This window comes from Micrasema longulum, unplaced genomic scaffold (assembly GCF_059751315.1).
Source record: "Micrasema longulum isolate JH-2025_06_02 unplaced genomic scaffold, ASM5975131v1 h1tg001282l, whole genome shotgun sequence".
NCBI classification, from domain to species: Eukaryota; Metazoa; Arthropoda; class Insecta; order Trichoptera; family Brachycentridae; genus Micrasema; species Micrasema longulum.
The window spans coordinates 129,269-258,813 of NW_028278469.1; the positions used below are offsets into that span (position 1 = coordinate 129,269).

Below are 129,545 nucleotides of genomic sequence, written 5' to 3' on the forward strand. Positions count from 1 at the left end.
GTATCAGTACGGCGGAACAGGGGAAAGGGGCACAAACATTTCTCTCAAGCCACCTGAACATACTCCGGTCTATGGGCTATTGGGAGACAGCGACGATAGGCAGGACGTTGTGTTAGGGATGGCAGTGTAGGAACAATAGTCAACGGTGGCGTCCTAAGCCCTAGTTAGCAAAGGGGGTTACTGACTTGGCATCAGGACAGGTGGCGACTAGCTGTAAAAAACAAACCAACGACAAATCTTTTAGTCCGACGTGTAGATTGAGGACCAGCAGGGCAGACCCCCAAGTAAATGCGACATACAACCACGAACCAGGAGAAAGATGAAGTTATAGTTATTTAGGTGATAGATTTGTTACATTTTTTGTTAGTCTCGTCATAAAACATTTAAACTTTCATTCGATGACAGCTGTGTCACACTATTTTTATTTGAACGTTTTTTCTAAAATATTGTTTTATTATTATTCGTGTTCTTACTAATAATGGTAGCTTTGCATTTTTCTCTTCTTGAGTAAAGGAAAGATTTTTTTTTTCAATTGGGGCTATTCGCACATTTGCATTTTACTGAATCCCTTAAATTTATATATAAATATTTAAAGAAAGGATAGTTTTTATAAATTGTCAGTTTTTTTTTAATGATCTTTTTTTGATTGAGGCTTATAAAGAGGAAATAAAGTTTGGTTTTTGTTTTGATCAACGTAATTTGTGTATTTTTGTTGAGCCATGTTAACGTTATTTGTAGTCATTTTATGAACATCTTAAACCAGCTGTGATATCCCCCCTCCTCGTAATTCGTGAGAGTGAGAATGCGCTGTTGCCAAACGTCATTTTACATTACCGAAAATGCTGTCTCAAATGCCATAAGTAGTTGTTGATTTCGTCGAAATTTCATAATATTAAACGTTAATAAGATAAACTGTCGTATAATTGAATAGAGAAGCGTTAGATTCTTGTGTAGTGACTGAATTTACGCCGGGCAGACGATTGAACATAAAAAAATACTTTATTGGAACATTGAAAATGTGTGGAATGTGTCTGTGGAGTAGTTGATTCGAGATGCATTGGTTAAATTTTAATTTGTTTTTCTGACAGATGAGTCTGTGAATTCTTTAACGTGTAATAAATCCTTGTTAAAATGAATGGTTCAGTGATGCCCACCGCAAATTTCACAATGGGTTCTTTAGGAGTGTCTGCCGAAAGGGCAAAAGAGTTTCAAATGGAACTATTGATGGAAAAACTGAGGACCAAAACATCACAACATAAATCGCTCGCCGAAACTTCGAAAGCTGTCCGTATGGCGATGCTGGTAAGTAAAAATAACAATCGAACCAACTTTTAATAAACTCAAGTGACTTTTATTGTACGTTTTACTTATGTCATTTTATAATTAAGAGTTAAATATCCAGAAATATTTTCTTGTTTTGTATATTTATATAGTTTTATATTTACACCTAATGATGGGATACCTGAAACTAGTGTTATTATATCAAACTAGTGTGTGTTAAAAAATTATGAAGTGTTTTATTTTGTTTATATTTAAAAAAACCTATAGCTCATATTTTACATTTTCACTATAGCTTATTCCAAGTCTTATTATATGTATATTGATATGTAACTCATCTATGTCCAGGGGCATTAAGAATACATTTTTGTGTGTGAAATAGAACCAGAACCCTCGACAGATGTTTTCGACTTTTTTCGCCTGTCATCCTTGAGGTCCTGGGTTCGATTCCTGGCAGGGTGGATAATTTTTTCCTGAACTGGCACCTGAGGGTGGGGCTGATCACCTTACCCTCCTTTAACAGACTACTGAAATGTGCTGCATTTGGTTTACATGTATTTTTAAATTGTATTGCTGTAAAATACTCGATCGAATGCGGAAATAAAATTGTGGTATAAATGAGTTCGAACCTCGGACCTCTGATCCTTGAGTCCGAAACACTACCACGGGACCATGATCCAGTTTCATACCTATTTAAGTTAAGTTCGTTGCATATTAATTTATGTAAGTACTTATAGCTTGTCAAAAATAGTTGAGTGCGCTAGTGTTCTTATGGATTTCAAAACAGCAGTACAAAAATAGAACTTCGTGACCTTATTTCAACCAATCACAAAACAAGTCACTTAATTTGGTGCTGCCAGCGTTGAAATCAGTTTTACTTAATTTCAAATTTGACTATTTTCTACCTAATTTAGTTCACAATGCAAGTTTTTAAAGCCTACAAGTTTGTTTACTTAAGTTCTGTGTGTGTAACAAGTTTTTGGTTTAACAGGATAAAAGATGGGCTCTGGACAGTGCAGATCGGGCCATACTGCAGAAATGTTTAGACAGTCTGCAACATTCTATAAAAGTTTGTTCGTTACAAAGTTTAGTGGAAAGATTAGAGTGTCTTTCAAGACAGCTTGGGTAAGCTATTTTCCTTTGTTTTACCGACATATTACTGTTGCATAGACAATACCATAGTTCAACATTATTTTGAGTTAGTTCAAATGTTCTGTATACAGATACTGGATTTCCCCCCTAGGGAGTTAGTTATCAAGATCATTAGATTAGATTTACATATTCCCTTATCAAAAATGTTCAACAGAGATGGTGAACAAAAAGGCTTACCTATTTTGTTTGATCTTTTTCTCTGTACAATTAAGCTTCATTTTGTCTCCCTATTTTTAAGCAATTGATAACTATTTAGATCTGGCTTAGTTTCATTTTGAATCATTTTCAGGCTTAAGTTTATGGTAGGGGCATCTGGGGTTGACCTGTTTATTTCTTCTGACGTGTTCTATCTGGAAATTCTGCTCGAAGCAAGCGGCACTGTAAAAGATGTCAAAATTCACCACGAAGGAAAGGTAATTATTTTTTTATACAGAATAATGTTCCCTCACTGTGTCCCGTGCCGAGGGAAACATTTTACAAAATGTGAAACATGCCTTAAATTAGTTGTTGAACAATATTAACATAATAATAATTTTTAAAAACGTAATTAACTAATTAACCTAATTATCATTAACATAATAAACAATATAAACTAAAATAATCATAAAAAACATAACCAATTTATATAAACCAAATTTCATAAACATTACACACATTTTACATATTTGGCTTGATCCACTCATCGATCCGTGCGCAACCCACCTCCACTGTCCATTTCTTAATAGCAATTTTATATTGTGAGTACTTACTAATTGTCCTTATGGAAAATAGAAGTAGATTGTACACTTTAACCGAGTAGTAGGCCAATCCTCTTTGACCGAAGGTTGTATTAATTTTTTTTTAGCAGCATCGGGGTGGAGTATTTAGTAACTCTTGTATTTGTGGAAAGAGTTATGGAAGGTAGAGAATATTTTTTGTGTCCATATAGTAACATGTTTATGTTATATGAACATGTTTAATGCATATTCAAAGCTTATGCTAAAGAAGAAATTGTACCTTTATTAATAATAGACCCTATGGCAATGTTTTTAAGAACTGAACATATGAAAAAAAATTAAACGAATAAACCACTGTTGTACAGGATGCGGCAGCATAATTTGCTGATTTAAAGGGTTAATAAAACGGAAGTTATTATAGTAATCATTTCAATTATTCCTTCTCGTGTCGATCAACTCTTTCCAGCGTAGCGATGGATATGCTGGTTATTGTTTGGCGAATATTTTCCTTCAATTGAGGAAGGGTCATTGGACGGTTGGTGTACACGATGGATTTGAGATACCCCGCAAGTGGCTAAATCGGTGAATGCGGTGGCTACTAAAGATTGCTCCTCGGATAGATATGGCGCCTAGGGAAGTGTTCCCACAAAACTATTGCAGTTTGCGGCATGTATGCCAAGGCTCCATCCTGCTTAAACCACCCATTCCTAGCTTCAATTTTGTCAAGAATTGGTAGAAAAAATCTTCGATCATGACCAAGGATAGCTGTAACTTGCGTACAGAGCGCCGAGGAGATTATTCAAAAAGACTGCTTCAAGTTTTGGACTGATCTCGTGGGCTGACTATCTTCTCTTATTCACACTTCCATTTTCCTTGACTGTCCTTACCTACATAACAATCAATTTCTGGGCGGGATCACAACCTCAAATTAAATTTAATTTTTAGATACGTGTTCTTACCTTTGCTACACAATGTATAATTAAATAACTTATCTGTATTCTATTTTTTTATGTATGTAAATTTGTGTTTTGTATATTGATGTGTTATAATATTTTTTAATAAATGTAGTGATTTTAGTATGGAAGAGAATTGGAATTTTCTAACAAGTCGGGACATGATAGTAAAAAATTACGCTATAATGAAGTTGTGTATTGTGGTGTATTAAATAAAAAAATATAACTATGGATTTTTTTTTTTAATTCTTAGATGGAGCAGCAATCATGCTCCGAACTGGTGTCCTGCATCAGTCGAGGAGACTTTGCGGACTTCACGGCGCAGCTGGAGGGTTTGACTGCCGTGTACCAGCTGAACGCCGAGAAGAAGGTGAAGAGCCGCGCTTTCGGGGCCCTCAGCGCTCTCGAGGCTGACCTGGCTGCGTTGGGACAGATGCACGCTAACAAGGACCCCTGGGCCGCAGTACTCAAGAGCCCCATCGGGCTAGTCCAAAACAGAAGAGGAGGTAAAGTTCAATCGATAGATATCGCGAAAAGGATGTAGGACTCCAGTACCTCACAGTACACATATCATTAAAGGGATATGATAAAAACTACATTTGAAACATTGAGGTTATATATTTTATAATTAAAATACAAACCCTTTTGTTTTAACCGCTTATTGCTTATTTAACCTAGCCGGATCGAAGAGGGAGAGTCGAATCCCCCATAAATCTATTTTAATTCGATAACTCAAGTATTTAATTTTTGTAATCTTGAAAATAACATAATGAACCATTTTCCTTTTCTTGTATTAAAATCATTTAATATTTACTTTAATAAACCATAAATAATACAAAGATCGATTTCACGCCATCTACATTAGCATTCGGCGAGCTAATAATAAAATACACAAATTAGTAAAAAATGTGTACGCGATAACATGAATAAATTATTGCACTATCATAAACAAATCCAACTTTTTGGTTGTTCAACTAAAGCTGGCATGTTCGCATAACTCACACAAATTCATTTAAATCTACAAGATGTTGATTTAAAAAAAATAATTGTTTTAAATCTTAACCAAATGTGCTATTTTTATTATTTATCAATAATATTTTTTTCTCCAATATAATTTTCTGTACATTTTAATTACACTGTATTAATTATTATTATAATGAACACAAAATATTTTATAAAAAACATGCTTGTTTAAAAATAAATAAATATATGTCACTATTATATTTTTAAAACGGGGGTTATATTCAGATTCAGGAAGTTAATACATAAGAATCAACAAGAATTGTGTCAAAGCTTGAAAAAAAATTAATATTGCAGACCAGTTTTAGTGTTACCTCTTTTTGCCAGAAAGAAATTAATAATTTTGTTTTTGTAAATTGAATGTATCGACATAATATATGAGTTGTATTTATTGCCAATCTTGTGAATTCTATTATTGTATTGCCGATTTGCAGACAATATAATTTTATCAAGTCTGGTAAATGTGTTCTAGGCCACGCGATGAGGCTCACCTACTTCGTGTCACCTTACGACGCTGCCCGTTGCCCCAATGGGATACTTACAATGGAAGATATAATCGCAGGCACAGGACTTTCTGCCCAAGTTCTACTGGAGTCCGCAGCAGCACACAAGCTACAGCTGTCTCCCCTCCTGTCTCGCAACCAAAACACAAAGTATGATTCTTTCATTTTTATCAAATTATGTATCTACTTTTTTTACATATTAAGTTTTAATAAAACGCAGTAATAACGCATAGTATCGCGTAAGATTGACTATCATAACTTAAAACAAAATACATACAAACACACGTGAATCGGATTGTGGTCCCGTGGCTAGTGTTCAGAGGTTCGAACCCTACTCTACCCCAACTTGATTCCCATTTCCTAATAGTAATTTATTTACAACTCGTTGAAAATGGCCCCAAAAATCAAAATATTTGGGTAATAAGAATGCAAATATTTCCGTATTTAAAAAAAATATATATATGCATATCCGGGCAGACAAAGGATACTGTTCTGTGTGTGAATTGGAATTAGAATCGAACTTTTGACTCGATACTTGCTCTCGGATAAAAATCCTGGATAAGCAAGTTAAGTGAGGGATAATTCACCCCGATGTATAGTTGTTGGCATATTTCCCTGCCACTCTTTAAGTCCAAGGTTTGTTTCCCCGCTGGCACCTGAAACGCAAGACTGATCATCTTACCTTCTGTAACAGAAAAAAATGTCAAAACGCTGTACCAATACGTTGCCCTATGCACCAGGCTACAACCGAAATATCTCACCCGATTCTTAAATATCATAAGCATAAACTTAAATCATGTTTTTCTTTGAAGCATATTTAGAAGTTGATTCTTCGTTGAAGTAAACAAATAAATATAAACCTAATATATTAATATTTACAGCATTAACTTTGTGGTCAAACATTTTACTAAATGTTATTAAATATTTCATTATTTAATTTATTTTTAAAACGGTTGAGAACCCCTGAGCTCTTATCGGGAGACAGTTAGTATTATACCTAGGGCATTAAATATACGTTGCAACAATACTTTATTTTTTTACCTAAGTATGTTAAGTATTAAAATCACAAAGTTATTATACAGAACGATGTATTAAACGACTGTGTAATGTGCATAGATATATTTTTATTATATTATTTCATAATTTTGTAATAGAACACTGTTGTGTAAAATGTATGTTTGTTTATGTTTATAAAATGCATTTGTGCCGTGTACACTAATTAAATAAATAGATATATAAAATAAATCAATATTCAACCTATTAAGCTCATCCCCTCCCTCCATCCTCTCTACCTTTTTTCAACTATTTCTCAAACAACATAGAATATTTTCATAATTTAATCAGTGCATGTGCTTATTAAAATGCATGTCGTGCTGGTTTTATATTTTTGTGCAACAACTATTATGGTCAAGGTGTATAGTGGGTTTTCCATGTTGATTTATTTGGTGTCCTGACGAATAGACGGGTACGTCTCGAAATCGGTAGACATAGAAAAGTCGGTAAGTGGTTGTATACAAATATTTAATAAACCTAATACATTATAAGCAAGATAAAAAAATATATGTATGGAGTGCCCTATGTACCACTAGGTGCAGAGCCGCACTTGTCCAGGATTCTGGTTCTACATGTTATACTCACAGAACTGTATTCTTTATCTGCCCGGACCACCTTTTAATGTAAAAATTGAATAATGGTGTGTATTTTTTCAGTGCGCCTATTTACGCTCCCCTCACGGCCGCCAACAGCGCATCCCTGCCGGCGCGCTTCGTCCTCAAGCTGTCTCAGCCCATGGCCGTCTGCGGCGCGCTGCTGGGCATGATGGGCAGCGGGGCGGGGGCGGAAGGGGAGCCCCCGCAGGTCGCGCCCCCCTTACCGCAGGATATGCAGCCCCTGCTGGCCCTCATAGCCAGGCACTCGGCCGCCGGGGATATCAACCCCAGCAAGGGACTGTTTGTGGTAAGCTGGTTGTTTTTCGTAGTAGAAGCATCAGTCGAGATATAAGCTCACCGACTAAAAATGACAAGTTTACGTTCGACAAAAAATAAAATTATTCGTTCAGTTCACTCCATACAAATTTGCATGAAAATTGCGATTAAGGAAAAATTAACATCCTTGTAAGACTTTTAATTGTTCTTACAGCTAAGGCGTTTTTTATTGTTTTCTTTCTTTGCATTTTACAATACGTATACATATGTTACAAATACAAAAAAAATACTATAACATAAACACAAAAAAAAATACCCCACAAGCATGGCCTGTGCAGGTATACATTTTATTTTAAATTTAAATAAAGGCTATAGATATCAAAAGATAAAAAGTAAGTGCTAACATTAGAACACAATCGAACACAATTATGTGTTCACGTGTTACATATAGAAATGGTTGTTTGTTTGTCATCATCATCATTCCCTTTCTGCACCTAATGGTGCATAAGGCACTGCATTGGTTCACCAATCGCAGAGTATATTGATCATTTGTGTCCTTTTTTTTACCTTTCTGAAAAGGTCTACTGTAAAAATGCCTTTTTAAATAAATATTTAATGTCAACCATGTCGGGAATCGAACCCGAGACCATTACACTAAGAGACGTACAGAGTTTGTTTATAGTAAACTTTACTTCTTTTTCCTTTCCTACTTCATATACCCCGTTTGCCTATTTTGCGCCCTTAGTATTAATGATGTTTTTTTATATTTTTTATTCCTCAGTCTCTCCCTGACCAGAGCCAGTGCTACTTCCTGACCGAGTCCCGCGGGCTGGAAGGCTGCCTCGTGAGCAGTATCCCCTTCACCCACCCCGGTCAGGTCCCTGCCCTGATGGCCCGCCTCCGCCAACAGGCCCTCTTCAACGCCCTCATCTCCAGCTGCGTGAGACCTAACAGTAAACAAGGCACGTATATTCCATTTCTCGCGCACTCCTTATGTAAAAACCTTAGACTAAAACTACTCACATGCAAAGATAAAATCTGGCGAGTGGCATTTAAATATCATTTTTAGCATTTCGTGACTTATCTGAATACACACCCCAAACAGGGAACGAGGTTATACAGTGGTTTAAAAAAAAATATATAACAGAATTTGGTGAGGTATTCAAAACAAAATACTTTTATTAGATTAAATTCTACTTTTATTATTATTATTTCAATTTTTTTTAATATACATACATTATCAAATTAACTTAAATATTTACAAAGTTTCCTTATATACTAACAATAATTGCTGTTTAATAATATGGGTTTATAATGGAGCCAATAGTTTATGGGTAGCAAATATTTAGGATTTCGATATGAACCAAGATGAGTAAAGTAATGAAAAATCAATTAGGGTATACTGAATGCGTTTTACAAGGTACATTATGCGTATATTGCGAAAGCCTTCGAACTACATTGGTGTTTTATTGAATCATGTATTAAATGAAGTTTTTATTTATATTACAAGAATTTTCCTTAAATACCCCCCCATAAACTATTACCACCATTAAACACCTACATATATCGTTAAACAGCATTTATTGTTAGTATATAAGGAAACTTTGTAAATATTTAAGTTAGTTTGATAATGCCCTAACAAGACGAAACGTGTCACATTATATACTCTTGTATATTAAAAAAAATTGAAATAATAATAATAAAAGTAGAATTTAATCTAATAAAAGTATTTTATTTTGGATACCGTACCAAATTTTAATATGGAATCCTACCAATTAACAGCATTCACAATAAATAAAATTTATATATTTGTCAATAAAATATCAACTTATTATTGGCCTCTTGTAAGAATATTTATCTGGATGAATTATAGGCCATTTTACCCGCTGCTAAGATCATCAGTTTTAGAGAATATTTTTTTTATTATTTCTTTTAAATCTCCAAGTACAATGAATAACTACTTTAGAAGACTCATTGCTAAAAGCGGTATCTTCCATCCTACCAATAAATAGACAGACTGGTCAAAAAAAGAATTGGTAAAAAAATTGTATTAAAAAAATACCATTATGAAAAATCATAAAACCTCATATTTACAATCCTCAATTTTACGTTTTCCGCTTTTTACACAGAAATGTTCAGGACCATCATACATTCTCATACAAATATTCCACCCAATTAACGTTTTTTACATTTTTCATCACCCAGTTTTACTTTTAAAAAAATTCGGAATTCCTTTGATGTGTCAAAAAAGCCAAAATTATGTCGTAATAATGGTGCCGCGGTCCGCGCGCCACCGCGTTTGCCATACGAATGAAGAATAAAAACAGGTCAACAACTAATAAAGGATAAATTATTAACCTAAATTCAAAACAGGTGCAATGTAATTGACCTTTTTGTTTAAGTGTCTTCCTTTATGGTTAGTTTTAGTTTTCATTTGAACAAAAAGGTCATATTGACTAGCACAAATCATGATACGCAGTTGACAAAGGTTTAGGAACAATAAAGTTTTAGTATTAATAAGTTGCGATGTTTAAAACATAACAATAAAAGTATTTAAAGTTATAAAAATATGGTTTAAAAAGTTGTCATAAAAGTGTGAAACAATTTTCAGCGATCTATGATAGTTGTTTTTAGTGATGCCATAGAAAAAAAAGTGATACCGTATAAATAAAATTTCCCAACATTTATGGGAAAAAATATTGTCTGTTATTTTATGCAAATTCTAAATTTTATTTTCGTTATTTTTTATTTACACATAAAATAATTTTAACATGCTGTTTTTAAATCAAATAAAAAAATAAATTACACAATATTTGAAAAAATATAAAAATGTTTATAGTGAAAACATTGAAAATAGTAAAAAAAAAATCAACAATCCCCAATTTTTATATCTTTTCTGGAAGTATATGTACACTACAGTGTAGCAAAATAATTTTATTTTTATGTAATTCCTATTTTTTCCATACATTTTTCATTACCTCACTTGATCGTTTTCTTCAGTTTTACACTTTTTATACTTGCTCCCTTGAAAAACGCAAAAAAGGGGTTTTACTATAATGAAAAATAACAGCTGTTCTTTAATGGGGAAGATAAAGCTTGCATGTATAAACTAAATAAAAGTACATTTATCAACAATATTTTGAGTTCGTCCAAATGTTTGTAGACAAATAGATTAAAATATAGGCGGAATGGTGAATGTTACACAGTGCGTAAAGTGGCCACTTAAACCAGCCAATGACAGGTCATAAGCCCTGTAGATGCCTAGACTTCTATATTACCTTCTCTAAAATGTTCTTCATCTATGTTGTAATATTTTAAAGTATGTTATAAATATTAAATAATGAGGAATGTGGGATCAGGAAATGGGTTGACGGAGACAGAAAGAGGAACCAGGAAGAAAGAATAATTAATTTTAAAAAAAAGAAATCTAAGTATAATACAGTAAAGTTTCGGATGCTTCTTGAATGCGGCAGCGAAGGTGCATTTTTCACATGAAATGGTAGCTCATTCCAAAGTCTGGCTGGCATCTTGAACAGAAGAGGGACTGCTAAAGAATGACGAGCTATGTCAATAAATTTTCTTCAATTGTATTTATATATTTTTTATTTTCAATTTTTTTTTCCTTATTGCATCATTGTTTCACTGGAATGGCAAAATGCTCGTATCCTTTTTATTTTATATTTGTCATTTCAGACGTGGAGTCCACGGTGATGGTGGAGGTGTCGGCACTGTCCTGGCAGCACATTAGCGTGCTGCTGGAGCGGCCGGGCGGCGGGGAGCCCGGGCTGGCGGCGCTGGAGCTGCGCCTGCCCGAGTGCGGCTCGGCTCCGCGTGTAGCGCTGCACGGCGCGCCGCCCGCGCCCGCGCTGGAGGAGCGGCTGTCTCGCGTGCTGGCGCGCACGCTCAGCGTGCCGCAGGTGGTGCGCGCACTCGCCGCCCGCTGGGAGCGTCCGGGTTTTAGTCACGCCGCGGCCGCGCCCGACCCCGGGGGGGCGCCGCCGCCACCGCCGCACCCACCTCCCCACCACCAAGGTACCACCTCACAATCTAACAGTTTACCCATTTTTTTTTTTTTTTTTATATATGGACCGTGTCAGGTTCAATGCTAAGGTACTCGGAAAAAAACGTTTTTGTTATTCTTGGAAATGGGATGTTCGATCACTGATTTTGGTTTATTACCTTTATGATTCCAATCACCATTGTTGCAAAGTCCAAGAACAATGGCGCGTTATTACTACTTTTAACGACAGTGTGGATATCTGTTAAAGATATTCCATCTTTCCTGCATTCTGCTTCAAGATTATGGCGTTGTAAACTGAAAAATGGGCACTGAAATAACAGATGTTCGATTCTCTGTAAAGAAATATCATCGCATGGACAATAGTCGTCATTCCTCAATTTTTATAACTTTTCTGGAAGTATATGTACACTACAGTGTAGCAAAATGATTCCTCTCCAGCTGTCTCCTTCAACCTTGCGTCACACGAGCTTTCGATAGTTTCTATACCCCACGTTGGGATATTGTCGTCAAATGTGACAAAATTGTTGAAATTCGTCTGTATCGAGTCTTAGCCAATCATCTTCAGAAACCTTAACTTGTTCTAATTGTCACTATATCTTTCTTTCTCTTTCGAACGTTCTGCGCATTAGAACATACACTAAATATTAAAATATGTCAAATACGCATCGTAATTCAAACGATGATTGCGGTAAAATGGTGGATAGAGAAACGATCGATGCGATCAATTTTTGTATGTTTTATATGAAATTATTTCGGAGTTGGAAGAAATAAACGACACATCCGGGAACACGATTATTCGAGGAACGATAGATAGAGGTTTCACTGTACCACCACGAGTATTGTAGAGATATAGAAGTTCCAACAATCTTTTACTTAACGTACCTGTCCAAGAGCACAAAACAATATTTAAAAAATCTAATCGATATTAAAGTCCTTGTTTTCTTGTTTACTTTTTTAGGTAACAACTTTCTAACAGATAACCAAAGCCTGTTTGGGAATCAGGACGGAAACCTGGTGAACATGATGGGGAATGGCAATGGTATGGGAATACAGAACTCCCAAACTTCCTCTCACTCCATGATGTCGCAACACCAGGTTGTGGAGGAGAAAAAGACTTCCAAGAAGAGGAAAGCCGATGAGGACACTTGGTCAGCAACCAAGAAACCCAAATCTTCGATGCGGTGCGAAGTACTCTTGGAAAGTTCCTCTAGCTCCTCTGAAGCCGGAGACGAATCCGATGATGAAATTCCCGCTCAATCCAATTCATCCAACGACGAAGATGATGAACAAGCTGCTTCTCCTTCCTCTCAAGTCGGCTTCGGCTCAGATTTAGAACTGTCCGGTCTCGATCCTGCCGAACTGATGATGGGATCCTCCAATGATAACAAAACAAGCGGTTCAGAATTCGATCATTCGGGAGAAGGAGAAATGAATGATCTTCAGGATGTTGATGAAATCATCAGGTAAGAATAATCTCTTTATCAGTTCATTTAACCATGCATCGATGTGTCAAAATGAAGATATTAATTATAAAATCTTGATTATCAGATCTGCCAGCACCCCTTCGAAGAGTGAATCAAAAAAGCACAAGCAAAAAAATCGAGATCATCGAAGCGGAAGCAATAAACTCAGCGCTACGTCCATACTCATGGAGTTGGCAGAAGGTGCGGGACTCGCTGGATCTGTGAGCATAACTCCTGTCTCCGGAGCTCTGCCCCCATCTTCCCCGAGCTTCTCTTCCGTCCTCTCCGGAATGTGTCTAGAGCGCCGTCCGGGGATCGAGATTATCCCTATCTCTCCCACCTCCCAGCCTGCTCTTCCCAGCTCCATCACTATCACCCCCATCACGTCGTCTCAAGCCAAGTCTATGGATGAACGCCATCGGAGCGAACGCAAATCTGGCTCTTCCAGCAAGACTTCTAGAAGCGGCAGTGGCGATCGGAGCAAAGACAAGAAAAAAAAGCGACGACGGGAAGACCCCATGGGACCTCCAGAAAAACTTCCAATCAAGCAAGATCCCCTCACCAAACCAGTCTCAGTAAGCATTAAACCTGCCGATGGATCTCACTCCCCTCTTTCAATCAGATCTTCATCCCCAAATACATTGATCAGAAAATTTAGCCCAAGTCCTACTCACGGACGATCAGTTTCCATCACGAAAACTGGAAGCACTGGCAGTCCAGGCAGTGTGAAAAGTATGGGCAAGCCTTCCGGATCATCGAGTCATCACAATAGTCCCAGGCACTCCCCTGTACCGTGCAGTCCCAAGCACACTTTGGCGGGGTACTCGAGCCCAAAAAACCACGGCACGTCCTCGCCGAAACATAGCTCCGGTTCCGGTAGTTCGGGCAAACCGAGCATGTCCACACTCAAATCTGCAGCTAGTGGGTCGCCATCGGGGAAGTCCGGTGGTAGCGGATATGAAATTTCCAAGTTATCAAAATCTTCGGGAAAAGAGAGTTCGTCGAGTTCCTCCAGTTCTCGTGATAAAGAAAGGAAGTCTTCAGGAGGTTTATCGTACTCTAGTTCAGGGAGTAGTAGTCCAAAGCTGAAATCGTCTAGTGTTAAACTAAAGCAGCTAGATTTATCCGTCGCCATCGGTGATGGGCAAACTTTGTCTACATCCGGTGACAATCTTATTTCCCCTGGCCTAGATCTCAGTAAATCTGCCACCAGCAATCAGCTTAGGAATCGAAAGGGTTCTTTAAGTGCGGTCATCGATAAACTTAAATCCGCCCAGCATTGTGGATCAGAAATGGAAATGACCCTTTCCAAGTCCTCCTCTTCTACAAGTAGCAATAAAGAGCGTACCAACACTAGCTCCAGTAAGCTACCAGATTCAAAAAACTCTAGTAGTAGCGGTGGGTCCAAACTGAGTGACAGTAAGACACAGGAATACATGATCAAACCAAGTTCTGATGGAATGAAAATTACAATAAACAAAACCAGAACCAAAGAATCCAGTTCTAGTTCGGGTGGATCCAAATCTTCCAGTTTTAGTGGAAGCACTACTTCTGGAAATGTGTCCACATCTTCTGTCAAACAATCTTCTACCAATGTGCAATCTAATACCGGAACAGGATCTCCTAAAACCCACACCGGACTAAAGCCCGGCGTAATCTCAGGTCCGGCTTCGAAAAAACCTCAAGTTTTGCAATCTTCTAAAACTGGGACAACATCCAGCTCTGGAAGTGCTTCGGGATCTGGAAGTCCCGGAGTCAGTGGAGCTAAAACTAGTTCCAGCTCTTCCAGTATATCCGGTAGTAGTTCCAAAGTGCCATTTACTAAATCCAGTTCCAGCTTATCTAGTTCAGCTCCCGCAAAGTCATCTTCTAAAACTTCAACCGGTTCGCCAAAAATGTCCAACTCCGCCACTGATCTGTCCAAAGTAGGCAGAGATAGAGAGCGAGAAAAGTCTCGTAATATGAAAAGTAGTTCATCTTCTGGAAACAGCAGCGATAAATCTATATTCTCCAGCAGTAAAAGCAGCGAAAGGAGATCCAGTCCGGCTCCCTCGAGGGACGAATCGGACGGAGCTTTTAAAATAATATCGCAGCACAGTAAAGAACAAAACTTCACAGTAGAGGGCCTTATCAAGTCATTGGATACAAGTAAATATCAAATACCTAAACTATCAGCTAGAGCATCTTCTGACGATCCAAGCAAATCTAAAAACTCTTCCTCAAATGATAAATCCACCACACTAAATGCGACGCAAACAGACACGAGCAATCGAAATGAAGGAACAACTAAATTACTAGATTTCATGGGAAGACAACAAGACAAGTACACGTTCCAACACAATGCCAATGCTAAACTACCCGATCAAAATCAAAAATCTCAATCCTCGTTGCAGTCCTCCAGTAAACCGGCAATGAACTTGTCGTCCAGTAGTCCCAAACTGCAGTCAAACCCAATTCCTTTGTTGACCAAAGTTTCAGATTCTATTGACCAACCGACAAATTTTTCTTTAAGCGGGCTGTCGAAATCGCAATCCGATAGCTCGAAAGAATCAAAATCGGACGCCAAAAATTTAGAAGGATCGAGTAGGTCTAACTCGGGATCCAACCTTAAAGACGAGACAGCTGCTCCAAAACTAGATTTTGCCAAAACATACCCTGCCATTACGGTGTGTAGTGCGGAAACAATCAACCAGTCGGTTGCCAAGCAGCTAGAGAGTAAAAACTTCGCCGTATCACAGATGAAAGGGAGTGAGGATTTGAGAAAGTCAACGAGTATGGAGCTCGGAATGAAACCGCCTTCGTTGGCTGGAAAACTCGCTTCGGGTTCGGAGAGTGAAATGCTGCTGGATTTTTCTTCCGGCAAATCAGGGGTGGACAAGGGCAAGCTGCAATCTGTGGCAGAGCGCGCGGTGGGGAGCGTCCGGCGCCACACTCCACCCCTGCTGCCGTCGCACTCTCCCTCCTTGTCCGTGCACATTGTCAAGTCCCCCGCCCAGTCCCCGCTCCTGCCCTCCCCCCACTCCAACTCCCCCTGCATCACGGACGACGAGCTGATGGACGAGGCCGTCGTCGGTCCCGGCAAATGAGATTTAGTTTTCTCGAGGCTAGCTCGGCACCTTGTGAATGAATACTCCGCTATCCGAGTCTTGTATAAACAAATTATTACTACGAACAAAATAATCTTACCTTGTAATTAATTTCGGTGAATGTTGTAGATTTAAGTGAACTTCTGTTATGAAATCGCTGGGCTAGGAATTCGGGACATCGGAACTGATATGTATTAGGACTACGTGAATTATTATATTTTAGAATATGTAATATGTACCTTACAGTGTATTCATATACCCTAATCTTCAAAACTTTCAATCATACCTGTCTATATTATTATTGATGCTATTCTCGTAATATTTTTCAGTGACATTGTTATACAGTTGATTTTTAATCATTTCTCAGTTTAAAATGTTAAATTCAATGGTATGCCAAGTATACCCTTGCCTGGAATCCCTTTATGAAATTGTACACAATGACTGAATGTACGTATTAAATTAAGTCTCTTTAAAAACTGTTTTAAATTTGCTGAAATAAAATCCCACTTACGGTACCTACCGTACCTACGAGGGTTGTCTTTTAAGTTTTGCATAATTGAGCTCGAATAAAACAGTCGATAGCTTTTAAGGCTTTATTGTGTTTCGAAGTATTCTCCAGGAAGATTACTACATTTTTGTGTGCGCTCGAACAAACTTTGAAAGCAGTTATTCCACTCGTTTGTTGGTACAGTCGAAATTGCGTTTTCAAAGGTGTCGACTGCCTCTTCTGGCAGCGGAAACCTTTGACCGTGCAGTCTGTCCTTGATTTTCGGAAATGTAAAAAAATCATCAGGACGTAGGTCGGGACTCTACAGAGGATGGACTAGCAATTTGATGTTTTGTTGCTCTAAAAATTCAACTGTCTTGCAAACTTGCATTATCTTGGTTGAGGATGATTCGTCGTTCGGGGTTGGTTTTTTGAAGCTCAGCTCGGCGATTTAAATAAATAGTTGTATACCAATCCTGCCGATTGGTGGCCGAGTTCTTTGATCTTGCAGAGGAATTTTTGCTACATGACTGCTTTTGAGACAAATGTCGCGACCATGTTTTTGGACACTCTTCGAGAACGGGTGACCTTTGTCAGCGTTTCTTCACCTTGGAAGACCCAAACAGAGGATTGGCATTTATTTTCGGGTTCATATGAGTAAATCCATTGTTTATCACCACTGACGAAGCTATACACATTTTTAGAGTTTCCTGCGTTGAAGCGTTCTAGAGTTTTTTGACACCAATTGACTCTAGCGTCTTTCTGTTCTTCGGTCAACAGATGCGTTGTTCAATGGGAAACTAATTTTTTTCGACACAAGTCTTCATGCAATTTTTTTTCAGTTGAGGTCTTTGAAATGCCCAATGATGGCTCAATCTCGCAATATGTCACATGTCGATCTTCCTTGATGAGTTTGTTCGTCGACGTTTTCCTGGGTGACTGCTGTTTTTTGTGCACCTTTCACGTTTGAATTTCCCATACCGAAGCAAAATTGTCAATTTATGTGGAGCTTCATTGCCGAAAACAGAAACCAACTCGGCTAAGCATTCTTGTTGAGATAATTGTCTTTGAAAGTTTGCTAAAATTGCCGCGCGAAACTTGTGAACTTTGACAATTCGCTGTATTATTATTATGGATAACTTACATAGCGCCATTTTCGTAATATAATACCTCAAGGGCGCTTTACAAAGTGATTATATAAAGACTGTATGTAAAGCTGTAGCTACAACACTATATGTATCGCACTGAAACTTTGGATTTAGGTTAACTAAAGATGGCGGTTTCTTTTTAACAGTTTTTAACTAATTAGTGGCGCCCTCTATGTCCCTGTGTGCAAAACTAAAAAGATAACCCTGGTACATTTAAGTAAATATTATATAAATTAAAATTATAAATGTGCCTAATGAATTATGTAATTATATTTATGCAGTACATAATGTTTCATATCCTTAGCTGAACAACTACATTTTAGTAGTCAAAAATCTACTTTTTATTTATGAAAAATTTCCATGTTCTTTTATTGTATTTGAAATGGTGCTTGAAATTTAAGTATGTAAATTTGGAAAATATGGTGGCTAATTGAGTGTAGATAAATAGGAGAGTTTGTAAAATTAATGGAAGAGAATAAGAAAATGTTTCATTCTGAAGACTGAAATAGTTTAAGTTGATTAAATCCACTTTTCTGTTTCAAATCACATCACTGCTTATTAATTACTTTTAAATGACTGCCACGTAAATTACTTCACACAAAATCATTTTTTCCTATTTCCATCAATGATGTGTAAATATTATATTTGCGTAGATGTTTATGTTGATGCAAGGTACGGTGGTAATTCATAATATTCAAAATAATGTTTTACGTACTGCAAAATTTACATTATGTAGGTAGCCAGCCTTATGTAGGTATATAGCTGTCTCTGTAATTTAAAATCCCCCTTTGATTTTTTTTCCCTGAATATCGTCGCCGTTCAGGCCAATGTCACTAACCCGGAAAACACCATTTTGAGAAATCGCATTTTGAAAGTTTGGAGACCAAGGAAAAAACTGATTTTTGTATTTTGGAGGTTTTATGTATACAATATAATTCATTCATGTCTTTTTTTATAAATTCCATTGGTAACTTTTTTCAAATACATTTTCATTCATTTAGAAGGTTTTTAATGTGGCAAGGTGGCTAAAATTTGGTTTAGTGGATTTTAGTTGTTTATTATCTAAAAAATGCAACCAAAACGAGTTAGTGGCAGGAAGGAAATATTACAAATAATTATTAAATTTCGTGCTTAAAAATATGTTTGATGTAAAGAAATATTTTTTAACATGTTTTTTATTTTATGTTTTATTATACAAATTCCTAAACTGTCTGTAAATTCTATCTGCCTTTAGTGATTTAGGCTTGTTGAGATTTTATTGAAAGTCGCATCACTTTTTTTCACCAGCGACAAATAATTTCAATTTACACAACCTTTTTCTAACTAAGTAACCTTGATACTGGCCTCTTATAAAACATAATTTTACACTTTGAATGGTATATTCAACTCAAAACTGAACTGAATGGTGACGATATCTCTGCAATATATCTATCTGTATACACATTCCTAAATACATTTTGTATTTCATGTGAATTATGTATTCATGCAAACACAATTAATTATTTTATTTATTATTGTAAGATTTTATTTGCTTATCGCTTAGTACAAATGAAGAAATTCTTAATATAATTTCTCAATACATAGTAATATAATCTACGTATTTATATTTGCAAAGTTGATGCATGTAAATACATATTATTTTACTTTTTTATTTAGTTTTAGTTAATAAAAATGTATTACAAAAAAATTCATTGATGATTTATCGTGCCTTATGAAAAATGCACAAGTCAGAAAAGAAAACACTTATTTATGGTACTTATGAATTTTGTTTTTTCTATGGTTAAAGATTATTAAAACCGGGGTGTTATAATATAGTTTGTTGAACAGCAGTAAAAAAAAAACACACATGTTTCGTATTTTATATTGATTTTTACGTTAAATACATGAATATATTTAATTTCGTATAGTTTTCACTATACCTTACTCTGGTCACAAATGTACATAGTATTTTATCTGGAACTTTTGGTGGATTGATAATATATATTAATAATTCTATGTATTTACACCTTGAAAGGAAATGTGTATGGGATCTTATTGTCCATAATAATTATGTACGGAATAATCTATTTCTAAACACTATCTCAGTAGTGTATTGCCATAAAATATACCCAAAAATCAACTAGATAAAGTTTTTTTTTCAATACTGTATAAATTGTGTATTTATTTCAAGTATGTATGTATTTTTAAACATAATATCTTTGGTTTGCTGTCTAAAATGACATGGAAATTTTGGTGAAACATTTAAAACATTATTGTTTTTTTGTTATTTTATATAACAATTATATGACATTTCATAATTGCTCCGGCAACATCTGTTAAGTAATATTGTGAAAATTGTTAAGGAGATTAATAAAAAAATCTACCTTTATGATTATGGTTTTGTTTTCATCACCAATAAAAAAAAATATGCAAGTATTTTATTATGATACGGAAAAAAACACAAAAAATTCAAACTGAAGGTTAAGAAATATATGTTAAACAACTTTTTGATTAAATATATGTACATTGTTATTATTAGAGCACACATACGAATATGTTTGTGTGCCCTACTTCAAGATTTAAAAAATAATAACAAATTGTGTAATCTTAACGAGAAATTAAAAACACTTGTAAAAAAGAAAAATTGCATAACAGATATTGCCAGCACAATGATATGTCAAACCTAATAAACCTCATTCTTTTTGCAGATTTAACTGCAAAAAGAATGAGGTTTCTTATTTTTCTATTACGTCCATTAACGGTCCATGATTCATCATCATTTATGTAAATTTGAACCATATAATATCAATTTCTTGCAATTTCAAACCAAATAAGTGTAAGTTGTATGTAAAAATAATTTATTTTCTCTTACGTTTCGCTGCTCATTCACTGCATAAATTTAAAAAAAATTAAAACTTCGTATTTTTCATACAAAAATTGTATCACATCAAACTATTAAAAAGTAAATTTTAAACCTGTACACTACTGCAGTAACACGCCATACTAATATTTTATTTAAACTTACATCAAATGTCTTCTCTCTTGTTTTTAAAATTTTTTAAAAGTTATCTGCACCCAAGGGAGAAACAAAAAGAATATTTTCTTCAATTAATATTTACGTATTATATAGTTTTAGTATACGATGATTATGATGTAATTAACTTACCTCTATATTCGTGTATTTTCCAAATAATTATCGAACGTGTGTAAATAATTATTTATTTTGTACAGTTGCAAATAGTATATGGGAAGAAATTTTTCTTCAATTTGAGTAAAATGAGATTCTTATTTTCTTTTTCGTTGTCATAAGCTTCTGAAGTGAATGAAAAATAATTATGTTACGGTCTACATCACCTAATATACATTGAGGGATCTTTTTTTCCATATCACTGATATATTGAAGTCTGTTTTTCTAAGTCATCATAATGAAGTATTCTATAGTGGATGCTGGTTCAGATGTGTTTTATGTTGCAAATTAGCTAAACAATGGGCATTTACAACTTTATTTAACAAACTATTTCACTATATATTCTGATTTTCGGTATGAATTCAAACATCCAACATTGAAACCATCAACAATTAAAAAGTACATATTGGTTTGTTTTGCTTGTGTTATAGATATTTTAAAAACCTCATTACAACCTGTAATTATAATATACATACCTATGTTTTTTTAAATCCTATGTACATATTTGGTTTGTGAGCTTAACCAATTACTTTATATCTCTACTTAAAACATATGTAGCTATTATAATCATGTACACTTTTATACTTGATGTATTTATATTATTTATGTGTTGAAAGATTACCTTTTAATAAAAAGTTGATAAATATTTTTTTTACAACTTGCCTTTTTATTTTGAACATTCTGTTCTATTGTTTTCTAAAGTAAAGAGGCATGGCAGAGAATGGTATCAAGATGTTGAATGTAGATCAATGTTCACAAAACATCTTCCTGGACCTTCATATTGAAATTTTCCATAGTAATATTATAAGTGCGAAAGTGTGTTTGTGTTTTTGTAAGGCACAACGGAGCAACCGATCGGTGTGATTTTTTGCATAGAGATAGCCAGAGAGTTGATAAGTATCACATGATACATTTCATCCCGAAAAAACATCTCACTCCCTTGGGAAAATTCTTAGTGAAAAAATGAATTAATATTAAAACCAAATTTGTGGTCAAACGTGAAATAATTGTATTTAACCACTCACCGACTTCTATTTTCTATATCTACTGGTTTCGAGACATACCCAATATTATTTCCATTTGTAAATACTCACTACAAATTTTAAAATATCTTTTTTTACTTAAATTTTAATTTTTAAACAACTTTCTTTTTTTTTACCTTGTCTTTTTTATACTTTCATAATTAACCTTATATATAATTGCTTTAAATTATGGAAACTTCACTGGTCCATTAGAGTTAAGACTAATTGTGTAAAATATTAAACTTTGTAAATGTACTGTATGTTTCCTAAATAAAAGAAAATAAAAAAAATACCCGTCTCGTCGTCAGGACACCAACTAAACCAACATGCAAAACTCACTATATACCTTCACCATAGTTACACAAAATTATTAAACGACATGCATTTTAATAAGCACATGCACTGATTAGGACAAACATGCAAACTTTTCAGTTTGTTAGACTATTTATGAATAAGTCATAAACAGTCGACAATGATATAGTAACATTTTTTAAAATATACTTTAAAGGCAGACCAGCAAAGTTTCCAAATAAAAATCATACATATTATTAAATTGTGTTGCAACAAAAGGGTGTGTTTATGTGTATTTGTATAAGAGTAAGTGTAGATGTGTGTTTATGTGTATTAGTGTAGGAGTGAGTGTTCAGGTGTGTGTAAGTGTGAGCATCATTAAATAGTAAGTGGGATCGTATCGCAGCCAGAACGAATGAGTCTTAATTTATTTTTAAATAGATTAAGGGGCATGTAAAATATATCATTAGATGAAAAAAAAGCATTATAGTTAGAGCAAGAACGGTAGAGGAAAGAGTGTTGTGCATAGTTAGTGCTACAGACTGGCAGATGGAACAAGTACTTATTTCTTGTCGCGCGAAAGGGATAATAATAAACAGACATATTAAGACAGAGATGGAAAACGTTTTTGGAAAGGTATATAGAAGTCTAGGCATTTACAAGGCTTGATATGTGTCATTGGGTATCTAATGTATAACATTCAACATTTTGCTTATCTTCGAGCATTCATATTTCTTTATTTTTCATCTGTCGATTTTTTTGAAATACCTAAGTAAAAGAAATATAACCTGTATTAATGTAGGTAAGATTCGAAAAAAATCGAAACCTGTCAAAGATAAGCATACGCAACCACTGCGGTATAATTTAATAGAGATGATGCTTCATAGAGCGATAGTTTGAAATTATGTTCTGAAAAATGAGCGTTGTCGCGTCAACATTGCCGTGCAAAACGCGTACCTACCTAGTAAAGTAAAAAATACTGCCTATGCCAGTTATGAGTAGGTATAAATAAGTATTTATAACGTTACTATAGGCCAAGTACCTACATGTGATGACAAAGTAGGTACATTGTTTTTCTTAAAATTTATTTCTTTATATAATCACTTTGTAAAGCGCCCTTGAGGTATTATATTACGAAAATGGGGCTATATAAGTTATCCATAATAATGTTTCAAATGAATTTATTAAACCCATTGGGCGTACGAAATTAGAATTTCGCAATCTGAGATAACATTCCAAATACAAGTACCTACGCAACCCTGACCTACAAAAATATTTCAATATGATTAGGTATTTATTATTTTCATAGAAGTGTATGCGCGCCACTAATACCTATACATTTTTCACGTATTCATATATAATTAGTTTTTCTTAATTTTATCTTCAGTGCTTCTTCATCTTGAAGCGTTTCCTAGTCATTATACATTCTACGAGATAAAATATTGCGATTCTGACATGCGCGGGACGCAAATTTGGACAGAATAAATTTAATGCACCACGTTGCGACGCGTGACGGCGCATTTATATTTGTTATGGGCGCGCTGCTGCGCTTTTAGTTCGCTATCTCGTGTTGTTGTTATTGGTAATAGCAGTATTTCGATATTTATAAGCAGATTTAAAAATAGCTAAAAGTACGTTTGAATATTTTGAACGCACTTTTCGTAGTTCATTTTTAAAAAATCACTAAAATACCAAACACAAACATCAGCTGAGCGATTGATGTGAAATTTGCCGCAAGTGAACAAGGATTGCGAGTTTCGCGAGAACTGAGAGTGTCAGAAGTCAGAATTATTTTGAATGTGAAATAAATAAATATTTAAACGTCATGTGAGTTTTGTAACTGAATGACAGATTTGTAAATATCTGATTCTAAGATTCAACCGGTTGGATTCTTGTTGGAAAAAGCTGACATAATGGCGTCGACTATGCAGCTTGAGTTTACTCAAGCGATGACAGATTTCAAAACAATGTTTCCCGATATGGATGATGACGTTATCGAAGCCGTTCTTCGGGCGAACCAGGGGGCTGTGGATGCGACCATCGATCAACTGCTGACAATGAGCACAGACAATCAAAACGAAAGATTACGTCAAGAGATTGAACAAGATGAAACGGGCCAGCCTATAGTAAGGCGTCCAGTAGCTAAAACACCAAATTCTAGAGTCACCCTGAGCCCTCTAGTCGAACACGCTGTCAGGTATTTAATGATTTTGCTCAGCAAAGAAAGTTCATTTCATCAGCAAATTTCTTGGTTATCGTTTCCAGTCCACTTCCGCACTCCATACCTATCTACCCATATAATTCTACTGTTGTCTGTCTGTAGCTTCTCTCTAGTAAGTATATTGCATTGATTCGTTTACCCTGGGCGATGGGATCACACTCATAACGGTATGATCACAACAGTCAACAAGAGGATGAAAGGAGAGTTTCTGGCACCTCCAAATATATTTTGACAGCTACGGGGTTCTACTTTTGAATGTCAGTACAACTCTCCGACGACGACTCGTAATGTCACGGGCAGAGTAAAAATTACAAAAGTTTTTAAAATATCGTAGCGATGATAATATGATACATAAAAATATTAAAAAAACCTTTGAACTTCCTCAATGTATAGGTTTAACACAAACCAATAATTTCCACACCTAATTTTGTGAATACACAAAAATTTTTGGTTTCTTCCTTATAACTAATATCTACACTTGTGGTTCTATAACTATAACTCATTGTAGTATAAAATAGAACCCAGGACCTCATGATTGGTAGCCAAATATGCTAACCACTATTCCACTAACATTATACATATATTTTTTTAGGAAATATTTGCATCCTTATGATTTACCCAAATATTTCCATTTTGGGATCCATTTTCAACGAGTTGTAAATAACTCATTATAAAAATGGAAATATCACTACAAGTGGGTTTCGAATCTCAGACCGCTGATTTGTGAGTACGCAACACTAGCCACGGGACTACAACCCAGTTCAAAATTTGATTTGATAATACCACAAAGTGTTTCAAATATTAAATATCTATTTCTACGGATTAAATATTGACTTTCATATTTTATTATGAAATTATATCTTTGTCCATTAATCATTATCCCATAATGAGAAAGTTCGCTACTACGGAAAATTGGATATAAAATATGTGTGATTACACGTGATATAAATTAAAGCATTTGATTGTAATGAGATGAAACTTTTAACTACGTCACAAGTTCTTAAGAATCAACCATCAATGTTTAATAAGTGTTTATTTATGTTTACAGAAACAAACAGTCGACAATGATATAATAACATAAAAAGAGACGGTTTATAGACAGACCAGCCGAAGTTTCTAAATAAAAATCATAAATATTAAATTGTGGTACAAAAAAAGGGTGTGTTTATGTGTATTTGTATGACAGTAAGTGTAGAGGTGTGTTTGTATATGTGTGGGAGTAAGTGTTCAGGTGTGTGTAAGTGTGAGCATCATTAAATAGCAAGTGGGATCGTATCGCAGCCAGAAAAAATTAGTCTTAATTTATTTTTATTTTTTTAAATAAATTAAGGGGCGTGTTAAATATATCAATTGATGAGAAAAAGCATTATAGTTAGAGCAAGAACGATAGAGGAAAGAGTGTCGTGCATAGTTATTGCTACAGACTGGCAGATGGAATAAATCAGCAAAACTCTCCGACTAGAACTTGTGATGTTTCAATTACAAAAATTTAAAAATCAAAGTGCTGATAATACAATACCTAAAATATATTTTTTTAAATTGGCATTGTTTGATAGTTTTATTTGCTAATACCAAATTTAAAAAAACATTGAACTTCGTCATTAGAATGTAAACATCACTATCATTATGTAGACATATACTCTGTGTAAATATTTGATCTGTGTCAATAATGTAGTGGAAAATACCTTGTTCTACTTTACATCATCATTCTATCTGTGCCTGATGATGCTCAGGGCACTGCATTGATTTGCCAAATGCAGCGTATCTTGATCATAAAGGCAATCTTACTCTTCTGATGCCAGTCCAAAGAGAATGATGCACCCGAACCCGGGACCTCAAACTTGGTAGGTAAAAGCGCCCATCACTCCACTATGAGGCGGACTTGTCTCCACTCGATTTCCTTTTTAAATTTAATTCTTGGATTTTCTTGGAGAAGTCATCTTGTCAAAAACACTGTCCGGAATTCTGGTTCTATTCCACACGCGGAACTGTATTCTTAGCTGTCCGTCCCATAGTTTAACTAGATTTGTGCTTTGTAGTGAACAAGCAGAAGCCGCCTCTCAACCTCTGCGAACAAAACACTCGTGGGCGCCTCCATTACTGGGCCCCCTACCCCCGGGCTTCCTGCGCCTCCCTCCCGACTGCGACGGAGACCTAGAGGATGAGAGGATTGCGCTGTTCCTTCAGAACGAGGAGTTCATGGCGGAGCTGCGCTGGAATCAGGACTTCCTGTGCGAGCTGGACAAGGAACAGAGCGCCACCAGCGCACGGAAGGGACCTGATGAAGAAGCTGACTTTCGAGACAGGTTGAGGAACATGGGGAAATGTAAGTTCAGCTGACTAGCCCTCGTATCGATATGCTAACTAATGCTCTTAAGGATATATGTTGCCTGAACAATACACAAAATTATGTTTGTTGATAACATGATTCAAATAGACATGACATTGGTAATTTCAAAAAAGATACATATAGGCCAGCCCCTGTGCATCCTCCCAAGTCAGGTTCGCATCCCGTACTTCTGATATGAACTGCCAACGAACAGTCAGCATTGGAGGTCCAGGACGCTGAGAACCTGATGCCTTGTGGCAAGCGTGGTTAAGGCTCTCATCAGCCATCCGCAGCACATGGCCAAGCCAACCGTATTGCCTCCACTTGATGACAGGTGTCACCGAGGTTTGCTGCGTTCATTCTCTTATTATTTCATTCCTTACAATGTCAAACCCCCGCACACCCAAGAGGTGCCACGATTCGCATCCGTAGAGAAGAAGAGTTGTTATGCAGTCATTATATAGGCGGTATCTGATTTTTACTGAGTAAATATCCGATCTCCAGATAGCCTTCATTCTGTTGAATGCGGCGCCTGCTATTCCTAGCCACACTCCCAGTTCTTTTTGAAAGCTGCCATTTTCCGTAACATACACTCCCAGGTATTTGAAACTCTAGGCCCTTTCAATGACTTAGTTTGACAGCCAGGGGATTTTGGGCATCGAGGCACGAAGTACATGGGTTTTTGCAATACTAAGTTTTAAACCCATGCATGCGGAGTACCTATTTAGTCTATCTACAGTGACCTGAATGAAGAGACCGACCCGACTGAATCGTCAATTTTCACCGCATCTTCGGCATACTCTAGGTCGCAGAGTTTTTGGGAGGAAGAGATGGATATTCCTCAATCTAGTGGAATCGATTTCCTCGGGAAGAATTCCATGAGAGTTATAAAAAGGAAAGGTGCAAGAACGCTACCTTGACGAACTCCGGTGGTGACATCGAACCAATCTGTGACAACATCGTTGATGCTGATTCAGCATTCGCTACTTGATATTCTATTCGTTATTCTAATATATCAATCACATAAAATGTGTAGCACTAGCAAAAGCTGCTTGCCTTTAAATTCAATATTAATTTTAATTTCCAATTTATTTATTTATTCGATACGTTTATTTACATTACAAAATGTATAGGTATTTCAAGGCATACATAACAATAACAACAGAATTTGAATGTAAAATTGGTAAAATAAAAATACTAACATAATTGGAGTAAAAGGAAGCTATCCTCTGCGAACTTTCTTTCCAAAGAGATACGGTTGAGTAAAGACATATCTCTACCTACTGGTATTAGTACAATTGGCCGGCTGGCTTGCAGAATGCAAGCAGGAAGATAAAACAGCTTAAGCCGCCGATGTCTAAGGTAGTCATTAGGAAAATACAGGAAAAAAAACCTCCATTACACCTAAGTTGATCGTAATACCATGTATCAAGCGTAAAAAATACATAAGCAAATAAGCATTTCTTCTTTTCTCCAGACTACTGTAACCAAACAATCCCAGTATGAAGTCTGACGGGTACAACCACGGATAGTATCCGTACCTTGCCTTTGAAATTTATTTTGAACCATCTCCAGCATAACTTTAACTTGTGTCCGCCCAGATCAGAGATCCACACTCAAGTCTGCTTCGCACTAATGAGTTATAAAGAAACCTAAGAACACGAGTATTTAGGAACACCTTATGCTGATTCTAGTCTTTTTTTTCAATCTGGCTCGATACAGGTTTACCCAGTGAGGCAGATAATTACAAAACCAATACCTTATTTAAAATACTAGTTTTAATACTTGATCAATTGTAATATCAAAGATGGCATGTACATTTTGATATTCAAATCATTTGTCAGATATTTTTTCTCTTGCTATTATTCGTTTGTGGTCTCTGGAAATAATTATCTTTCTTAAATTAAAACAATAATCTTATCTGCCAACAAAAAGAGCGATTATTTATTTTGAAATTGGATAAATACACAAAAAACATGTGATTTCTAGAAAATGTCGAGACATTTTATACAGAATATACAAAATTTTAATAATATAAAAGCATGGACATCAAAAATACCAGACAAATTAAAAGTTTTTTTTTTAAACAAATTTTACGCTAAATAGCTCAGGTCTTGATTTGAATTTGCAAGTTGTGTTGCAAATAAATAAAAAAATTGTCAAACAAAATTATTCCAACACTGATTTTAAAAAGTCAACAATATAAATATAAAAAAATCAAATTGCATTTTGACAAACTCTTTTTCTGTCATGTTATTTAGTTTTATTGGGATTTTTTATCATTTTAGTATCACGCAAGAAGTTTTCGCAGCTAACCAGGGTATTCACGTGGCAGGGGAATAAGAGGGGAAACACAACTGGAGCAGGGGGAGGATTGTTACAGGAAGAACACAGTGATGATGAGGACAGACCGAACACACACAACAAGTAACCGAAACACAAACCTTAATAACATTTCACATATCTCTTACATCGTAACCAGCTCGCTTCTTTGCTGATCAGGACTTGTAGAGTATGAGTATAGAAATCAAATCCTTAATTCTATGTTCGGAGGACTTATGAGTGTAAACTTGAACTTCATACTCAAAGGAAATGTTCCACATAGTACCGTGTAAAAAAAGGTTGAAAGAATAATGGTGTACCTTAAAGAAACCACGAGTGTCACATTGATTGAAATGTTCAGAAAACAAGATTTTGTGACTGCGATTTCCAAAACATGATAACTTTTGAACCAAGTGAGATTATTTTAATCTATAAAGAACTTTCAATGTAAACCAATGATTATTTTGATAATAAAGTACATATTTAAATAGCGTATCTGGGACTACTGATGTTTTTTTTAAATAAAACAAAGTAGACTTCAGATTTTCATTTCAACTTAAAAAAGCATTTTTATGACAAAAGTGGACTTCGGTGTTTAAAATAGCTTGTTGCGGTGATTTCTGCATTTTTAATCTCAAAATGGAAAAAGTGGACTCCCGCGCTATATCCTCTAAGGTACAGAATGGTGGATAGGTTTCCTTGTATAAAAATCATTTTGGCATTCGAAAAAATGAAATTGTTTACCATTAAAAAATACAAAATGACATTGTAACAAAAATTATTCTCTATCAACCTCCTCTTGCGCACATACCTCTCGCGCCTTGTAAATAAAAGAGCGATGTAGGGAATACCAAAAATGAATAGTTTAATTGCATACCCATCGTGAAATAAGTGCTCAAATTTCTTTTTCTTTCATTTTTGTACCACGTTATTTTGTAACCGTTTAAAGAGGTTCCGGTGTATATTATTCTTATGGTTACCTCCACCCTTTTTTGCGTATGTTTTTGCGCACGACAAAGCCGCGATATGTTGTGTTAGCATTTGTTAAAAGTTTTCTCTTTCCCACCTGCTGACAAGCCTCTAAAAGAGAGGCTTAGCTGATTATTCCTTGAAAAAAGGTATCGCTGTAACGGTTGCAACTAGCTTAAGTCAGATATAAAAGATTTAGGACAAGAAACAAAAAATGCTTCGACTGATGTAATTTTCTTATATTTTTTTTACAATATTTAAATACACAGTTTTGTGAAGTACAAATTATATTCTCTATAACTAGAAGCAAACATTGATTTTCATTTTCCTCTTAACCCTTTATAGGACACCTTAGAACAAAGTGGTACATAAATATATAACAAGTCTAAGGATGAACCGGGATATAGGAGTAGGGAGAAGAATAAATCTTATTTCACAAGAGTATCGTAATAATGTACACTGGTAGATCAGTCTTCCGCTCAGCTTTTTCAAATGCAATAGGTTTATTTTCTTAAAAAAGAACATGCATATTTTATTTGGTTTGCAAGACGTAAATCACACAAAATATGAGTCCTATGAATGGTTAAATTTGTATTTTATACGCGTAAAGTCCTCTCACATGCATGATTTATTTGGTTTGCAAGGCGTAAATCAACACAAAATATGAGTCATATGAATGTTTAAATTTGTATTTTATACTCGTAAAGTCCTCTCACTGTAGAATTAAATATTGCAGTTTTTATGTAGACTGATTTGAATCGCAATAACTGTGTATTGATTTTCTTATTTAATAATTAATATTACGAAGACGAAAGATCTAAAATTGCAAATCAATGTATGTAATTAACGGACATTTGATAAACCAATTTATACTATACAAATCTGTTAATTCCCACATAGTTTATAGTAATCATTAGGGAGTTAATAGAATTCTCAAATTTTAAATAGATCTGAATTATCATTATATAGAATAAGTATAAATACTAGAATCCTTCCTAAAATTGGATAGCTTTTATTTATGTAATAATTATTTACATATTCTATTTGCTAACCTGCAATACGGTGAACTGCAATGAAGCTACGATGATGATGATTGTGTAAGGAAGAAAATTTGAATAGAAAGACTACACGGAGTGGAATGTTTCATACTTTGCTAATAATTCAGCTTGTTGTGTGCCTGTATAATCTTTTTGATAGAAATTTTAACATTTTTAAATGTATTTGTTACCTGAAATATGTACGAAGACTGTTTGAAAAATTATTATAAATAATATTATTAATTTAGAGTTCGCTATTTATTGTTGATCTAACTATGATGTTAACAAAAGTTTTGGTATGTCTAGTTTCATTTGAGACCTGCTACGCTTATGCCTAATTACCCGCAAGTACAGCGTGCAGTTTGTTCATGAGATACGCTTTTAAGATTGATAATGTACAAATTTTGTCTGTACATAACTTTACATAACTCCGCTAGTTGATAGATTAATTGTTATGCATTTGTTGTTTGTAGAATTTGTCCATATAACTTTGTTGAGTATAAAATTGCCTTATGTAATGTAAACTTGTCATGGGTACCTATGTATGTATTTACTATTCTAGCATATATTTGTGTTTTCAACTATCTCAAATGTTACTAGATCTTCACACAAGATATAGGATAGTACTCCAATTGTTACCAATCAATCATTTATTTAACTTTGAATCTGATTTAATAATCCTTATCCGAAAATATATCCTTGTTACAATGGAATATCCACAAATTTTTATGAGAATGTATTCACACAAACATAATTGTATAACTTGATGAAATCAAATCCTTAAATAGTATTTACATATTCTTTAAGTATCCTTATGAACTTCTAAAACAAATTAGACAATCTCAATTCAAATAAGTACATATTTTCACTGCAACAATCTATAAAAGTATACATCAACAAAAATAACCATGTCACAACATTATTTTACTGTATAAATTAATTGTGTCCTATTTTTTTTATCCCTTTCGCATTATATTGTTCACTACGAGAATACAGTTCAGAATCTGTGGCAATATGCACTCATTTTGCAAAATCACACTCCTGACACCAAATCTAGACATCCTGTGCCAACTGTGTTATGAACGCTTCAACCTCTTTGAATTTTGTTTTTCATTCCTCGTTGTAATGTTTTATTTTACTAGTCATACATATTTAATAAAAGTTGTAATCCAAAATGTTTAACTAATAAAATTATCATTATTTAATCATTTCAATGGGTAGTATGTTTGTTCATATTTTATTTTAAAGGAAAATAATGACTATATTATACATTTTGGTAAAATACATATTAAATTTATCTTCTAATTTACATTGGTATTTAGTAACTATTATATGATTATGAAAAACTGTGTTAGTTTTCAAACAATCGATGAGATGTTTTGTTCCCATTAAGAATTTAAATATCCCTCCAAATTGCTAATTTAACTTTAAATTTAGTGGTAGTTAGATGACTGTGCACCAACATCCGCATTTTAACCATATTTCAAATAATTGCGATTTTATTTATATGGTAAACTAATGAAATTCGCCATTTTTTATATGGTTTTTTCTACTACATGTTGACTGTCCAAAAAATCAGTCCGAAGAAACATTATATCCACAACAACTACATGTGGAAATAGCGAGGAGAATGTACGTCATATTTATGTTTAAAAATATATTCAAACACATGCTTTTATGTTAAATATCTATTTTTGTCATGTGTGACAAATATTTTCGCTGTCCATATCCCTGAAGGGAAGGGTGCCATATTAATTGACAATTTTTAATTTATTATACATTACCCATGTATATAAATTTGATATTTTGGATTATCTGTTTGCCAAGTAAAGAACCATTGTATAAATGTGTACTATCTGTCATTGTAAGATGAAAAGCAGAGTGTAAAATGCTATGAAGGTGATTAAAATATTTTAAAAAATAAAATACTCGCCAAGACCATGAAAAATTGCACAAATTGTGTTAATATTCATAGGCTGAGTAGACTATACTCTACCACAAGTATTGCGACATTACACATGAAATTTAAAATACTCATAAATGCACAAGACAATATAAAGTCTTAATACATTTTGAACAGCTTGTCAGTGTTTATCGCAAATTAACAAAAAAATATTCCAAAGCTTTCCTAGCTGCTAAATCTCTTATAATGGCAGCATATATTATAATTTATAATCGTGCAATAAAGTTATTTTGGTCCTGTATACGTGATATGTTGTGTAACAACTCGAATTTTATGATTCTCAAATTATGTTATATTATTTAATTTTAGTTGAACGCTTTGTTATTCAAGTCATTGTATTTTTATGTCAATTTTTATAAAATATATTATAATCGATATTATTTACTCTTGAGTTTTATTTCACTAATGAAATCTGTCTATTAGGATTGTGGTTGACTTATTTTAATATATACTTTATACACATTTTTTACTTTCCCTCCTTTCCTATAAAAGTTGTTTAAATATGGGTGTACCTCAAAATTGCCAACATGTTAAATTATCTAAAACTGCTATTATTATTACAAAGCAGAGAGCTACTACTCAAAACATTGTATTGTGAATGCACAAATATTACATTGGGAATGGACTGCTAATACCTACAGCCAATGTGCAATATGTTCAGACGTTTGACATCACTAATAAGTTTTTTATTCGCTCTTAGCAAATGTAATTTGAAGACCTGGCATACCACTGCTGTAAGTTCTTCAGCCATGATGTTCTTCTCCTCTCGGGACCCTATCTGCTAGTAATTTTGCATCATACAATGAGATGCATCTAACTATCACGTCTTTTGCGGCCGCGGTCTCAATTTGGAACTAACACTGTATTCCTCCACTGTAATACTGGGAAATTAGAAAAAGGTGATTGTGCTGACCATGTGTATTTGATTGATCACAAACTGACAATACTGCATTGAGGGGTACAATGAAAGTTTTTAAAGTTTATTTGTTTCGTTATTTTCGCGGTTGGATTGTAAAGAAATATTAAATTTTCGCTTGGTTTTTAAAAAAAAAAATTGATATTGATATGCGAAACTGAAAAAAGACTCAAGTCTTTATGAACAGTTTCGGGAAAGGGGTGGATGCTTTCATTGTATGAACATTTGCATATGAAAAATCTATCGGCAAGATGGGTGCTGCGTTTGCTCAGTGACGAACAAAAACGAGTTCGAGAGACCACTTCATAGCAGTGTTTGGACATGATAAAGCGTAATCCTGTTGATTTTTGGCGTCGATTAATAACTGTTGATGAAACGTGGGTGCACCACTATACACCTGAAACCAAAAATCAATCGAAACAATGGGTGGAAGCTGGTGGAAGTGCTCCAAAGAAGGCAAAGGCAGTGAAATCGACTGGCAAGGTTATGGCCACTGTATTTTGGGATGCACTCGGAATATTGCTCATCGATTATCTTGAAAAAAGTATTATCGTGCATTATTGGATCAATTGAATGATGCAATCAAGGAAAAATAACCACATTTAAAGAAGAAGAAAGTGCCCTTTCTTCAAGACAATGCACCGGTTCACACAGCATTAGATACGGTGCTAAAATTACGTGAAATACACTTCGAATTGGTTGATCATTCACCTTATAGTCCAAATTTAGCTCCTAGTGACTTTTTCCTGTTTCCAATCTTGAAAAAATGGCTCGCAGGAAAAAGATTCAGCTCAAACGAAGAAGTGATTACTGAAACTAACGTGTATTTTGAGAGGTTCCCGAAATCGTATTATTCAGATGGTATAAAAAAGTTGGAAAATCGTCTAAGTTTGTCGAAGTAAAAGGAGAAATAGAGAGTTATGAAATAAATGGTTTTTGAAAAAAAAATGTGTTTTTCCTACTTAGGTAGCTTCATTTTCAATCCACCCTCGTAGTTATCTTGAACAGTCATTTGATTGAACAGTTAATTAATCATAAAAAATAAATAATATGTAATTACTTATACTTATTTCTAAATTAGAAATCAAACATAATTTGAAATAACCAAAGGCAACAATTGGGTTTTTATTTTTTATATATTTTTTCAAATTGACAATTACATAGAACATTCAGATATTTATTTTGCTCAAAAAAATTTACATTTGAATTGATGCGTAATTAATAAACAAGTTTATTACAAAAATAATCTCCAGGTTTTATATTATTTTGCAGCATTCCGATGCAAACAATAAAACAGATTCACAAAGTAGATCAAAAATATATCTCTGCTACAATATATTGGTATATTTATTATAACATAGATTTGCTACAAACATTCAGTTTACACAACACTACTTAATTACAAACTGCATTTAATTACAAGTATCAAATAGGTAATCTTATTCATTTCAAATTAATAAAATTATTATTTAAAAAAATAATTAAATACACAAATTCATAGGATTGAAAAGTGCATGTTTAAAAAAACATCATTGTAAGGTTAAATAAAACTATGTAATATTTCAAATGAATTAATTTGAATAAGAAAATTTCAATGCAACTATGTAAGTAGAACCATGAAAATTTTAGAAGTATATATTTAATTATATCATAATATCGTCACTCTACAATGCATATTCTCATACATACAATGATAACATATTATATTTGATTTTTATTAAATATTTTCTTAAGTAGTCACTTAACAACATAATTAACAAAACATTACATTCATAGTTTGCAAGTGTATGTAGGAGGGAATGTTCAGAAAACAGTCTATTAAAATAATTGCTAAAAATATAAAACTGTCAAAAATCACGATAGATTTTTTGTGCATTCTACAAATAAATAAAAACATGATTTTTCAAAAACTTAGTTTCAACAAATAATTTAGTGCCGAAATTAATCAATAAATACAATCATTTCTTTTGTTATGTAACAAAAACAAAAAAAAACTAACATTTTCCCAACTATCTTCATAGATATAATTTGTAAGATTTAGTGGGATAAAAAATACTTAGTTAAAAAGTGCAATGACACATAAAACTGAGAGTTTAAAAATACCAACATCACTATTCAGTTACACAAAGAGATTACATCAAATATAAAAGAATTGCTAGTTTTAAATATTTATATAATATGTATTTAAATGAAAAAGGAATTTAAGAATTTTCATTCTATCATTTTTTTTATTCTGAAATTTGAGTAGTCTGACTAACTTTCTGATAGTAATTGTCATTATATAAAGTAATGATTTTTAGGATTTACAGTAAAAATATTTCTTCATATTTTAAAATTATTCTTCCAGCGCAATTTAAATTATACAAAATTCTTATATGGATGTTTGACATAATGTGGGTTTCAATTGAAAACCACATTTTATGTGACAATGTCACATTGTATCAAAAAGAGTGACTCAACAACGAGAAGAGATAATATATTAAGTGTGCTCTATCATATTAACTGACTAACAGAGTGCGAAGTAAGTTTTTATAGGATTAATAATTTTATCATACGAGCGCAATCTTACAAAGCATCTTTTCACAAAACATTTACAAATTTACTCTTTTTTGTCCAAAATTTATTAACATACGTTCTTTGGGAAACTAAATTTCAAATGTTTTCTTTAACTACAAAAATAATAAATAAAAAAATATGTTTAAAAAAAATGTATTTTTATCGTCGAACAAGCTAGAAATATATTTTTTTATTAAAATTACCAAACAAAATTAGTAATTTGAAAGTTTAAGCTTAGAATGGCTTGTAAAAAAATTCTTCACAAAGAGTTCTTACTTGAAATTAATAATAGAAATAATATATGATGAATATGAACAAAAACAACTGTATATTTAAGTATAGTATTATATCCATTTAACAGAATTACTGGAAAAGTTTATTGTTCTGTGAAAATAAATTGTTGTAATAAAAAGGTGCAATACATAATTACATTAAATTAAAAAAATACTACTATTCCTCAGAGTAATAATTCGGAACCTGCTTTATAGAGATGTCCTTTCGCTTTATTGCATAGAATAAAAGCGTTAAAAATTTTTGGTTTACGGTTTCGGTTTGCGCTTGCAATTCTCGACCTGAATACCTACGGCCCATTATATTGCTATAAACTGTAGCCAACTTCGTGATTGATAATCGTAGAATGGTTTTTGTCCGTATGAATGACTCTAAAAGATGGTGGCGTATAATTACTCTGAGATATAAACAGTTATATTCTACGGCCTGGTGTGTTGCAAAACATTGCATTCAAATATTTTAGAATATAATTTTTTTTTAAATTATACACCGAAGATAAAAAGCAGGTAAAGGGATAATGAAAGTGAATTTAAAAATTAATTGGACCGACATAATAACGTACAGGTTAAGCACGCCAGGGGTGTATCATAGGTTGACACTCGCAAAGCGTCAATTGAATTATGACAAATATTAATCTTAGGTTTAACTAAATATTTATAAATTAATCTGTATAGTTGTCACGTCTTTTTTCCCTGAAGAAAATATTGTACCCATTTCAATTGAATTACATACCAAAATAAATAAATATACCTCATGGTGTGTCGCGAGGGTAACGGTATGGACACAAGTCGATACTCTCAGAGTGTTTAGGTTTCAACAGGCTGATCCATATTTCAGCATAGATGGAAAACCTTTTTGCGAAGGGGATATGGAAGTCTAGGCATTTACAGGGCTTATGACCTGTTTAAGTAATGACTTTACACACTATGTAACATTCACCACTTTGCACGTTTGAACATCCATATTTCTTCAATTCTTCCGTCTGTTGATTTTTTTAAAAGTAAAAGATCCAAAATATTGCAGTGGAAAAAAACAAACATCTTTAAATATTTCATAGCCCCTAGACGAGCACCCGAAGTATAAGACTGATAATCGTGCCTTCGTATTTATTCAACAAAAAATAAAATGATGGAGAGACGTTGCGATTGATATATTAATGCAGTCAGAGCCGGCCCTGCCATAGGTTCAGTTGGCTCACAGAACCAGACACTCGATTACAGGGGAGGGGAGAACAAAATGCTCATATAAATTCACTAAAATGTATATTCCCATCCCCTTTCAGCAAGCGACGGGGCGCGAGATCCGCCACCGAATGCAGCACCCCGACCTGTATTAAGGGCGGGAAAGGAAATGACGATGACGGTGAAAAGAGATGAGCCTCCTTCAAAAATACTTATTATAGTATGAATCTTGTTAAGTTCTGTAGAGGGTTAAATTCAATACATGTCTGCGAAGATTTTCACAAACACCGGTGTTTATTTGTACGCAAAACTGCAATGGAAACGGGCGATGTTGTGTTAACGCTGTCAGAACTGAACGTTAAGCATTACTGGACCAACCTATCGGAGATCAGAACAACTCTGTGAAGGAAAGAAAAACAGAGAGGAGTCGACGAAAAAACAAAATAATTTAAGTGTCGATTGCAACATAATATGCGCTTGGATAAAAACAAATTGTTGAATATTAGAATATGCAACAATTTTATAATATGTGAATGATTTAAGTAGGCGGTTTTTAAAATCATAATTCTTAATTTTAATAGAAAACTAGAATCCCACCCCCCCATGCGCTCTATAGCTGCAGATGTATTGAGATATTTATTGCGCAGCGCCCATGAGATGATTTTCATGAAAATGGCATTGTATAAAAACTCCCGAAAAAGGTGTAAAAATAATGAAAATGAGTTATGTATAATCTGTGGCATTTAGATAAAGAGGTACATCTCTATTGAGACACTAAAATTGAGAAAATGAGTTTAGTATGCAGTTCCACTATATACGGTCTACGGAAGGTCGGGTGAAGAGATATAAGTTAGGAAAAAGAAGTTGGTTTCAACATTCCAATAATAAAACTGGGTATCGTATAATTTGAAGGTAAACAAGAACATGTAACTTGAAAAAAACACGAAGATGAGAAGAAACGCCATATCGTCTGAAGAAGTTACTGCGGAAGAACCATTTGTCAAAATATTCAGGAAAAAGCCCTTGCGATTTCATTAAAAAAAAAGATAAAATAGAAATGTAAATGCACTTTATTTTGTGTTGTTGATTTATATTGGAAAATCTATTTTTACTATCGTATGCATCAATACGCAGTTAATTGTGACAGTTAGCATGGCGTATTTGCTGTATTATTGCCTTTACGCAAATCGAGTATAGAATTTAGGGATAAATGCGGTATTGCTTGCTTCTTTAGTGGAGATGATGCATTTGCGGTATTGAATTTAATCTAATGAATCGAGTCTATTGATCGATTTCGAAATTTAAATACCCCAATCAATGCAGCTTGTCCCATCAACTGAAAATGCCAAAAGTGCACTGTAATTTTTTTGGCTCATACGCAGGATCAAACTTACATAGACAATATGATTTATAAATGCTTCACCTATTTCATCCTCAAGTTTATACATTTGACATTTATCCTAAAATAGCACCCAAAATTGTATGTTAAAGAATGAAATTAGTAAGAAACTTAAGGCGGCTTTCCTGCACAATCAGCTAATAAGTAATTGTATCTATTTACCTAAATGCCATAGAAAGAATATCAAAGAAAGGGGAATTAAACAAACTTTCCGAAAAGCGTTGCTTTTGGACTGATCTCCGTATTCCTTGTTCCCGCAGAATTTTGAATAGGGGAACTGGACGTTCATTGTTGTTCTTCTCCTTAGACCACCTGCTGGGCAGCATTAGTGGGGGCGGCGGGAGGGTCCAGCAGCATGGCAGCCTGGTAGGTGGGAGGGGGGGCCTGCTTGAGTGCCTCCTCATAGTCGGGAAGGGGCGCGGGGGGCGGGGGCGGAGGGGGCTGCGGTCCGGCACACACGGCTTCCGTGTAGGGCATGAGAGAGCGGATGGCGTGCTGGCGCATGGTCAGGTACTTGTAGCAGCGCCAGACCATGTTGATGCAGTAGGCCTGGAAACAAATCATCAATTCTCTGTCATAATTATGATACAAAATTCCTAATATATTCATACTACGCGAGCCCATTATGGGTGAAACGGTAAAACTTTTTTTACCCTTTAACACGCAGACACTTTTTTCTCATAGGATCCACTCATAAGCTCTCTTATTTTTTGGAATATGTCCCTTCCGATCGAACCGTAGTTGATGTTCTGAAGTAAATCATATTCGATGAACATATTGGGATACTTTCGTTGGTAACTGATTTTTATTTATTTTCATTGAGTTAGAAGTTAATGGAATAGAAAGCAGATAGCTGCTAAACTGTCGATATGTACAGAAAAATATATCCATATTATCCGCAGAAGCCATATTCAGCAGGCGAATTGGCCTATTAATTTTCATAAGGTTCAAAATCTCGCAACTCGGCGTACCATATTGAATATGAGCTTTCTCTACAAAATTGTTAATAACGTAATTGATAGCCCAGAAATTGTTAGAAGCATTTCATATCGAGTCCCTGTCTGTAGAACTCGTCAATCTGTACTCTTCGACATTCCTAACTCAATGACTAATTATATGAAAAATAGCACTCATCGAAGAATATAGATTACCTATAATGACAGTTTTAGTGACATCAAAATATTACATTGTAAATACCATATTTTTATCATATCTGTTAAAGACATTTTAACTTTATCTCCTGCTCAACTTTTAACTTTTAATTTTGACTTTAAATTTTTATCTTTCAATTTCAACTTTTTAATTTTAATTCTTTATGTTAACTTTTAATTTTGACTTTTAATTTTAACTTTTAATTTTAATTTAAACTTTTAATTTTAACTTTTACTTTTAACTTTTAATTTCAACTCTTAATTTATACTTATTCATATGTACATCTACTACCTGCATCTAATTAATTATTGTTGGTCATGAATTTCTACTAAGAAATATAAATGTTCATGGAAGCAGAGAGAGAGGGGAGAAAAGTAGAGTTGGAACTGTACAATGTCTTTTACCTTTTATGTACTTTTTATTTAATATTTATAGATATATATTTTTTTAATTTAATTATTTTTTGCCCTCTCCTCCTGCATTCACAATAAATTAATGTGAAATCTGTAATTGGTCTTACTTTTTTTAATTGCTCTGTTGTACCTTGTATTTCCTTAATAAATAAATAATAGGTGAATTCCGACTTGCATTTGTACGGTTTTTGGGTGTGTAAAACAGTGTGTGAGATCAAGCTCTAGTATAATTATTGAGAACATACAAACTGATCTCTTTCAGTATATTTTGATTGTATGTACTATATACTTCCAGAAATCAGCTTATAGAAATGTTTCTCAAGAAAAATTTGAAAACGAGATTCGAGAGCGTTATAATTCAGCATGTTCCGTTAAAAAGCGATGCTACATGCACGATCATGGGATTTATCTTTTGGTGACTTATATGAAAGGCACCGGAGGTAGGAAATTTTTAAATAATGATAATTATAATCTGATCTAACGTTATTGAATTGCTAAAATCATAGGCCATCATACAGTTCTTGCTACCATTCGTGTTTGCAATATGGTCATGAGGAAGAATGACAATATCCAACGTTATAATTTGCCGAACTCACAGTGAAACAGGCAGTGAAAGTAGTAAAGTTAAATTCAATTGAAAACGCAATATGTGAAATTGAAAATTTTAAGAGTAACTTGGTTTATTGACTAAAAAGCATAGCTTTTTTGTACGAATGAAGCCGATAGGAAAACTCAGTCTTTAAAACAGTTTCAGGCATGTGGAGGAATGTACTTTCACAGAATCCATATCCGGGATTCTGCCATGTGCGAATGTCAGCTTGAGGAGGAAGATACAAACCATTACATACATTTTTTTGAATGCCCAATAAAAGATTGTTATCCTGAATTCCTTTCAGACCTCTATATAATATGAACATTCCGCTCCCTACCAATATTCAAAACTCTCCTATTTAATATAATTTTGCGTAAATATTTTGTAACTTAAGAAATTAAGTTGTAGATAGTGTAATATGAGATACTAACATGTAATATAATTATAACTTACTAAAATAAAAATGTGTAAATAAAAAATTTAAAAATCATGACACTGGCTAGAACACCCCAGTAGCGGGGTGGAAAAGGCCACAAAAAATAAGAAGAGGAATCAGTTTTCCGATTTGTAGTATTTTATCGTTTCATCGACAAAATATCGAAAGGCACTGGAATGCAGAACCTCGGTTTTCCTGTTTTAAAAGCGAGCGGGTATACCTTGATGAGCATAGCCGAGAGGAAGGTGACCATAACCATGAGGGACAGTGCAGCGGGAGACAGCTGCAGTAGTTGCGCCCTCCAGGGGATGTGGCGAGACTCGGCCACCATACGATGCACGGAGCGCAGGTAGCACAGGTAACCGGTCGCAGTCAGCCTGCAAATAATCACATTAGTTTAACGATGTTACGCAGTGCCGCCTCTAATCTAGAATATGTTTATGTGAGAAAGCATCTCAGTTTCGGCCGGCGTTACCTAGATAAACAAATATGATAAATCTTTATGAAAATCGCAAAACGTACAAACATATAAGATTTCATTCTGAAACCCTTTCTTTTAAAAAAAGGCAAAAAAACCTAAATTTTGTTGATTTCCATCATCATCATTCCCGTTCCGCACCTAATGGTGCATAGGGCATTGCATTGGTATACCAATCGCAGCGTATCTTGATCATTTTTGTTACATGAATATAAGGTGATCAGTCTTACGCTTCAGGTACCAGTCTAGAGACTATGAACTATTCTAGTGCAAAAACACCCTTTTAAATGATATTTCATATCAACCATGTCGGAAATCAAACCCGAGACCTCGTGCATGGTAGGCAAAATGCGCTGACCATTACACCACGAGGCCTACAAATGATGGCCTGTTGATTTTAGTTAGGCATAATCAGTCCGATTTGCAGTTATATTTTTTACACAGTATCGAGAAGGAATATTTTTTTGTATTTGACAATAAAAATAATAAATCGATAATGCGCGTAGTAAGTTATTATTTTTTTAATCATCAAAAATGTAATGAAATAGATTAATAAGCCAACATGTTGGACATAAAATTAAAAGTCAATGACATAAATTGCTATTTGTATCACATGAACAAACTTGGGGAATTTTTTGAAACTTTGCTTTTGCTGTATCCCAAAATGTCAATTTTGGACTTCACTGGGTACACACCCTGACCCGGGAATTGATCATATTCTGGATAAGAGAGGCAACATAATAGTTGTTTTAATGGTAGGTAAAACTCTTTCATTATTATTATTATACACAACAGCAGCTATTAAACTGGTGCGTGTACATATAATGCAGTGTTTTAAATATACAAAATTTAAATGTAAATTCCTCAGAGTAATAGTTCTCTAGAGAAGCCCTTGAGGTCAATTGCATAGAACAAAAGCGTTCCAAATTTTTAGTTAAGTTTAAGTTTGGTTTTTAGTTTTTTAACAACAAACGTGTAATGGACGGTTTCGGATTACGATTACAACTTTTAACCAAAGTACCTACGGTCCGTTGTATTGCTGTAATCTGTAGCTAACTTTGTGGTCAATAATCACCAGGCAGTTTTTGAACGCATTAAACGATCGTGCATCTAGCACTAGAAAGGCTATTCCATTGCAATATGGCAGTAAATTATTTTTTTAAACAAACAAACCATCATGCTGTTTCTTTCACTGTTCAGGGAAAGACAGAGGATAGAACGTATTTGCATACGGACCTCGCTTTCTATATGTCTTTTTCTTCTTCAAGTATTTGTTCATTTGATCCATTTGGATCTTCACTGTCCCTCAGAGCTTTAAGTCTCTTGCATTCAAATCTCCCACAGCTATCATAAAAAAACATAGTTGAGGTTTGAATTGAGAGCAATAAATGCAAAAATACATAGTTACTCACGTAGTAATAGCAAAATACATAGTTACTCACGTAGTGATAGCAAAATCGAATAGTTGGAGGCAGAAGAACGGCAGCAGGTGAGCTGGCTTTCCTTTACCAGCTCCATAGATCAGCATCATGGTAATGGCCAGGGTACACACGGTCACTAGAGCCCCCATATCCACGTCTTCTGAAAACCAAAATGAGAAAACAAAGATAGAAAATCATCAAGAATGTATAAATCCAGGAGTATAGAACAATTCTTGAATATGATGTGCGGCCCCTTTTACATCCCCTTTCAAAAAACCAACCAACCATCCATTAGGGGGTGTTGTCCCAACAATTGAGAACATAACTGAAGAAATTGATGACCCTGTATTTCAGGATGATTCTGCGCCTTGCCATCGGGCTCGTTCTGAGTGTGCAATTTTTTTAAATGCGTATTGATGGTTTACCAAATTGCATTTAACATTTTTGAGACTAATTTTGGTGTTTTTCTTCATCAGGTATCGCAGCTCAAAGAATCATTGGGAATTAATTCCCTTTCATGGCCAGGAAATAGCCCAGATTTGAACATAATAAGAAAATTTATGGGTTGTAATGGGAAAAGAAATTAGGAAGAAATCTCCGAAAACGGTGCAGGAGTTAAAAACGTAATAGAACAAGTATAGTATGAAGAAATTTCCGCAGAATTTGTGAGTAAGCTGTACAAATCCATGCCAAGACAAATAAATAGTGTGATAAAGGCCAAGGGCGGTCATACAGAATATTAATGTTGTTCTAATTAAAAAATAAATATTTTTTAAAGATGCTTTAGGGTGTTTTATTTACAAAATAAATGTTTCTTAAATTCAATTTAAAGAGTGTAAAGCATAACTATTAAAGAAGTTTTATTATTCATTTCTTAAATGTGTTTTTTGTCTCGTTAGTGTGTCAAAATTTGGTATAATAATCACAAATCTTTATTTTAGAAATTGTTCATCAATTAAATGTGAACACAGCATGCACAAATAAAGAAAAAAAGTTTATAATAGATTATTAATTTCATTTGTAACAATATTTTTTAGCAGAATGGAAGATATTTAAACAAAAACATGAGATTATTTTATTACTAAAAATACTCATCACAAAAATCTTTGTGTCATAATATAATATTAAGTATAAGACAATTTTATTTTTGGTATCACATAAGAACTGGTTATGGTCCCGTGACTAGTGTCGCAGACTCACAGATCACAGGTCCGTACCCCACTCAACCACAACTTATTCCCATTTTTAATGAGTTATTTATAACTCGTTGAAAATGGCTTCCAAAATTGAAATACTTTAGTAAATAATAAAAACATGATTATTTCATTAATAAAAAATATTTTTTTACGTTTTATAAAAAAATTTGATAAACATAAATGCAAGATGAAGTACCTAATTCAATAATAAAATACCAAATTTTATTGACAAAAAAGCAATAAATTTCTACATTCAAAATTTAAATGATATTGTATTTTATTCAAGGTTGGTAAATTACGAACCAGCAGATTCTAAACCAGCATAATATTATGGGTTTTGTATCTTTGCCATATTTCTATTTGCGTATCTTTGCCTATCTGATCATAATGAAAGTCCCATAAGTAAAATAATGAAGGCAATTACCTCTGAATTGAAATATAATTTTCTTTGCACTAATAACGTGTCTATTTAATAATACGTCACCGTATCGAGGTCAGCGATTTTAGGACAATCGGTAGGATGGAAGTACTCACGGTAGACGAGCTCCAGTTCCCGGTGCTTGGTGTAGGAATTAGGGGTGTCCACATTGCTGAGTGGAGTGGGCAGCGGCGCGGGAGTCTCCTCCAACTCCAGCTTGCGCAGGAGAGACGGCTCCCTGAGGATGAGGGCCAACACACTCAGGGCCATAATGTGGAGCATCTAAACGAGTAAATAATCATTGTTGTAAATAAATATGGATGTTCAAACACAAGCAAAATGATGAATGTTACAATCAATCGATCATTCCCTTTCATGTCACAAAAAGATCTCGGAGTTGTGATTACTTGTGATCTTAAATGGGAATCACATATTATCGAAATTGTCAAACGCACCAATTCCCTCTTATACTTAATAAGGAAAACATTCGCTCACATCACCCAAGATTTGTTCCTCAAAATTTATAAATCATATGTTCGTCCACTCCTGGAGTATGCCTACCAAATCTGGAGTCCCTATTTTAAAAAAGACATAGAGTTGTTGGAGAAAGTCCAGAGAAGAGCAACTAAAACGGTAGTTTCTCTAAGAAATAAATCATACGAGGACCGCTTAAGGGAGCTTGGGTTAAGTTCGCTGGAAGAGCGGAGGCAGCGTGGTGACTCCATTGAAACGTTCAAAATATTAACCGAGCAATATAATGTACCCATGTTGAAATCAATGTTCACTATGAATGAAAACCGCTATCTCAGAGGTCATTCATTGAAACTCAACACTACCTCATTCTCATCCGACCCCAGGAAGAACTTCGTGACAAACCGAGTTGTGGAGAAATGGAATGGCCTTCCCGAGAAAGTGATTGGTGCTAGTTTAGTTAACATGTACACTTGATATACACGCATCAGCCTAATAGCTGCTAGTGTATTATTATTAATAATAATAATAATGTAATGATCAAGGTGAAGAAAAAACATGAAGGTAAGATGAACAGTCTTACGCTTCAGGTACCAGTCCCAGGGACTATGAAATATTCTAGAGTAAAACACAATATTTAAAATACACCACTACCACCTGACTGACCATTGCAGACAGACCTGTGCCACAGTGTGTAAAGTGACCACTTAACCCAGCCAATGTAAACGCCTAGACTTCTATATGAAAATGTTCTCCATCTCTGTTATAATATGTTTATTATTATAGAGACGAGTTGTAGTCCCGTGACAATAGTAATAATAAATGTCTGATTCAGTGGCTTCCCGCATCCAGGCAGAGTAAAGAATACAGTTCTGTGAATGAAATAGAACCGGAACCCTAGATGAGTGTTCTCAACTCTCAAGTAAATACTCTGACAAAGGAAATGGTAAGTGTGTTTGTTTACCATGCCAGAGGTCCTGGGTTCAACTTCCGTCGACAGTAGAGATTAAGTCAAAGGAAACACATCCAGGGTTCTTGTAAAAGAGCAAATCATCTTCAGAAGATTGGGTTGGAATAGTTATAATTTGATTGATTAATGTATTTTGTTATTGTATAATTTCTTTAAAATATGTATGTATTTCAGGTAATTAATAATGTGTACAGTACGAGTATATTAATATTTCACACTCAATTTTTTTAATTTTTTTAATATTTTTATTTCTAAGCACTCTTTATACCACATATATGTAAATGGCAGAAATGCCGTATATAAATAAATAAATAAAGTATTTAGAATAAATTTAGCAATTTAAATTAGCATTTGCTAATGCTAATCATATTTAATTACAATTTTGCAATACTAACGCTAATGCTAATTATTCCATCAGCAATATATTATAATAAATTACCAAGTGCCATATGCCCAGCACCATGGTACCGGTGCGGACATGAAGACAGAAGCAGCATCTCCATTCGCTGCTCCTCTCGGATCCCAACTTGGGTCGCAATCTCAACATCGTACAGACTCGTCACCCTGAAAGGAAATAAATAAAACCGTGTGAATAACTATTGTAATGAAAGATTGTGTAGCTTTGAAACCGGTCGGTAGAAAAAATAAAAAACAAGTGGTTAAAAACAAAGTAGCATAATTGTCGTGCAACCGACTATAATTACATGCAGCCAGATCAGCTGGATGGAATATCGCACAAAATGCAAGATCAGCCAACAGAGGGTGCTGTCAAAATGTTATAGAATAAAGAACCCAAGACAGATTGCTCTCTTTCACTCTAAAGCTCTTGATTATAAATTATTCTTACCATTCTAAACTCGGTGAAAAATAAATCTCACGCAAGTAATCTTCATCGCGTATCATTCAATAATTATGACCTACGTAATTCTTAATATTGAATTGAGATAATCTTGTAATGGATAATATCTTGAAATTAATTAGTAAAAGGGCATATATCACACATTCGGGAAAACCAATTTAATAATGAGGTTATGTTCGAATGCGGATTCCACTTGTTTTCACAAAAACGGCTCCATTCCCTCTGCATGTTATGGTTCAAAATTTATACTTTGCTAAGACGTTTTTTACACGGGAACATTTTTCTTATAAAAAATGTTGATTGGTGGACTTTTAACTATTTAAAAAATAACCAATTCAAATATGAAGTAAACATAGACTCCTACAGAACTAGAAAAGGGAATAGGGTAAGGCTACCACTTAAGAAAAAAGCATAATCTCAAAATAACTTAATGTATAAAGGGTTAAAATTGTATAATCCCTGAAAGTATGAAAGAAAAAGTTTATTGTAATGGTGTAGATTTGAAATTTAGCAAATAGTAGTGAAAATAAGTGTAAATATTAGTTGATATACAATGTAAGATTGAATTTTTAATAATAATAACTATAATCTTATATGTATATACCAGTGGCGAATGGTGATTTTATTTACAGGTAAGCTATAAAAAAATATAATTTATTTGTACCTACATAGTAAGTACATAATATAATGTAAATGACATATACTATAAATTGCTATTTTTTCTGTAGTTCTGTGTGATACAACAAACTCTCATCTATGAAATCAACTCAAACGACGTAACTTTATGATCTATTGTATTGTGCAGCTATATTATCCATTAATTTAACACATAACTTATATAAAAGTTTATAAAAAATAGCACAATGAATTTAGTCAGTATTACGTATTCTTATTACGATTGAAATGTCAACTGGCCGATTTGTTCTAGAAGTGAATAATGCCAAAAACGGCCGCGTCGAGCGCCACATGTGTCACGAGTCATATGTCGAAAGTATCATTTCAAATAAAAATAGTCTTTAAGAAATACTGTTTGAAATACGGTTTTCCAAAATTGAGAATCTTCAAAGAATTTTAATCTGCAAGTTTACTCTAGGAGAAAAATCCCACTACTAGGTTTAATATGTTCAAAATATAGTACACTTATTTGTATGAAGAAATAAGCTGGAGTAATTGGCTAATTGCTGGCGCTGGGCGTGCTTTATTAATAGTTTTATTTATATTTGGAGAAACATACGAATGGTGGCATAGATTTATAAGAAATAGTAATTATTTGTTTGTTTTTCTGTAAATAAAGTCACCATAAAACATTATTATGGATAGTCAAATATAATGGTAAGCTGCGCATAATCGCTTCTATGCACGATTCCACCCTGGCATATACTTAAATTGACTCTATTTTAAGTCTATGATTCACATTTTTCGAAAAACAAAAACAGAGGAAATGGACTTGGAAAAGCCCGGATGGCAAAACAAAAAATGAAATTGACTACATACTGGCAGATAACAAGAAATATTGTAAAGACATATCGGTTTTGAATAACTTTGACACGGGCAGCGATCACAGGCTGGTCAGGGCACTTTTAGAATGAATACAAGAATGCAAAGGAAAAATATGGTAGAAGGAAAAGTACACCAAATTCCTAAATTAGAAGTACTAGCTAGAAATCAGAACTCCTTTTAGAATACATTGAGCGTAAATCAGATAATGAAAAAAACATGTATGATGAAAGCGGGTAATAGGAAGGAATGGAGACGTTTGGAAGAGGCCTTTATCCAGAATAAGGCTGAAGAAGAAGAAGATGATGTCTTTCTCGGTCTTTTATTAGATAATTAATTGATATTAGTTTTAATGAGGTAACAATGCAAAACTATCACGAAAATCAACTGAAAAACAGCTAAAGGAATGAATATATTTCTAACAGAATATGTTTATCATAATTAACCCATAAAAAAAAAAAATAATAATGACGGTTGACTAACAAAAATTATAATTTCTTTATCTACTACACGTTTTAGACAATAGATTTGTCTGGCAGATATTTTTATGCAAAATAAACAATAATACAACTACTTACTAGTTAATTTACTATACATTTTTACAATATTTAATTATACTATTTATTATTTAAGAATGGGCTTTAGTAAATTTTCCGATTTTTCTCTACCTAAACCCAGAAACCAATTTTTCACAAATTTATTTAATTAAATACGGGTCATGGTTCTGCAATGTTCGGGTAGCATATTGAATATTTTGGGGCCCAGAAATCTGAAATTCCTTTGCCCAAATTCAGAGTTTGTGGTGGACCCAATGACCCATCCCAGTTTGAATTCTGGTAGTGTGAGAGTGTTGCTTTTGAGATTTAGTAGAATAATTTGCTTTCACAAACATTATTATTCTAAAGACTTATAAATTGCCTTATATCTAAGATCCCGAATTCCTCGAACAACTTGACTAACTAGGGTACCTGAAGGGATTTTTCACAATTATTTTAATGATCTATTTTTTAGCAGACTTGAGAGGTTTTAATGTTGATTTATTAGTGCCTCCCAATCCAATTATGCCAATTGAGTTACATAAAATTAAATTATTTGAGTTTAATTAGGGATAAAATGTTACGTATCGACTTGAAGATATGGGAAAGTTTTCTAATTGTTTGTGTTATACAGGTGTTCTTTAAACCCTGTCACATCCGAAACCACGATGATCAGTATGAGCGAGAAGACATATAGGCACATTAAAACAATATTTTTGAACCAATAAAATTTTAAAAAATCAAATATAAAAAAAGCAAATAGTTGCTTACTTTTGCAGGGGAGAAACGAGGAGGGGGGAGCCTAGTACTGGGCCGGGCTCCCCTCACTTCTTCCCTGCAGAAGTAAGCAACTATTTTTTTTTTATATATATATTTTTTAAATTTTCTTTGTTCTAAATATTTTTAAAATATGCTAATATGTCTTTTTGCCCATACTGATCATCGTGGTTTCGGATGTGACAGGGTTTAAAGAACACCTGTATATTCTATGTATTCTGTCCATTAAAAATATTTATCAATAATTATTCCTAAATATTTTATACAGTGTACTGATTCAAGTATTTCAGAGCATATTTTTAATTGAAGGTTTTGTTTATGCTGTCCCACTGTGGTTTTTCTAAATCCCATGTATTTTATTTTGTCAATATTTAAGGTTAAGAGAAATATATTCATATTTTAAAATCCCCGCAACATTAGGTGATAAGAGGAATAACAACTACTCCTTTTATAATATAAAACAGATGTTTACACTATCAACTAATTAATAATTTAAATATATACAGAACTGAATCACAGCATAATAATAATAATAATAAGATTAACATTACATATAATAAATATCCTGTAATAATACGAAATCACAAATAACTTAGTTAAAAATTCTACCAATATTCTTCAATACACTAACATAAATAACTGAAATTACATAATTTTTCTCATACTCTAATATGGGATACAATTTTAGTTTGACTTATATAGAGCACGTTCAACACGTTACAAAAACTAAACAAATGATAAACAAGTAACAAATTCTCACGTTTAACCATTCATGTGCTGTTTGAACAATACATACCTATGTAAAACTCGTCATTTGCAGTTCTGAAAAAGGGTATAGATAATGTACTACACGAGTCATCGCATACCATTGTTTGCTGAACGTGATAAAATTACTCCACTTTAAAGTGTAAAAAGTATAACTCTTCAATATTATAATTCTTATTTTTAATAATAAAATAATACAATGAATAATAAATACCGGGCCAATAAAATTTGATCAGCTGCTGTTGTATGTGTTTATGCTGTTTAAGTATTAGTTTTATAAGTGTTTTAAGTATTTAGTTAATAAGAAACACAAGACTTAATAATACATATGGTATGCTAGTTATATGTATTTGCGTACTGAAAAATATTTGTCTACATATCAAAACAGTTGTTTCATATAGCATGTGTGATATTGCTTATTGTTCACGTCATTGTTGGGCAGTTTCCAAAGACACCGAGCAAAAACATCCAACTGGGTGAGAAAGTGGAAAGAATTGAAATAATATGGGTTTTCAAATAATATATACCGTGGATCGTTGGGGTCGTAGATGGCTGGGTGGATTAAAAATACAATTCTGTGGGTAATAGAATCAAAATTCTGGACAAGTCTTTTCAGATCGATGTCTACTCTCGGGAAAAAATCATGAAAAAGAAAATTGGGTGCAGAAAAGTCCGCCTACCATGCGTGAGGTCCCAGGTTTGATTCCTGCGAAGGTCGGCGTGATATATTTGTTTGTAAAGGTAGTTTTACAATTAAGCATTCCATTGTCCTTAAACTACCACCTGAAGCTAAGACTGATCACCTTACTTTCCTGTAACAGATGATTGAGATACACTAGCATTTTATGCAGTGCCTTATGCACCATCGTGCGAGGATAAGGGTTTGATAATGATCATCGAGGAATCCTTACATCGTTTCTAGTTATAAGCCTTAAGAACTTCATCCTAAGAAGTTAATTCCACTTGAGCGAAACTTTGCGACCTAGAGTATTCTGATAATGCAGTCAAAATTAACAACTAAGTCAGGGGTCTCCGAGTCACTGTCGATAGGCTAAATAGATACCCCCATGCGTGAGCATAAAAATCAGCATTACAAAAACCTGCGTAATGTGTAAAGCGTCATGCCTTAATGTCTTACTGACTCCGTCAAACCAAGTCGTTTGAGTTTTAAATGGGGAAAATGGCAGCATTAAAAAAGAACTGGGAAAAAGGAACTGCGGCTTAGATTAGCAGGTGCCACATTCAACAGAATGAAGACTGTCTTGAGATCGGGTATTTACTCACTGAACACCAAATACCGCCTATATAAACCCTACATAACATCTATTCTCTTCGTCTGATGCGAATCGTGATACTAGGACCCAAAACAGCAAAATATTGAGTTTTGAGAACAGGATTCTAATTTTTTAAATTTAATTTCTTCTTTCAAGTTTTGGGTGAGCGATGTTTTGACTTACAGTTCAAACAATATAAGAGGTATTTTTGACAGATGACAATAGTGTTGCGGCAGTCTGTTTTCCTTGGATTTTCGATATCGATTTTGAATAATTATCCGTCAGATGGGGTAATAGAAACGGGTTTTCGTGACTAAATAACTTAATACTAATTAAAAATAAAATAGTAAAAGTAAAAAAAGGAGTTCATTTCATTGTTTTACTTGGTAATTCAACAGGAATAAACCAAATTGATACAAAAGAAAAATATGTAATATGACTCCCACAATAATTATAGGGTGACAAAGATAGCAAAAGAAATAGCTATATATGTTACAATTATAATAAAAGTAATATTTTTTTTATTTAGATTAACTCCGGAGTGTTATCTTTTAACATACTGAGTATGAATCACATAAAAATAATCGCGAGTGATATAGTTATTTTTGACGGTTGGACGGACGGTCTAACGTTTAGCTAACAGATACCAGGGAACTATATGAGTATTTAAAACATTTTATGATCACAGCGTACACTCCACTTGTTTTTTTCCTTATCAACAAAACTTATTGCTCTAATTAATCACGTGAGTTTGCCGGGGGCGGGGGTGGTGGTGGTGGGAATGAACAATGTGAAAAAATAGAGCTTAAGGTACTAATTCGTGAACATGTCTCATTTTCAGTGACCATCACGCATAAAAGCATATTTTATTTTTTGAAGTTTAACTATTTTTAATTTAACGTAGTTATGTAGAAAGCAGCCAGCAAATTTTGAAAAAATGAGATATTGGTGTTATCAGATTCACGAAGGTCAATTCTATGTTCTGTTTGAAACAGCCAGGCCGCTTTCATACAAACAACTGTAATAATTATCTTCTAAAAATTTCATGTCAAAATGTCATGAAAATGAATGTCTTCTCATGCATTCCGAGTTTGTATGAGGTTATATTAAATATTAGATCTGGATGTCATTAAAATCATTAGATCTGGTCAAATACATGGTTAAATTCTTTTTTTGTTTTATAAAAAAAACTAATGAATGCATTATTTATCATTTGCCAAAGTAAAAAACATTCCAACTGTTGTGTAGAATTGGTTACTCACTCTTTTCACAAAAGTGCTATTATCTCAGTTTCACTTTTCTATGGCTGGCTGCTTTCATCATAACTACGTTAAATTGGCGCATAAATAAGTTCAACGTCAAAATTATCGTCTATTAACTTTGATTAATCCTATTGCAAACTCCTAAAAATGAACACGCATAATATAATTCAATATTCAATATAAAGTGGATATTGTCGATCGATAGTGAAGTTTTGCGGTGGCACGTCACTATTGCGGTGTCTCGACAATAAAGTACGGCATTCGTTTTCTAACTGTCAATATTTACAAAACTTCATGAGCATGCAAACGTCAAAAATCTCTTCTTAGGTTGACTGTATAATAGTGAGAAATGGAGCAATAAGAGAATGGACACAGTAATTTCCTATGGCAAATGTCATCAAGCGGAGGCGATACAGTTGGGTGGACCATATACTGCGAATGCCCTAAGAGCCTAACCACACTCGCTTACTTTACAAGGCATCAGTTCTCGACGTCCTGGACGTCCACTGCTGACTGTTCGTCGGCAGTTCATGTCAGAACTACGGAATGCAAACCTGACTTGGGAGGATGCACTGCAGTTGGCGGACGCCATATACTCCGACTAGGGAGCAGACATGGAATGATGATGAATAATATAGTAATGATATATGTATAATAATAATTATTATGTATTGCTTTCTGGCACTGGGGCTTAATGCCTTAATATACAATACATTGCCTCTGTCACTCCAAAACTTTATTTTTTCTGTTCTTTTGTTTTGTATGCTCATGTTTTATTTTTAAATGTTTAAATGTCTTTTGTAAATTCTATATTCGCCACTGTTTTGATATATTAATATTTTTTGCAAATTTTTGTGTTTTGGTTTGTGATTATACTTTGTTAAAGGCATAAGCCGTTAAATAAATAAAGAATGATATTATAATTTTATACAGGGTGTAAAATAATATTTTTTGAAACATAAAATTAAATTATATTTCATTATTCAGCAATTATTTTTCTACTTTTCATGATATAAATTTAATTTTGATAATTTCGGGTTTTTTTTTAGTCAAAAAAATCACTCTCCTGCACATTTTATGTTTTGGCATTTAATATAATTCAGAACCGAATAAACGATATGTCAAATATTACTCGAGTACAATTTACACAATTGTTTACTTAATCAGCTGTGATATTACACACGTGTGTATTTATCTCTTTATCTCAAGGGTCAAAACAACAACCTTATATTCAACATTCTCGTACTCGTACATGCACCCAGCGATCATCTCAAATTTAGCAAATATTGTGTTGCCCTTAACCCTTTCTTATCATTGGGAGGCAATGAAATATCCACCATATTCTCCGGATCTTGGTCCATCTCATCCATCCATCACTTATTCAGATTGCTACAGAAATAAATAAAAAAACTTTTTTTTACTTCAATAGCGGAAGTTAAAACATCTCTAGATTTATTTTTTGCATCCAAGTCTCGTAATTTTCATACCAATGGAATAAATTAATAAGCTCATGGAAAGATGGAAAACTGTTATAGCTAACAATGGTAATTATATCATTGATTGATGTGTATAATAATGTCTATATATAATATTTTATTAAATTTAAAAAGTCATTTTACATTTCTTTAAAAATATATGTAAAAACTTTTGCGTGGACCTAATATATTATAAATAAAATATGTATGTGCATATTTACGGGTTTGGTGAGTTTATGTATCTGCATAATTACTTATTATCTTTTGTTTTTCTCGTCTAAAAATTGTTAAACACTCTTTAATAAACATGTTAATTGAAAGTGCTTCTTTTATTCTTTTTTAATGTTTTCAACTGTTCTTATATTGCAATATTTATCCCTATGAATTGTATAAATGGACAATGTCCGTAAATAAATAAATGGCAGAAAAGCCGTAAATAAATAATACTGACTTTTAACATGTCCACACTGAATGTGTTAGACTTGATTGTGCCATGTCTTTCTCAGTTTTCCTCGGTTTAGGTATTCATCAACATTCGCACTGTAAACTCATGATTATTATATATATTACGCTGTGTTTTTTTTTAACTAATCCTGAGGTGGTATTCTGAATGCAAAAGTGCGTGTAAAAAACGCATTTTACACGCACTTTTGGGAGCGATCTCTTCTCGCGCAATTCCGTTCAGAACACCAGCCCATAATACATATTCTATAAACATAAAACCATCAAAGTAATAATTATGCTAATATTAAGGGATGGTTTTAAGTAAGTCAGTGTAAAGAAACGAAAAATAGACGGAACTATTTAAAAAAATAATAAATAAGACACATTAAGGGTTACGCATTTTTTAATGGATTAAAAAATAATGTTTATTAATAAAGAGTTTAATAACTTTCGACAATTCCTAGAAAATAAAAACTATTAAGAGACGGTTTTAAGTAGGTCATCAAGGCTTTATTTGATCATTAGTAATAGTTAAAAATCGAATGCAATTGTAACAATTTTAAAAACAGAATAGACTTTTTAAAGAATGCGATAGCAGTTTTAAAATATATGTGTTTATATATTCTCATATTTGTAAACATAAAAACTAATCAGTCCTTTTTCGTTTAAAACATTACTGTATATTACTGAATGAAATAAATCATAATAAAGGCAGACAAAGATATTTTTTTTTTTTTAAATCAACACAGGTTTATTAAAATAACTATCCTGGCAGCACTAAGTTAAATGATCAAACAACAAGCCTGTCATGGGGCAGCTCATTTCCAAAAGCGATTAATGTGCCTTTCTTCAACTTTCCTACTTCACAATATTGTACAACTGCGTAAGTGGTAGCATCTCAGCATGTTATTTGATGATTTATAGGAAGCAAATTTAGAAATGACGCATAATGTTTCACCCCGAACAGCTTCTTGCAACTAAATTACAGGGTGCGGGGAGCGGAAGGGTGAGGGGGGTGTTAGGGATTTTAGTTATAAAATTATTGCCACGTAAGACTGGTCAAGCTACACCATTTTTGGCTGTGAGGGGGGGACACCTCCTCCTAAATGAAAAAACAATAATTTGATTTCAATTTTAACTTTTGTACTTTGATTTTAATTTTTAAACTACTTCCATTTATGTTTTTTTTCCTTCTCTTTTTTGTACTTAATTTTGTACGTAATTTAAAAAAAAATAGTTCATTGATAACCTTAGATATAATTATAATATAATATGGAAACATCACTGGTCCATTAGAGTAAAGTCTAACTGTGAAATATATAACACAATGTAACCGTACTGTATGTTTCCTGAATAAAAGAAAAAATATATTTATACAATACGGGCAATACAATCACATAAGTAGGTGAAAGTAGGCTGAATACTGTCAAAATGCTATCTGTCAAGCGAGTGAGATCTATGAATTATGTGAGGTTAAGATAAGCATTATCTTGAAAATCGAGGAAAGAATGCTGCAAATAGACAATGAAAGAACAGCTAAAAAGATTTAAGTACGATGAGAATGCTAATGGATGCAGAAAACAAGAAGCCAGAGAAAGACAAGGCATGACCGAACCCAACAAACATTCGAAGATAGACATGTTAAAAGTCGGAATAATCGGTATGCACACACGAGAAGATGTATGAATATAGAGGAAGCAAGATTTACATGCAAAGACAGAGCGATATGGCGTTCTATCCTCTCTGCCTACCTCTACATTTTTTTGCTGTTGCAACGTGTCATATGTTCATTGGTAATGTTTACCATCCGCAAAATCTCAATGAAAAACTATCCACAGCTTAATTCGCTCCTACGTGGAGCATGTGGATATCACTAGACGGCTCTGGGAGACCCAATCGCCTTCCCCCACATCAATTCTACATACCTAAGTTCCACTGAATACAGACAAACTCCGAGTCGCACAACTTTCGGGGAATTCACTTCCATACCTCGGTCGCATGGTATTGATTTATATAAAATAAAATCCAGCAGCATAATGAATATCGGTACGAGGACGCAGCCTTGCCTCACTCTAGTGGAAACCCCGAACCAAACAAAAGGCTACCGATTCTCACACGAAAATTGCAATTCCAAAACAGGAATACAGAAATGAATTGCGAGCCTGCCGAATCAGTTAGCAGAAGACATGATCTCTCAAATGCTGTATTGAATTTCTCCTCAGAACAGGTTTTCCTAATGAGGAGGACTCTTAAATTACCTTTGTGTATATTTTTCCTCAGAACAGGTTTTCCTAATGAGGAGGACTCTTAAATTACCTTTGTGTATATTTTTCCTCAGAACAGGTTTTCCTAATGAGGAGGACTCTTAAATTACCTTTGTGTATATTTTTCCTCAGAACAGGTTTTCCTAATGAGGAGGACTCTTAAATTACCTTTGTGTATAAAATATTTTTAGTAAGAAATAAAAAATATATGTTTATTTATATATTATAACATAACCAATAACTTATTACAAGTGTGATCATTCAACTTTTTTTTTAATTCATCACATTAGGATATAAAATTATAACATCAATAATAAAATAATAATGGCTTTTTTAAACATATTTTTTTTTCAATCTAGTACATGTTTTTAATAACAAATTTCTTTGGATTATGTGTAGTCTATGATAAAAATGTATGTTAATTTTGTAGTTGAGATTCTTAAAACTGCTCATAAATGTTCATTGGTGATGCTTGATCGAAAAGTGTTCATGATTTAAAATTTTTATAATAAAAATTCAAAATAGTAATATTAAGCACTTCTGCTTTTAATGTCAGCGTTTTGCATATTTACAGTCACTGCTTCTACTGGAACAAAATGAGAGTGAACGAAACAAATCTAGATGTATTCGGTGTCTCACTTACTCATTGCTTTATGCACGAAGATACTGTAAGATAGCTACGGATTTGGTTTCAACCAAGAATAGCCCGAAACTTCGGCGCAGCCAAAACCTGCGGATGGGATGTGTCAGATTACATTATTAGCATCCACACGCATCGGACGGACATTTTCGATTCTACTCACGGCCGATTTTTAATATTTTTTTATAAGTAGATTTTTGAAAAGTTTTATTTTTTATGGAAGTACCTCAAATATACATTACCATTCATTTACAAAAAATTAGCACAATTAGAGATATAGGATTGTTGTCCATTCAAATAATTAGTTATTGTATCACCATTGCTCACCATAAAAAATAAAAACAAGACTGATTTTGTGATTTGTCGACTATAGTGAGTAGTTCCAAATTCTTTAATATTTTTTTATTCCTTTATAGTTAAGTTAAAGTTCATAAAGCATACATTGAAAAACTGTAACATATAAGTTATATGTATAACACAACAACGAACCAAAAAGTGCTAAAAATAAACAAATTTACTCATTAAAATTATGCCTTTTATTTAACACTTATTTTAATGAACTCATAAAGTAAATAAAAATGCCTAATTTTGGGGGTTTTGATGTGACTTTATTTATTTAAGTAAGTTTCCGTTTTGGCTAAAAATCTTGTTTCAGTCATTACATAAAAAGTTGATAAATTCTAAAATATATATTTTTTTATGAGCTATTTCTAACGAATTTATGTGTTTGTCTACGTAATAAAATACATCATATTTTAGAAATATTAAAAAAAAATGTAAAACAAACTCCCTCTCTAAACACGAGCATCTTGCTCAATTAGAAAGGTAGCAATGTTATATAATATATTAAGGTATGTAATATTATAAAATTATGTGTAAAACATATTGTAATTTTTTTGATAAAAAGAGAACATGTTAAAGAATAATTCTTTCTCCTCTTGATTTTATTATCTTCACCTTTGTTACATTGAGACAAGATGATCAGTTTTACACTTCAGTGAAACTTGTAAGTACTATAGTAAAAAATCACCTTTTAAATTGATATTTTATGTTGCCTTATCAGGAATGGAGCCCGGGACCTTGTATGTGGTAGAAAAATGTTGTAATTATTGATGGACATTGCAATACTGACCAAACTGGTCAAAATTAAAAATACATTTTCTAAATATACAAATGTTTTTATATTTGGAACATTTTACAAATATTACTTATGGTTCATATGTTAGAACTAAGTTTACTTTTTGCTGATTAAAGCTTTTCTCATAGAATTAAGAATAGTACAGAAGGAGTGTAGAATCATATTTGAATACATTGGACTGTGTCCAAAAAACTCCCCACTTTTACCGCACGCATGCGTGAAGTCGCCGCGTTATGTTGCCAGATCGCGAAAAATATAATCAGAAGATCGACAAATGTAAGATAAATATATTGAGAGAAAAAAATCAATTTGTTGATTTCTCTAAAATTTTATTGTACACGCGGGAACATTGATTGACACAACAGAGTTCATAAGCAAAGGGTCATTTAATAAGAGAAATTTAATTCTTGAACTTTGAACTTAAAAATTAAACAAATTTAATTTTACATAAAACTGATATTTTTATGTCATGTTAAATAATATTTTACGTTTTAAAGATAATGTCGTTCAAATGTCCACCACGGCGTTGTTTAATCAGAGAGGTCCAATTTTCATTAGTTTTCTCATTAGATGAGCAAAGTAGCATAGTAAAAATAATATATTTTTTAGTAATGATTTTGCTACTTACACATGAAATGTGATCCCATCCTGTTTCTTTTTTATCCCAGCAGCATTTCTACACTTTAAAACAACACAACACGGCATAGTTGAATTCAAATCGGGAGTTCCGTACTGAGCGACGTCTACAAAGAAACTAATGGGTAAAAACGTCAAACTACTCCTTTAAGAGTAGTTTAGTTGCCTTCTGTTTGATGCGCGTATGCGGTTTCTGGACCATTCTTAATTCTATGGCTTTTCTATAAATCTTTCTTATTTTTATACAATAAAATAAGAAATTAAAACATGGAGAGCAACCTGTCCACGATATTTTGAATTTCTAAAAGACTCTGATTCAAACATTCGTTAGAAAACAATCAAGCCCAAGAGAAAAACACACAGATCCATTGATATTTATGTATACACTAGATGCGGCTCTAAGCACCTGACTTGTGTTCCATTCAACATAGGTTCCGGAGCTTATCTTGTCTTTGGTACAACTATGGATGGCTTCAGCCAGACAACAGAATTTTATTCAGGATACGGCACTACCCGATGTAAGGAGTATCGCTTTACCCACCGTTAAACTACTGGGAGTCATCCTTAATTCTGACCTTTCTCTTGACGCTCAAATTAGTAGAACGATAAGTTCATGCTTTTACTAGCTGAGACAGATTAAATGCATACGCAAAAAATTGCCAGTTGATGCCGCCCGTCAATTAATAAATGCGTTTGTAGTGTCTAGAGTCGATTATTGTAATGGTATCTACGCAGGTCTACCAATGAATAAAATGACTCGCCTACAGGCTGTATTAAATGCCGCAGCGAGACTTATTTTTGGAATCTCTAAATTCAGTCATATCACTCCACTACTTCGGAAATTGCACTGGCTACGTTTTCCACAGAGGGTGGAATACAAACTCTGTTGGCTCATGTATAAGTCACTGCACAACTCTGCTCCAGAATATCTAAGGGAACTCTGCATTCCAGATGAACTAGCTGACAGACGTCTTACGCTTAGATCAGCTACATCTACGTTGAAAGGAAAAGTTATTATACCTCTACGCAAACAGCGCACTAAATTCGGTGAACGTGCATTTGCGGTCGCAGGCCCTACGGCATGGAATGCTCTCCCAGCAGAAGTCCGAAACTGTGAGAGTAGAGTGATGTTTCGGAAGAAACTTAAAACCCACTTGTTCTCTAAATCATTTGAATAAATTCTTAGCATGTAGTGACAATGTACATTATTTTTCTTAGATTAAAAAGCTAAAATTAAATTTATATAATCACTTTGTAAAGCGCCCTTGAGGTATTATATTACGAAAATGGCGCTATATAAGTTATCCATAATTGTTATTATTATTTGGTGAGAAATTGTGTTTTTCCTTGTACACGCTAAGCAAATGTGGAGCAGTGCGAAAGGGCACGACATACACCTTTGAATTCAGAGTAAGCGACATAAACAATTAGTCCTGTTTTACTCTACTGCGCATTTTGCACGGCAACGTTGTTCGATAACTTTTAGAGCACGATTTTTAATTCGCGTTATATGAAGCGTCATCTCTATTTAATTACACCTCAGTGCATAGATCACATCATTATTATAAGTTCATACAATTCTAAGCATCAACCTTTTTTTTTTAATGCCATGACATTAAAAATATTATTAGAAAAAAAATAACGGTAATGGTAATGCGATATACAGCAAAATATTTGCAATAAAAATTCTAATCCCACCAGTTTAAACTCGGTAATACATAAAAGAAATTTGAGAATGTTTGATATTTTAAACCGAAATTCGATTTTACACATCATATTATAGATTCATCGCGTAATACGACCAAAGAAAACAATTTAAGTAGCAAAATAAAAGTGTACAAAACAAACACAACAGCGCGAAAAATACTGTAATGGAAATAATATGTTTTATGTTTACAGAATGACAAATAGGTGCATACATTTCAGATTAAAAAATTACGAAATTAATCGAATAAAATAATATCGTATAGTTATTGCATAGAAACATAAAAGCAACATGGAATAAAATACGTATCAAGAAAATAATAAAAAATCACTGTTATCAAAATTTGATATTATTATGGATAATTTATAAGTTCCTGTGACATGATTCATGAATGGTGAAATCCAGTTCAGATAATCTAATATTTTACTTTGTGTTAAGAACTATTACATATTTCACTTACTTCTTATGGTAAAATCGATCCTTTTAACTCACTAGATATAATAAATACTGTATTGTAAAAAATACGCAAAATTTTAAGCGGAAAACCTCTGACACAAAAACAGGCCAATATGACAAAATTTGCAGAATTTTCTGATATCTTAAACTGAAACTCAGGGACGAAAAACCATAGTGCGCAAAAAACGAACCTCAAATCTATGGAATTTAATAAATTGTCCAAGAGCTCTCAAACTGTGAATTAAAATCGGATTGTCAGATATAAAAAAAATAAAAAAGGTAAACAAAATTTCGACCAAAAGGAACATTTTATAGGATTTTTATAATGAGTACCTACCGTAGATATTTTGTCTTCAAGTTTTTTTTATAAAATACTGTATTGTTTATGTTTACTGCAATCTTTTTTGTTCATAATTAGATTGGTAAACATTAAAATCGTTAATGGTTCCGTTTCATTTGAAAAGATCACGGTATTTTGTGTCCTGTTATCATCTATTGTCATTAGTACCTGTACTATCCTAGCCATGAAAATATTCTACCTCTTGTGATAAGTCATTGCGGCTTATTATGGAATGAATGTGCCTTAAATCCTTACCATTTTTGGATCGCACGTTCAGGTTATGTCTTTCAATGCTGAAAACGAGGCAATCTGTCAGTATAAAGCATTTTAGTTTTTTTATTGCTACCTGTTATTTAACAATTTATATTTCATTTTCTCTGTTCTGAAATCTAAACCATATTTAACTATAATAATTACGATATTATTAGCTTTTTAACTAAACTACCTACTATATTTCAAGGGCCTTAAGGTACTTACAACTATATTTTTTTGATTTGTTTGCTATTTATTATTATAATTTTAATGTGATGTAGGTAACGCATACCGCAACCACATCATGTTGTGATTCCACTGTAGTCACTAGAGCGCCCAGCTCCGTCCACTGGTTATAATGTAGCGGAGGCTAGGCGACCCAGTTTCGTCTCATCAAGGCCGAAGATGTCTTTAGAAGGGTCTTTTACTTCAGGTTGAAGTGTCTAATTCACCGTAGTCAGAAATCCGTTGAGAGAGAATTCCAAAATTCAAGTATATGGTGAAGCGAAGGTCTTAAGTTAAGTGAAGTGAAGTCGAGTAGAAAGCCATGTCGGGAGGTAGAAAGTAGAGATGAGTAAAAGCCAAACGTCAGAGAAAAAGTGATAGTTTATTTTGAAAGTACATATTTTATACAGTCGGCTCTGAGTGCCCCACCATTCACTCCCATCGCGCAAGCCTAGGTTGTCGTATACCGGGCGCCGAGAGAAAGAGCGGTAGAGGAGGCCACCTACCCGCTCTATCCGTTTCCCTTCCTCCACGTATAAACACATTTCTGCCTTCAACTCTCACGGCAGTCTTGCGGCCGCAGTGGACATGGGTAACTCAATATTATTTTTTGAGCTGCAGGTAAGCTTGTAGCTCAAATACTTGAGCTGAAGTTTTGAAGTGTTTCAGCTCAAATTATTGAACCACTTTGAGCCACCTATTAAATGTTTGAGCGGCAGTTTAACAGCTCAAAGCGTTCGAACCATATTTTTGAACCGGTTCAAAATTGAGCTACCCGTGCCTAAGCCGCAATGGAAACAATTCAAAAGTCCGAATAATCGGCGCGCCCACATGAAAAAATACATGAATGTAGAGGAAGCGAGGTATGCATGTGAAGATAGACCGGTGTGATTATTATATCCCATTTGCGTACTCCTACGAGAAAACGGTGAGTTAAATTTGATCTTTATTAAATATTTCGAATTGCTAATTTATTCACAATACAATATATTTTTTAAAGCATTTAACGTTTCAGTATCGCTGTTTGCAATGTATTATTTTATGTTTTAAGTTGCAACCCTGTATAATGTTGCCATTTACCAATATTTTTTCCTTGTCTATGTTTTTATAATATTGGGCAAGTCAGTTGCCAATTCGCAAATGAAAATGATCAAAAATTATCTGCGCTAACTGCAAATGTCAAATATTCTCAAACTCTCAAAATCCGTCAAATTCTAACTTATAATCTTGTGGAAAACGTAAAATGAAAAGTTTGAAACCGGAATTGTTCATTTTGAGTTTATTAATATAGAAGATTGTTTACAATGGTTTGTTTTCTTAATTTGACGTATATGTAACTCGATGCTCTCTCGAGGAATCGAAAACTTGCGCACATTTATACTCTAATAAGATTTGTATAAGTGGTGTATTATATGTGGAGAATACTGTTATTAAATCAAATAGTTTGTATATTATATACTTTTGTTTGCTCTTTAGGCGGACGGCAACAGTGGTGATATTCTTTCATCTCTCGAGTTATTGATGACAGAATTCTTCCTTCCTCAAACAACTAATGAGAGGAAGAGAGATATTGAAGTGATGTTAGAATCATTCGCATCTCAAGATAACTCTTGGAAGCACTGTCTCTATTTTATTGACAAAAGCATGAACCACTATGTAGGAATGTTCGCGTTGAATACTATTGAGGTAGGTTACTATTTTAATTTTTCCTTCAGTCGCCAAACGTATACGTTTTGTGATTGGCTGCCATGTATGAAGTCTCGGGTTAGATTCCCGGAAAGATTAAAATATTTTTTAAATTTTTTTGTTTGTGTTTTTCAAAGAGGAAGTTAGATATAAAAATGTTTTCTTACGCGCGGTAAAAATGAGGAACCTCAGCCCTATGGGAAATTGGATACAAAAAATGTTTTCTTGCGCGCGATAAAACTTAGAGCATTAAATTGTAAAGCAAAGTTTCTTGAAAATGTATAAAAAAAATAGTAAACAATATTTTAATAAAACCACTCTACTTTGAACAGGCGCCGTGGCGCAGTTGCTAGAAAAAAATCCAAGAAAGATTTTTTTCTCAATTATATTGAGAGTTGTGGTGTATTTTTCATTACCTCCTTCCATATCCCCTCTATCCCACTTGCTGACAAGCCTTTTAATATAGGCTTAGCGGGTTATTCCTTTTTTTTAAAAAAAGGACCATGTCACTGGTTCATATGAACCAACTAATGATATGAGAGCCGTGAAGGATATGACAGAGAAGAACCTCTGACGTCACACACGGAGTTGTTTCACAAATACAAAACTTTAAAAAATCATTGCACAGATAATATGATACATAAAAATAATAGAAAAAATTTTTAGCTTAGCTTAATAGTCTATTAACAAATAATAAAAAAAACCCTGAACTTCCTCATTAGAGCACTCTATAAAAATAGAGAGAAGTACGAAATAGTCTAAGATTATATTACAAAGAAAAGTTCAAGGAGAACGCAGTGTAGGAAGATGACGTATCTCTTGGCTTAAAAACTTGGTGTGGTGCCACTATAGCTCCAATTTCTTATTCAGAGGAGCTGCGCACAAAATGAAAATTGCCATGGAAAAAGCCAACCTTCACCATGGAGCCGCACTATAAGAAGAAGAAGAATTTAATGACGCTAAATATTTTATATCTTACCAAATAACAAGTAGATTCTTAAAGGTGGGGTCAGTGCTATACAAGCTTCTGACGTCACTGCGACCTGTGAAGATCTAGTATTTTACGTCCCACCTAATTGAAAATAATCACACTTTTGATAATAATAATGGAATAAATATCTTACATATTTGTAATAGAGGCCTAAAGTTAATTATGTAACTTAGAAAAATTACAATTCCAAAAAGCTACCAATCTTCCTATAATTAATAACCGAATTAATTATTTAAATAACAATCATATACTGAAAACGTTAAATAACTAAGAAATTTTTTAGCCAGGACGTAAAACATTGAACACATGTTAGCAGATGATCTGTTTTGGGTATCTACTAATATTTGGTGAGATTTAAAGTATGTGAAAACTTGACAAAGTAACCGTCGTTTTCTGAATTAGAATAAACCAAATACTTAGTTGTATTATTTAACATCACAGATCACAAGCTAACGCTTCAAATATTAATTTAATTAATTTTAAATAACTAAATTGTAATGATTGTATGTTTTAGACTGTTATTGCGAAAAAGTGGAATAAAGTTTCGAGTGAAGGAAAGCTCCAAGTAAGAAGATGCCTGTGGTCATATTTGTCAAATAATCATTACAAAATACCCGCATTTCTAAGAAATAAGGCAATTAAAATAATTGTAGATATTGTAAGAAGGGAGTACCCTTTCTCACATTCCGATTTCTTGCTTGACCTGTTTGACGTAAGTGCTAAATTTCCTTCTTTCTATTCAGTGCAAATTAACAGTTTAGACACCATAGTTCTAAACAATGTTCTTATCAAGTACTAAATTTATCCCTCTGGGATTTTAAATATTTTTTATTGAAATATATGCGTATATATATATATATATATATATATATATATATATATTTCTTCAGGTAACTCATTGTTCAATTTTAAACCCTTGTACAGTGAGTTTTGAGACATTTTTCTCCTCATTTGTAATCTTATATTTTTTTAAACTCCAGTTTCATATGTACAAATGGCGTTGTTTGCTAAATTTGATTATATTTTTATTGGTTTTAATCTCTTTATAGTTATAATTAAACTTGTAACATTCATCATTCTGTCTATGTTTCATCCTTGTTTCCTCAGTTCTTCCATCAGCCAAAAAGAAACTTCCTTAATTTCTTATTTAAAAAGTTCTTGATCTCTTTTGAAATATCTTTCAACGTACATAGTTATTAAACAAAGGTGTTTTCATAAATTATTACTTGTGTACTTGAAAAATTTGTGTTTATTACAGTTTATAAATTTTTTCACTACATCAAGCCAAGAGGCCAAATCAAAGCGACAAATTACACTACAAAATAGCGAGTGCTAAAAAATCCCATTTCAATAATTGGGATCTCACCGGGAATTTAATTCTGAACCTCTGATGTGTGAGGCAAGCGTCTTAGCCGTTACCAACGTTTTTTTTTTTTTTGTGTAACCGTCATGTTATTTTTTTCCAGACATAGGCAGAAAAGATAGAAGAAAGAAATGTTGGAGTTAAATAATATTTTGTTCTGATTTTAGCAAATACGAAAAGGAGGTCAATGCGCTGTATTAGGATTACTGTTTATTAGAAATATGACGGAAGGTTTTGATACTCAGGGAAGAATCCATAGTGATCTATCATTTTGTAAGCGGAGCACGGTAGAACGGGTCGTTTTACATCAGATGCCACGCTTGATATTTATACTCACTGGTCAGTTTGTATACAACAATAGTCTGCATGCCAGCCTTTTTATTATTTTTCCTATTACCCTTTACGCAGAATTTTCAGGCTTGCTAACAATTATTGTGATTTTTAATTCTTCATTCATTATAACATGCTTTATTTTATTGTTTTCACAAGTGTTGTGATATTTTTTTTTTTTTTTTACACCGCAACAGGCCATGAGGCCCAATTATAGTTGTAAATTACAGCACGGAACACCCAGATTTGAAAAAATCATATTTAACTGTTAGGAATCAAGCCTGGAACCTTCTGTGCGCAAGTCGAGCATCTTAGCCATTACTCCAGGTCACCATATCTACACAATTATAAATTATGATTTTATTTTTACAATAAAATATATACAAAGACTCACAAAGCCAATTGATATAGCGTGCCTGTGAAAATCGTTTTATTAAAAATAAAATTTTCTCACTTCGTACTATCATTGAAAAAACATATAATAATTTTAAATAGTATAATCTTTGAATATTACAATATCTACCTCTTTCTTCCTTGTTTGTTCATGGCATTTTTTTTAACAATGTATATTTTTTTTAATGTGTTCTTAGTGAATTATAAATATGTCTTAAATTTGTAAAAGTCCATTGAGGGCATATAAATAATAAGAAAACTAACGTCATTGTTCTTTTCTAGATATATTGAAAGAACTATCAGACAGTCAGGACATATATTTAGATCTCACTCCAGATCCTCCCCCATCTCCGGAACGGGGAGAGGAAAATATTGAAGCTAACTACATGAACTCTGTACTTTTACCAGATCTACTGGCATCACGGACCAACCCACTGAGGTAACAGAATTCAATAATAATTAATACTGGATTCTCACGATTGTTTTAATTCCATAGATAATTATTATATTATAATATCATAGACTAGGGCTTCCAATCCCGCAGCTGATTTGCAATCTCGGTATTTGTAAGACCAAAGATTCTTAATCCCCCGAGATCCCAGTATTTGCGATCTGATTTTTGGTATTTGAGATGCGTATTTGCGATTGCGTATTTGCGATTCCGGAACACTAAATACAAATTTAAATCATTTGTATTTAGTGTTCAGACATTGTAACATTTATTCAGTTAATTAGAAGCAGAACTGGTGAAGCTGTAATATGGTGTTAAAAGATATATGACGGTTGACAGTTAAAATAAAAGTCTATGGCTGACCAAACAAAGTATTTTTATTTATTGCTTTTTTATCAAAAAGAAAACTTATTCCAATCTTAATAATCTAAGACAAATCTAATTATTATTAGCTGGCTGTAGTGGTCTCGATGCCGCTCCCTAATTCCGCAAATTCCGCAAGATTCCGCGCACGCAATCTCGCTCCAAGCGGATTCAGAAAATCATGCGGGACGCCGGTATAACGGGGTCTCGGTATACCGAGATTAGACGGACTATCATAGACTGCAAAACATATGAAATCTACATTTCAAATTACCTACTTGTTTATTATTTTTTCGGAATCGACTTGAGTAAAAATTGCTCCGATTTATAATTTTATTTGTTTTTTCTCAATGATTTATTGCAAGATTCAACATTTCTCAATTTTTTATTAGGTCATGCCCAAAGAATACCATTTTGATTCTCAATTCAAACTCAAATACCACAATATTATAAATTATAGTTCATGTTTTCCACTGGCTCTGCAGACAGAGTTTTCAATTGATTTTACAAATGTCGTTTTTTAGGGCTGGTTCATATGATGATGTAGCTGAACAAGTTATAACCTTGACGTTAAATATCCTACAGAACTTATTTGTGTGGCTTCCCATCTCTACACATCTCCAGCCTAATGTTATTACGATTGTGTTTCATTGGGCGAGTGTTGCCACCCAGAAAAGAGTAAGTTACGATTACGAATACTTAATTTGAATATTTTTATTTAAAAATGAATAGAAATTTTAAGCAAAAAGACATTATAAAATTTACACACCACATAGTTTTTACAAAAACTTATTTATGAGATAGCATACTCAACTACTACTACTACTACCGTCATGCCATTTTCCCATAGAGGTAAGCGGAGAGGATGGAACACCACACGTGTCTATCCTGACATACATTCCTAGCATCTTCCACATACATACATCTTGTCATACACGCCCTTTAGTTGTGTCTGATTTTGACCTGATCAGACTTGAGATTTTGGTTTATCTGATCATCCCATGTCTTTCTAGATTGTCCTCGCCCTACATTTTCGTTTATTCTTGCCATATATATCTGTTTTACCATGCTTGCGTCATTCATTCATACTACGTGACCCTTTCTTAATATTATATCAATTATACCTGTCTCAGATTTGCACTCTCTCCTGATTTCATCATCATCGTAACCCTATCATGTAGATCGCATTTCGACCGCGTTCACTCTGCTTTCATTCTTCCTCTGCAGGATCCAGGTTTTACTTCCAAACATAAGTGTTGGGACTAAAACTCCACTGTGCACTGCCAGTCTAGCTTCAATTGACACATTTTTATTAGCAATTACTTGGCTTATTGCGCCGTTTATTTTGTTGCCGCATTCACTCGCCTTTAAATATGTTTACCATCTCTTGAAAATATGCTTTCCAGATACACAAATTGTTCTACTTGTTCAAGACATCTGGGCTAGTATTCTGAACAGAATAGGGCGTGAAGAAATCGCTCTGTTAGCGTGTATTTAGTATCTAAAAATGCGTTTTCTACGAGCGCTTTTGCGTTCAGAATATCATCCCTGGAACCTACTCAAAGTTTACATTTGTTTCCCTTTACCCGCAGATTTTAAAGGTGCCAAAGTAAATAATTACTTTTAATAGGCGCAACACCTCCAATAGCAACAACGAATATCATGATCCAGGGCAGCAGTATTCCTTTTTTATTTTCTATTGTTCAACTCTCTAATACTGTTTTCTATCTCAGTTTAGTGAAGAAGTTTGTACCGCGAGTATGAGTGCCCTAAATGAACTAATGTACCGGCGAGCCTCTCCACCGGGATCAGAATTCGCTCTCCGATTGGGAAATGGAATAGGAAAGTTACTTGACTGCATCACGAACCCCAATAGCCTACACAAATTAAGCAATCTATCAACAGAGTAAGTTTTGTAGTCTTAATTTACTAACAACCAGATTTATTTTTTTTCATAGCTCCGAAACTATTCCAACACATTCCTTAATATTATTATTATGATAGACATGAATCATAAGAATTTATTTTGATTTTAATTTTATTGAAATTATGCATAAAAAAGCAGATTTAAAAAGCTTTTTTTTTAATGTATGTTTTTCAATTTTAAAAATATTTTTTTCAACAAACATGACTTAGCACTTTTAGAAAATTTTATTATCTTTCGTGGCCACGTATTTGTGGGATTTATTTGTTTGTGTTATAGTGTAATTTGTGTTTGTATCATTTATTGTAAAAAAAATAAGTTGAAAGATATTTTACTTTTTAATGAATGAAAGCGCCCGCACTTTCCTAATTTATAAAAACTAGGGTCTTTAAAATTAATGTCTGAAGCACTAACTTTATGATTTTTATGTTCAATAATATTGAACTAGTGTCGCATTCGCTGTTGCACGCCCTATGACATGGAATGCTCTCCCATCGGTGCAAAACTAGGAGAGTGATGTTTCAGATAAAACCAAATCCATTTTTTCTCTAAATCATTCAGATAAATAATTATTCACCTCTATGACCACATAAATAGTTTTGCTGAAATTAGATAATATATTGCATTAAATCACTGTTGTAATGCACCCTTGAGGCATATCATAATACATATTATGAAAATGGCTCTATTTACATAAAATATTATAAAACTTTATTTTAGGTACATAGATAAAATATCAGACTTTCTTAGAATGTTTGTACTGAAAAACTTAAAACAATTAGAAGCTGAACCAGAGTTTGACTCCATGGGATTTCTGGGGCTTCTTTTCCAGTTTACATTCCAGGTATTATTACTTCAAAAAATATATATATTTTTGGTTCTTTAAATAAGATGCATTTCTTGTGATTTATTTACTTGAACGAAGGTTATGTTATTACCTGCCTTACCAGGCAAGCTTCTATCAAAGCAGGAATTTCTTTATTAATCTAATTTTTAAGCCTCTAAACTGTGTAATTTTTTTTGCTAATGTCATGTTTATTTTTAGGTACCAAAGTGTTCAAGTTTTACGCTTTGTTTAGATATTTGGTCGCAATTTATTGACAATTTAAAGAAAATGGATTCTCTGAAGTAAGTTTCTGCAAATTGTTATTGTTATTTTTTGTTTTTTGTTTATGTTTTTTTCTAGTAAAATAATGTATTTTTGACTGTCTTAGAACAGGGTTACTAACCCTAGTTAGACAGTTAAATTAACTTTTTATTACGTTATAATTTTATGAACGAATAAGAAAAATAAATACGCAACATTAATACATATTTAATATTATTAACAACTTGTAATTCCTTAATTGTCTCTTATAGTAACTTTTATGTAGAACTCTTATTGTATATATATATATGTTCTTACATTATATTTAAAAGGTTTTGATTTCCCGAATATTATAAAATACATATTAACAATGGCAGAGGAGGTATCTCAATTTTCACAAAGTTAACACGTACTGATTTAGATATTTACAGGTTTAATATAAAAACTGTGTGCACATTTTATTAATATTTCAATATATATTTTACATTGTTTCGTCTAATGCTTTGTTTTATATTGTAGGTACTCTGATGCTCTCGTGGGACTAGTGAATGGAATATTAAAGAAGATTCAATTTCAACATAATAATTCAGAACTAAGTCTTCTGGACAACGAAAATCCTAATGATGATGTAAATATATTTTTAAAAACTATAAAATTAGTTATTTAAAAGGATTCATTTAGGTACCATAGTGTACTCCAGATAAGAATTCCTAGCTTTTATTATTTTTTTCTTTTATGTTTTGATTTTCTAAATAAATAAAAATCTTCAAATACAAAAAATATTCAACATCTCTGTCTAATGCAAGTTTTCTTTGCAGTCACTTTCCAGTGACAAAGTACCTGCATATTTAAATATACGTATAATAAAGAAAAAAATAAGGGATCCTTAAAATGACTTGCGGTATTTTATAACAAATTTAACCATTAGAATGCGGCGCAGCGCTGCCGCGCTGTAAACGATACTCACGATAAGTGGAACATTATAAGTTTTTTTATTAGATTAAAAATATATCGTTTTTTGTCTGTTTTTTTATAAATTGTTGGTTGATATTTCTGTATGCGAGAGGTAAACTACGGTTACTCCAAATATGATCAAATTAAGTTATAACTTTCAAAATAACAATTTTCGTCCTCTACTACATGGTGTGTTGCAACTTTTAATATCTTTAATAACAAATACAATTTATTTATTTTTAATTGTAACTTCACATCACATTAGAGGTTAAGGACAGCGAGAAAACATGCAGTACTTCCAAAGATTTTTTTATATTTGTGTTTTTGTAATGTATATAAATATATTTTAAACTAATATTCTTGAAAGCCTCTCATTGAAAAATACAAGATGTTTAAAGTATTGAAAATCACTAATTCGTCTCTCCTGAAAAGTTGTGTTTTTGGAGATACCATTCAGATTTGTCTAAGTTGTTGCATTTTTATCTGAAACCATTTTTTATGTTTCTAATAATAAAAAATATCTTCAGCAATTCATTTACCTACTTGCAAAAAAAAAACCAGAACTAAAACCTTTAAATAAACAGCATTTGTTAGTATTAAAACTTTGAGCACCGGCCGAATACACATAGAATTTACCCTGTGCCCGGCCCATTTTTGTGAAATTTCATGCTTTCTGAGGGGTTTCTTAAAAGTGTCATAATTATGAAAATACTGGGTTAAATCAATTGAAAATTCTCATATTTATTTGAAACAATTTAATAAGTCATTTTCGTTTTGCCAACATTGGCCTTTATGGAGTGCCACATTGCAATGTATGCACATATACAACACGGCCTCACTCCTTTTTTGTGCTTTGTATCCCGGAGCCGTGTAAACACGTGATTGTAATAACCATGCGTTGTATCCCGTTCCCGTGTTTTTACGTAGTTTACCGGCAGCGAAAAAGTACTAATAAACGTCACTAGATGTCAATAAAATGCACTTTTTTAAACAGTCGGTAAACCACGTGAAACATGGGACCGGGACACAACGCGTGGTTATATAATCACGTATTTACACGGCTCCGGGATACAAAGGATTAAAAAGATAGAAAACTAACAATTTCAATATACACTTATCAAGTCTCACACAGTGAAATAATGTTATTGCCTTTTTTTCTTCTAAATAGGGCGAAACAGAATGGCAGATTTTCCTTCACCATTGTATAGAGTGTATTGCCAAAACAGCTGAGACTTCACCTCTGCAAGTATTTAATATCGTTGTAAGTATTCATTATGTATTTACCTTTAACAAGTGTTCATAGAAATGATGATTTTACGAATATTGAAGAAAATTTATTTGTTTATTCAACGTAATAAAACTTATGTCGCAGTAGAAACTTTCAAATGTCAAAAAATATTTCATATATGTATCCCTTGATTCATCACCATTCCATTTCCGCAACTAATGGTGCCTAGGGCACTGCATTGGTTTATCAATCGCAACATATCTTGATCATTATTGTTACATGGAGGTAAGATGATCAGTCTTACGCTCAGGTGCCAGTCCAGGGACTTATTCTAGTGTAAAAACACCTTTTAAAATAAATATTGCATTAGTAATATCAGAAAAAATCATAAGGAACAGTTATTATTTTTTTTAAGTATTCCTACTATAAAAATTGTTACTTTTAATTCAGATTTTGAACTTCATATTACTTATTATCCATCAACTGGACCTCAGTATGTAACACTGATTTTAATGCAAAGTAATAATAATATCCTAGACTGAATAACCAAATCCTGTTATGGAACAATCTCTCGTATCTTTGATAACCATTTCACTCTCCCATCGGAAAATTTCAGAGTTATAAAATGGATGTACGGTAAAACCCCTGTTTTACATTTTTCAAGGCAGCAACAAAAAAAAGTGTAAAACTGAAGAAAACTTTAAAGTGAGGTTAAAAATGTATGGAAAAAATCTAAATCCTAAATATTGGGAAATTTTATTTACATGGTATCACTTTTTTTAGAAGGGCACCACAAAATTTCAACTGTCATTTACATCGCGGCAAAACTGTTTCACACTTTTATGATAACTGTTTAAACTATCTCCTTTTCACATTATGTTTATAACATCAAATAATATTTTTATTGCCAATTTTTTTAACTTTCTGCATCGAAATTTATTGATGTAAAGACTTTAATCTTCCTAAACATGCGTCAACTGCATGTAACTATTTAGTAAAATTTCTAAATTAGACACTTAAACAAAATGGTCAATTACACTCCACCCACTTTGAATTTAGTTTAAGACAATAATTTAGACGTTTTTTATTTACCTCGATTTTATTCTCCATTCACGCGGCGGCGCGCGGCAGATCGAATGAGTTATGAAAAATTATTGACGTAAATTTATTTTTAATGAAAATTGGGGAATATTTGAATGAGAATGTATGGAAAAAAATGGAATCTAAATATTTAGGTGTAAAAAGCGGGAAAACGTAAAATTGAGGAACTTAAAAACGAGGTTTTACTGTATTTACCTTTATTTTGTTATTTTTCATTTATTATCTTTGTTTAATTTATTATTCTCTTTCTCAACAGCTAGAGGTTTGGCAAGACTCAGTTTCAGCTTATGCAATGGGAGCAGTTAGTCTGTATCAACTGAAAGATTTAGCTGCTCTAACACAACTACTGGGTAGACTGATGCCAACATTGTTTCACGGTAAACCTTACTTTACTAGTTCTCTGCTCCAATACGACTGCATACTCCAAAAAAATTGTTTTCATATCGATATCCAATAAAATAGAGTCACAACTGAAAAAACAGAATTTCCAGGAGAGCCTAAAAACTGAAAAAACATCTTGTCTTAAAACCACTTTTTTTTTTCGTTTTTTTTTTTTTGTTTTTCTTTACACCCTTTAAAGCAATGCATAAATTTAGATTTTTCTTAAAAAATGCTATTACATTTCCAAAGAAAATCCGGTTGTCATAAAGAAAATAATTGAAGTATGACACTGTTTGGAAACAGCGGCATTCAAATAACTGTTAGTGTAATGTCTCATACAGCCATCGAGCGAGTAAATCGTAAAACCACAATTATGTAAAAAATTTACCATAATATTTTAATTTTTTTAAATAACTTATTCTGCACACTTAACTAAAAATAGATTTTTTGTGTTACGGCTATTTTATCAGATGTGTGATATTTATATTATAGTCTGTCCAGAAGAGTAGAAAATAATTGAGGGCGCTGTTGTTCTTATGGATTTCCTCTTGTGGTATATTTAACAACAGCAGGACCGAAATAGAATGTCATAACCAATCAATCAATCATGTTGTGTATTTGATATTGCCAGCATTCATCATCATCACCAACATCATCAGCCCTCTCTTGTCCAATGGTGAACATAGGCCTCCCCTTTAAACGTCCACATCTCCCTATCCTCAGCCAACCGCATCCAACCACTTCCTGCAACTCGTATTATGTCATCAGACCGCCTTGCCTGAGGCCTGCCGACACTTTTCTGCCTGTTCTGGGTCGCCATTCCAGGGCTTTTTTTAAAGTTCATCTAGAGTCCGTGGTTCTAGCTTTATGACCAGCCCAGCTCCGTTTCTGGTCGGCAACCCTGTGGACCAAATCGGTGACCTTTGATTCGCTCTTATAACCGTCTCTCAGTGAAATACCCGATATTCTTCTTCCCGAGCCCTTTGTGTCACTTACAATTTGTGTAATTTATTTTCTTGAACACAAAAGTTTCACAGCCACGTGTCCAGGGACACAAGCATGAAAAAGTTTATTTTTTAATTAATGTGGGGACTTCGGAAACTTCTGGATATATCACAGTGTACCGAAAGCAGCCCATGCTAGACATCGCCTTCTTTCAATTTCCACTTCTTGATTCTCTTTCCCGAGCTTGCCAGCATCAATTCAGTTTTTTTTCCAATTCTAACAATTTTCTACTAAATGATTTTAAATTTATTTCTATCCTTTAGTTCTCAAAACTCCACTTTCTGGGCAAGATAATATTATATTGATTGATTTAACTCGGCTTTCGTACATTTTAAAAAGGAAATATATTTTTCTCTAAATTTACTGTAGTATTATTGTTTTATGTTTTTTTCTTTAAATATCCTATGTTTTTTTTTTTTCTCATGTACTCGTATTTAAAATTATATAAACTCTTATAAATAAACAACTACAACAGTGTAAGTCACTCTCCAAGCACAAGAGTTAGTCTATTTTTTTGGAGAGTTACAGTGATAACATTTACTAGATGTGTAGAAGTAGATCTGTATATAATTTAAAAAAAACATGTACCTTTTATGAAATTGATTAATATTTTTTTTTTTTTTAAATTATCAGTCTGTATAAAAACCTCCTAAATTTATCAACTTTTTTTTATCTTATCTTTTTCTAAAATGTGTAAGTTGTAATATGTATATTATGTTATGTAAAAGCCCTATAGACTTATATAAATAACCACTAAATGAATGATGTTATTTTCAGATGTTGATGAAACAATGGCCAAGCAGTGTCGGAGTCAAGCTGACAGGTTCCTGGAGAATTTATTAGTCGTACTGCAACGAGTTTCTGCCATGGATCATCGCTTGCTACAGATGCAACCCAAACCTATGGTGGATGCTTTCATACAAGTGTAAGTCATTCAATCCTTCTTTTTTGTGAAGTAAACAAGCTGAAAAATAAAATAAATCAAAAGGTGGATGAATTTTAAAAAAATATGGGTGTTCGACCATAGGTAGAATTATTACTTAAACTAGCTGATAGTAGGTCATAGGCCAGGTTTGTAAATGTCTAGACTTCTATATTTACTTCTCAAGGAGGTTCCTCATCTTTTAATCCTGTAAAATCTAACATTTGTCTACAAACATTTAAACCTATTTCAAATGTTGTTAATTTTAAAACCTTTGTATGTTTTTTTTAAAGGAATAAAAAATGAAATAAAATTCATAATATTATCACTAAGTATTTGTAATACTAACCCTCTAGACTCTAAAGCACATGTGGGCAACCCCCGGCCCATGGGACAGTCTGATTTAGCCCGATTTTTGACATTATCAAATGCACTCGGATATCTTAGAATAATTCAGTGGAAATATGGCTAAGTATGATTAGGCAGAAATGATTATGGAACTACATGAGGCTTCAAAAAGGATTGGTTTGGAAATGAATATTCATAAAACAAAGATTATGAGTCCAGCAGGACGAGACATTTTCATTAACAATAATAAAATCGAAGTGGTTGATGAATACACATATCTAGGACACAAAGTCAAACTTGGTAAAGATAACCAGATAGCGGAGTTACCAAGAAGAATAGGGCTAAACTAAAATATATTTTTGAAAATAAAGAAGTCCCTATATGCTTAAAAAGACAAGTATATGAATCGTGCATATTGCCGGTGACAACATACAGACTAGAAACCATGTCAGTAACACAAAAAATTAGCCAGAAATTAAAATGCACGCAACAATCCATTTAAAGACAGATGCTCGGTGTATGTCTAAGAGACATAGTAAGAAATGAAAAAATAAGGCGCCGAACTGGAGTTGTGGATATCATGGATCATGCGGCAAAATTGAAATGACAGTGGGCGGGACACTTGGCGAGACAAAATGATGGCAGGTGGACACCCAGAATAATAAAGTGGAGACCATGGGCAAACAAAAGAAGTGTTGGAAGGCCACAGAAAAGATGGGTCGACGACATTGCCTCCATGAATGATGATGAAAGCGGTTGATAGAAGGAATGGAGACGTTTGGAAGAGGCCTTTATCCAGCAGGGGAGAGAATAAGGCTGAAGAAGAAGAAGATGATATATCACTCTTTTAGGTATATTGAATTATATACTACAGTCCCGTTTAACCAAATTTGATGCAACCAAACTAAACGAAAAACGGCTTCGACCAAACAAAAATTCAGTTAAACTGGAAAATGTGTACATAATAAAATGAATAAAGATATTAAATTCCTAAAAACACGTAAAAACATTCCAGCATGATGAAATATAAAACCAAATCAAGGAAGTGATAAATGTGATATTCAATATCGATCTTTAAGGCATTTAATGCGAAGCAGAAGGCACCGGCCGAATGTTTGTGTACAGTCCATGCACCCGCGACGCTTCCTGTATGAAAGCAGTATAGAATATGGTAATACAAAAAGCATTTCGGTTATTCGGTTGATCCGGAAGTTCAATTAAACGGGATTGTAGTGTATATATCACCGGATTCACCTCGATGAGATTTACTATCTAACAAAGTATTGTTTGTCTTCGTTTAATTCCCTCGCGGATGCGGGGCGAGAAAAAGCGGGGGGGCCGAAGCCCTATGGCTTCTACGATATTATTTAGCGGAGTGGACTGTATTTAATTCTTAACAAAATAAGTGAGTATCCTCGATATGCAGTATGCAGTGTCAATCGGTCACAACCCCAACAAATGAGATGTATTAGGAATGGATGCCACTAATCTGGTTCATTCTTGATGGAATTGCTGTGGTCCAATTGGTTACTTGCGAGCGGCACCAATACTAGGGCAGGCCCCCAATCCGGAGCTCAACACTGGTAGTTGGTGGAAACGAAGTTTATGATGCAGCACACGTTCAACAAAATAAACGCGCGATGTACAACACAAGGTCTTAATGTGGCGGATGATCAAAGAATACTGGCGTTGGGAGTGAACAATGGTTGTGGGTACAAAGGATGTAGAAGTTGTGACAATACTTGAACAATGCATACCCACATAATTTGCAACCACTCGGTCAGAGAATATTAGCTGTCACTTTAAAATATGTCTATTTTTCTATTTGAAAAGATGTCGAATTGAGATATGTCGCTTAAAATACATAATGCGACAACAGATGTGACATACCATTCTTTAAAAACAGAGTAATGGTTGATAATTTATGATATGTCAAACACATCTTGTTTTGTCAACCATTACTCCACCTCTAAAGATGGTATGTCATGTCTGTTAAAAGACGAACATTAAATTCAGTACCTGTGTATTTGGTAAATTTACAGTCAGGCAGATGTGTTGGCATGTATGGGTGGTGTCATTCCCTACGTCTCTCAGGACTCGGTCCAACCGGCTGTACTGTTGAGAGCTGCTGCTCCGTTACTGCTTCCCCCTACCAGAGATATACCATTGGTAATTATTCTTGTATTTTAATTTCTTAACTTTTTGAGTTCGCTGCGTCCGTTCTCTTATTACTTCATTCTGCACACAGTCAAACCACCGCACACCCAAGATTCTTCTGAGACACCTATTCTTAAAACTCAGTATTTTGCTGTTTTGGACCCTAGTGAGGTGCTACAATTCGCATCCATATAGGAGAATAGGTGTTATGCAGAGGTTATATAGGCGTCATTTGGTTTTCACTTAGTAAATATCCGACCTTCATGCTGTTGAATGTGGCGCCTGCTATTCCTAAAGTCGTCAGTGTTAGAAACTTAAAAAATAACGAAAATTATAATCTAATCTAACATGATTAAATTTATAAAATTACTGTAATGGACATAGGCTATTGTGATACAAGTAAATACAGTTTTTGCTACAATTCGTGTTTGCAATATGGTCATGAGGATGAATGGCAATATTCGACAAAGGCCCTCCATATAATTTGCCAAATTCGCAATGAAAGGGGCAGTGAAAGTGGTAGAGTTAAATTTTAATTAAAATCGAGATATATGAAATTAAAAATTTTAAAAGAGTAAATCATTTATTGATGAAAAACATTGCCTTTTTTGTATGAGTGAAACCGATAGAACCCACGGTCTTTAAAAACGGTTTCGGGTATGTGGAGGAATGTAATTTCACTGTCTGTTGTTCTCTCTTCTTCCTAGTGGGGAATCGAGGTCATCTTCTATTTCCCTGACTGTCAGCAATTTGACATCTGTGCTAGGTAATCAGTGTTTTGGATGTTTTGATATTTTATTTTTTACGTACAGGAAATGTAAGATATACATTCTGCACTGTCCTTAAGATAGAAAGTCAAGTGACAGAGGACATTGGTTTCCGGGTGAGTCCCATAGTATCATCCTATTTTTTTACTTAATTGCATTCAAGGACAAATATTATAGTGTATTTGTTTATTATAAATATTATTAAGGAGGAAAATTACAGTATATATATTTGTTAAACTACACTTTTAATGTGAATTTCAGCCATTTATTATGCTTTGTATCTTAATGTAGGTGGCGCCGGTGTTGAGTCACGCAGCTGCCCACTTGCTACTCAGCGTAGCCATATCCTTGAGAGCCACGGATCCTCTGCAACATGTTCATGATCTCGTTTCCCGTCCTCTCACACACCTAGAAACCAAGGTATAGTGAAAATTAAAAAATTGTACTACATTTAAGAGCTAACATGGACTTCTTTTGGGGACTCAAGATGCTTAGAACGTCACGGAACTCTATTAAAAAAACCGTCATGACCTTGCCGTAACGGTCACAATACAAAGCTCTTATAATTTAATCAAATTTTTTATTTTAATGTTGTCAGAATGATAATTTTTAGTTCCAATTTTAAATGATTTCTATTCTTTGTTAACATACTGTGATGTACTGAAGTGGGGAAGACAAAGAATCAAGGAAAACCGTGTGAGCGAATATGTTAAGGTAAAGATAAAAAAATTAACTTATTTTATAGTTTCGAAGAAATGTTCAATATTTGAAAAGTTGACTTAGCGAGTTTCTCACGCCCCACTTACTAAATACATCTACAAGTTTACTCAATCAGCATGAATAAAAATTCCGTAAAAATGAGAAAGAGAAAATATTTAATTTAATATAGGAGAACGGTGAGTTATGTGTTTGTATTTTTATAATAAAATTAAGTTTGCAAAGTTATTTTACAAATTTTATGTTATTTGAATTATTTTATTTAATCCGGTCAAACAATAAAATATTAGACTAGATAATATTTTATTGATTGACCGGATACAATAAAATATTCCTAGGAGTTGTGCATGAGAACTAATGTTTTTTTTTACAAAAAAAAGGAAGATCTATGGGACAACAATTTTCAATCATGAAAATCTTTAAAAAGATTGTATGTAAATCCAAATAAATATAATATGTTACGAAACACACAACGAACTTTTATCTTGTTTTTCGGATCATTTATTTGGGAATGATGATTTCTTCCTGATGTGAGAAGATATAACAAAATACAGCAGATCGTTTATTTGTAGATTCCTATATATCGGAGTGGGGCTTCAAGGTTGAAATTCTAGAATCATTATTCTTCATTCCACGATTAATCGTAACATTCTTTGAATGATGTCAGAGGAATTTTCCCAAACGAGGTAATTGCTCTATGTATGATGATCATGCATGGTGTATTGAATTAAGTATTAAAATTCATGGCATTTTTACAGTAAAATAAAAATGCGGTACGTAAAAGTAATACATTTAGGTCCCCTCGGTGAGTTCACAAACTCCTTTCACTTTTTTAAATTAGCGATAAGTCTGTTTAAATCTAGTCTGGCCATTTTGGATCCCTTTTGCGAAGCAAGTGACAGGTCGCAGTTTTGCATACTCCAGTGTTGTCAGATATAAATCTCATTCCCCTGCTTAAAAATTTAGGCATGGTACCTACTTAATTCAGTACCGTGACAATTCTTCAAAATATGATTGACGAAATATTGTATTCAATCATTCTATTCATTCAAATGCAATAATGAATTAGTAGTTGACTTATTAAATGAAAATAATATCAAATTGTGGGGACTACTCACCGAATGTGTTGATTCGAAAGGAAATATATATTTTTTTTAATGACTTGTTTTTATTTCAAATAGACCAATGGATGAATTGCTTCAACCAATCGACGATTAATAAATTTCTGCAACTAGACCAATCCATAAGGTCTCTTGTTAACAATCGTTTTTGTACCCTGTAAACTGACCGGTGAGATACGGGATTCATTGTTGACAATCTGACGACATAAGTGTAAAATATCAGTTACAAATTGAGAAGTGAGAGGATCGGGTTGTGGTCCCGTGGCTAATGTTATAGACTCACTGCTCTTAACAGAGGTCCGAGGTTTGAATCCCACTCTACCCCAACTCGTTGAAAATGGCCCCCAAAATTGAAATATTTGGATAAGTTATGAGAACACGAATATTTATTTCACTGGCAACGGGCTGGAGGGAAATGCGTGCAAACAAGCATTCATACTAGCCCATAGAACACTGTTCATTGGACAAGGATCCTGTGCAAAAAAACAGATACCCATCCGTTGCCAAAAACAGTTGTTACAACAGGTCTAATAGACGAATCGCTCAAACTTCAAACCGATTTGATTAATATGAATGATAATTAGATTATTTAAATCATGAAATTGCTAATTATTTTATTGTAAACTTTGATCCAATAACATTATATCTTATATATAAGGGTATTAGAAGCAAACTTAGCAATCTCCACCGAAAACAGAAAATTAGTCACTGATGTCAAAATAAACTGTACATAAAAACCTACCTACCTACCTAAATAATAGCGTAATTCAAAACCGTCTCTTATCCTTAGAAAAACAGATTTCAATTATACAATTTGACACTGCAATCTCACAATTCTTTTTTCGAATTTTTTCAAAAATATCTCAGTAACCCCTTCAATGGAGATTTCTAAGTCGGCTTTTAATACCTTCATATCTTCAATCTTATATAATATATCTTCAATGCGTGTCTTCGCTACAAAAGCAAAAGTGCACTTTATTTAGATTGGAACATTTATAGCAGTCGTGTATTTATTTCTCTCAGACTGCGGCCGTGGTACGGCAGGCCCTGTGCGTGATGGTGCTCCAGAGCCCCGGCGGCGGCGGGGCGCAGTGCCGCGCCTTGGTGGAGGCTTGGTGCGCCCCCCTCCTGGCGGCCCCCCCGCTGGCCCACGCCTGCGCCCAGTGCCTGCCCCCCCTCGCCCAACTGTTGGACTACTTCGCCGACCACAACACGCAGACCAAGAAGATGCTTGCCACAGCTGTGGAGGTATTTTATCTATTCATAATCATCATTATTAAAACTATAAAAAAATGAATTTGTATTAAAACTGAGGCCGATGATCTTTCCTGGGAGAAAAAAATTAGTTAAAACACCAACTTCCTCATTCTGTTGCAGAGACCTGTGCAGGCAGCGTTGATGGCCTTCCAAAACTCTAATGGCAATGTGGAGATATCTACTCTTGTGCTAGACCTATTCCTCTCCCTTCTCGGTTCCCTTCACCAGCAGCTGGGGAATGACTTTGTGCAGCAATCTATAAGGATGTTTATGGACGTAGCCAAGAGGTTAGTAAATTTGAACCATTTCTGACCTGAATATAAATCCTGTAAATATGAAAAATCTTTTTCATTCTGTATGTACTAAAGGAATTATTTAAAAAAATAATTAAAAGCTTTTATATTTTAAAAATTATTTGACATTAATTTTTATTAGAAACATCACTTTGCATCATTCCAACAGAAGCAATATTACTGATGATTGAACTGTTATTTCTGTACAGATAGTTAAGTAAATATCTAAGGTGACGGAAACAGTGGTTGAAGCACAAATTGAAACTTTTAAAATCCCATGAGAAATAAATGCAGGACACACAAAAATGTCTTTTCTCAATTTTTGACAAATATGAGGCAGTATATGGGACTGTGTATAAATAACATGCTAAATTAAAAGCAGGGTTTTATGTGTAATGCTGACTACTAACTTATACCCGTATGCAGAGACAAACCTTAAGGTGAGGAAAGTACATTCTATTGTCTTCACCTTCGGGTTATTCTCCGCATTTGAGATTAGAATGTACTTTCCTCACCTTAAGTTTTTTCTCTGCATACGGGTATTAGTGTATTTAGGGTATCATGTAGTGTATTTACATGACAAAACCAATTAGACAGAGATTTGGATAGTTATACAACTAAAATATTAAATAATGCTTCTGAGGTACAAAATTAAATTTACAAAGGTCAATTTAAATCTGAAAATGATCTTTGTATCCTGATAGTTTAGAGATCCCTAAAATTTGTAATAAATATGATAGTAGAATTCCAACTGACAATTCAATATTAGATGTAACAAGGGAGTGGCAACTCGATCAAGAGTTTTGTTATCAACGGAGTACAACAATACGTGTTTTTATGGGTAAAAGTTGATGTATAATAATAATAATTATTATTATTTATATTTTTGTTTTTTTACAATAAACAAAAGTTATAAAACAGAGTATTAAAAAAATTAAACAAAATTACATAGCAATAAAATACATATTAATAGTAAAATAGTAAACAAAAAATCCCACAAAGGCATGGCCTGTTCGTGGGTATACAAAAATGCTTATGAATTTTTGCTCCTATAATAAATAATGGACAGTTATAATATTTTTGTGTAACATAAGAAAGAAAAAATTAAATATTCTGTAAAAGATTGTATGGTATTTTTTTTATAGTAATTAAAAAAGGAAATAATAAATATATAAAAAAGCACAAAAATATTCCTTATTATTGAAGGGCAACAAAATATATCAAAGAAAAAAAGAGTTCATAGCTTTAGTTTGAATCCAGGATAGTGCATGTTTTTTAAAAGAAGGAAAATTTTGAAAGTTTGGAATCAATGAAATATTATCAGTAAAAAAATAATTAAAAAATTTTGGGCCTATAAAATATACATGTCTCTGTACGAGCCTCGTTTTACAATGTAGTATTTCTAACACACGATTCCTTCTTTGACTTGATCTATTTTAATTACTTGTAAATAAATTTTGGTCTTAAATGTATATTTTAAACATTGAAAAAAATATATTTGTCTTAGGTCTAAAAGCGATTTTTGTGAAGCATTATTTTTAATATAAATTTTTGAACAGTTGTAATAATATTTATTTTAAAAATTAATGATATACAAGTTTTACCGTTTTTACTTCGACTGACTGTGTAGATGTAAAGATGTTTATTTTTAAATTGGATTATTTTTACTAATCTCCACCAATAAGCCACAAAAATTATCTTGGTGGGATTTTTGTATTCACCCAGAATATTTCTTGTTTTGTATAATGATGCAATCTTTACTGATATATAAGTGGTCTATTTAAATAGATAATAAAAATTAAAATGTAATACATAATTTTTAATCTTATATTTAACTACTTCCGCAGACAAGAGCAGGGGGCACTTCAAAAGTTGCTGCAAGTCCTGAGATTGTGTATAGAGGGCGGAGCCCTACCCGGGGAGGCGGCCCTAACAGAGTTACTACAGCTATGTACGCACCACATCCTACCCGTAGCACAGGGGGCCGATGCGGATCCTGATGTTACCTACGCTCTCTTTCAACTCTTCGGGAGGTTCGTAATACCCTTTTTTTTTAGTAAATGTAAATTTTTTACCTTTATAATCTCATGGGGATTATCATCAAGTAATACATTTTATAATTAGGGTTTTTTTTTTTAAATCCCATTTTCTATTGGATGTTATTTTATGTCTTCGATTTCAGCATCGCACCCTCTGTTCACTATCATTGACTTCAGATAAATATATCCATTTACGACTTCGTAATTTCCTTTCCGAGTTATTTCCGGTCTATTCTCATTTCTCCGGGCAATAATCATCATGTTGGTGTTTCCCTGCTGATTTTAAGGCCAAAATTGGTGACATTGTATTGGGTGTTATCAAATAACATAATATATTTAACATAAAAGCAAACACAATATATTTGTAGAGCAGAAAATTTTCTTTCGAATGACTTTTACCATTTTGTTTTACTTTTGAACAGGCATAACTAATGTAACACCTAATATGTTATATTAAAATGTTCTCATTCCATAATGCAAAAAAAAAATACATCTACACTCGCTTGTCCAAACAGTTCCATAGCATCGCATGTGTCTCAAAGTGCCCATCAAGTGCATTATTATTGCGCATTCTACCATAAAATGTCAAGCGTTTGCTTTTCTGATATTTGCTTCGAAGTATCTATTTAGCCAGTAACTCAAAACATTCCTTACTGCGCTTATCGTTATTCTTCTAAAGCATATTAATTGTATTACAGTATACTGATGAATCGCTGGCAGTATTTCTACGCGTCCTGCGTCCGCCTCGGCTGGTCTCCGGCCATCGGATCCTCGGAGGCGGGTGGCGGGGCCGACGATGGGCTGAAGATGCAACACGCCGCCCACTTCCAGGCGCTGCTGCAAGCCATCGTGGCCTCCTTCCTCACGGACCACATAGACGTCTTCAGGATGAACCTACAGACATTGGAGAAACTGAACGCTAGATGGAAATTATATCAAAAGGTTACATTACTGGACATATTCATAGTGTGAAATATAGAATACAGTTGTGTGTGAAATAGAACCGGAACCCTGTTTGAGCGCATTCAACTCGATGGCTAGTCTCGGGTAAAAATCCTGGAAAAGGAAGTTTAACACGGTTTGATCTGGCTCGTCATCTAGCTGTTGGTGGTCCCGGGTTCGATTCCTGACATAGTCATGAGTGTTTATTCAGAAGGTGGTTCGTCACCGGCCATATGCTGCAGTCAGCCTTCCGGCGTACACGGAAGGCCGTCCTCCCGAGCAGTAGCAAAGTCGGATGGCAGGAACACAACTGCGCCGACTACAAGTCAACCTCAATAGCCCTAAAAAGCACAATACACCAATACGGTCCGAGTGGTGTAGAAAGGCGAAGTCAGTCAGTGAGTAGAGCGGAGACGAAGAACACGAGAGCGGAGAGCACCCATGGCGAATACGGAATCAAAGGCGATATTCATTTGTCAGGTCACAACAGCTTAAGTGATTTATTACAAAAAGGAGCCGTGCGCCAGGTTCAAATGAAATGCACCAGACTCGGCGCCTAGTTAGACAGAAGGGGGGAGCCCACACTATCCCCGCCACTCCCGGCTTTGCCTTGGCTGCCAAAAATTCCATAAAAGGCTAGTGCTCGGACAGGCCATTTCGCCAGTGACCGCGGCGCATGCAACACATAAAATACACTAAACATTACGACACCCTATTTAGGACCGTAACACATTTTTCAACTAATTAGCCTTTATCATGGCAACCATTTAAGTATTGGTATATTTTTATTTAATTCTCTCTGTTTCTGATCAAATAAGCTTACAGTGCATATCAAAATAGTTTTTTTTTTACTGTAGGATTTTTTCTTAGTTCTTTTAAACAGACCTTGATGTATATAAATTTTTGATTTCTAAATTTAATAATATCCTATAAGTGTGTTTACAAATAACTATTCATAGTACTTCCCATATTTATTTTCCGCAGTGTCTTTTTTTTTTATAAATAAAAAATCTGTTTATTCACAGAAATCGACAGTGACACATAAAAATTATATTCAATATTTTTCATTCTTATTTCGTCAAAAACCTTATAAACAGATGAAATAACATACAATCATGTAAAATAAACTTGCCTTTTTTCAAAAATAATGCAGATTGCAACTATTTCCTATCATTTTTATTACCAAATTACTCGAGCAGGCGTCAAGTTATAACTGGTCAATATTCAAATTGACAGCCACGGGCTACGTGCCATCACTATGTTTTGTGTGTGAGTGAAAAAGATAGCTATACTATTATCACTTTGGCCACAATGTTGCATCTAATTGGCGTTAATAATTACCTTAGTAAAGTGGTGAATGTTACACAGTGTGTGAAGTGGCCACAACCAGCCAATGACAGTTCATAAGCCCTATAAAGGACTTCTAAAAATGGGAATACCTTCTTCAAAATATTCTTCATCTCTGTTGTATTATATTAATAACTATCATAGATTTTATTGCTGTCTCTTAAATCAGACACAAATGTTTAAAAAGTTAAGAAAAACCTACTCTATATTGCCCCGGTATCGCTAAGGCTGGACCAGAAAGCGAACCTTTATCTTTACCGAGGGGTTCCTAACTACGGCTTCCTACTTCAGGGCGAGTGAGCCCTAAAGCGTAATACTGATTATCTTATTGCACCTTTATGTAGTAAATGATTGAGACGCATCAAGTGCGGATGATGTGGAAATGATGATGATAATAAGCTTCATAAAACTCCCTCGTCGCATTGTAGACGGTGTTTCGGCGAGAGATGCTCGCCCCCCTGCTGGGCGTCCTCCTGGGCGCCCTGCTGCGGGGCGGTGCGGCCCGCCTGCTGCAGGAGGAGGTGGCGGGCGCTGTGCACGCACTGGCGGCCGTGGACTTCCCGGCCTACTACGCGCACCTCCTGCCCTCCCTCCTGGCTCAGCAGCACCTGGAGCCCGCACACGTCTCGCAGCTGCTCCCCGCCACGCACTGCACCGTAAGTAACTGTAATGTACGTCAACAATGGCGTCCTCCTGGGGATCATCCAATAATTCTATTATTTCTGTAACCTAGATGTTTATTACAGGGTATGGAACTATTATCAAAATAATACATAATGATGGAAATGATTGTTAAGATTATCTGTTATCCTTTATGGAAATAGTTTTCAAGATTATCTGTTATCGATTATGGGAATAATCATTAAGATTATCTGTTATTGAAATAATTGTCAAGATTATCTATTATAGAAATAATCATTAAGATATTTAGTTAATAATTAATGAAAAATTCATTAAGGTAATTATTAATTATCGACATAATTGTTTAGATAATTGGTTGTCGATTGTGAAAGCAATCGTTAAAGATAATAAATTGACTATCACTAAGATATTGACTATCGATAATGGAAAAAATTGTTTAAATAATTGTTTATCAATTATGGGAATAATAATTGGATATCAACCATAGATCTGATCTTCTGATAGAGTTCGCCGTGCCGCGGAACCACATCCGACTTGTTCATAATATCAGCCCTTTGTCTTTCATTACAGGACTCTCCGTCATTCACATACGCCTTCATTGCAATGGTGGACGATATCAGGTGTTTGACCAGTGAAACATAAGTACAGACATGACATGTCCTCGTTTGTTTGGAGAAAACTTTAAAGTGCCGAAAACAATATGTGTTTGGTCGAGACAATTGTTATTTTATATAAAAAGTACTTTTATACGGTGTTACTATCTTAGTTTCATGTTCCCCGCCTGCCATTTATATTTACTTTGCAATTAGGTAGTACATTATGCATACATTTATTCAATTCCCTGAGTGGTGAAATTACCATCTCTTAGCTTGAAATGTTCTAAATTTAGCCTGATTTAGTATTTAAGTTTCAAAATACAAATCACAAATTGCTGCTAAGTTTGCAAATCTTTATTTGCTGTTCTTAAAGTACTCTGTAACAATAAGCAATAAATATGCGTTATTTGTACAATACCATACAGTATAGCCGTGTGCAGATATATTCTAACTCAGATAATAAATTAATCACTTATTCGCACCTAATAGTGCATAAGGCACTGCATTGGTACACCAATCTCAGCGTACCTATGTATTTTTTTGTTACTTGAAGTGGAAATAAGTCCGCCTCGTAGAGTAGTGGTTGACGTGTTCGCCTACCATACATGGGGTCCTAAAATTGATTCCTGACAGGATTATTATGAAATATTGTTTTTAAAGGTGATTCTACATTGCAATATTTTATTGTTCCTGGAAGGGTAAGACTGATCACCTTACCTTCCATGTAAAAAAGAATCTATCCATATACACTGCAATTGGAATTCCAGTGCAGTGCCCTACGCACCACTTGATGTGGATAGGGAAATGATGATGATGAAGTTGATCATACTTACGCCTCAGAAATGAATGAATTCTTGAGTCAAAAATTGATTGGAATCTTTTTAGAACATCTTTCAAAAAATGTCATGGCCTTTCTTTGTATAATATTGTATGTTAAAATGCGTACTTTAATTAAAATACGTATTTGAAAAATACACTGCCAGTTGTACCTTGATAGAATTTGGGCATCTTATTTTATCTATACTAACAACGATTTTAGTTATTTATGCATTAAAGATTATACTTTTTTTCAACATTTATTCGTCCATTCCAAAATCTATAAAGCCCTAATTTTAGCTACAACGAAAAATTATAAAGATTTATCACAAAACAAGTGATGTTCCTCTTAGTGTTTATATTCATTTGTGTTATACACGATGAGTTTTTATCTTTCATTTTTTTAATGGTTTGACTGAAATCACAATATTTGCTATTATCGTTATGAATCTCAGCAAATATGTTTTGACTTTGACTTGATCAGACTGGAGATCTAATTTTTACTGTCCGGAGTCCGTGCACCGATCGCTTAGTCAGGAGTTATTATATAAATTGACTGTAAATTTCATTGAAAAACATTTACGCATACAATAGTATATCGTCACCGTTCAGGCAAAAGTCACTAACCCAAAACATCATTTTGTGTTTTGGAGGTTTTATGCACACAACCTTATTCATATATCTTTTCAATAAATTCCATTCGTAACTTTTTCCTTAGGACACATTTTAAAATATCTGGAAGGTTTTTAATGAGGCAAGGTGGCTAAAATTTGGTTATGTGGCTTTTGCTTGCTTGTAATCTGGACACTGCAAGCTAGTTATTAAATTAGTTAGTTATGTAATTATTTTTTAACAAGAAAAAAAATCTGGCTTTCTTCACTTCTTCTCATTACACTCTGGTGTTCGATCGGCGGCTCAAAAGAGCTCAATCGGCACAACGGGCCAGACACTTGCTTACAAGGGGGGAGAGAATATGCTCGTATTCATTTACAAATGTGCATTTTCCCGTCCCTTTTCAGTACGTGGCGGGGCACTATATCTCGCTAGATTCGGCGCTCTTCTTTGCCGATTGACGGATTTTCATTATTTGATCACATAAAGTCTTCACTGTATTTCCACCTATTTATGTATATTATAATTACTATATATAACCTTTTTTACCTTTAAAAAACTTTCTTATTTAAATTAGGCTTTTAATTTTTGTGCCAAATGCATTTTAACTACCCGACTAAAATTTACTAGGTATTATGTTCTTGATAGGTTTATGTTAATTTTAGTTGTATGTTTTCATCATTTCAGCATTGGACGCATCGCAGCGTATCTGGATCATTAGTTACATGAAATAAAAATCAGTCTTACACTTCAAAATCTAGTCTGGGGACTACGAAATATGTATTAAAAGAAAAAAATGTTTGTTTTAAAAACATCTTTGAAGCAAATATTGTACACACATTTTATTGAAATTTGAATTAAGCACTGTTTATATGCCATAAATAAAAATAATTTTATTGCTTTCTTTTAAATTACTATATCACTATATTACCTTTTAAACTTATAACTTAGTAAAAAATATCAGATCATTTACATTTCACTAGTTTTTTGTAAATTCCAAATTTAATACAATTTAAACTGTGTAAAAAGCTATAAGACATGTTGTAATCCAGCTAAAATTATTGCTTTTGATAGATCATATAAAATTATTATTATTTTAAAAGAAATTTTGTCCGTAAAATAATATTTTTTAAATGGTAAAAAACTGAATGTGCAATATATTTCTGCATTAAAATGTCTTAATTGTCAAAACTCTCTTTCAATATCATTTATTGTGTATTTTTGTATGTAAAATGGGATTTCAATGTGAATTTTGAGGTGTTCCATGACAAAATATGATTGTATATATTAAAGTTTATTATTTTTATCTAAAACACTTTCTAGTCAGTTGATGAAAATAAGAATATATCATAATTTTTTAATGACACGTTTCCTACTAAAAATAACCCTTTACAGATAACTTATAATACGTAATAAGTTAATATAACCACATACTGTTTTATTATGATATGCACAAATCATAGAATCATTTTATGCTATTATATTTTACCCCAATCTACCGCTTCATTTTTTATTTGCTTAGTGCAATATTATTCATGTGTTAATTGCATTTATTAGCAATGTAATTTTAATATGTTATCAAATGGGAATAAATTATATTTACTGATAAAAAAATTTGATGGTTTTATTTATTGAGGCTTTGTATTGTTACAATTTGTTTTTTATGATAAATTGTTAGTTTTATCAATTTCTACTAATAATAATATCGTCCGAAAACAAGTTACATAATTTAACAAAGAGACAGCATTTAAAACCTCTTATATCTCTGTGCTCACACTAGCCTCACTTCAGAACGCTTTGAACTTTTGTAAAATAGAATATAATAAAAATAACAAATTCCATTGTATCTAATAAAGAATATATTAAAAATGTAGGTAAGGGTGTCTAGGTGCAAATACAATCAACGGATGTGGGGTTTTCCTGAGGGAGATGACATAAACTGCAATTGTGGAGAGGTGCAGGGAATCATCCTTGATCATGAGGATCACCTCATCTGCTGCAGGTGTCCACAAGCAGTTAACTTGTAAAGAGGATGACCACTGACAAGGTGATATCTGTCGCTGCACATTGGAGTGGCAAGGTCTGAAGTCCGGACCCGATAAGTATTCAAAAATAAAATGTACTATTTTCAAAAGCAAACTTTATTCATATAAAAAAAGCAATTAATAAATAAAACAGTAAATTGCATATCGTCTATGTAAGTTCAATGCCGCGGATGAACTGTCAAAATGATCAGGAGGGACAAAAAACCTATTTTACTATCGTATGCGTATGCAAAGTTAATTGTGGCAGTTATGTATGGGATTATTCGCTTTATTGCCTTTACGCAAATTAAGTATGTCTTATCCGGTGTACGGGGTTTAGGGATAAACGCGTTATTGCTTTGCTTCTTTAATAGGGAGAATTCATTTGCAGCACTGAATTCAATCAAATGCAGGCAATCTGTTGGTCGATTTCGAAAATCAAACATACCAATCAATGTGGCGTGTCCCACTCAATTGAAAATGACAAAAAAATATTTGTATTTTTTTGGCTCATACGCGGTATTGAACTTATATAGATGATATTTCATAAAATTCAGAAGGCAATAAATTACTATCATGTATAAATATTATAATATAATATATTTAAGCATATTAATCTGCAATTAGTAATTTAAAAAAAACATGCAAAAAAACTAACTTTCTATGCCAGTTTACTGTGAATTCAAAGCGTATGTCGCGCCTTTTTACGCTGCTTCACGTTAAATGACTACAAGTTAAGTTCCGGAACTTAAGTTGATTGGAACACAAGACAGGTTGCTTAGTGTTGCATCTTGTTATTTTATCTCTGCTTGTGTAAACGCCATTTTCAATGTAAGGAGACACATTGAATTGGCATAAAAAGTTTATCATCAATATTTGTATTTGTATTAGTGTATTCAATCACAATAATTAGTTATAATACAAACATTGAACTAATATACCTAATTAATAATACTAATATTATATTAGTTTAATGTTTGCATTCAAGATAAAAATGCAAAGTTTAACTTCACAAAATAGAACACTTTTCAAAAATTACACAGAATGATTAAATAATTTAAAAAATATTGTAAACCTAAAAACAATAATACCACCATATAATTTTTAAGTACATACTGGTGAATGCATAAAAATATATTAGTATCACATACAACAATATTCTGTATTTTTGGAAATTATCAAAATAGTATATTTAATAAAGTAAAAAAAAAAAACCTTATTCCAAAATAAAAATACTGTAATACTAATAATAATTCATAAAAACATTAAAATGGGTAGTAAAAGCATTTTTCTTACCTTAAAGTAAGATATAATAAAAAGAAATAAATAAGTTTGTAAGTATAAATTACTTATATATAATTTATTTCATATTTTCTCAGTAAACCGCTTTTGTAGTTTTCATGTTAGGTATTTTTTGTTGCTGCTAGCAAGATCTTAAAATCCAACTTATTGGTATACACAAAATCAATAATTTTTCTGAGCTTAATAATCTTTTTCAGATTTTGAGATAAGAAAACGTTTGTTAAGCACATTATATAAACAATGAGATCTAAAATTCGAATCCATATTAAAAATAAATAAAATCAACCACAATAATGGCCGAATGTTTTGAAAATTAAATTTACATATCCTTTTCCTTAATAAAAGTATAAAACAAACATCTTACGTGCGCTATTTTAGCTCACCATTCATGAGAATGGTTAAATAAAGTTAAAAACACTCCAAGTCAAAAGTATATTATGATGAACCGTTTTATTATTTTGCATGTTTTATATATTTTTAAAAGTAAAAATAAATAAACACGGTTCCAGAGTATTTAAACAATCGCACCCAAATTGCTCCACTGATTATCCAAATTACATTAATTTCCAGAGATTCTCAGAATACCTTCTTTGGCGGCCTCCGTGGTGTAGTGGTCAAGACGCTTGACTCACACACGAAAGGTTCCGAGTTTGATTCCCGGTGAGAACACGAACATTAAAATGTGATTTTTCTCAAGCCTGGGTGTTCTGTGATGTAATTCACCACTGTAATTGGGTTTCCTGGCCTGTTGTGGTGCAAAAATAAATAAATAAGTACATATTTTTTTATAAATAAATCAATACCAAATACTCACACAGACGAGTTCTTAAGTAGGTACACATTATGTACTGAGATTCCTTATAAATAAAATATCATTCAATGTCAACTGAAATTCCTAAGAAAATAATAACGATGATGTTTAAACTAAAAAAATATAGTGCAATATGTAAATATATATCTTGTTCATTTAAACATCATCTTACAAATAATACTGTCAACAGGAATCAACTTTTACTAATATAATGATAAATAATAAATCAATCAAAAATACAACTAACATATTCAAATATAAAACACACGGTAAACTTCAAGGTTTATATCACTTTCAATTCAAATTGAATTCAATATTCCATAGAATTATATTTGAGTACTATATTTTTAAAAAGGCACTTTATAAGTTATCCATAATAATAATGAGCACACAATTGAAATAACTCTTCCTCTTGCTAATATATACATACATATATGAATTATAATAATATTAGGTACAAGGATTGAATCTTGCCATTGATGTATTTTTGCACACTGTTTATCTCAATAGAATAAGCAATATTTGAGTCAAAATAATAAATAAAAAAAACAGAATGCTACTACCATACAAAATGTTTACTATCAATAATTTGTGCAAAAGATTGAGAAACTTTGCAAGAGCAACCACTGCTCGCACCGCCATCTTGAAAAAAATTGTGCTTAAAATCAGTTATATGCATATATCAATTGTACATATATCTATTCATTCCAGTAGGTTTTAAAGAAACCTGACATTATTTTTAATAAAATGTTGATTTATATATTTGATATGGTAAATAATTGATATTCATGAAATAAACATGTTGAGAATTAAATATAATTAACATCAAAATATAATGTTGACTGACAAATAATATATAGCGAAGTTCTTCGAAAAGGAAATTTGAAAGTCCAGACATATATACTGCTGTTATCAGCTGAATTAAGTGTTTTACATTCACCAATCACCAATATTTGAATATCTAAATACATTTTTTTTTCTTCATGAATTTGTTGATTTTTGTAAAGCAAGAGCTAAAACCTCAATGTAGGTGAGATTTATCTTAACTATTTCACCTACTAGAAAATGCCTGAAAACGCAATTTTTTATTTTACACTTCTTTTATCAACAATAAATATTAATTAATTTAAATATCTGTTAATCTTGATAAAATTCCTTAAGGATAAAATTCAGTACAATCAAAATATTGTACAATGTAGATACATTTCTTTTGAACCTGTATTAAAACAGTAAAATAATAAAAACTAGCCAGCTTTGTCAAAAAGAGAGGAAGTATCAGTTATTTCATTCATGATAAGAGAAGGTTTAGCTTCAGCTCCATTAGTTCCTCTGTTCCTCTCTACACTGTGCCAGATACCGTAGGTGAAGTAAATTAATAATCCTGGAAGAAAATACACCCAGTTAAATATGAATCAATTTTAATAATACTGAATAATAAAAAAATAAATACAAATTCACTGTAAACCAATTTTTTTAGTTATCAAATATAACACTCTGGCGAAAAATTGTGGAATTTCATATGCAGCGCAATTATATTAATCAGGGTTTTCTCGTTCAGTTGTTTTATATTTCCATGCTCAAAATAAGTGTTTTGATTTATTTTTAAATGACAGATAGGATATACAGTAAGCTTAACTGAGTTGCACTTAAACCCATGCTGTGCTAGTTATTGTCCAGCAAGACATCAGAGCCTCCGAAAAAGATCACATGGTTTATTTATAACAATTTCCTATCATTTACATAAAATAATACATGTTTTTTTTTTTTTGTTAAAATATACTCTTATTATTATAATAATATTATTATGTATTACCGATACAATGATGTATGTTATTGTGGCATGTTTTATGAACCAATGATCATTGAATACATTTTTAATAATTTCTACTGATTTTTAAAAATAACGCTATGAACATTTTGTTTTATTTTTTATATAAGTTGCGATATGAGTTGCACTGAGTGTTAACATAAGTTGTGTCTGTTATTTCCAAATTTAAAAATGAGCACCAAAAGTAAAACAAAATGGTAAAGGTTATTATACTTCATCTGAAAGAAAATTTTCTGCCCTATAAGATATTGTGTTTGTTTTTACATTAAATATGTTATTTTATTTTATTACAAGCCTTAAAAATGGAATGTCAAGTGGACAAAAATGAGCATTTTCGATACCTCTTTCTGCTTGCGTTCAATCGACGGAAGAAAGGAGAATATCAACAATATTTTGAGTTTGTCCAAATTTGTGTACAAAGGACTGGATTCAACTCCCCGGGGAGCTGTTAATATTAACATATTACAACAGAGATGAAGAACATTTTAGAGAAGGTAATATAAAAGTCTAGGCTTATGACTACTTAAACTAGCCAATGACAGGTCACAAGCCCTGTAAATGCCTAGACTTCTATATTAGCTTCTCTAAAATATTATTCATATCTGTTGCAATATGTTAATAAAGGAGAATACATTATTTACTAATTTATCCTCTTGTTCTCTTCATTTGGATAAAAAGGACACAACTTATGTTAACATCCATACATAAGGTAAAAAATTACAATGAAACTTTCATGGCAGTTTTCGAGTGAGGCGTTCTTATTTAATACCGACCCCGATAATTCTCCCTCAATATTTTACAACGAATTAGTCAATAATGTATTCTCCTTATTTGTTTTCTCCTTTATTCCCTCAATTGGACGCAAACAGAAATATTATATTGAATCCCGTATAACCATTACTGTTTTGTTTTGCTTTTGGTGCTCATTTTTAAATTTGAAAAAAAAACAGACACAACTTATGCTAATACCCAATATTCGAGAATACATATTTGACTAATTTCTTGTAAAATAATGAAGGCCGACCCGGATAATCCATCGTCAAGAGAAATACTATTAACATGAAGTATTGTTTATAAATTAATAATTACCCGAAGCAATCCACACACAGAATCTAATCCACGTCATGATGTCGAGGCTCAGCATAAGGTAAACGTTAATGAGTATGCTGACTCCGGGCAGCCAGGGTAGAAAGGGAACCTAAAAAGCATTTTATTTTTGGTTAATTTTTCTGATTTTCTTTCCCAGGTCTATGAGGAATTTTTCCCATCTCCTTTGTAACATTCTTAAATATTCCAATTTATTATATTAAAATGTTCGGAACTTACGGCAAAGGAGAGTTTCTTTTCAGACACAGGTTGTCTGGAAATAATAAAGAGCGTTGCGAAGACTAAAGATGTGAACAATCCGGTCAGAAATACGAATGCAGGTTGCAGTTCTAACAGTTCGGATGCATAAACTTTAACACAACCGGCCAAAGCAAAACACCACACACCTGAAAATCAAATTTATTAAGAATATTTTACCTAATATTTCACTAATTATTTATTTTACCATACAAAATATACTTTATACAAGCCCATTGGACGTGAAGTGAACTAACTGACATTTTAAAGGTGAAGTAAACTCATTGCTTATACAGTAAACCTTTATTATTATCCGGGTTAATGCGTGCCAGAAGTTTTCGGGACATGCGGAAATTCGGATAATTGGATTAACCATTAAGTTAAGGCAATGTTTTGAAAGAAAATGAAAAATTTACTTTAACCGTTCTACCTATACGAACGTACGTGATACATCCGCGATATTATCACCCGAACGCAACAAGCCGATCCAGTATGTCCAGGTGCAAAAAAGGTATATACGCAACGACAAAAACGTTTGTGATACGTCTCAGTCCTACGTACGAATACGTTATACGGCAAGTTTAGTATATCGACTCATTTTGAGGTCAGTCAAAGTTAACGGATGTGTTCGTGTTTTGTTTGTATGAGGAAGGAATCGGTAAAAAGTGATAATTTACAAGACTCTTCATATTTAGCAGTTCACCTTGAAAGTGTAATGGAAAAATGGCCCAAGAAAGGTGTTGGTGTTCATTTCGAACACGAGCAATCGCTGGCTACCTCATTTGCATTACATTCAATACAAAATATATTTGAAAAAATATTCAATAGAATATTATTACAAAAAAATATCCAGCGACATCTTACGATGAGAACTTCTGACTTGCAAAGGATATAAAAAAGGGTCATAAATGAGTCTATTGTTTAAAAATGTTGTCTGGTACATTGTAAATAAGTATTGTTGTTAAGAAATTTTATGAAAAAAAACTGATGATTTTTTACCTAATTTTTGAGTAATAACCCAAGGTACGGTAGGATAGGCCGGTAAAGATCCCTTTTTTTTGCTTTTGGAATACTACAGCAAATTATAATCACATTAAAAACTTACTTAAACAAGCCTAGCAAAGTTAATCGCTTTGATGATGAAACTCGTTTATGAGCAGAGAGGTCCTGCATACAATTCGATAACGATCTGGATATTTGGCAATCTGGATGGATGACAAGAGTTTGGATAAACGGAATTCTACTCTATTACATTTCTGTAATCGGTATAATCTAAACACCCTTTTTTCGTGGTTTCAAAACATCCCTTTGATTAAAATAATCAAAACAGTTTAACAAAAAAAATTGACAAAAAGCTCACGGAGTTAAATCTTTGAATACAAAAGATTGACCATATTGTCAGCTGGCTCACTTTACCTGCTCATATATAACATTTTGTGTGAGTCCAAAAGTGTGTAGACAGGTGTTTATTATCAAGATCCGGCATACAAACATACACAGTACGCAGAATGTGAATGTCATACGGTGAGTAAAGTGATCACTTAAACCATCCAATGACACGTCATAAGCCCTGTAAATGCCTAGATTCACATTGCCTTCTCAAAAAGGTTCTCCCTATTTGTTGTTGAATCTATCAATAAGTCTAAATAATTTGTATTTTAAGCACTAATTTAGTTTTTTCCATATATAACTTTGGCATTTATCCCAACAGAGAGGAAAAGCGAATATGGAAGTCTATGCATTTATTCACTTTACGTACTGTTACATTCACCATTCTGTCTATGTTTGAACATCCATATTTCCTCGACTCATTCATCTGTTGACTTGTGGAGTACAAGAGCTGGAACCTTTATTGATGGGGGTTAGATTCATCTGACTAAATTATTTCACCTACTTTTCAAGCAATGCCTGAAAATACTTTTTATGTTATTTTTATGCTTCTAAGGCATTAGTGCCAGTCTTTGTCTACAAATATTTGGAAATACTCAAAATATTATTGATAATTAAATAACTTAGTTTAAAATCACTCAGTTTTCATACCTTAACAAAGGAACAGCAGTGTTCGAAAAACAGTCGGCTTATATTTTATTTAATCGATTTTATTAAAAGTTTTTTTTTGATTTTATTAAAGTCAAAACAAAAACGTGCGAACTTACAATATACAGTAACCATCCATGTGACTATGTTGGAACTGAGTTTGGTTGGATATTGATGGTTAGCCGAGTTTACTAGTTGGCCAAACAAGATAGCGGGTGTTAAGGACACTGCGTCCTCTTCCTTCTTATTGCTTGCCGACAAATTGTATCTGAAACAATAAGCCAAACTTAAATGATCTTAATACCCAATGTCCTGGAAAACTGCAGTAGGTTCTAATTTAATAATCCAACAACAATCTTCCATTTTTAATTGGCAAAATTTAATATTGAAACAACTAGAGACAAGAGTACCGGTTTATTTTTTATTCATAAAAAGAAATTGTATTCTCGTTCTTATAGTTTGCCTAAATATTTTAGTTGTTAAACCGTTTTCGGATAAGTCGTAAATAACCATGGTAAAAAATGGGAAATAAGTTGCGGAAGAGCAAAATTTGTTCCTCGACAACCTGATACGAAGTCCGGAACACTACCACGGTACTACAAGCTGTCTCTTTATATTTTTAATCTAAATATAAAAAACAGCCTGTTGGTTGTTTGCTTCTTATTATCATGGTGCGGGCAATTTCGGCCCTTTTTTCTCATGACTTATTTTTATATCGGCATCAATGTGTTTCACACGGTGTTTCAGGACCAGACTGCCAAACTTCAGAGGAACATCCCTCATGGTAAACTTTAAAAATAAATCCTAATCATTTTTTTTCAAAATTCATTTTTCATTCTATCTTCTCCGCCTACCCTTTCGGAGAAACGGTGTAATGGTTTGTCTGTTTTTGAAAATGAAGACAATCCTTAATGTCCCGAACTAGCATCCCTTGCACAAACCCCAACCTTCCCCTACCCGGCCACTTCACTAGTCTGCGTCCGGTGTGTATTGCTTCATTGGTTAAATACATTTTAAATCTCAATTTTGCTTACTTTTTTTATTAAAAAATGCAATTTCCCAAAAAATTTCATTAGGATATTTATAAAAGTACATCATCAAAAATGTTCCTCTGAATTTTTGCAGCATGGCCCTGAAAAACCGTGTATAAATTTATCTTTAATCTTAGAATCAAACCCCTGTCAGTATTTTTTTATTTTCCTCAAGAAACAATATGGCGCCGAAAGTTTTAATATTTGATGTCTTATTATATTTTAATACTCTCAAACCAGCAATTGAGTAATTATTAATGATGTTTTTAAAAATCCTGTATTGTCTCCAGCACCACTCATTGAATTGAATTCTTTATAAGATAAGATATTCAAAAGAGATTCAAAATAAGATGACCACAATGAAACAGTATATTTACCTGAGAAGTAATACGCATGAAGCTACCATGGAATAAGCCAGAAGGGTACCAATAGACATCATGTTTACTAACTGATCCAGCTGGAAAATGGCTGCCATGGTACCTGAAATAGAAATAAAGATGTCAATTTTAAAAGTTAGTAAAATAATGGTAAATGTTAAAATTTCTCATGAAATTATTATTTTATTTATTTGTTCTTTTACAATTTATATATTACTTTTTTACATTAAAGATAATGTCCTCTCACTGGGGTGTCCCGTGCCAAGGGAGACATTGTTTATGCATTTTGATAAGTTATATATCTATTTTATTTGATAAAAGAATTAAACATTAAATTTTATATTTGAATGTAGTTTTTTCTTGGGCCAAAACAACCCATCAATAAATCAAACATTAAACAATAATAAAACGATCTGTATATTTGCAAATTGCATCTTTATGCATTATGTCAATAAAATTTTAAATCAGAATATTCTACACATACTTATTTTTACCTAAATATTGATTTGAATTGGAGACAAGACTGCTAAGAGACATTGCATAGATTTATATATTGTACTATTAAGCGTGCTGTCCAGATGTTTATTGAAATTTGTATTTATGTAATAATTTTTATATGTAATATTCTTTAATAATATGCATGCTTCCACTTTCTATTTTATTGTATCCCAACTCAACATAGGGCTCTTGGTCTTATAGAGTTAGGTATACGTTTTTATTTTTTTTGTAATATGTATCTTTGTATGAATAAATAAATAAAAAATAAATCATTATTATGTGTGTGATTATGAAGAACTTGAAAAATGTTTCACAAAATTCCATTTATAAGTGTGAGTTATTCAAACAGTTCTAGATTTACATTCTTATTATAAATGTGTAATATCACAAATAAGATCTTTCATATAAAAAATTAAAACGTTAATTTCTTCTGAAATGTAAATGAAAAGAACAGAAATTTTGAAGAAAACGGTTTTGAGCTGAGAATATTGAGGTAAAGCATGGATTACTCATTGTCATTTTTTTACATTTTTAGAAATAAATATAGAATTTATTTCTCATGATAAGGATTAAAGGTTTTTTTTATTAATTATTCATTAATAAAATAATACATCAATTCTCTTCATAATTTCAGGTAACTTTACAACACGGTACTTCTTTTTATTATTTCATTTTTACCTATGAAAAGAAACAAAGATTTCAGAGATACATTTCAAATATAAAATTCCATTGAAACATTGGGTCATAATGAACAATGATTTATCTTACCAGTAAATAATCCAGCTACCAAAGTACCCACAAGAGGAGTTTGGAACCTCTCGTTTATATTTCCCATGAACTGGAACATGAGTCCATCGGAAGCCATAGCGTAGATGATTCTCGGGAGGGGAAACATTGCACCCAGTAAACTAAAACATTGTTTCATAATTTATTGTTATTGTGCGATCATTGTTTTATTTTGGATCCAAGATCTTTATACTCTTCCAAAAAATATATACAGTGCATAAAAAAAACAACTAAATATAATATGTATGTGTGAAAATTAAAAAATTATTTCTAATGTACAAGATAATTTGGTCACCCAGTTTGGGCTAGTTGCACCACAAAAAGTTAAGCATAAATAGCTGTTTATATAATGTGATATTAATGAGTTTGAATAAATATTTGTATATTGTCGTGGCTCTTCTTTTATCAAGGTCCTTAAAACGAAAATAGCACCGATTGACAAAATTAAACTTTTTGAATGTTACAATAACTAAATAAGACGATTCTTGCAGAATTTTTCCCACTAATTTCAAATCAGTTTTCCAAATTTTTCCCGTAAGGTTTTGGAGTAAAACACCCTAGAAATTAAAATTTCATTGAGAATTTTCACTGACAAACGTTTTACAAAATAAACAGTTTTTTTCAAATTAAAATCTTATGCATTACAAACACAGAACCGATAACAGGTTTCCACATAAGACAAGGTTGTGTGGAGATATGAGAAAAATAAATTAGTAATTATTTCCATTTACCTGGAACATAATCCACACATTGCTCCAACACTAACAATATATTTAGCTGTGTTCCAGCCCAATATTCCATACACGTGGGGCAACGGTGCATTTCCATCCTACAGTCAAATTTATTTATTACTAATATAGTAGTAGAAAAGGAAAAATAAAATAAAGGAACATACATGCAATGAAACCAATAATATAATCGATCCAATAATATCCACAAATAAACCAATAATCCACAAGCAAAAATCAAAATTATGTGTGTGTGTGTGTGCAAATATCAATTTATGATTAAATTCATGTAAGTTGCATTTTAAATGTCAATTTAACACAGGGTCAAAAAATGTATGGACCATATTGCATGATATACATACCAGAAACTAAGTCTGTAGTATTGACGCAAAATGATGTCATATTAACGCGGTTAATGGGTTAATTTACAAGATTCCAAAACAATTTCGTTATGCAGTTCTCTATAAATAAATATTGATGTTTGACAATAAATAACTCTTACATCATCATCATATCCTTATTCATAGAGAACCTTATTGGCTCGCCAAATCTATTACATGAAGGTAAGGTTATCAGTCTTGCGCTTCAGGTGCTAGTCCAGAGACAATGAAATATCGCTGTGCAAATCCTGTTTATAAACTATTACATATCGTCGGTGATACAGCAATACCGCGTAATTGGCGGCCTCCGTGGTGTAGTGGTCAAGACGCTTGACTCACACACGGAAGGTTCCGGGTTCAATTCCCAGTGAGAACACAAAAAAATTTATGTAATTTTTCTCAAGCCTGGGTGTTCTGTGATGTAATTCACAACTGCAATTGGGCCTCCTGGCCTGTTGTTGTGCAAAAAAAAAAAAACTGTCAATAGGATTTTTTGGCACAGAATCTGAAAAAGCGTTCTGTCAATATATTGCTTACGATTTTAATCAACCAAAAATACCGCTGAAGTATCAGAAAAACTATCATAACATAACAGTAAAAATATAAATAATTTAAAACTGACAGCTCTTAGTCCCTATGACGAAATTATTTCAGTAAAAGATTTTCGTAAAAAAAGCAGGTTATGTGGTATTGCAGTATCACCGATGATGTTTGATATCAAATTGTTTTTTAACCCGGGATCTCAAGCGTGGTAGGCTAAAGCGCCAATCACTACACTTTGAGGTAGACTTATTTCCACTTCATTTCCCTTTTCAGGATTTTGATTATGAGAGTAGCCATCGAGTCAAAAACGCTAATTTAGGATTTTGATTCTATTTCACCCGCAGGTTGTATTTTTCATCTGTCTTGACAAGGAATAAATAATAATTTTAATTTACTATTTGTTTTAATCTTTAAAAATTACCTGTAAGTAGTATGGCAGCATCAGAGTCAGTACAGAAGAGACTCCGAAATAGGCGAGGAAAATGATCAGCAGAGAGGCCACAACTGCGATCGGAATGGACTTCTGTGGATCTTTAGCTTCTTCGCCGGCTGTAGCTACACAATCGAACCCGATAAATCCATAGAAACACGCTGCTGCTCCGCGGATTATACCGGCCACACCGTATGGCGCGAATCCGCCGTCTCCAAATCCCTTGGGAACCTCTTGAGGAGAGAGGCGCCAATTCTTAGTATCAGCTAAAGGGGAAATTAAACTATTATTTTTATCATACAAAAGGCCATCCCTTACAGCTAATCATAGATTATCATTCATATTGTATATTCAAAAGTCTGTACACAGTCACATATGTATCGACCATCTGGTCCATTACTAGTACCTAAGACAAAATTTCGTTGAGTAGACAGTTTTATGTAAATTTTCCTCTACCTGATTCACCTCTCGGGTAATTGCAAAATGCCAACAAAAAAAATATTACTGAAAAACTTAAATATACAGTTTACTCTGAAGACGGCTCCTGCAACGGTGGCCGAAACGTTGGGACAAATCCAACTTACACGAGATCACCCAAAAAAAGATTCACATTTATAACAGTGACCGTGAAAATCTACGCACCTTTTTATCCACTCAATACTACTGGGAGAAGAAATATGACTTGATGCATATGCTGCCCTGCTAAGCCTAAAAGTCGTATCTGGTGAATTGCACGTTTTACAGGAGCTTGCTGTTTTATTTCTCTTTTTTTACGAGAGTTTTTTTTCTCATATTTGAGAAGTAGAAATGATTTATTGGCTTAGTGAACATGCGAAGCTATTGAATATCTATTACAAAAGCAAAAAAACGCTAAATGACAAATTTTCAGTTACGACTTGAGTACCTTTTACCTTATTATTAAAAAGAAAATACTCGAAGACCTAAGGGTGGATGTAATACTTACAAAACAATATTTTGATGTATTATGTAAAGTTAGGCTAGGTCAGGTTGGGGTAAGCAGTTGTATTTCCAAAACAGTAAAGTAGCCAATATGCGTTCCGGCTAAAATGACAATTCGGCTGCGACACGTGTCATATATATGTACATTGCTCGTGATCTGTCATCGGGTGGATTGAGTGATCTTACATTTACTATTCTGTCTACATTTGTTGATTCGTTTTTCATTAACTAAACTGAAATCTTATTTTATGTATGCGAGATTTAATAATGCTATAATTACTAACTAACTATTAACTTATTAAAGTGTATTAATATTTTAATTACTACAGAACAAATTCCAGCCCATAAAATACATAATTTTCGTTTAAATTCAAAACTGAATGTGATTTTGCTGATATTTATTTTAATAATTTACCTTTCAAAGATCCTGAGATGATGACAAAGAGCACAACACAGAGGTTGACAACTGTAAATATATTGTTAAAACGTGAAGACTCTTTCGCTCCAAATGCCAAAGCAACTGGAAAATAAAAACGTATTATAAAATGTACATAAAAAATAATGGTCTATTTGTTAATTCTAAGACACTGATGCAGACTTACTGGAAAATACCATTGTTATTGTGAAAGCGAAGAAATCAGGATACGGAGACAAGTAAGATAGTTCTATGGGCATCGTAGCTTGCAGGTGGCTTGACATTGTGTTGTTTAGTAGCGAGTCCAAATACTGACTCAGCCCTCGAACCACACTTGCCGAACCTGAAATATTAAAAATGCATACATTTTCATTACATTTTATTTTTTATTTTCAAACTTGAAATAGGGCACACATAAACATATTTGAATTTTATCTCCTTTCAAATTACATGAATAAATAATTTATTATTACAAATTTACAAAATTTTTGTTTCTAATCTTGGGGGTTATTCTTTGACCTATTGTTTTTGTTTTTACATTTACATATACACCCCCGGCAACATAAATAACCGAACCCGTAAAAAATAGAACTGAGATATTTATTTATTGTTTCCGTTCCATTCTAACACATTTTCCAATTTTATGCTTTATACGTATACCTATATGTATACTTTAAACACTAATTTTGACTTCTGCAAACCGTCTGGACCATTCAAATCAAATTTTGATTAGTCAGAAAGTACAACTTTTTCCCAATCTCTCTGTCCAATTTTTTTTTCTTTCGACCATTCCAAACAGTTTTTTTTTCATTTTCTGATCGAATAGAGGTTTTTTTGCAGGTCTTCTGGCCAGTAATCCAAATTCTAGTAGCCTATTTGTGACTGTGCATACACTAACACTGACACCCGTGGTTTCCTGTAGTCGTGCTCTTAATTCTGGAGCTGATGCGAATCGATTTCTTATTGCAATAAGTCAAAGTAATTGAAAGTAGGTTTGAGTCATGGGCCATGACTCAAACCTAGGTTCAATTTCTTTGAACACCTAATGAGAATTTTTGTATTTAATTAGATAATTAGTCATTTGGCTATTTATGTTGCCAGGGGTGTATTTAGTGTCTTACACCTGTACTTTCATTTTTGTCTTCAATCCTGTTAAAGATCTCACGTAATATGTACAGTCAAATTTATTATAAAATACATTTTAGCCCACTTAAATTGATTAATGGAATAGAGAAAATAATTTCAGTTAGCACTGCGAGTTTCAATTAACAGAAATATAAAAAGGTGGCACAAAAATGGAAATTGTTTTAAGGCATATACTGTCCATAGGGGGATGTGTTTTGAAATATGGATGTCAATTTATTAATGAAACAATGTAATCAATAAATTCAACTTACCAATGACATACTCCAAGATAAGATTCCATCCGATAATAAAGGCAATGAATTCCCCCACACATACGTAACTGTAAATGTAGGCAGACCCCGCCTTGGGAACACGAGCACCAAACTCTGCATAACATAAACCTGCAACCAGTGTATAAAACTCTCTAGCAAAAAAGGAATATGTTCCCTAGAGTCAGATTTGTTGTAATATTTTTTCACAAAGTCACCAAACTCAATTAGTAAAAGAACATCCCAATAATATAAACAGAGATGATGTGATGCAATCAAAATCATCCTGGTACCCGGTAATAAATAAATCACAAAAAGGTAGACTGTGACACAATACAGATTTCAGATTAATAAGCTACTCAAAACATTGCCAATAGTACAAATTATAAATTAACAAATATCCACACAAATCACATAATGGATGCTGCAATGCGAGTCACGATACAAGCAATGCGTGGAGTGAAGATCCAAGAAATTAAAGACATTTATTATAAAGAAATGGATGTAGAAATCTTGTTTTCTTGCAATGTACAATTTCAAATTCTTCTACAATTAGTTTTGTTACTGTGTACTTCTCATTAGCTTCTTATTTAGATCTCTCATTTTATTGACAATATTTTGAGTATGTCCAAATGAATTACAACACTGGTTTTATTTTAAAAATATATATCCATAACATGTATTTTTTTAATAAAATATTTTTTCCCAAGGATGAAAAAATCATGCAAAGAATGTTTTTACCGCTTGGTATTCTTATTTTCAATGAAATAAAGTCATTTAAAAAACAATAACTGTAACCATTTACAAGCACAGTAGACAAGAGTTGTGACAGAACTATAATACGGATCAAGCGCTGTTATTTGCTGTACGGTATTTTCGACTCAATGTGGTGTGTCTGTCTTGAGTAAATTCGAGACGATCACCCCTCAAGTTACACGCCAAAATAGTAAACATAAAAAATAGTTTAAAGAAATATATATATTTTTTTTTAAAGTAAGAAAATAGAGTAAAATATTACAATTAAAATTAAAGAATAGCAATTGACTTGAATATATTTTAAATATAAGAAAAAAATTAAACACATATATAAATAGTGTGTGCTCATAAATGTAATCAAAACAAGATAAAAAATAAAACAAACTAAATCGAAAATTTCAATTCATATCTACAGAAAAAAAATATATATTTGTAATGTATATATGTATATATATAAATAAATTTGAATTTAATTTAACATACTAAAAATAAAGCTGATTTTATTTTTGAATTGGTTTAACCCATCAAATATTTTATTGACAAATACTATACTAATGGAAAAATCTCAAAACATGGTTTGGATATATGTACGTATAATATGAATCGGGCTGTGGTCCAGTGGCCAGTGTTGTGAACTTGATGGTCCGAGGTTTGAACCCCACTCCACCCCAACTTAATTTCCATTTTCTAATAGTGAGTTATTTACAACTCGTTGAAAATAGTCACCAAAATGGAAATACTTGGGTAATTTAGAGAGAACTCTAATATTTCATTTTCTATTATAAGAACTCTAATATATCTATGTAAAATGTGTATTAAAATTGGTAATTGTACCTGCAAATATGGAAGCAATGGCTGCTATGAGAAAGGAAATAATTACAGCGGGTCCCGCATGGAACTTGCTGACATTTCCGGCCAAGACATAAACTCCAACGCCGAGCGTACTACCTACACCGAGAGCTGTCAAGTCTACGGTAGTGAGGCATCGCGCTAGTCTGCTATCTGTCAATACTGTTGGAGAAATTGGCTTCTTGCGAGAGAATGTGTGATAAGTTTTTTTGGCAAAACTTCGCACACTTGCCACTGAAACAAAAATTATAGAAAATTGTTCAAAACATCTCGCTATTAAGACATATATAAAGACTCAATTAATGTAATACCGATAACAATTAAATAAGAATATATTGCCGGCCCTTTATAATGTTGCAAAACTGCAATCCTGTTCAAGTAAAACACATTTCGGGAGAATATAATCTTTAAACAGAGTATTCACTACCAACACAAAGAAAACAAAATCGTTTGATAATACTACTGGATATTTAACTACTGAAGCTGATTTAGCAATTTACCTCTTAATGAGTTTAAGTGAAAAAGTTGTGTTCTGCAGGGTTAGTTATTTTTAAGAGAAAATAATTCACTTTGCAGAACACTGATGGGTAAGCCATATTAATATAAGAAGGCAAGGACATCTGAATCATACACAGCAAATATTATCCAAGAGAGACAGAAATAATGTTTTAATAATATATAAGTGTTTACTATTTGTTTAGTGAGTTTTTGCGCCAAAAGATGTGAGGATTAACAATTAGAAAATTCATTTAGAAAATATTATTGTGTTTCATTATATTATTGTGGTGATTTTAATTTATTGATTTTTCTAACACACATACACTGTAAGACACACAACAACCTACAAGCTCTAACTAACAACTGGATTGCGGTACATAATGTATTCTCCACCCGAGTCTGTTTAGTAAATATATTAGAAGGGGTGTTCAGAATATGATACACAATAATATTTTTATTCCAGCTGGGCGAGTAGAGTACTATAACAAATATAAAAAATGGAATCATAACATATTTCAAATAAGATATAAAGAAGAGTGGAAGAAAAGTGGAAGTGTACCAAGTATTTTTTAAATTAATAACTTATATGTAAATATAAGTTATTACATCATATAAAGAAGAATCAAAATACATGTTCAAATTTCTGAAAATAACCAAACACTAATTTAAAGGCATCAAGGAGACTCCAATAAATCTCTACCTTTTAGTCCAGTTCTTGTATATTTAAAAATATAACTGTATTTACTCCGTCACCAGAAATTTTGGAATAAGAAATTCATTTTGATGGATGCTTTTAGATTGAATGTTAATTATTACAAATTTTTTTTTATTTATTTCAGTGTTTGATGAAATCGGTGTTTGATTTTAATATTAAAATTATTAATAAATATTTTTAATGTAGGTACATATTATCGATAAATAAATATTTTAAAATACAAATCTTCATCGTTTTTTTCACATGCCTCGTTTTTTTAACATTCAACATTCGCACACATTTTCAGGAACCAATAATGTGCAAAAGTCGAGGGCCTACTGTATTTGTATCTTTCTCCATGAATGCTACAAATAGGCAAGTCATGATTCATACTACGATGATTTGAATGCATGACTGGTCTATTTGTAACATTTATGGAGGTGGATAAAAATAAGTGTTTGAAGTTACCATGTTGTAATTACCCTGCGATATATAACATTGACATTATAAGAATGTATGAACATTGAGGCGTAGTCGGAACACATTTTTCTTTATTGTCATATTATTATGGATTTAAAAAAACATTTGTTATCATAGAACTGTGTGTAATTTTATAGATTTTCTTGTGCAATTTTTGGAATCAGTATGCCTACTGTGGTTTTTTCTTTCTCTATTCTTTTTTTTTATTAATACAGTCTTCATTTATACTTTTTGTTCTCTTTTATTTTCTTCATATATTACGCCACGCTATCTTCTTGTAGATGTTGAAAATAATAAAAATAAAATATCTCCTGAAAATTGGTTCTGGTTGGGATGGAACATTCACTATTCTACCCCAGTTAGCACTAAATAAAACAAATGAATATAATAATCTGAATCACTCTGTACTTATTGAGAAGAGAAATAGAAAAAAAAAACATTTGAAAGTCATTAATTTCAATTGTACAGTCACATTACAATATTGGCAAGTCATTTAACCGAAACTTTGGCATATCTCAATCATTGGCGTTGAAAGTCATATAACTTTAATAATTAACTACTTAAAATGTTAACTTTAGCATCCAAATGAAATTTTAATCCAACACTAGTCACTATTTCAAGTACCTATATTATTTATTGTTTCTGCATTTACTTTGTGGAAAAACATTTTTAATTTATTTAAAATGAAACATTTTGTAATTTTTACGACATAAGCGTTTAATATATTATTACACAACTAGTTTCATCGGGTGATGATGGGTAATTCAGAATGCTTGAAACTAGTTGTGTTATAATATATTAAACTCTTAGGTGGTAAAAATTACAAAGTGTTTTATTTTAAATAAATTCAAGTACCTTGTTATTTGAAAAAAATGTGGAGAACCCTTTTTTTCCTGGAATGGAAAATGTTACACAGTGCGTAAATAAGCTAATGGCAGATCATAAGCCCTGTTAATTTATTGTAGTACTGCTATTCATCGACTTACGACCGCGATCGATTCCGGCAAATAGGTCGTAAGTCGGCTCATGCAATAATTTCCTTACGTATACAGTCAACCAGTATTGATTGTTCTTTTTGCAATTTATAAATAAACAAAGAAAGAATCTTTTACATCTAATAAAAAAAAACTTATAATGTCGCACTAATCATGACTATCGTTTGCGCCGCACTCTAACGGTTAAGTATTCTAGGTACATGGCACTTTAGTTTTCGTTATCATTATTATTATCATCATCTTTTTATTTAATTTGATTTAATATTTTGAATTGTAAGCAGAATTAAATTAATGCGATAGTTAAATCTAAAAATCAAGTAAACACAACAGTAATAAAACCAAGATTTGGTATGTGGGTTAGCATCCTCTTAGCTCAAGTGTTGACACCCGTGAGTCAAAGGCTAAGGGAATGGTGAAGGGTGGAGGAGGTCTGACATCATATTGCAAAAGGAACATTGTCAATAAAGGCTAGGGGATAATAAAAATGTGATTTATTAGATTGTTTTGGGAATTTAAATTTGTAGTAGTTTAAGAGTGTGATTATTAAATGAGTGGTTGTAATCTAAGAGATGGTCAGCGACAAACGAGGCGAAATTTTAAAACTAGATTAAATCTGGCTAATAATTATTTCTCAAAGCCGGTAAGACATTTGCAGTATGTGCCTTCTACACCACTGGCCAATAGCAGCACGCCGGTCAATACAGCGGAGTAATCGAATTATGCTCAATTGCTCGCTCAAATTGTCTAAGTAATTTCTTGCATACTTTATATTTAATTTTTGATAGTATAAATATTTTTTACAATAATCTAGTAGGGTTCATTCGAAAGAAAAAATTTCTACTCTACAAGATATTGCGTTTGCTTTATTCCCTCGATTAAATGCGAATAGAAGGAGGTATCTAAAATGCTCACTTTCATTTACTTGACATTCCATTTTGAAGGTTTGTAATCAAATAAAATAATATGTATAACCTTTACCATTTGATTTAACTTTTGGTGCTTATTTATAAATTTGGAAAATAAACAGACACAACTTATGTGAACACCTAATATATAAAATATGTTTATTGACCTTCATAAGACAATTGATTCAAAGGCAGACGTTAGACGCAGAGTTTATTCAACACAATTAGCAGACATCACTGAGAAGTACTTAATGATTGACAGTTGATGTGCAAATAAATTGAGTTCAAGAAGATTTTATTTTCAACCATACTGTAAAATATTTTCAAAATTATTTGATGAAATTTCTTGGTAGAAGTTCATTGTAATATTACAAAATATGTTTTTTACCAAAATGAAAGGGCGATAACCGGTTTCATTGCGGACATTTTTAATGCCACCACGACAAACAAAAACAAAAATAAGTTTAAAATATCAGCCTGTCATTATTATTATTTTTTAAAATATATTTTTGATATTTAGGTATTTGAGCACCTTCTCAACGAATTGAAAGGACGCAAAAGTTTACGCTATTTCTCCATTCAGGCACGATTACTCAGAAATAACCTTGAAGAAATAAGACATCAATTTTATTTTCTTATAAATCAACACTTAATTACGATTACGACTTGTATATTATAAAGATTCTTTATAAGAGTTTCCACCTTTGTAAGAAATAACTGCATCAATTATTTTTGGCATATTTCAAATGCACCGTTCCATAATATTTTTATTTCTTTATTTTTGGAATAAAATTCTGAAATTTTTTTAAGACACCCTTCTCACGTGTTTAGAAATAAGCTTTTAAAACACTTCATACATTTTCTACAGACCTCGCTTCCCCTACATTAATATACGCCTTATCGTGCACGCACGCCGATCATTCCAGCTTTTGAATGTCCGTCTTCAAGTTTTTGTTGAATTTGGTCATGCCATGTATTTCTCGGTCTTTTTTGTTTTCTGCATCCATCAACATTCACATCGTAAATCCTTTTAGCCGTTCTTTCGCCGTCCATTCACTCTACATGTCCAAACAACGCAGAACACCTTTCTTGATTTTATCGATAATGCTTGTCTCAACCTCACCTAATGTGGGAATCTCGACATTTGTATACCCATCATACATAGTTTTACCACACATTCGTCTGAGAGATCGCATTACGACAGCGATCAGAATATTTTCATCCTTGTTTTGCCAATTCTATATACCTCACTCCCATACATACGGGTTGGCACAGGACTACATTGTTAACTACTAATTTTGCCTCCTCCAAGAAACATTTATTTGCAGAGGTGGATTTTAGTGCACTGTTCATGCTGTTCCCGGCACTCACCCTCGTTTCAATATATTTTTCAGTCTTTCCATTCCCAGTTAACATACTTCCGGATACCAAAAGGAATAAGTTAACATTTTCTTCGAATGCTTTTGACTAGCTTGTCAATTAATACACAAAATACAGGGTAAATCTTACCATCTCTGAAAACAGAACGAATACTGTTATTATCCGACGATTCTTCAGTCTTAACAGAGCTATAACTCATGTACGTCACGGCTTTGCTCACAGAAACCATTTTTTCGGTACGAAAATGCTAAACGGGAATTTATAACCTGTATCCAAGACTAAATATGAGATCAAACATTTAAACGAATAATTCGTGCAACTTGCTGATCTATATACCAAAGTCCATCCGTAAATTGCGTCCCTTTCTTTTCACAATAAGTTACGTGTTATTTAATATACGCGTCAAACTTTCTGAAACCCGAAACGTGCGCTAAATTTGAGACATTAAATTGAAAAAACGGCGAAGTCCCGCTGTCAAAAACAGCTGTCGGAAATGATGCAATTTTTATCGAAGATTGCTATACCAGTAGTAAAAATTATATTATGTTTACAATAGTGGTTACCCACATATCGATATACGGGGTTAAGTGTAAAGTTCTTACTAAATCTTATTTGTTTTACTCATTCTAAAGTCTGTTAATTATTGGTAAAATTTCCAAAAAAACAAACCAGCTACATTCAACCACTACGTGACAATCCATGCTCTTCAACTTCTTCATTACCTTTCGGCACATAATGATGCATAGGGTACTGCATCGGTACACCAATCCCAGCGTATTTTGATCAGTCTTACGCTTCAGGTACCAGTCCAGGGACTATGTAATACTCTGGTGTGAAATTACTCTTTTAAATAAATATTTCATATCAACTAAATCGGGAATTGAGCCCGAGACCTCTTGCAAGGTAGGCAAACGCGCTCACGATGCCATCCATGGTCACTGCGGGCCAATTTTTTAATCTAAATTATTAATAAGTCATTTTCACTTCACTACTTTTTAAACTTTTATATTGAATGTTCTTCAATCAATAATACGAGTATGTAACAGGAGCAAAAATACTGAGTTACTTATTTATTTTAGTAAATTAAAAAAACATCTAAATACGCTTATTGTATTTATTTGTTCTTTGTTTCTCTTTCTCTTAAATAAATAACATAAATATGTACATATGTAAATTGTTAATATAAATAAATCAAATTAAATATACCAGACTGATATTTGATAAATCCTTATGGGTGAATTGACAACAAAATGACATTAAAATTCGGGCAGACGAAAACGCAGTGCAAAACCACCTTGAAAAAAAATATATTCATTTCGACCCTCCCAGGAATCGAACCCAGGTCCTCGAGCATGATAGGTGAATGCATAACTATAGGGAGAGTTTCCTCCATTCTATTCTCTTTTTCGCGAGAGTAGCTATCAAATCAAAAACACTCATCCAGGATTCTGGCTCTATTTCACAGACAGAATTGTATTCTTCAGATGTGATTTATTTTACATAAAGATAAATAATTGTGTCTTGTGTCTAAAAGAGCCAACATCAGATTTAATTTTTTTCTCACCAATATTTTGTAGAGGGTTGATGTTAGTTAAATAACTTTTTTTTTTTTAAATACATGCATGTAAAAATGAGGTAGTTTTTTATTAAAAATAGTTTCAAACAGTTTATTATAACAACACAAAACAGCTGTAAATTTTATCTGCCTTAATGCTGTGATTTGACATTTGTTCTTTTGGACCTAAGCCAAAGAATGAGGAAATTCAGCCCTACGGGAAATCGGATATAAAAATGAATAAAAAATCTTACACAAGGGAAAAATTAAGACATCAAATTTTAAGGCAAAGTTTCTTGAAAATGTATGTAAAATATTAATAAATATTTTAATAAAAACAAACTATTTTCATATGAATCAACTGAAATCGTCACTAGTTCGTATAAATCAACCAATGATAAGAGAGTTGTGAAAGATTTCCGGTTTACTTACTGTCAACGGACTAATCGGGAGAACTGACCGAGAAGCGGAAGAGAACTAGAGACATCACATGCAGAGTAATTTCAGAAATACAAGACCTTAAAAAATCATAGCGCTGATAATACGACACAAAAATAAAGTTCAACATTTTTGGTTTGGTTTTTAGTTCAACAACAAACGTGTTACCAATGGTTTCGATTTGCACTTGCAATTCTCGACCTATGTACTTACGGCCCGGCCCGTTGTATAGCTAATCTAGTGGTTAATAATCATAGAAAGGTTTTTTTCCGTATGGGCGACTATTGATAACACTTTTATCTCGCATATTTACATACGAAATAAAAGCTTTGTTTACGGCCACGAGAGCGTTTGGAATATCACCCCTGGGGTGGAGTTATATTACTGTAAAACAATATGAAGTTCTTCTAATTTTAATGGGGAACTTAGACAGAGCGTTATTGACATTGGTGAGGATTGTAAATTGTATTCTAAAAATTTCACTTCGTCTTCATTAGGGACATAAGATGGGGCCAATTTATTTGTAAAGTCTTTCAACCACTCGGTGTTTGGCGACCAACGAGATGGTGGAGTGAAAGCATATCTAAATCTTTTAATTTTCTCTCACACCTCTGTTAAAGGGTGTGAGGACTCAATGAAGAACAAAAGTTATACCATCATTGGCATTTTTTGCTTCCTGTATTTTTTTTTTTGCTTTTCCCTGAATTACTTTAACTCATAAAAAATTCTCCATTGTCGAATTCTTCTTGTAAGCTTTTATGAATTCTCTTCGTTCCTTCGCGATCTCTGTACAGTCTCCGTCCCACCATGGAGCCTGGCGGACAGTTCTGCCTGAATGCTGAGGTGTCACAGGTATCACGGAAGTCAGACGGGTAATAATTTAGGAGTTTCCTTTTCAAGATACTCACAGAAGGCAAGCCAATCCCCCTTTCTAATATTGTATTTGTTTTCCAAGTTTGTCGCTTTTCTTTTGGTACTAGGAGAAAATGAAATAGTTATAGGAAAATGATTGTTCGAGTGACCGTCACTCAGTGGTGCCCATGAAGAAGCTATTGCAATTTGCGGGGAGCAGAGTGACAGATCCAATGCACTGGGACTTGGATTAGGAAGGCCTAGCCTGGTAGCTAGCCTGGTTAAATTTTGAACAGTGTGGAAATAAATGAAACACTATAGGGTGGGTACTATAGTAATTGGACACTCAAAATCTGATGGCCAAAAATAAGTAAAAGTAAAAATTTATCTCCACCGTAAAATAGACGCTTGTGTTTTTTATATTTTTATTAACGCATTACATTTATTTATTTTTGACCATTAGATTTAGAATGTCTAATTACTGTAGCATGTCCAATTACTATAGCACCCACCCTATTTAATGAATAAATAAATTATTTATTACAATAATTTATGCACAATCCTTAAACAATAAAGTCGTTCTTCTCGGTGGGAGATAAGAAAATTGGTAATTCTATCTGGGATTTAAATGCTTTGAATATGTTTAACGAAGCATTAGGCATATCAAAGGTAGACTCCTGATTTTTTATATTGAAGTAATAGATTTGTTTAGCTCTTTTTGAGAAGCATATCGTCCACGGATCTGAAAGAAAAACATTGTTAAAATCAATCTGTTGATGTTTTCATAGCACACTGCAAGTAAATTAAAGGTACATCTATACAGTCATTTCCAAATGGCACCTAATACGCACCCCAAGTAATAACAAGTATTTAGTAATTAGTGATGTTTCAAGGATGCGGTGTTCTCCTCCATATTATTGGATCTCTTTTAGGTTTGTCATTTAAGAACCTTTATTCAACACGCTCTGTCCAACATTTGTTGAGTTCTTTCAAAGAAATGTATTTAAAATAATAAGTCCTAAACATAAAACCAAATCATGATATTTATCAATAGTTTAAAATATATACCCACCATCAATTTGTTTAATAAGAAGAACCGACTTGGTAACAAAGTACTTATCGCTGTTATCTCTAATAGGAACCGGTGTGGTATTTGCGATTTCCATATTTTTGAGTTGTCTTTTGACAAGATTGTCAATTTGTTCATTAAGATTTTCTAAGCCAAATAGCTTTTTGAGGCGTAACGGAATCTTATTATTTAAGTGTGGAAGTGGATTATTGTGAGCTTTACAAAAAAGCTCAATTTTTTCATATCTGCAAAACATCAAGAAATATTTAGATGGTTATTCCAAACTGTTACACTAAAACTCTGAAAATTAAACAATACTACATGGAATTATTTACTAAATCGGCATTCACTTTGTAACACTTCATTATAAATTATTATGAAAATAAAACCTTGTTATTAGTTTTACACAATTTTATTCTTTTACAAGAGCACTCCTCCCATCGACAGGTGCTATAAAACTAATATAGTAAACCGAAAATATAGAGCACCGCCGCCGTTGCTTGACTGAAAATAATTTATCGGAATTTGCGAATCATACAATAGATAGTAACCACTCATTCCATAATCATACCCTAAAACTCCTGCATCAAGTAAATAACAAAGGCAGTAATATGAATAATCTAGAAATAATAGAAATTCACAAAAATTTTAATTCTGAGAACAATTTAATTAATAATCACACATTTAATCACCCCTCGCCTTTATTGACAATGTTCCCTTTGCGGCCTCCCTCACTCCACTTACCCATGTAGACCCGCGTCTGTTACCACTCTCTTAGCCGAGTGATGTCTTCCCACATTTTAAATGTTAGGCTTAATTATTGTACCTTCCACTTATGTGCTAAATTTTAAGAAATAAATTCTCCTCAACGTTCTTTCCCTCATTTATCATGTTTTCATATCTGTACTTTAGATAACCATCCATATATATGCTAACACCTTAGATAAGTGGAATAAAACCCCTCCTGCTTTAAGGTCCACCGATTAATTAGTTTATTTTTTGTTTAAATTCTATGACATCGTGAACAATATTCTGTGTTTACTATATTAGTTTTAAATCATCCCTGGATGGGAGGAGTGCTCTCCCGAAACTGTAGCCGTGTTCTCGTAAAAGAATAAAATTGTGTAACACTAATAACAAAGTTTTATTTTCATAATAATTTAATAGTACGTGGAACTTAAATTTAGTTAATACAACAATGTTTTGAGTATGTCCAACTGCTTGCAGACTGGCTGGATTTTCTCCTTAGGGAGTTGTTTATATTTAAATTTGTTGCAACAGAGAGGGAAAACATTTTTGAGAAGGGAGTATGGGAGTCTAGGCATTTACAGGGCTTATGACCTGTCATTGACTGGTTTAAGTGGCCACTTTACACACTGTGTAACATTCACCATTCTGCCTATGTTTGAACATCCAAATTTCCTCAACTCTTCCATCTGTTGACTTTTGTGAAGTAAAAGAGCTGAAACCTTTATCATGCGGGTGAGATTCATCCGACTGAACCAATTCACCTACTGGAATGCCTGGAAACAATTTTACCCCTATTCCCTAACTCCCATATTCCCTTCTCAAAAATGTTTTCCCTCTCTGTTGCAACAAATTTAAATTTAGTTAGTTGATATTTAATACTTAACCCTTAGACTGCTAAACAACGATATATCATTGTTCTTAATCTGGGTCATAAAATTCTAACAAGATTGTTGCTGATGTCACAATCTCCTAAAAGGTAAATAAATTTGGGAACTGCACTCGTCCATCGAGGGTATTAAACATTTTCAAAAAATAAATTATATAACCTGTTATTATTTAGTTTCGTACACTAGTTAGCGGTTTTACAAAAAAAAAAATATTTTTAAAGAATTAAAACTGTTAATTTATATCCACTTCGTGGTGTAGTGGTTTGAGCGTAAGCTATTATGAATAAGGTCTCGGTTCGATTCAATTAGGGTTTTAATAAATTATATCTGTACCTTAAAGGATAAACCGCGGGAGTCACATTGAATCAAATGTTCAAGAAACAAGATTTTGTGATTGTGCGATTTCCAAAACATAACTTTTGAGCCAAATGTCAAAAATCAAAAAAAGGACAGGAACTAAAATGAGATAGTAGCGAAAGTTCCATTCAGTATTTATAGAGAAGGGAAGAGACAAGACTGCAAGATGTGTTCAGAAGATTTATCGGGATATCAGCAGCAGCATGAAGGAGATCAACAATATGAAAAACAAATAATCAATTAACAACTTTGTATTGAGTAGTTGAAATGAGGGATTTACCTTTCTTGTAATGATTTGTGAGAAATACACTCTCCGCCCAAACAAACAGCATCTATTATATGCAAACCCAGAGTTCGCATCATTCCTCTACCCTCACGGAAGTTTTCATTAACTTTTTCAGCCAAAATAAGAGTGTCAGCGGGAAGTTTGAATTCACGATTTGCCTTCCAACGCTTCCCTTCTAGTTGAAAGACACTCGATCCTGTTGATCCTAAAGATTAGAAAATGCAAATTTACGAAACACAGACATAAGTGAAAAGCGAAAATTCAAAATGTGGTGCATATGTCTATATTTATCTTGATATGTTTATAAAAACAAATTTTGGGGTTTTCAACTGAAATAACTTTTTATGTAAATGGCCAATTATAATATATTTTTTATTATTAATTTCATGAAAAGATAAATCATACAGTCTTTTAATTTATTTATCAACAATAATATACTTTTAACATTTCCTTTTTTATTTTTTACAAAAAAATAAAATCCCACCAGGCCAGTTTTTGTGGTCTGTTGGTGGAGATTTATATTAATACTAACTTACACAATATTAATGAAATTTATAAATACAATGGATTTACGGATATAATTGAGCGTTTTTACTATTATTATTATTATTTCTGAATTAGAAAAAAGATTCAGTTGGTAACCATATATATTCCGTGTAACATCGGATATTTTTTTTACAGTAATTTATAATACGCATATTTCAAATTATCTGACAACAAGACGTTTCGTGCCAAGCAGCACGCATCACTTTACATTTTTTAGAAGCGTACTCAGCGAGCGTGACATGTGACGTCAAAGTGAGTTTTGTAGGTAAAAAAATACCAAATTAAGCCCTCGGAGCGATAGGGTTATTGATGGTTAGAAACTGCCACAAGAGCTTGTCTCAGCGTACAGTCTTAGCAACTTTAAAAATGGGCTAGATTTATTTAGAAAGTTTTAAAATACACTAACAACTTATTTTTGTTTAAATAGATTACAGAGTATCAACTCACTAAAAATACAAATAATAATTGGCGTTCCGATGTAGAGCCTTTGCACCACAAGGTGCGGGTGGGGAATGGTGATGGTGGTGGTTAAATTGAAGTTGACATTTTTCACGCAATCAATTCTAATTTACAAAAGAAATGTGTTAATTAATAATATTATTCTATGTACTTACTAAGAGTTTATGTGTTTAACTTTACCTCTCAAAATGTTTTTAGTTTGAGCATATTCCATAATATGGACTCCCTAATTCTAGGCATCTTGCCTAGTATAATTCGATACATATTAACACTTTGTGGGGGCTTTGCTATAATGTAACAACATGTGAACGCAGCAGGCTAAACTCAGTAAAAAAATAAATAAAAACTGCTTTTATAAAAATCACTTCATCTCCTAAAATATCAGGATTTTCTAATAAAATTTCAAATACGCACTCAACATATTATACTGCTAATCATAATCTATTATAGGCCCAGATATTGTCTCGTTATACCATGAAACGCTTGAGTTTTAATTATGTACCTGTCATGTAAAAGCCCTCTGGGCGTATATAATAATACATAAATAAGATGAAGTAGAAGTCAAATATATTTACAACACGTCATAAAAAGATATAATATAGTGTCTTTATTTGCATTTGCAGAAGGACAAACAAACAACCATCCATATTATAAAAAATACAATCAGAAAATTGTGTCTTTCTGCTCACCGATTAAATTACGTCTTTCTGCTCACCGATTATATAAAAATAATGTGTGAAAAGAAGACGGATATAATTTGGTATGTCTTCCCTTCCCGCCGATAAGCACCAGTCGGGCATGCGGGTAGAACTATCTTTCCCGCATGAAGTGGGTTAATATAAAATGATTAACTCGTAATGTACAGAAATAAAAACATACCCATATAGAAACTAAACTTGTTGTCGGTAGTTTCAGTAGAAAAATTATTTAGGAAAATGAATTTCCAGTCCAACTCTGATTTGACGGATGAACAAATTGATTTTATATCCTTCAAATCTGGGCATTGGATGAACTTGGGTTCGAACATTAAGTCTGATAATAAAGAATCACAACTCAAATCTAATTTAGTGGTTTTGTTTATAATGCCCACCATACTATTCAATGAGCTCATAACATTATTCGAGTGCGATGTAATTCTAACCTCATCAGGTATCTGCAAACAAAAGATGTAGTTATAAAGTATAAGTATGCCTAAATCTTTATAGAAATCTTATTTTATTGATCATTCGATACATGAAGGCAAGATGATTAGCCTTACAGTTCAGATAAAGTTTAAAAACTTAAAAAGAGCAATTGCAAGAAGTGTGCTGATGGTACCTCGCATACATTTATTATCTATGGAGAAAATAGTTTATAAATTTTCTTCGACCGAAAATATGTATATATGTTACCGGTTAAAATTAAAGATGAAAAACCAACAAACATCAAAAGGATAGATAATAGACAGGGTCAGAGAAAATATGGAAGGAGGATCCACATATTGTCGCCGTTCAGGCAAAAATCACTAACCCATAAAACACAGTTTTGAGAAATCCCGATTTAAAAGCTTGGAGACCGAGAAAAAATCTAATTTTTGTGTTTTGGAAGTTTTATGTATACGTACAACACAATTCCTTTATGTCTTTTTAATACATTATATTTGTAACTTTTTCTTTCAGCTACATTTTCATATAAGTCGGAGGTTTTCAATGTGGCAAGGTGCCTACATTGGGTTTAGTGACTATTGCTTGTTTATAATCTGGACAATGCAAGCCAAAACAGTTAGTGAAAGGAAGGAAATATTACAAATACTTATTAAATTTTGTGGTTAAAAATATGTTTGAACACATGAAGAAATATTATTTTGACATGTTAATTTTATTATACAAATAAATAAACACAAACAAAAACTTGTTTTAAGGAAGAAAACTATCATACTTAAAAAATATTAAAATCTGTCAATAAATTCTATCTGCCTCTAGAGATTTATGCTTGTTGAGATTTTATTGAAAGTCACACCACTGTTTTTCAATAACAAATAATTTCGATTTATGTAACTTTTTTCTAAGTAATTTTGGTGACTTTAGCCTCTTAAAGAAGACTCATTTTAGAGTTAGTGACTTTTATCTGAACGGTGGCAATATAAGGATTTTAAATCTACAAACATATTGTGTACTTATGTTTATTACTTTATTTTCATTATCTGCAGAACTTGCCTATCTTTTCAGCGGTGCGTACAACTTTACACATGCACAGGATAATTCCATCACCGATTAATTATGAGTAAAACCACCCTGATACTAAAACTTTGTAAATAATTTCATATTTTATAATTTTTCATAACTTGGACTACGCTTTATAATATTAATTTGCATTAATGTCGAATTACAATGAATTATTACTTTCATCAAATTCTGCAACTTACACAGTAAATTCCCCTTTTCACATTTTTCAAGGGAGCAACAAAAAAAGAGTGTAAAACTGAGGAAAACACTAAAGTAGAAAATGAAAAATATCAGAAAAAAATGGAATTACATAAAAATAAAATGTACTAGACTATAGTATAAACACACTGTCAGAAAAATTGTAAAAACTGTCGTAATTTGGGATTATGAATATTGTCAATGATTTCATTAAAATTATTTTGTGTTTTTTTCAATCAATATTACATTTTTTTTTTAAAGTCGAAATACTTTTATGTAAGTACATAAAATACATACAATGTTTTTTCCCCTAAATATTGGGAAATTTTATTTACATGGCATCACTTTTTTTGCTATGGCAACACAGAATTTCAAATTTCAACTGTCATCGCGGGAAAACTGTTTCACAGTTTTGTGATATCTGTTTGAACCATAGAAATAAGAATAGTCCAGAAACCGCATACCGGATCTTAGAGAAACAATGGGATCACATTTCATGTGCAAGTAGCAAATGCATTACTTAAAAATTTAATTATTTTTCCATCTGTCAGATTGTCAAAGAAAACAAAATGGACATTTTGTTAGTGTTGACAGGGTAGTCAAATTTTTTACGCTACTTTGCTTATCTTATGAGAGAACTAATGAAAATTTGACCGACATTATCTTTAAAACGTAAAATATTATTTAACATGACATAAAAAATATCCATTTCATGTAAAATCAAGTTCAAAGTTAATTAATTAAATTACTTTTATTAAATGACCCTTTACTTATCTACTCTGTTGTGTCAATCAATGTTTCCGAGTGTAAAATAAAATTTTAGAGAATTTAACAAATTACTTTTTTTTTTAAAATATAATTATGTTACATTTGTGTAATGATTATATTTTTTGCGATCTGGCCATATTACGCGGCGACTTCACGCATGCGCGCGGCGAAAATGAGTTTTTTTTTTTGACACAGTCTGATATATTCAAATATGATTCTACACTCCTTCTGGACTATTCTTAATTCTATGGTTTAATGGAAAATGTAAAATTGAAGAACGTAAAAACGAGGTTTAACTGTAACTAAATGACCCTTGCTTAAATAATATTGAAAACTGTAAAAGCCGATATGTTAAAATATTAACAAATAAGATTTTATGTTCTTGCTTGCGTAGCGGCGGCACTCGAGCGATATGGCAAAGCATGCCGCCTCCGTGGCAGCATTCGAGTACAAGGAATTCATTACATATCAATGATACAATATTATGTAGGCATAAGATTTTTGCGAGAAATAATTTCATTCACAAGTATACCTTCCATTTTTTGAGGCAAGCTATTTTCATTTCATTATGCCGTTTTTCCTCCACGTTATCAGGATTTGTGTAACATTCTAATACTTTTAAAAGATTCATCCTTTGCTGTACTCCAATTCTAAAAGGAAAAAAGACAAACATAATCTATATATATAAAAAAAATAATGTATGTATGTTTGTCCTTTATAGACTCGATAACTACTGGATCAATTTACATGCGATTTTTTTGTAAAAGAATCTAATTTACGTGAATTAGGTTTGTAAATTATAATATCTTCAATATGTTCATCAGAAAAAAATAAGGAGCGAAAATGTGTTTTTCATCAAACTTCCAGGGTTGCATTCGACTAAAATGCGTACATTGAAAAATATGAGTATGTTTTTTTTTTATGTTTGTATTACAACGTTTATTTATTTATTTATTTTATTTTTGCACCACAACAGGCCAGGAGGCCCAATTACAGTGGTGAATTACATCACAGAACACCCAGGCTTGAGAAAAATCACATTTTTATTTTCCGTGTTCTCACCGGGAATCGAACCCGGAACCTTCCGTGCATGAGTCAAGTGTCTTGACCACTACACCACGGAGGCCGCCAAACATCAATTATTATTAATGGATACTGAATTGATTAATTTCCTTACAATTTCTTAATTTCTACATATTAACTTATTTTTAATACATTTTTAGTAATGCTTAAATAATTCTAACTGACATTTGATACATTTTCGAAAAACGGATTCTTACACAAAATGCACCACTGTTGGCAAATAGCACAGAGTTTGACATTTGCAAAATGAATTCTATATTTGAAAATTAATCATTTTATGTTTTGGAATTCAACCATTAAAAAGTACCTAGGTACCTAATTAAATTCAATATTTGAATATTAATAATTTTTAGTCTTGGAATTTAATCATAAACAAGTACCTACGTACCTACTTATCAATGAAAAGTATTCTTCCTTTTGTCCGGACAGTTTTTGCACACTTTCACGTCACAATCAGGCATTTTACTTTTCATTTATTTTGGTTTCGAATTAAATGTCAAGCTCACGTCAAACCACGGCTGGAGATTAAAAAATGACTAAATTCGCATTTGGCATGGGTAGAGTGTCATAATTTTATTTATTTAACTTTTTGTACATGATGTTATTTGTACATTGGCGGGCTAATTGCCAAATGGCAATTTCTTCCAACCAACTAATAAAATAAAAGTTTTATTTTTATAATTCAAGTTACAGAACATATTCAATGGAAAAAAAATAAATTAAAAAGCTAAAGATATATAAAAATAGAAACAAACGTGTTTATTTTTGAATTTAACTTAAATCAAAACTATTACTCAATGGGAAAAAGGAAAAAAGAGGAAAAAGGAAAAAAGAGGAAAAAGGAAAGGAGGAGAGATTAAGGAAGAGAAAGGAGATGTTTCTTCAGACGTGATTTAAACAGAGATAATGTAGTAACATCTTTGATGGTGGATGGGAGGTGATTCCACAGTCGAGCCGCATGGACACTATGGCTTGAGAATTAGAACGAAGAGGTAAACCATGAACTGATAAGCGTTGAAAATTTTAGAGGGCTAAGGGCAAATCGCGCTCTGACTTTTCTTCATTAACACTTATTCCAGTATTTTCTCCCTGAATTATGGCACTAGAGCAGTGATTTTTACACAATTTTGATTTGAGCAAGATGAGGACTCTTAGCCAATTACATGAAGAGATAAAACGAAAAACTAACCCTTATTACGAATACATAAACAGCTCAAAAATGTCCAAAATAAATAATGTGTCCTTATTTACGAAAAAACTTTTATTCAACCAGCTAATAGCAGACAAGCCAACGTTTGGGCAGGACAACATCTGTCGGGTCCGCTAGTTAATTATAAAAATAAATACAAGTATTGGACAGGGGCATATCGATTTACTAGAAACTTCATTTTTTAACACTCTTCCAACTATGTACTACATAAAGTTCGAAGAGCAGAAGTACATTTACAATGAGGAAGTTCAGTGGTTTTTATAAATTATTCTATTGGTTAATAGGCTATTAAACTAAGCCAAAAAACTTTTTAAATTTTTTTTATGTATTGTATTATCACCGCTAAACCGGAAATCTTCCACAACTCTCTTATCATTGGTTGATTCATACGAACTAATGACGTCGTTCAAAGTGGTTAATTTTTATTAAAATATTTTTTTTCTTTCATTTTAAAAAAACTTTGCCGTAAAATTTCTATGCTCTAATTTTTACCACGCGTAAGAAATTTTTTTTTGTATCCAATTTCCCGTAGGGCTTAACCTCGTTGGCTAATGCAGAGCAACAGAAAAATTCTGAAGCCGGAATGTTCTTTTGAATAGCGTGCTGAAAGTAGGATTGGATACATATTCATTAACTAAACATTACACAATAGCCGATGGCTCAACATAGAAAACATTTATGACCAACTGATGTAACATGATGAGATTGACCTTATATCTAATAAATTTGTATTTTATTTTTGTGTTTATTTCTATACTTTTATAACAATATAATCAAAATAATGCTTTTAAAATAAAAGCTGAGAAATAATTGCTAGCTATCTAAGAACGGGTTATAATTAGTGAGATAATTAGCAACCATGCTTACAATTGATATTATGTACCTTTTTTACTTTATTATTTGTTTCCCTATTGTAAGAATAAAGCTGCAATCAACTAAACTAAACTTTCCCAAGCCACGGTGCACTTTTGATCACGAGAAAACTTACGGTGCACCAAAATTAAACGGTAAAAAAAAGAATGAAATGGAACTATTTCTGTGAGCGTTATAACCAAATTCGACTGTATTTTTGTTAACTTGCGTTTTTTTAGTTCATTTATTGTATACCTTATATAATTTGTTTCACATTAATTTGGAACAGACGGCTATTTACTCGTGCTGAAGTGACCGACCATACCTGTTATTACTATCACAAATATACTTGTAGAATTTCTTGTCCTTCTTCATGACATTTGAGGGAACAAGACGAGTTACATCATCTCCCTTATTGTGAGAACAGTTCCAAAGCTCGTTATTGACAGAGATGAGGTGTTTCTCTATTGACTCTGAAGATGTCCTCTTCCCCTGGCAAATGAGATACCTTTCGGAATTGGCTGGTCTTGAGGAGTTCGGCTTGTGAATACAAACTAAAAATTATCAAATAAATTTGTATATTCTCCAACCGATGGATAGGAATAAATGCCCAAAGATACCTTTATTTATTTTTTTGCACCACAACAGGCCAAAGGGCCCAAGGGCCCAATTGAGGCTTGAGAAAATTCTCATAAAATCGTTGTGTTATCACTGGGAATCAAACCTGGAACCTACGGTGTGTGAATCGAGTTTCCTAACCACTACACCACAGAGGCCGCCATATACGTAATAATTCAACCTAAACAGTGTAAGTAACGCATGCTTTTTACACAATAATAATAATCATTTGGCGGCCTCCGTGGTGTAGTGGTCAAGACGCTTGACTCACACACGGAAGGTTCCGGGTTCGATTCCCGGTGAGAACACAAAAAAATAAATGTGAATTTTCTCAAGCCTGGGTGTTCTGTGATGTAATTCACCACTGCAATTAGGCCCCCTGGCCTGTTGTGGTGCAAAAATAAAATATAATAATATTTTTTAATCTAATAAAAAGGCTAAATAGTGTAGAGCCAATTTTGCCATATTATAGAAATAACTAACATAATATTATTTATTGGTATAAATAATGTTCCAAAAAACTAAAAATAAATCATAATAAACAAATGGTGAAGAAAGAAAAATGACTTATAAAAGTGGTTGAAAATTAAAAATTGTACCTTTTGGTTGCCAACTCAAAACTTTATTT

At 33.0% G+C, this 129,545-nt stretch overlaps 6 protein-coding genes across 8 annotated transcripts; 3 read left to right on the top strand and 3 right to left on the bottom strand.

The window, feature by feature from the left end:
- The first annotated feature begins 798 nt into the window (after positions 1-798).
- Positions 799-17,949, top strand: MED1 (Mediator complex subunit 1). Its single transcript, XM_088234777.1, has 10 exons — positions 799-1,302; positions 2,270-2,403; positions 2,720-2,843; positions 4,353-4,605; positions 5,592-5,772; positions 7,332-7,578; positions 8,329-8,509; positions 11,241-11,579; positions 12,527-13,031; positions 13,117-17,949. Exons 1-10 carry the CDS (start codon positions 1,132-1,134, stop codon positions 16,115-16,117), a joined length of 5,136 nt encoding a protein of 1,711 aa, XP_088090903.1. The 5' UTR covers positions 799-1,131; the 3' UTR covers positions 16,118-17,949.
- A 5,870-nt stretch (positions 17,950-23,819) lies between these two features.
- LOC148276084 (CUE domain-containing protein 1) lies at positions 23,820-39,535 on the top strand. 2 transcript variants are annotated; one of them, XM_088234775.1, is made up of 4 exons: positions 23,820-24,428; positions 26,492-26,778; positions 29,070-29,208; positions 30,418-39,535. In XM_088234775.1, the coding sequence occupies exons 1-4, from the start codon at positions 24,145-24,147 to the stop codon at positions 30,425-30,427; spliced, it is 720 nt and encodes a 239-aa protein (XP_088090901.1). In that variant the 5' UTR covers positions 23,820-24,144; the 3' UTR covers positions 30,428-39,535. The 2 variants fall into 2 exon arrangements, with proteins under 2 accessions (XP_088090901.1, XP_088090902.1); XM_088234776.1 differs by lacking the exon at positions 23,820-24,428 and adding an exon at positions 24,445-26,296.
- On the bottom strand, positions 39,086-62,870 carry LOC148276085 (lysosomal-associated transmembrane protein 4A). Its single transcript, XM_088234774.1, has 6 exons — positions 62,695-62,870; positions 47,402-47,526; positions 45,638-45,803; positions 43,929-44,067; positions 42,229-42,385; positions 39,086-39,964 (listed from the first exon to the last, which is right to left on the bottom strand). The coding sequence occupies exons 2-6, from the start codon at positions 47,507-47,509 to the stop codon at positions 39,719-39,721; spliced, it is 816 nt and encodes a 271-aa protein (XP_088090900.1). The 5' UTR covers positions 47,510-47,526; positions 62,695-62,870; the 3' UTR covers positions 39,086-39,718.
- Positions 62,871-64,643: 1,773 nt separating this feature from the next.
- Positions 64,644-90,071, top strand: ebo (exportin ellipsoid body open). Of its 2 annotated transcripts, XM_088234779.1 has the most exons (21): positions 64,644-64,814; positions 64,984-65,193; positions 66,699-66,896; positions 67,715-67,886; positions 68,553-68,709; positions 69,609-69,762; positions 70,818-70,990; positions 71,729-71,852; positions 72,054-72,136; positions 72,615-72,723; positions 74,218-74,310; positions 75,635-75,755; positions 77,542-77,689; positions 80,077-80,203; positions 81,250-81,378; positions 83,820-84,044; positions 84,174-84,340; positions 86,194-86,379; positions 87,084-87,327; positions 89,103-89,330; positions 89,887-90,071. In XM_088234779.1, exons 1-21 carry the CDS (start codon positions 64,812-64,814, stop codon positions 89,956-89,958), a joined length of 3,123 nt encoding a protein of 1,040 aa, XP_088090905.1. In that variant the 5' UTR covers positions 64,644-64,811; the 3' UTR covers positions 89,959-90,071. The 2 variants fall into 2 exon arrangements, with proteins under 2 accessions (XP_088090905.1, XP_088090906.1); XM_088234780.1 differs by lacking the exon at positions 66,699-66,896 and having other exon boundaries at positions 64,656-64,814.
- Positions 90,072-96,473: 6,402 nt separating this feature from the next.
- On the bottom strand, positions 96,474-115,285 carry LOC148276087 (cationic amino acid transporter 2). The gene is made up of 13 exons (XM_088234778.1): positions 114,915-115,285; positions 109,819-110,067; positions 108,232-108,360; positions 107,022-107,177; positions 106,835-106,939; positions 105,451-105,725; positions 104,110-104,207; positions 103,361-103,500; positions 102,095-102,197; positions 100,806-100,954; positions 98,632-98,798; positions 98,395-98,503; positions 96,474-96,858 (listed from the first exon to the last, which is right to left on the bottom strand). Exons 1-13 carry the CDS (start codon positions 115,012-115,014, stop codon positions 96,722-96,724), a joined length of 1,917 nt encoding a protein of 638 aa, XP_088090904.1. The 5' UTR covers positions 115,015-115,285; the 3' UTR covers positions 96,474-96,721.
- A 2,869-nt stretch (positions 115,286-118,154) lies between these two features.
- Positions 118,155-128,851, bottom strand: LOC148276088 (cap-specific mRNA (nucleoside-2'-O-)-methyltransferase 1-like). Its single transcript, XM_088234781.1, has 6 exons — positions 128,625-128,851; positions 125,687-125,804; positions 122,864-123,137; positions 120,974-121,184; positions 118,703-118,944; positions 118,155-118,372 (listed from the first exon to the last, which is right to left on the bottom strand). The coding sequence occupies exons 1-6, from the start codon at positions 128,672-128,674 to the stop codon at positions 118,194-118,196; spliced, it is 1,074 nt and encodes a 357-aa protein (XP_088090907.1). The 5' UTR covers positions 128,675-128,851; the 3' UTR covers positions 118,155-118,193.
- Positions 128,852-129,545: the final 694 nt, after the last annotated feature.

Bases quoted from the DNA above. Each gene is read 5' to 3' on its own strand.
- LOC148276084 (XM_088234775.1), top strand. From the start codon at position 24,145: ATGGCGTCGACTATGCAGCTTGAGTTTACTCAAGCGATGACAGATTTC. The intron at 24,429-26,491 runs GTATTTAATGAT...TGTGCTTTGTAG, and splicing joins CTAGTCGAACACGCTGTCAG to TGAACAAGCAGAAGCCGCCT. The intron at 26,779-29,069 runs GTAAGTTCAGCT...TTATCATTTTAG, and splicing joins GTTGAGGAACATGGGGAAAT to TATCACGCAAGAAGTTTTCG.
- ebo (XM_088234779.1), top strand. The intron at 65,194-66,698 runs GTAGGTTACTAT...TGTATGTTTTAG, and splicing joins TCGCGTTGAATACTATTGAG to ACTGTTATTGCGAAAAAGTG. The intron at 86,380-87,083 runs GTTCGTAATACC...ATTGTATTACAG, and splicing joins CTCTTTCAACTCTTCGGGAG to TATACTGATGAATCGCTGGC.
- LOC148276085 (XM_088234774.1), bottom strand. From the start codon at position 47,509: ATGTTGAGATTGCGACCCAAGTTGGGATCCGAGAGGAGCAGCGAATGG. The intron at 42,386-43,928 runs GTGAGTAACTAT...GATTATTTGCAG, and splicing joins TTCGATTTTGCTATCACTAC to GCTGACTGCGACCGGTTACC. The intron at 39,965-42,228 runs GTATACCCGCTC...ATTTGTTTCCAG, and splicing joins TCTCGGCTATGCTCATCAAG to GCCTACTGCATCAACATGGT.
- LOC148276088 (XM_088234781.1), bottom strand. From the start codon at position 128,674: ATGAAGAAGGACAAGAAATTCTACAAGTATATTTGTGATAGTAATAAC. The intron at 123,138-125,686 runs GTATACTTGTGA...TTTTGTTTGCAG, and splicing joins CTTGCCTCAAAAAATGGAAG to ATACCTGATGAGGTTAGAAT. The intron at 121,185-122,863 runs GTATGTTTTTAT...TCTAATCTTTAG, and splicing joins CAAGTTTAGTTTCTATATGG to GATCAACAGGATCGAGTGTC.
- MED1 (XM_088234777.1), top strand. From the start codon at position 1,132: ATGAATGGTTCAGTGATGCCCACCGCAAATTTCACAATGGGTTCTTTA. The intron at 1,303-2,269 runs GTAAGTAAAAAT...TTGGTTTAACAG, and splicing joins CTGTCCGTATGGCGATGCTG to GATAAAAGATGGGCTCTGGA. The intron at 2,844-4,352 runs GTAATTATTTTT...TTTAATTCTTAG, and splicing joins AAATTCACCACGAAGGAAAG to ATGGAGCAGCAATCATGCTC.
- LOC148276087 (XM_088234778.1), bottom strand. From the start codon at position 115,014: ATGGTTTCTGTGAGCAAAGCCGTGACGTACATGAGTTATAGCTCTGTT. The intron at 110,068-114,914 runs GTAAGATTTACC...TTTTTGTTTCAG, and splicing joins TCGTTCTGTTTTCAGAGATG to TGGCAAGTGTGCGAAGTTTT. The intron at 106,940-107,021 runs GTAAGTCTGCAT...TTTATTTTCCAG, and splicing joins AATAACAATGGTATTTTCCA to TTGCTTTGGCATTTGGAGCG.